The sequence below is a fragment of the Panthera pardus genome, unplaced genomic scaffold, assembly GCF_024362965.1.
Source record: "Panthera pardus isolate Hobbes unplaced genomic scaffold, ASM2436296v1 HiC_scaffold_6, whole genome shotgun sequence".
NCBI lineage: Eukaryota > Metazoa > Chordata > Mammalia > Carnivora > Felidae > Panthera > Panthera pardus.
The window spans coordinates 66,809,101-66,949,581 of NW_026526991.1; the positions used below are offsets into that span (position 1 = coordinate 66,809,101).

A 140,481-nucleotide genomic window follows, 5' to 3' on the forward strand; every position below is an offset into this window, starting at 1 on the left:
AGGTCATGATCTCACAGTTCATGGGTTTGAGCCCCACATCAGGCTGACAGCGTGGAGCCTACTTGGGATTCTCTCTCTCTGTCCCTCTCCTGTTCATGCTTGCTCTCTCTCTCTCTCTCTCTCTCAAATAAACTTTAAAAAAGATTAAGAGATTTGCTATTTAAAAACAAAAAGATTAGTCACAGCCTAGATCAGTCAGTGCATATACGTGTTGTCAAAATCTCAGAAATAGCAGAAGTAAAAACAATGAATCACCAAAGTAGTAATTAGTAGAAATTTACTGTGCACACCAAAAAGACAGTTTGAGAGCAAAGAATGATAGAATCAAACAGTGGAATGAGGCTCTGGGGTATATTGTTGTAAAGCAGCTTATATAGCAAGAAAGCAGGGACTGCTAATTCTTCACGGTGATTGGTTATAGTATTAGAATTTCTTCCTTTTCTTTTCTTTTCTTTTCTTTTCTTTTCTTTTCTTTTCTTTTCTTTTCTCTTTCTTCTTCTTCTTTCTTCTTCTTCTTCTTCTTCTTCTTCTTCTTCTTCTTCTTCTTACAATATTAGAATCTTCTTAACTGACAGGGAATTGGTCAATGGTTATCTCATATCAACCTTGGGAAACAGTTCTTTGCCTAGGATTTCCAGAGGCACAAGCAAGAAATAATCCAAGTCAGGTTAGTTCTGCAAAATAAGTTACATTCAACTTTGTTGGTACAAGTAAATTGGTTTTGTCTGCTCAGGGAATTTTCAAGATTGGTCTCTATTTTTTTATTTTAACAGTGTGCACTCAAACACTGCCTTATGACCTCTCTTATTTTATGTTTGCATGCAGATTATAAGCTCCCTGAGGGCAGAGACCACAGACTGGGAAAGTCCTTCTCCTTCCAAGATGGAGCTTAAGACAGGCAGGGCCGGCCGGCAGATGAGGGGGGCAGCGCTCAGGCTCCCTGCATGCCATGTCCACACCTTAACGCTCTGATCCAGCATCTGACAGCGTTGCTGGGCTCCTGGGCTTGGAGCACCATGTTTGTTTTACTTTAACACAAGAGAGAGAGAAGACAAAAAGATAGGCAGCTAGGGGATCTCAATAGCTGCCCAGCCCAAGCACCAGCCGCCATTGGATGGGGAAGACCGACCAGGAGTGAAGCCTGAGAGTGGGTCTGGTTGCTCCCCTCGCCTCAACTGGGAAGGTTGCTCAGAGGAGAGAAGTGCGGCCCTAGACTCTGAAGGGTGTCATCCTCACCGGAGGACAGAGGGCGCCTGTTCCAGCAGCCCCTTTGGGGCTGGCATTCCTCTTCAGGCCCCAGCACCTATGGTCATTTTTCTTCCTGATTTATGTTTCCTGTGGAAAGTCTGAAGAAAAACCGTGGAGCATCTTTTGAGTTTGCCTTTGGAAGGGAGAAAATATGCTCCTTCTCTGCTGGGCAAACATCACAAACATTGGTGCTTTCACAATTCAAACACAAGCTGGTTTTCAAAGCCTCCCCGCCTGGCGGCCCGTGGAGCTGTCGCTGTCAGAGGGAGGACGGGCTGCAGCCACCTGGGTTGGGGAGGTTTGCTTTGGGAGCGGAGCTTGGAATTTGTGAATTTTCTACTCCAAGCACATCCAAACGGTGCAGCCACAGTCCCCTTCTGCACAACCTCGTTCAGGCAACTGGGGCTCCATCTGCCTGGGCTGGGGTGGAGAGCCAAGGGCCTCGGATGACTCCCTGCCCCACCCCCACCCCCAAGCCTGTGGCGGGCAGGGGGAGGCTTAGCGGGAGGACAAAGATGAACAAAGATGCCCTCAGGGACTCTGGTCCTGCTCTCAGGGCGATGCTGAGCACAGAGGGTGGAGGTGAGAGTGAAGGGGACACGCTTCTGCATCCACACATTTTCCGGCCTCCCAAACACGAATCAGGGCAGAAGTTGTTCCTATAAAGCGGAATTGTGAGAGGCAGCTGCAGACTGTGGGCTGTCTGGCTCTTTCCATTAGTCTGTAACAAGGGTCTCCTTCCTTCCTCCAACCCTTCCTCCCTCTTTCCTCCCCCTCCTCCTTCCTTCTTTTCCTTCCTTCCTTCCTTCCTTCCTTCCTTCCTTCACAAGAGAATAATATAATAACTGCCAAGCACCCATCAATAGCTTTAACAATTATCAACTCATGGCTAATCTTATTTCATCTATAACTACACCTATCCCAGCCACTCCCTGAACTCCCACTGGAATGTTTTGAAGCAGATTCCAGGTATCATTTTATCCATAGATATCTGTACTTTTTTTTTTTTTTTTTAAGTATTGGACTCTTAGGAACACCAAGGACCCACCCTCCTCTCCCACCACTTAGAAAAATGCTCCCCCCAGGCTTACCTATAAATATTGCAAATCACTGCAGGGGTCCAGGGAACCTCTGAGGCACATCTGAAGACCTTAAATTGAAAACCTCAGGTATATAGGATAATTTCTACCTCCAAAGGAGAACCTTCCTTTTGATAGCTTGGAACTATTAGCTGGTCCATCAAAGGAGATTTGCTCTCTTATGTTATTTGCAATATTTACTGAGTGCATGGACCAGAGCCGGGTTAGAAAAGGGGCCCAAAGCAGGGCAGCTGCCAGTTGAGGCGTGTAGGGTCTGGTTGGGGAGGAGCTCTTGGGCTGAGAGAGCAGGAGCTGAGGGGGCACTCGGAGGGAGGGAGGGAGGGAGGGAGGGAGGGTGAGAGGGAGGAAGGTTCTGCATAATCTCTCCTGGGGATTTGTTTATTGGCCCGCATTAGTTTAGTCTTTTAGTGGCTGTTAATGTGTTTGTCTAGGGTCTGTTGTAATGTCTCTAAGATAAAGACCAGCTCAATTTACACTCCACCAGCAATTGCTGGGTTTGAGGCTTGAGGAGCCTGTGGGGGAAGTCACTCAGTGATCAAAGCCCTCCTTCAAGGTGTCCCCAAGCTCCTAAACTTGGAAGGGAAGCCCCGTTTCCCCGAGAACATCGGCAGAGTGCACAGAAAAACAGGGGGTTCCCTCCGGGCCAGACAAATAGATTTTTAAAATGAGGAATAGAACTTCTTTGTTCTTTTTGTTTTTCTTTAGAGAGGAAGTGTGGGAGCAAAACCATTTTAGATGTGGGGAGGCTGTGGAGAAAGCCTAGAAGTTTTCTGATGTTATCCAACACTTTTGCTATTCCTCCACCCCTACCCCATCCCAGTCCAGTGTCCACAAGCCCAGGGACCTATAGTCAAGTCCAAGTGGCACAGAAAGAAAAAGAGAGGGCCTGGTGCTGGCGCATGGGTACCTAGGCCAATGAGGCACCAGAGGAAGAGCTGGGACAGGCACAAACAAAACTTGGAATTTATTACATAGAGAGGTGGCATTTCACCCAGTGAGGAGAGAAAGACTTCTCAATAAATATCCTGGGGAGACATTGGGGGAAAAAATAGAGTCAGATTCATACTTCACACCTTTAAAGGAAATGAGTTGCCTGTAGATATAAAGCTTAAATGTAAAAATCAAGGGTACCTGGGTGGCTCAGTCAGTTGAATGACTGACTCTTGATTTCGATTCAGGTCATGAGATCAGGGTTATGAGATTGAGCCCCTCAAGCCCCGCACCAGGCTCCACGTGGAGCCCACTTAAGATTATCTCTCCTCCACTGCCCCTCCCCTGCTTGCGTGTGCGTGCTCTCTCTCCAAAAAAAAAAAAAAAAAAAAAAAAAATGGGTGCCTGGGTGGCTCAGTTGGATGTGTCTGATTTCGGTTCAGGTCATGATCTCACAGTTTGTGGGTTCAAGCCCCATGTCAGGCTCTGTGCTGACAGCTCAGAGCCTGGAACCTACTTCGGATTCTATGTCTCCCCCTCTCTCTGCCCCTCCCCTGCTCGCACTCTGTCTCTCTCTCAAAAATAGATAAACGTTAAAAAAGTAAAAATCAAACTCTAAAAGAGAATTTTGAAATCTATGAATGAAACCAGAAATCATAAAATAATGATAAACTTAATGATAAAAATAAAAAGGTTTGCCTGGCAAACAAAATCACCACAGGCAAAGTCAAAAGACAAAATGCCAAACCACAAAGAAGTACTTGCTATTCTTACCCTGGACAAGGTCTAATGATCTGTACAAAGAGTGTGCACAAATCAGATACTACACAAAATACAAAACACAATAGAAAAGTGGGCTAAGTATATGGAAAAAAAAGAGCTCCTAGAAAATAAAAACAAAATAAAGCCCAGTCTTAATAAGAGAAATACAAATCAAAACCACACTCAGACACCATTCTTCACTTTTCAGATAGGAAAAGGCCTGAAGGGTTAGTCACCATACAGGTGGCTGTTGTGAGATTTCTCCTTAGTAAACCATGGCAGGAGTGGCTGGAAAAGGTTTGGTCAAATGGGCACTCATACCCTGCTGAAGGGAATGGCATGTGCAATGTAGAAGGGAACTTAGTAATACCTGTCAGATCAGGTTCCATGTTCAGCGCAGAGCCCAACGCAGGGCTTGATCCCACAACCCTGGGATTATTACCTGAACCAAAATCAAGAGTTAGACGTTCAACTGACTGAGCCACCCAGGCGCCCCTACCTGTCAAACTTTTTAACGCACATCAATTTTGACCCAGCAATTCTGCTTCTAGGAAATTATCCTACAGATAAATGTGTGTATGTGCAAAGTGACATATATACTAATATTACTGCAGCATTTCTTCAGCAAAAGACTGGAAAGAGCTCAAATGTCCATCAAAAGGGGACTTGTTAAACAGATTGTAGTATGCCATACAATGGAATAGTAAAGCATCATTAAAACAATGAGAACATATTTAATGGGTTGGTATGGAATCATCTCCAAGATACAAAAAAACCGAAGTCCTGTGTGAAGACCAGTATATGGAGTACGTTCCCATTTGCGCTAAGAGAGGGGAGGAATGACTTTTTACCATTTGTAACAGGAGTGGGAGATTTTATGCACAGATGTTTGGGTATGCTTGGAATATCTCTGGACAGGTACCTGAGGACAGGTCAAGTTGGTCCCCTCTGGAAGGGGAAGTAAGTGGCTGGGAGGAGACTTTACCTCCTATACCTTTGATATTTTGAATCATGAGAATGAATTACCTATTAAAAATAATATTAAAATTATGATTTTTTTTCTTAAAAAAAAAAAAAGAATAATGATGCAAAAAAGGGAGAGAAGAAAGACCAAGTGTACTTTCCTTTCTTTGTAGCTGAAGCAAAGCTGACCCAACTTGGTTCCCAGCAAGGTGGCTTTCCTTTCTCCTTTTTGGGCTCTTCCAGCAGCCATGCTCACAGACACTTTAGGAAATGGGTTGTCTGTAACATCTCATCACCGAACCACACTTTCCATACTTTGGGGTTTTCAGGTCTTCCCGTCGAGTGGGGCACAGCTGACCCTATAGGTAGGGGACATGAATCCCAAGCAGCACTGATTCTGGGCAGGGAACATGTACTCTTTCTGAGAAAACTATGTGCATTACATACCTCTGCAATGCAGAACCCTGGAGGGAAAAAAAAGGCTTAACCCCAGCCAAAAAGGTGGAGAGAGAAAGAGAGATTGAGAGGGAAAGGGGAGAGCAAGAAAGGGAAGGAGAGAACAAAGAGAAGCAACTGGATGTCCATCAACATGGTGCCGCCATACCGAGCAATGCTCCACATCACGCAGCCATTACACAGAAAGAAGAGGTGATCCTTGGTGCTCAGTTGTTATTTATTGTTCATTCTCCATGTCCCACGGCTGTGCTCTATGCCAGGAGCATGGGGTGAGTAAAAGAACCACAGATGTGGTAAAGCTTGATCAAAGAAACAAAACCCTTGAAGAATGTCATCAGCCTGGGTTTGGAAAGAATGGAAGGGGCTTCCTCGCTTGGAAAGTAGTACAGGTGAGAGAGAGTTGGGCTGGGGAACTAGTCCACATCTTGGAATGTGTCCCCATATCTCTTATTATCTTACTGCAGTAACAATAGCTTGACACAGCCATCAACAGCAATCCTGTATTTAGAGAATGATTTTGCAGCTTCTTGAACTTGTAAATATTGTTTCTCTGGTTGGACAATAACATTATAAGGGTGCCATTATTCTACCAATTCAGCTCCCTGCCCACTAGAACTCTCCACTTATTTGGAGAGATAGGATTTGCACTTGAAGTGAACATAAAAGAAGGAAGTTCACAGATTTGGAAGACCCAAGTTCTCCTTTGGCCTTTGGTCAAAACTAGTGTCATCTTGAGCAACCCTTCCTGCCAGGGCCAGGCCTCAAGTCAGACACTCACCTCGGGTATAAACTTGAAGGGGCACCAAAAAACTCAGTAGTTAAGGTAGAGAGGATTTTAAGGCACTGTTTTCAAAAATTAATGCAAAAAAAATCCATAATGAACAAAATACCAAAGTTTTCAATAGATATGGAATCAGTATTACTGATTTCTCCTTTAGCCTCAGGCTCCAATATGCTCAGAGCACTGCTTCCTGGGCCCCATTTCCCCCATCTGTGAGTCAAGAGTGTTGGACTCTTTGGCCTCCAAGGAGCCTGCAGGGCCCTGATGCTTTATGGCATGGTGATGAAGTGCCATTGAAGAATTAGCGAGCACTTAGCCAAGTGCTAATTGTATAGCCCAGACATCATTGTAGGTGAGTGACACCAAGTCTTCAGAGAGACAACAGGACAGCAATAGAGTTAAGAAAGCTGGAAGAGATAACATTTGGCCAACTTTCTCTCTTTCCCCTGGGCACAACCTTGTCTAGGCAACCATGGAGGGGAGAAAAATCCTCTCCCTGCCTCCTTCCTAATCTTCCCCAGGAAATAGGCTCATATCCAGCCAGAGCACAGAGAGAGCCTCATTCATTCATATGTGGCTTGTGGTCTAGGGACCTGCTGGCTAACAAAGCTTTCTAAGGATATCTGGATATCTGGAAGATGCTTGGTAACCTACAGGTGAAGGTGGACTTGGAGGTGGAGAGAAAGCAGAGAGGCATTTGCTCTGGTTGTCCTTGGAAACTCTCAGTGCTGGCCTTGGTTCCTCCCTTGCTCCAAGATGGGTGAAAATCATGGCTGGCTCTCTCATTGTCTTCCTAAAGACACCCTTGTATTCACCGACTCTCCTAAGGTCAGCATGCAATGCATGAGAAGAACTATGGATTCAGAGCTTAAGAAATTCTATGGATATGTCAAGACAAATGAGCCAAAAGTCACATAGTTGGGGATCTCATTTACAAAGTGAATCATTTGCATCTCCATATCACCTGAGTCAAGGAAGATGTTCCTCAGTGAGACTCTGGAAATCAACACCCCACGCTGGGGCTGCAGCTCCATCCCTTGGGACAGTCTTGTTGCTGGTGGGACCCAATTTCTTCAGACCCCGATTTCAGACATGCTTTCCCTGAAACTTCACCCTCTGGGAGATGAAGACTCATCTCTGCAAATGTCATTCATCACTAGAAAGTGGCTGGGGCCTCTCAGGTCTTGTTCAGATCAATAGGATGAGAGTCTGGCTGTTCAGGAAAACCCACCTTTTCTCTTTTGGCCCCAGTGACCCTTGGGCACTTGCTGAGCAGCAGTAAGGGACAGCTGAAGACAAGTTGCATTGGAAAAACCAGCCGCCTCCACCCTGAGTGGGAATAATAGCTCCCTTCATGGGGCTGCTCTGGGATGCCAGGGTATCCAGGCCCCAGAGTGAGGAAGTGAATCAGCCCTTCCCAGCCTTCAGTGACCCGGCTGGCTCAATACCCTTTGGTACTGTGGCATTTGGACGTGTTTTGTCAAAAACTAATGAACATCTCACTTAGGCGCTGGAAACAAACATAAACCCCAGCCAGTTCTTACACTTGCTGAGAATGAATAACTCCCTTTGGCTTCCCAGGCAGCTGGGCCCAACAAGTGAATTTAGAGGCTAAGGCTGAGTCGCTGGCCCTCACATGGACTCATCCATCAGAGTGTGACCCAGGCTGGCTGCCTGGCCCCAGAGTAGCCGTTCTCAACTTCGTGTGCACGCTGGGATCACCTGGGGGCTTAAACAACACGGGTGCCTGGGTTTCACCCCCCACAAATACTGGTTTCATTTGTCTGGGGTGCAGTCACAACACGGGGAGTTTTAAAAGCTTCCTGATATGTAAGTGATTCTAATATGCAGTCAAGTTGGGAAGCAGTGCCCTAGCCCAGTGCTTCTCAAACTTGATGTACAAACAGATGACCTCAGGATCTTATTCAAAGGAAGGTTCTGATTCAGTAGGGCTGGGGCCCGAAATTCTGTATTTCTGACATGTTCCCAAGTGATGTGATGTTTCTGGTCTGCAGGACACATTTTGAATAGCAAGGACATGATGCATGGTCCAGTATGATAACTACTGGCCACATATGGCCATTTAATTAAAGTTTTAAAAATTAAAATTAAATAAACTTAAAAATTCAGTTCCTCAATTGCATTAGCCACACTTCAAGTGCTCAAGCACCACACGTGGCTAGTGGCTACCATACTGAACAGCACAGACACTGAATGTTACCATCATCACAGAAAGTTCTATCAGGTAGCTCTGTCTTGAAGGATCTCTGTGTCTCTGACACCCCATTCGAGGGGCCAACTCTTGAAATGTGATTGAAGCTCTCTTGAGGGCAAGGACTAGAACACATTTCTTTTGTTCTCCGTGCAGAGTGTGCATGCTCTGGACCTGTAGTAAGTGCTCAGTTAATGCTTGCTCGGGTTAGAGCACTAAAGCCTTTGTCCATGGACTACCACCATATAAACACTGGTTGATTAACTGATGTCTACTTGGGCACCAATTACATTCTTGTAGATTTGCAACCAGGACAACTCAGCATGGCAGAGATGAATCACCAGGTTGCACTGGAAATGCTCCCCTACCTCTGGCTGGCCCATGAATCAGGCAAGAAAACGCAGGGCCCCAGGTGATCCCTGTCAGAGCATCTGTCATCATTAGTCATTATAACCCAGAAGATGGGCTGAGATGCACCCACCTTCCACCCAATTCAGAGATGACAAATCTGGACATGCTCTCTCTCTCTCTCTCTCCCACACACACACTCTCTCTCTCTCTCTGCCTTTCCCCCTGGGTCTTGGGGAAATGGAAATGTCTGGAGACATCCTGCTTTCTATTTCTCTATTTCTGGGTAACCCCTCTCCCTCTTCTTGGGCAGCCAGCATGGACCCAGGAGACAAGTGGGGCTGGGAGAGAGGTGCTGAGTCCCAGGGGGAGAGGAGCTTCTGGGTGGGAAAACTTTCATCCAGTTGATCTCTTATTTTAGCTTATTTCAGATTCCATTGATAGGTCCTTGATAGTAAAAACTAAATTCTGCTAGGATTAGGGTCAAGGGGACAGGGAAACAGACTAGAGCTGGTGCCTCTCATCACAAAACCACATGCAGCTACCCTACTTTACAGATGAAGCCTCTGAGGCCCAGAGAATAAAGCAATTAGATCAAGATCACACAGCAAATTAAATGCACAGGCCAGTGCAAAATTTAGAGTTCCTAAGTCCAAGGCCAGTGTTCTTTTCACCGCTTCATGCCCAAGAGATTTGCAAGAATGTACATGCCGTTCAAGAGAAGAAATAGAATATTGCATAAATTTGTGTCTCTAAGACGATACATAACATAGGTGTTTTTGAAATGTTTGCTGGAAAAGATGGTAAATGAAATTGCTTTTTTCCTGCTTTCTCACTCCCACTCGTCACATCCTACTGCTGGATTCACCTTGCACACACTCCTTCTGGGATGACTAACCCCCTCCGCTGCCCCCACATATCTCAGCGTTAAAGCAACATCTTTAATGAGTAACTCATCATGCATAAAGAGGTTGTGATGAGCACTGCAACCACAGAGAATGTTTCCAAGCTGGTAGAGAAGGGCAGCTCCGTTTGTGAGCCTACGGATACACCCCCCTGCACATTCGCAAGCTGTGCAGCCCAAGGCACCAAAGTGGTAAAAAGTCAGCTCTTAATAAACATATCCTCCAGCGTTTCTCAAATCTCCTTTCTTTCTCCCTACCCTGGCACCGATCATGTTACTTACCAGTTCTCAGGCTAGACAACTATCCCAGGGTTATCACCATTCAGTGTTATCTCCACTGAGAATCTGTGCTAGACAAAAGGAATCCCTGCCCTTTAGTTTAATTCCAAGAACAAATACACCAGACTGGACAGACACTCACAGGCATTAATATTAGGGGACTCTAACATCTGCTAAGCGCTGTCATTTAAAAGACTTCTGGTAGGTGCTCGCCAAGAATAAACACAGTCACTGAATTCACAAGGAGAATGTTAAGTATTTACAACCCTTATAGAACAGTGATGTGACCTCCACTGACATTTGCTAAATCACACTCCTCAGCCCACGGGCTCCTGGGCACTTTGCCTGCAATTGTGACCCTCTGCCACCAGGTGGATATTCGGTTGTATCTGTGGACAGTTTGAATAACCTGGCGCATGCGGTTTTCTATTTAAATATACCTTCCCTGACCAAATAGAACCCTCTGTAAATGCAGTTAAGTATAAAGATTACAAAGAATCAGAATACATAATTTAAATTTTTTTTAATGTTTATTTTTGAGATGGGGAGACACACACACACACACAATGCAAGTGGGAGAAGGGCAGAGACAGAGGGAGACACAGAATCCCAAGCAGGCTCCAGGCTCTGAGCTGTCAGCACAGAGCCCGAGGCGGGGCTCGAACTCACAAACCGCAAGATCGTGACCTGAGCTGAAGTCAGACGCTTAACTGACTGAGCCACCCAGGTGCCCCAGGAAAATATAGAAACAAAGCTCCATAATTCTAAGCAAGATTTAAAGACATAGGAACACCGAGATAGGATGAGGCATCTTTTTCACTCATTTTGAATCGTTCTCCCTCCCTGGAAAATGTCACACTGTCCCTGTCCTGACCCGAGAAGAACTAACTTCTCCCTCTCTTTGAGTTAGGTCCTCTCAAGCTCCTCATCCAACCGGATCAAAAAGCCTTGCAGGTGGTTTCCCCCAAATCTTATCTTTCGACAGTCAAATCAAACTTGTCTTCTTGTTTAACCTGATAACGGTGGAGGTCAGCTGCTATTTTCGTCTTCCCAGCCTTCATGACAACGTGACAAGGTCCCGGTCTTCTTCTTAGGGAAAAGCTGCGCCCGAGTATCCAATCCACATATTCCTGGTGCCAAGGATGCTTTTCAGGTAATACTGAAAGTTTGTGCACCCAGAGCTTGTGTTACGGATTTTAAGATAATTACAACGTCTTCAGCTGAAAACCTCAAACTGCAGGATGTTCGTTGATCAGCCTCGACGCCGTTAGTTGTAATCCGAACTCGTGGAGACATAACCGGTAAGACAAAAAATGTTAATGCGACTTGATTAAACACAGAGAAGTGGTATTGTTTCTGTATGGGGTGACGAGACAGAGGGGATGAGGGTCAGTAACTAGGGCAGTGGCCAAGGAAAGCGGTGCTGAGGATGAGAAACACGACTCTGAGCCTCCTCTGTAAAGCACTCCACATCTGTTACTTGATTTGTCCTCACCATGAGCCCATGAGCACATTGCTGTTATCCTGGTTTTATAGATGAGATTCAGAGAAGCTGCATGATTCACCCAAGGGGGCAAAGCTAGGAAGTGCACTTGCCGTGTTGAACCTGAGCGGGTCGAAGGTCAGCCCTCGTTTCTTTTTATGTGACCCAAGAAAACAGTAAGGATAGATGTGTTTCTAGGTACTGCGAGGGTGACACTAGACTGATGTCCTGGCGGGATGGCACAGGTGACAACCGGATGCCCGCGGGATTCTTTACTCTCACTTGATTGCATGGGAAGGAAATGCTCGGACAACCAGCGGAGGACTCCAGGGCGGGGTCCCTATGTGACAAGGAGCAAACCCAGTTGTGGGGGCCTCGCTGGTCACATAGCTAAGCTGCCAGAGGAAGAGACTTATCATTGGGGGTGAAGGTGGGGGTGGAAGAAGGCAGATCTCTGGAGCTCGGAAGGAGATTAGTAACGCCGGTGTAGCACAGGTGTGACCAAGCTGTCCTCATTGCCCAAGGCTGTGTCAAGAGCGAGTCTCAGTTAAAGGCCAGGACAGAGTGCTTCCGTACAGGGCATGGCCATCACACCTCATCACAACATATTACCATGTATTTACCTCTTATTTTGGCTTTTTATGTGAGTATCTCCTGGGGGTGGGTAATCTCCTTGAGGATAGGATCCATATAAATAGATCTTTCTTTGTGTCCCCCACACCATTTAGCAAGTGCCTAGGGCATAGCTGGTGCTTAGCACAGTGGAGCTGAAGGCACAGGAAGGGGAGGGGACAGGAAGGAGGACAGAGTGGGGGGGGCAGTCAAGAAGGACTCCAAGGCTCTTAGGGAGGGGTTTCAAGGACAGCGGGTGGGTGTCAGCCGAGGAGCTGGCCTGCAGGCTAGAGCCGGTGCGGGCGTGTGGACAGAATGGTGCTCTGGCTGCCCCTGGACAGGTGCCTCAGGCAGGGCAGACAAGGCGCCCTCGTTGGGTTTGCGGTGTGGAGAAGGGCAGTACACACTGTCCTGCTCCCTCCAGAGGTTGTTTTTGGCAGGGGAACCCACTAGAAGCTTGCCACAAGTTCCCTTGAGCTTTTCAGGGACTTCCTGGAGGGCAGCACCCCCCCCCCCCCCACCGGGGCAGAATAAACGTGGCTTCCAGGCGCCTGGCTTTCTCTGAAGGGTGCGCGCCCCACTAGGCCCAGAGGCATCCCTGTCTAGCTCCTCGCTTTCCCTGCCGCTTCCCACCCAGGAAGAGTTCATGGGTGAGCGGCCCCGGAGAGGCAGGGCTGAGGCGCTTGTTGGGAAAGGGGTCTGACGTCAGCCTCCACTCGTCTCCTGCTCTGCCCTGACGCCGTCTCCACGGAGCTCAGGCTCTTCCTCGCGCTGACCCCATTTCCCCTCAGAAATAGAACACAGGGAAAGTGACCTCCCCCCTACCACAGAAGGAGCCGGCCTTTGAGAGTTAACACGCTCACACCCCCAGCAGCAGGCCTTTCAAAGTCGTGCCCCCTCTACAACCTTCTGTCCATCCCTCTCCCTCAGCTCCTGTCCCCCAGCCCTGGACTCGGGCCCCCACCCTGCCATGCCTGCAGATGCAGGGCACGTGGGATCCCCACCGTGCAGACCACACCACTCCATCAGCCCGGGGGGGCTGGGGGGGGGCACAACTCACTAGCCATCACCTCCAGTCCTTAGACGGGCACTTCTCCAGCTTTAATGGGCATCTGAGTAATCTGGCAATCTCGGGAAAATGCCAGTTCTGATTTAGTAGGTTCTGTTTTTCTAACAAGGCCCCAGGGTAGGTTGGGGATGCTTGTCCACGGACCACACTGCCAGTCGCAAAGATTTAGAACACTCAACTCTGTTTCGGCACCTATGGAGACCCGCTGTGTGTACGTTATGGCCCCTGGTCTCCAGGACGTATGAGAAGAGAGTCGCGTAGGCTTTCTCTACATGCGTGAAGAATAGACGAGGGAATGAACGAACGACTCAGGGCACAACCCCAAGGTACTGGTGATATGTAAGTGAGGAGTGCGAGGGAGGGAGAGAGATGGGAGACAGAAGCCACCCACTTTCACTTGTCTGGCAGGTTTGGGGCCCCTCCAGGGGTGCCCCTGGAGCCACAGAGCTGTGTCATTGCTGGACGAGTGCCCAGAGCAAAGGCTCTCTGGCTCTGGGAGACGGCGGTGGCTGGACGACCTTCCGATGCAGAACCGACTGCCTCACTCACAGCCTCTGCTGGGAGTGCTCGGACATCTCTGCATTGAGTCATTTGTGTTTTTCCCTGCACCCCAGCACCACCAAGGACTGATGAGAGAGACACACGTTCCTTAGAAGCCAGAACACCATGCACTTTAAGAAAACGCAAGACTTGGTATGAAAGGCTTATGTAAAGGAAGGAAAGAAGGAAGGAAGGAAGGAAGGAAGGAAGGAAGGAAGGAGGAAGGAAGGGAAATGGGAAGATCATCTCTGTATTTCTTCAAAAAGTAAACCTTAGGGGCGCCTGGGTGGCTCAGTCAGTTGAGCGGCTGACTTCGGCTCAGGTCATGATTTCGCGGTCCGTGGGTTCGAGCCCCGCGTTGGGCTCTGTGCTGACAGCTCAGAGCCTGGAGCCTGTTTCAGATTCTGTGTCTCCCTCTCTCTGACCCTCCCCTGTTCATGCTCTGTCTCTCTCTGCCTCAAAAATAAATAAACGTTAAAAAAAAAAGTAAAAAAAAAAGTAAACCTTAAAAAAAAAAAAACAACCCCAGACATCTTTCTCTCTTTTTCCGCAAAAGGCCTATCTCGTGGGAGACAAGTTGAAGTGGGAGAGCGAAGTAAGAGAGGCAGGTCTGAGGCAGACTCAGTGACAAATAGCGGCATTCATGGAGTCCTCTGTGTCTGGCCTTGATTTCATCCGGACGGCTATGTCTTATTCCTGGTGGCCCCCAAGGCTGACTCCACGCTGCTCTGGGAGCCTTGCCATGTCTTCTGCTTCATTGCCTGTTTGCCTTCTTATAGGAGCCAACCCGTGCCCTTCCTATGCCTCTGCATTTTCAAAACCCGACCTGTCCCAAAGGCCAACTTCTCCCAGGAAGCCTTCCCCAGCATTGCTCTCTGCTATTCTTTCTGTCCTTCCCTCTCTCTCTCTTTGTGTGGTTTCTTTTCTTTTCCTTTTTTTTTTTTTTAGGAGGGTACCTTCCTTCCAGCATTTCTCAAATTCCTTTTTTCTCTTGTTCCCTTTACGAGAATTCAAAGGCAGTCTCTTCACCCTCTCTATCTCCCCGTTTCGTACAGAAGCGCTAAGCTGGAGTCACACGGGGCTAAGACAGGACGGAGGACACTGAGTGGGATTCTTGATGTTGTTTGCATTTGAAGACACATAGTAACACATTTATGCTCCTATGCGATGGAATGTACACCATGAATCTGGAAACCCTATCCTGGATAGTCCTGATTCTGTTACTCTGCCCCCAAAATGCCAAAGGAAAACATAAACACATCTTGAAAGGACGTCTGAACTGAGCCCAACCGACAGAAGCTGAATGTCACTGAACGAGGCGGACCCGCCAGCCCTCCACCACGGCTGGCCGGCCGTCTGGGTGAAGTGCGGCTAGAGGCTGAGTGAAGTGTGCGCCTTCACCACCTGCCATATTTGGGGTGGGTTTACCTCTTTGGAATGCGAGTCCTTCCTCACTTTATCACTATTTTTAAATGGAATTTGTGCAGAGGGAGAGAAAGACCCTTTCTTTCCAGTCTACCTACAAATACCTTTCCCAGTGAGTCTGTGTCTACGGAAGTCTAAATTTAATATGCCCATAAAAAGGAAAAAATAGTTGAACAGTTAGTTTGTCTACACCATACAAAAATGACTGGCTTCATCCATCTGTCTCACCGCATCGATCTGAGCTGGGGCAGATGCACTGATCGTATCTGTTTGATCGCCAAATGTTCTACCTGCTATCAGGCGTGCTATTCTCAAAGGTGTAAGTGGATGACGAGGCCACGTGGGACCTTTGTCCTCAGCCATCCATGCTTTTCTTCCACCCAGTGGGGGAACCAGCAGCTCTTTGATACAATTCTGCAGTTCAAGGCACCGCGGCGCTTCCGCATCTATGTTGCACTGCTAGGACAGGAGATTTTTTTTACATTAAGTGAACAAACATTTATTTTCATTATGTTTCACGGAGACCTTTCTAAAATGTAATGCGTAGCTCCCTGCCTCCTCAAAGAGACCATATTAAACTCAAAGGAACATTTTCCTGGACATTGAAGTTCATCACTGTGAACCACAGCACTGCGGCAGATGCCATGAAGCTGGATACCCCCTGGTGCCATTGAGGACCATGGAGCATTTGACCCCAGCCCTCTTGGCCCCAGGCTACCATGTTCTTTATTCACTGGGTCAACTTCATATTGAGTTTTCTACCTTCTTTTCTTGTCCCTTCTTGCTGTTCTTATTGTGCTTTCGTCCCACAACTGTTTTGCTATTTTACCTCTATCTTTCTGCATCTAATTGGTGAGGTCAGATGACATTACCTGTGAATGCAATATCTAAACCATGATCAACACACCCAGGGCAAGAGGGGCTGTACTATGCATAAAATGCATATGCTTTCAGTCTGTGACGTGAATTATGGCTGCTCAGGTTTCCGAGTGGTGCTTCATCCCCTGCTCACCGGTTTATTTCCTCTTCTTTTTAGCTTCTTGGCTATGTTCTGGATAGTGAGATTGCTGGGTAAGTAATCTCCAAATCCATGATTTTTTTTTTTCTCTTTTTGCCACATACAGGTTCAGTCTTAGTCTGAGTCACAAATTAGAGGTTTTGAAATGGTAGTTGTTTGGATTCACGAATGGGTAAAATATTAATATTGGTGTTTAGTTGGCTTTAGAATTTAAATAATTTCCGTAATTTATTTTGGCTTTGTTGATTTAAATTTTAAATTTTATTTTGCTTTGCTCAATTCTCTTCTCTGATGAAAAAAAAAAAATCCGCCCCCCCCCCTCCACCACAGCAAGTGGAGAATGAAACTGTATTCACAGATGAACCATGATTACTGGGAAGAATCCAGAGTTCTTATATGTAGAAAGAGTTCACTAGCAAAGATGAATCACAGCGACAGAGGATGAAATCAAGAGCAACTTAGCTCAGAAGTATGCGGCACTTTGCCGCTGGTCAAACTAGATCACTTTGAAATAGGCTTTAATTTTTTCATATACTTTAGTGTTTTCCCCAAAACTTTGTTTTCGGTTGAACTTTTATGGCCATTTCTATTTGAGGTCAGTTGTATGTAGGTCTAGCTTGATAGCTGCCTATGTATTGCTTGCATCACAAAAGAAATCATATTTTGCAACTAAATGCACTAGTCCACAGGGGGTGCACCTAAGGCATCGCTCTTGTCCCAAGGGGCTCCCAGGCTTGTTGCTAAGATAAGACCAGTTAATACAAGGGTTAAAAAAAAAATGAGGGGCGCCTGGGTGGCTTGGTCGGTTAAGCGTCTGACTTCGGCTCAGGTCATGATCTCACAGTCTGTGAGTTCAAGCCCCGCGTCGGGCTCTGTGCTGACCGCTCAGAGCCTGGAGCCTGTTTCAGATTCTGTGTCTCCCTCTCTCTCTGCCCCTCCCCTGTTCATGCTCTGTCTCTCTCTGTCTCAAAAATAAATAAACGTTTAGAAAAAAAAAATGAAAACCACACAGAAAACATATGTATCTTACAGTGTAACTGTGGATACGGGCTACAAGTGCCAGAGGGATTCAGAAAGGCAGGGAGACATTGTGTTCTAGAGATATCCGAGAAGGCTTCTCAGAGGGGCTCTCACCCAGGGGGTCTTGGGATTTGGTCATCCTACCTTGCCCGTGGAAGATGGGACCCATGGCCCCAAGGAGGGCACTGGGACACTGTAGGCCTTAGAGCAGCTTTCTCTGGGCAGAGGCTGGGACCGAGGAAAGGCTCAGAGCTTAATGCAACCTCCTTGAACAGGAGGTGAGGAAGAGAGTGAAGGAAGGCCCCTGGCGGGTAGAGGAGTTGGAACCAGTGGTTCAGTCCCTCACCCACCTCCATCCGGACTGCACGAAAATGTGGAGCCATCTCTTTAAACAGTGACAGTTCTTTCTCTCTCTGGCCAGCACACATGCACACAAGTCCTGCACTCTTGGAATTCGGGGCTCTACTCGGGGAAGCTTCATAGCATGGGGGAGTGGAGAGAGGGAAGGGAAGCCCAGAACTCCCTGTGTAGCTTCTTCCAAGTGCCCTCAACCTCCAGAAGGAAAGCACAGCAAAAACCCCACCGCCGAGGAGGTGAGATCCGGGCAAGTCAGACCCCCAAGTCCAAGTTTCACGAAAGTTTGTATTTTTCCTAAAGTTGTTTGAGAGACCTGACAGTCCTCGGGGACAGAAAACCATCTCGTCAAGAGGAAGGTCTGTTTGGGGTCCTTGCCTCTCTAATATCAATGGAGTGAGTCACCAGGAGCCAAGAGAAGAGCATGGCTGAGCCCTGAGAAGGAGGCAGCATCCGGCCAAGATGCCCCAAGGGAGCTCACCGGGGAAGGTGAAGTGAGGTGGGAAGCAGCAAGAGGGCCAGGGGGCCAACTAGGAAATTCTGGCTTCTCCCCTGGCTCACAGAACTCGGTCCAGCTGGAGCAGCCGCCTCACTCCCTGGACCGGGCTGCAGCAGTGACCAATGTCCCTGGCCAGAACTGCTCAACCCCGGGCGGCAGTGCCCACTCCCCCCCGGGGCCCTCTCCAGGCCCCCGGCCAGGAAGAGCAGACACCACGTCTGAGCCTGGAACTAGACAGTCCCCCACCTCGGCAGCACGCACGGTTTAGTCTGGGCTCCCTCCGTCCTCTGTAGCTGCTCAAGCCCCCTTCCCAGGGCCTGCCCCCGCCCCCACACCTTCACACAGGTCTCCCTCTGTGCTGTAACACACCGGCCCCTTTCCTGGCGATTGGCTCCGGCCAACTTCTGCCAAGGCTCCAGAGGAGGCTCTTTCTTCGCAGAGCTGGGTGGGGGAGGGGCTGGGGCCTGTCGTTCCGAATCTCCAGGTGGGAGCCCCGGGGCCAGGTACTCCGGGAAGCGGCCAGAAGGCTAGAAGATAGGCCGGGGCACCTCCCCAAACTTGGCCTTGCTTGCCAGTTTCCAAGAGTTGGATTCCGGACACCATCGCGAGCTCCCCCTGCGCCCTCCTCCCCTCCCCCTGCCCTAGGTCCCAACGCGGAGCCCCGCTAACTCTCCCCCGCTGCTCCTTTCTACCGCTTTCCCTCCTCCCTCCCAAGTCTTTTCCGTCCACGGTCTAGGGCTCGCGGCCTGCGCCTCTGCAAACACCCCCCGCCCCTCCAATCTGGGCAGAACTCCGAGGGGAGGGGCCGGAGGCCCCCCTTCCCGCCTGTGGTCGGAGGGGGCAGCGCCGCAGCCCTGGGTTGGGGGGAGGACAGCAGCCGTCTCTGCGCCCCGCCCGATCAGGCCACTCGGCACACTAGGGGTGGGGGGCGGGAAGCAGGGCTAGCGGAGAGGGGGGTCCGGCCCAGGCAGGTGCGGGCTCTGGCTGGGCCCAGGCCGGCTCCGGGGGCGGGGTCTCAGGTTACAGCCCGGCGGGGGGCCGGGGGCGGCCCGCGGTTTGGGCGAGTTCGCCAGCCTCGAGAGGGGCCGGACGCATATAACGGGCTCCGCGGAGGCGAGAAGACGCAGAGCGCTGTTGGGCTGCCGGGTCTCCTGCCTCCTCCTCCTGCTCCGAGGGCCTCCTGCATGAGGGCGCGGTAGAGACCCGGACCCACGCCGTGCTCCTGCCGCCTCGCTGCGCTCCGCTCGGGCCGGCTCCGCCAGGCCCCGCGGTGAGCCATGATCCGCCTCGGGGCTCCCCAGACGCTGGTGCTGCTGACGCTGCTCGTCGCCGCTGTCCTTCGGTGTCACGGCCAGGATGTCCGTAAGTCTCCCGGTCCCTGCCTGCCACCCTTCTGTGCCGTCCCTTCGCACCCTCCCCCGGCCCTCTCCCTCTCTGGAGCCGGCGGGTCCAGGCTAGAGTGGCTCCAGGGGTCATAGCGCGCCGAGACTTGGGCGCATGATGCGCAGGGGCTCACCTAGCGGAGTTCTGCAAGTCAGGGGCTCTGTTGGAGCGTCGGCTGGTGCAGGTCGCAGTTGGAGGCATTTGCAGGTCTCTACGTTGCGCAGGAATTTGAAACGTGCGAAGTGTCGGGTCGAGATGTTTGCGCATAGATTTAAGCGCGCTCTTTTCCACCAGCTTTGATAATTAAGCAGGCGCACACCCACCCATCTCACCTCCCCGAAGCACTCGGAGTGCAGCAAAACAGGTCGTGGCCCATCGATCTTAGGAGAAGTTGGAAAGGGCTCTAACGAAGGGACGAGCAAGCGCCAAAGGGTTGACCTCGCAGCCGCGTCCAGGGGTTGGTGGCTGGAGGGTTCAAAGGGGAGTTAGACAAAGGAGATGCTCTGAATCTGGTGGGCTGAAATCGGAGGCCACAAAAGAGAGGCTTCCGAGAGGCGCTCTGAGATCTCAGCGCCTCTCGCAGTTTCCTCCCCCTCCCGGCTGGCGCAGGAGCAAGGTGCAGCCCTCGTTCTCATCTCGACTTTGGCCGTGCCTCTTACGGGTATAGAAACTCCCCGTAGGAGAGGCCATCTGAAAGGCGATAACATTCCAACCAGACCGTGCTTTTTTCAAACGCCCCAGAAAATAGCGCCCCCTCCCCGCCGTCTTCCCCTCCAAACCCCGGAGGTACTACAATGAGTTACTCTTCTAAATTTCTGGAACTCACCGGGCTAGGCTCTGTGTGTGTGTGTGTGTGTGTGTGTGTGTGTGTGTGTGTGTGTGTAGCAGAGGAAGGGGGCACAGTTGGTCAATTGCTATAACAATTTCAGCCGAATATAGTTAGAGATGGCAGTTTTACGGTCTAGTCCAAAGGCGGTTCGGATCTCACCTTTCCATCGTCTCCTTTGGTAAAGTCCCACTGTCTGGGATTATATTCAGGACAAACGAAGCCTGGAAAGTGTATTAGGTAGAGAGGATTTTTTTTTTTCCCCACGTGTTTGGGCACGTTTCCGATGGCTGGGATTCCAGCTCTTTGTACGTTACAGATTGTAAATCAATCGCAGAGGAAACTGTTTGGGGAGGCGGGATGGAGGTGGGGGGGGTATCAAAATCCCTCTGCCGACGAGGCTCTATTTGGTGTCTCCTGCCACCAGGCTGTCTCCAGAGACGGTTTGGAGGGCTCTGGGCACAGGAGGACTTTCCGTTCATTACAGTGGCTGACCCAGGCGGGGGCAGGACTGGAGCCCGCGGCGCAGTCGCAGCGAGCCCGGGGCAGGAGATTCTGGCCGGGTCGTCGCGTGCTGCGCTAACCTGGCGGCGCGCTCCCGGGCACTTGTTGGGATACGGTGTGTCCATCAGTGTTTCCGGCTCGGACTGGCTATCTTTTTGTCCTCAATTTCCCTGTACACCCACAAAGCTGTCTTCTTGACTGACCTCTGCTTAGTGCACAGTGAAATTAGCTAAGTGAGTTTAAAATAATTCCCAAATTCTCCGTCTGTTATTAGAGGCGCTCACTTAAATGGCAGAGCGCTCTCACCGCCGCAACTTTCCCGGGAGTGAGTGAATTCCACAGTTTCTTGGGCCCAAACCTTCCAGTCGCTCCTCCTCCTCCTCCTCCTCCTCCTCCTCCTCCTCCTCCTCCTCCTCCTCCTCCTCCTCCTCCTCCCCGGGGTGGGGGGGGGGGAGTGCATCGGGGCGGTTGACTTCGCTCCCAGGCGCATCCGAGCCTCGTAACCCCCTCCCCTGGGTCGGTGGACCCAAAGAAGTGACGTGGGGAAAGGCACAGTCTGCGTGGACGTCAGGAATGTCAGAAACCTAGAGCTCGGGCACGCCCCTCCTCCCCATCTGTCCACGACTTTGAGAAACTTATTGGAGGCGGCGTCTTTGACCCACATCTGCATTTCACAGCCCTCGCCTGCGAAAGTGCCCCTCGGCTGAGGGGAGAGACCTCAATCCTCCTTTGTGAGGCTTGTTTGCGTTGGGAGATTGGCAGCGATGGCTTCCAGATGGGGCTGAAATGCTGCCCGTATTTATTTAAACTGGTTCCTTGCGGAGACCTGTGAATCGGGCTCTGTGTGCGCTCGAGAAAAGCCCCATTCATGAGAGGCGAGGTCCGGTGGGTTCCCCCGGACTCCCTGACCCCCCTCTCCACAATGCCCCCCTGTGCCCGCCCGCCGCCACCTCCCGGGCTCCAGCCCTGCGCAAAGCGGCGGCGAAGCAAAAACAGTTCCCCGAAAGAGGTAACTTTTTAATTGGCCTGCCACAAAGGAGCACTTATACCGCGCTGCGGTAATGAGGGGAACCGGATCAGGCGCGCCGGGATGCTATCGGCAGCGGTTTCGAACAGCAATTATGGTGGTGCTGGGCTCCTCCGTCCACACCTAGGGGATCCGGTTACGGGGCTGGCTCCTTTCTGGGGCAGTCATTTAATCCCACTTTTCACCCTCCCAGTGTCTGTGGGCGAGCCGCGTCCAGAGCTGCTGCCAGAAGTCACCCAGCGGCTCTCACATCCCGCGCTGCCTGGCCCCGCCCCCGCGCATCCCCGGGCCGCCCTTCCTAGAGAAATCTGACCCGCATTCGGGTGCACCCCCTTCTCCCAGCGTTTTCTTTTTTCACCCTGGGCCCTCTTGGGTGAAGGTGGGCTTTTCCTCGGTCCAGACGGGAGACCATTAACCTCTGCTCCTTCTCCTTCCCCACCGCCTGATTTCTACCGTTCCAGCTATTTTAGCCGTGGGCGTGTCCCCGCAACTTCTGTGTTTACCCTGGGATCCCCCTACTCTGGCCGGGATTATCTTGCCTAAAGACTGAGCGGATTTCTTCTGGTGGCAAGAGAAAAAAAAAAAAGGAAGGTTTATCTTTAGGTTTTCAGAGTCTCCTTAAAGAGCAGGAGGCAGGCCCATTTCTTTCTCCGCCCACCTGGTTTGTGGCGCTTTCCTATTATTCATCCCCTGCAGCTGCCTTCGCTTTGGGGATTTTGATGAGAAAAACAGCGCTGGGCGCTCCCTAGCACGTGGTGCGGGCTCTTCAGCCCCTGGCGCTCTCGGGAGCGCTCTTGTCAGCACAGGTTTCGTTTGCAGGGTGAGTTCCAGACGGCAGGGCGCTGGTGGAGAGGGACTAGTCCGTGCCTTTCTCGGTCTTCATTCTTGGAGGAGGCCAGGCCGGGACTGGCTAATCTTAGCCCAGGCCAGGCATTCAAAGCCCCCAGCGCCCTCCCCGCCCCCCCCCCCACATTGAGGTTTGTCTTCAGATGAAGGTAGGCTCTCTCCAGGGAGGGCTCCAGCTGGAGGTCAGCAGAGGGGAGCCCCTACGCCCTTCTTGTCTCCCAAGGCATTTTGTTAGCCTGCTGGGGGTCCCAAGGGCATTTTTTGAATGGGCCCCTATCCTCCTCCCCAAATTGGCCCGAATTCTAATATGATTTAAGTCGTGGGACATGATCCTATTTCTCACCGCTCCTCCTTTAACCCCCACCCCGTATATCCGCTTTTGGAATCTGGTTGTTTATAGATTCTAATTCTTGTGGGTTGAATTTTCTACATGCCTCCTGCATTGTAGCTGTCAGTCCTTTTTAGCAAATCCCGTAGTTCCTAGAGGAAGGCAGAAAAAAGGCCTCTGTTCCTGTGCTGGGGGGGGGGTCTCTCCATTTTCCCCTCTCCTCTGGACAGTTCCTGAGTTCCCACTCGGAGTCCCCGCCCCCCCAACACCCTTGGGTCTGCCCCAGGCATTCGGAAGAGAATATGGTACAGTAGCACCCCTCGCCCACCTTCACTGCTGGGGCAGGGTTTTCACTGGTCAATGGATAGCACAGTGCAAGGTGCACAATAAACATATGTTGACTGCACAAAAGATTGAATGATGTCTTAGAAAAATGATTTCCAAGTTCTCTACTTTTGGATGGCCGGAGCCCATCATTCTTCGAATGATGTCAAGTTGACTGCAACCTCTTTCTCTTTTTCTCTTCTGGCTCCCCACCCCCTCCTTCCCTTCACTCTCTGCTTCCCCTGCCCCGCCCTTGGTGCAGAGAAGGCTGGCAGCTGTGTGCAGGACGGGCAGAGGTATAATGATAAGGATGTGTGGAAGCCCGAGCCCTGCCGGATCTGTGTCTGTGACACTGGGACTGTCCTCTGCGACGACATAATCTGTGAAGACATGAAAGACTGCCTCAGCCCTGAGACCCCCTTCGGAGAGTGCTGCCCCATCTGCTCAACTGACCTCGCCACTGCCAGTGGTCGTAATTTATTTATTTCCTCTTCCACATAAATAAATTACTTGCAGGTGCAGCAAACCTCCCATGGATGCTGGTCATCTCTGCGCGGCAGAGGGGCTGGTTATCCATGGGACCCCGGCAGCTGAAGCTGAAAGGAAAGGCCACTTCTTGCCTGCGGGTTGAAAGTGAATGAGCCTGGGACACTAGAGGGGTCCCTCCTCACCTAAAACCTCCAAAAAAGTACGCTTCCAAGATACGGAAGGACAGATGTGGTTCCACAAAAGGATCCTCTCTGGAATCCTCTCTGATCACTAGAGCTGCAATGGAGAGCCCATATCCTGTGGGCCAAACCCCAGATTAATTCCCCAGATTAATTAGTTACCCACACCTTGTCTTCTCTGTAGACGACCACTAATGGTCTTCAGTGGGGAGACAGGGCGGGCTCCCTCTTTGAAATCTGGAACGTTGGTGGCAGTTGCCTTTTGTTGTCTTTACCTCTCTTGGAGTTAACTGCCAATTACGAAGCGAGTTAATAGGAGAAGGAGGGGCTGGGCTCTGAGAGATGGCGCTGGGCTGGAGCCCTGCAGGCGTGTGCTCTGGTGGGTTTACTCACTCCCAGCCAGAACCAGTGCTGGTGGACCACATGTGTGCACGTGACCCCTCCCCAGCACTTGAACATACGCCCCATCTCCCTGCGGGGGAAAGGGGGTGGTGGGGACGGGTACATGCCTAGGTCTCTTGGGTGGCCCTCACTGTCCCCTTCCTACTCAAACAGAGAAGAAAGTTGAAAGGGAAGCAAGGAGTTGCCCTTCCTTAACACCTTCACCAACACTGGCAAGCTGCTTTTATGGTCTAGATTTCCCGATCATTTCTGAGGCCCCAGTGGGGGAAGTGGTGAGGGCCTCACTGCTTTGAAGGGGGAAGGGATCATTGATTTGTGGGGGTGGGGGGTGCTGGCTTCGATGCTGTCTATAACTCCTCTGCCCTGCTGTGTTTTTGTGCTCGCTTCAAGGAGACCCCGCTTGAACGTAAGACCCTTCTACCTCCCTAACCCTTCTTCCGGGAGGGCTTGGGCTGTGGGAAGGGCTTCCTGCCCTGTGAGGAGAGAAGAGACTGGACCTTCTGCCAGCTTCTGGTGTTTCCTTTCTTGGTGCTCATGAGATCTTGAGCTGCTCATTTTCTCTTCATACGCCCTGCTCCATTCTTTTGCATGCTGACTGCTTTCTTAATAACAAAGTCTGGGTCCTCTCCATTCCTCGTGGGACCTCCAGCAACCCCAGGACCCCAGTGACCCTAACATCCCAACAGAGGGACAGGAAGCTGCCTCCTTCCCGGGTTGCATCCTTGTCTTTGTTTAATCCATTAGAGAGTGTTTGAGCACAAGAACTTGTGCTAACCCATCTCACAAATCTTTCATTCTTCTCTATTCTTTCCCACTTGCAGGGCAACCAGGACCAAAGGTAAGGGTTTTTTTTTTTCCTTTTTTTTTTTTTTTAAAGTTTATTTGAGAGAGAGACAGAGAGACAGTGTGAGAGGGGGAGGGGCAGAGAGAGAGAGGGAGGCACAGAATCTGAAGCAGGCCCCAGGCTCAGAGCTGTTCGATGCAGGGCTCGAACTCACGAGCCTAGCGGGGAGATCGTGACCTAAGGTGAAGTCGGAGACTGAACCGACTGAGCTACCCAGGTGCCCCTCTTTTCCTTTTTTTGTCTCTGTTTTTGCTTTCTTCAGGAGCAATGTTGTGCTCACCCAGCCTGTGATTTTGTAGGCAGCAGGCAGAGCTCTGTGTTACGGGGCGGGGGGACCTCAATGCTCAGGCTGCAGGGCAGGGTTTCGTGCTGGGGGCTTTAGTGGGCTTGTGGGGCTCCGTCCTCACAATGTGTCATGTTTCAGGGACAGAAAGGAGAACCCGGAGACATTAAGGATGTAAGTACACATTGTCCTCACGTCGGTTGCCTCCACTGCTCCGAGGGGGTCGGCTCCTTGGGCTCCCTCTAACTTGCCATCCTCTGGGTCTCTGTCTCTCTCACAGATTGTAGGACCCAAAGGACCTCCTGGGCCTCAGGTAAGAAAGGGAGAAATCCCTTCTCCCACCTCTTCCTCAAGTCACTGTTCTGCAGGCCCCTGGCCATGCTGTCATCTCATCATTCCCTTCACCTTCAGGGACCTGCAGGTGAACAAGGACCCAGAGGGGATCGTGGCGACAAAGGTGAAAAAGTGAGTAGAGAAAAGCTGCCCGATTCCTGTGGAACCCCCAGATCCTCCGGGCATCCCCTCTGCCCCCTCCCATGTGCATGACCACCTCCTCGGGGGCAGCCGTGGCCAGGGCGGTTCTTGTGTAAATCCTGCTTCACACGGGTGCCCTTCTCTCTTTCTGCCAAGGGTGCCCCTGGACCGCGTGGCAGAGACGGAGAGCCTGGGACCCCTGGAAATCCCGGCCCCCCTGGTCCTCCTGGCCCCCCTGGCCCCCCTGGCCTCGGTGGAGTAAGTATCCTTATGTCCCCTTCCTTCAGCTGCCCCTCCAGAAAAATGTGGCTTCTAAATTGCTACTCCCGCTTACCTGGCTGGCTCCCAGGCCGGCCAGCAGTGTGTGCACAGCCTGCCCGTGGGCTTCTCCCCGGGCCTGTAATTTAGCGGAATCACATATTAGGCATCAGACTGTGGCGCTAAGGGATGACTTTTTTCACTCACTGGGTTTCTGCAAAGAAAGTCTTCAGTTACCTGGCTCCCAGGCGTCTGTACTGTGCAGTCGATTCTTGGGCATGGGTGTGGGGCCGGGGGAGAGGATGACTGGGCACTTGTAGTTCCCTGGAAGAAGAGAGACCACTGTCCTTGGAAGACATTTAATCGTGGCCCTTGCCAAGTACATTCCAAGGGACTATTCATTCTCATGAAAGAGCCCCACTGACTGAAGGTGTGTGGCTCCAGTCATTTTTGGAATGAAGCCAGTCAACGAACTGTGTTATTGTCCAGTTTTTGCAGGTTTGCCGTTTTGATGTTTGCTGCGTTTCAAATTCTTGAGTGGCTCGCAGATGCCTGCTACCTTCCTTGCTGAAAAATTTTAAGGTTGTGGGTTTTAGTCTTTGGCTGGACGATAAAGACCTGGAAATTTTTTTTTCTGAAACCCTGTGAAGCGATGTTTGAGTTACATTTCTCAACGTAGGTTAAACAGCCTATTTACCATTTTAGAATTTATTTTTTTTAACGTTTATTTATTTTTGAGACAGAGAGAGACAGAGCATGAATGGGGGAGGGTCAGAGAGAGAGGGAGACACAGAATCTGAAACAGGCTCCAGGCTCTGAGCTGTCAGCACAGAGCCCGACGCGGGGCTCGAACTCACAGACCGCGAGATCGTGACCTGAGCCGAAGTCGGCCGCTTAACCGACTGAGCCACCCAGGCGCCCCCCATTTTAGAATTTAAAGTGTAATCCTGTAAAATGAAATGCAAGTCACGGATGCTTCTCCAAATAGCACTGCATCTTCCAGGGAAATGAGTGTGCCGCTGTCATCTAATAACACATTTCCACACCGTTTTTTCAGGAATCGTTGGTAATTCTATCCGATGCTAGGTTAGTTTCCAACAATTAGAGTTTATCTGAAGTTAAGGTTTGGTTTTTTTTTTTTCGATACCGATTTACAGCGGAACTACATGGAGCCTGTCGGGCTCCTAATGTGGTTGGGTTTATTTGCAGAACTTTGCTGCCCAGATGGCCGGAGGATTTGATGAGAAGGCTGGTGGTGCCCAGATGGGAGTGATGCAAGGGCCAATGGTAAGACAAGACGTCAGTTTTTTGGGTTTGGTTTTTTTGGCAGCCAAAATGGCAGGCGGTGGCCCTTAGCAGAGTCAGAGAAGCTGACAACCTCACTTTACAGATAATTGCGTAGAGCAGCTCTTCTCCACCGGTTATGTAACCTCCCATGCGGTTAGCGCAACGCATTTGGTTTTTAATGGTGACGGATGCCGGTTTCAATGATGCGCTGGAGTGACCAAGAAGAATGAGGATGGAGAGACACATATAGGCTGGTCTGTTGCAAGGCTGGTTGCTACTGCTCTTGGACTGAGAACTGAAGAACGCAGACAGCAGCCACTGTTCTCCAGCATCCACAAGGCTTCCAGCAGGAAATCTCGGCCCTGCGGCTTGGACTTGGCACATGCTAAATGAAACTCAGACTTTAGTAAACATGGCTGCGGGCCAGGAGAGAGCAAGGCCAGCTTCTCTATCCAAATGGTGCCTATAAATAAATAGATTGTTGTGCGGGGAGCGGGAAATGAGAGGGAGCAGCCACTGGATGCCCCCTCCCCACGGGGTAAATTGTGTCCTTTGTCTGGGCCCTCGGCTGGCAGGAGGTGGCCCGCGGGAGGCCGCTGGCGAGGCAATTCCGCTGAGCTTCCTCCTTTTCTGTTCCGATGCAGGGCCCCATGGGACCTCGAGGGCCTCCAGGCCCTGCTGGTGCTCCTGTAAGTACTGGGTCTTTCCTGGTGGTGGTGGCGGCGCGGATGCTTTCAAGCTCTCAGGTGGCAGTTTGTAGGGCTAACCTGGTGTCCTCCTGTTACTTTTTAGGGACCTCAAGGATTTCAAGGCAACCCTGGAGAACCTGGGGAACCCGGTGTCTCTGTGAGTGCCAGCGCCGGGCCCTGTACTCCCCCTGGGGAGCCTCCAGTGATGGACCACCCAGCTCCCGGCACTGTCACCTCCCTGGCTCTGCCCAGAGCTTTCCCAGGGGAGGGCCCCGAGGAAATCTAGATGCCACTTCTTAGCTCTGTGGGATCTCTGACAGAGAGCCACGGCGGGCGAGGACCACCAGGAGCTCTGTCACAACAGTCCCCTTTCTGGGCCGCCCCTGGCCTGTGCCTCCTGCTGTCTTCCAGTACAGTCGGCCCTGCACGCTCACTCTCTCTCAGCACAGATTGGGAAGACCCCTGCACCCCATCTTTCTTCCTTATGGGGGGAACTAGATTCCAGAGGCTATAGTCCCGAAGTTTTGTCTACCGATCAGGTATCGTCCCACTCCGGCCATCTCTTAGACTCCCTCACTTTGTTTGTAGGGTCCCATGGGTCCCCGCGGTCCTCCTGGCCCCCCTGGAAAGCCTGGCGATGATGTGAGTACACCTGACCAGTCAAACGAGTGGATGCCTCCTTTGGGAGGGTCTGGAGGGGGTGTATGTGCTGGGGCAGAAGCGCCCTTGGCTTGGTCCGGGGGAAAGTGTCCTTAGGGGCAGAACTGGTCAGTGGGAGTCTCAGACCCTGTCTACTGTCTACATTCCCACTTGCGAGTGCCCGGGGACTGCTTGGGACCCACTGGGGAGGGAAATAATTAAAACATCATTAGCTCCACGAAGGGAAATTGAGAAACAAGAGAAGGGAAAGGGAAAACACAGAGGGACAGATGTAGAGAAGGAAAAACAAAGGAAGACACTCAACAGCCCAGCATTATCTTACTTGTAAATGAGTTAGGAAAAGCGCAGCCTGAGTCAGGATGTCTGCAAAGGATGCAAACGAAGTGAAGGGAGTTGGCTCTCGAACTATTCTTATGAATCGCATTAGACAGCAAAAAGTCTCTCAGGGTAAGGCAGTGCTGGCCCTATGGGCAGAGCCTAGGAGGGGAGAGAGAAAAGCCCCCCGGGGCAGCTGGGGGCTGGGGGGGACGGAGAAGCTTGCCCAGCTGTCTGAAAGAATGCATGGTGACCCAGGAGGGGCATTCAAAGTGTGGAATCTGAAGGAGGTGGTGGGGGCGGGGCGGGGCGGGCAGGGAGTAAGCAGGTGGGCAAAGGCATAGAAAACTAAGAGGAGAGAGGTGATCTGGATCGTGCCAACTGTGCTACCTTGTCTTCTGGAGAAGCTGAAATACATCTCTCTCCCTTCAGGGTGAAGCCGGAAAGCCTGGAAAATCTGGTGAAAGAGGCCCTCCTGGCCCTCAGGTAAAGCCCTCCCCGCCTTTCCCAGCCCCGAACCTCGTTGTGAGTCTCCCTCCTTTGCAGCCAAGGCAGTGGCCTCGCACCCAGCTCATCCAGTTGGGTTAGCTCACTTCTAAAGCAGAATTCCAGCAGCCCCTACGTACATCAGACCTTCGTGCTGATGTTTAGGATCCTGACACAGGCCCACGGGGTGGGGATGGCTAGGCAGCTGTTGTATACACCCGTTTTCCCATAAGATGGGGGAAGCACGGCGAGGGGGGCTCTGGGATCTACTGAAAGAACTGTCCAAGTGCTGGGCTTCTGACCGCCCCCCCTCCCGCCCCGGCCTGAGGGAGCTGGCTTTGGAGACTCTCTGTAGTGCGGGTCTGCCTCTCCTGGGCCCTTCCGCACTGTGCCTTCAACGTCTCTTTGGACTGCAGGGTGCTCGTGGCTTCCCAGGAACCCCAGGCCTTCCTGGCGTCAAGGGTCACAGAGTAAGTATCACGGATGCGGGGGTTGGGAGGAAGGAATTGCCCTGGGGAGAGAAAAATCATTTGGGGGGCACGAATCTTCTTCCAGAAGTGTGATCGAACGTTTTCTCCTGTCCCCTAGGGCTACCCAGGTCTAGATGGTGCTAAGGGAGAAGCTGGTGCTCCAGGTGTGAAGGTAAGGACCAAGAAGCACGTGGGGACAATGGAGGAGCCTTTCTTTCCGGTCAAGGAGATGCTATTGAGTCTGTGGAGTTAGGATGTCAGAACGGCTTTGGTTGGGAACACCCAGTCCTACATCCTGATGGAGGAGCAGGAGGCCTGGAGAGCTCGGGGAATTGTCCCTCGCAGAACTGAACTTTGGGGGGGGGGGTGGTCTCGGTGGTAGCTGAGTTGACCAGAGATTTCAGCTTCCTCCTTGGGAGTTTTCTGGGGGCAGTGGGGTCCCGCTCACTGACACTGTGCATCTTTTTTCCAGGGTGAGAGTGGTTCACCGGGTGAGAATGGTTCCCCGGGCCCAATGGTGAGTGTGACTATCACCCCCTGGGGAGGCCCTCAGGACACTCTTCAGACGTCTCCTAAAGCCTAGTAGATGACTCTGCTATGGACACCACTGCTCCCTGTGTGCAGAGGAGATACTCGGTTTTGTAGATTTGATCTGGTTACGATCAGATCCAAAAGCTAAATTTATCAGCTAGATGATTTGTTCAAGGTGTCACCAGTGTTTCCTTGAAATAGCCCGTGAACACACTTAGGATGTACTTCAGTTTTTTAAAATTCTGTTTATTCTCCACGTTTTGAGGGGGGTGTTCGTCTATTGCACAAAGCAAGGCACGCCTGTGACCAGACTCCTGACAGTAACGACAGGAGCGTGTGTGTGGTCTGCTGGGCAAAAGAACTTTGATGTGATATGAGAAGTTCTAGATGGGTCGGGAAGGCAGGATCAGGGGCATCCACACCTTTGCCTCCTGGGCACATGCACGCTCCCCACTCCGGTGTCTGGGAAGGACTTGTGGAGCGTCGTTAAGCCGACTCATGCGTGTGTTGGCCTGGTGTGTGTGTTCCAGGGTCCCCGCGGCCTGCCTGGTGAGAGAGGACGGACTGGCCCCGCTGGGGCTGCGGTGAGTAATGACAAGGCCAAAGGCCACCTTTTGGCCGGCCCTTTAGAGATTACAAGGCACTTTCGTGGGTGGCTGTTTTGCTTGACCCTCAAAATGACCCCGTGAGGCACAGAGAGCATTGTCACCCCGTGAGGATTATCTCTGAGTAACCCTGCTGCAAATCCCCAGGCCGAGTCTGCACCGTTGAAGGACAGCGATGGGAGGGTTGGTTGGTGAGGGCAGGATTCTCTCTTAACCAGGCTGGATGGTGCAGGTAATCCCTTTCGCAGGGCCCCCCCACCCCCCATGCCCCCGGTCAATCCAGTTTGAACTTATGGACAGACTTACGATGCTGTGCTACTCTCTGTTCTTTCTGGCTTTTGAGATGATGCCCTATTAAAGCATAACAGTCTAGCATCAACTAGGCACATGGGGTCTTTATACTTGACATTGCTGCTGCCGCTGGTGATACTGTGATAGATAATCCCAGTGGCCACCCTGCCACAGGCACTTCCTTGGGTTAATACCTTACATGCTTTGTCTCACCGAATCTCTCCTCATATCCTGTGAAGTAGATTCCGTTCTTCTCCCCATTTTAGGGAAGGAGAAACCGAGGCACAGAAAGGTTGCATAGCTTAAGACCCTGCTCGGCAGCCTCTGCCTCTGGTGGCCTCTTGTTGACGTGGGAAGTGAAGGGCACAGGGATTTGCAGGGGATTTGCGGCGGGCGGCGGAGGGCGCAGGTGTTTATTTCTGATCCCTCAGCAATGGAGAGCCCTTGTAGGCGCTTGGTCAGGCGAGTGATGTGATGAAAGCTGTGTTTAAGAAAGATTATGCTTTCGGTTGAGCTCATACCCCAGCCACCCAGGCTCCGAGGCCCCTCCTCGCAGGCCGTTGCAGGGCTGGCCAAAGTAAATCAGCTTCACTCACTCTGCTGCCTCCTGCATAATGTATCAGTTTGGCAGAAATTTCCCTCCAGAGCAGATATAGGCAGCCCCGACCCCCCGTTTGTCCCCCGGAGCTGCTGAGGTGCCTTGTCCCAGGGTCACTTTGTGTGAGGGGATTAGAGAGTGCTGGGGCTGCCAAGAAACACTGCTATTTTTGCAGATTATTAGGACCTGGCCTGTGGCTCTTTGGCCGGGCCCGGAGCTGTGGTGGCCGCACCCTGTCAGGGGCAGAGATGAGCCGCATCCCTGTTCTTCCTCCTTCCCGAGCACAGCAGGCCTTGCTCCTTGCTCCTCCCCGCTGGTTCCTGTGCCCGCAGTAGTCAGGCTGGCAGGCTGCGTATAGGCTTTGGCATAGAAAGTTGACAACGTCACGCAGTTCCAAGTGCAGTCCTGGTGTCAAGGCTGGGCCCGGGACGGGGCTGGGCTGGCCTCTGCCTGCTGTGGTCACGTGCCCCCTTGGGCCAGACTGTGCCCTCTCCCAGCTCTGCTGCAGGGAGAGCCACCGACGCCAGCACAGGCCTCGCGGGTCATGCTGGGCCCCAGGCCTCTCCTCTGGCCAACCCCCGGAGGGAAGGTGCTCCATAGCTTCCCGAAGCAGCCGGCCTGGCCCAGAATGGGCCGTGGCCAACGCTGAGGCTTTATGTTCCCTCTGACATTTTTTTTCTGTCAAGTCTCCTCTTGCGTTCTTGTTTAATGCCAGTCTGGAGCATCTCAGTCAGGAGAAATGGATCATAGCCAGGAAGAAGATTTGAGTCTTATTTAAAATATGAGCTCCCCGCCAAAGCATCCTTCTTCAGCACCCTAGAAGAGGCAGAGGCAGGCAGGCGGGGCCCAGCTTGGGAAAGGTCGCCTTCTGGCCTGCTCCAGTCCCCTGCCAAGGACCAGGTGCCGGGCCTAGCCTAATGGTTCCTAGAGTTTGGGTAAAAGTTCCCTGGGCCCTGAGGGGCCTTGAGAGAGAAAGGCGGGGTGGGGGGGGGGGGGGATGGGGGGGGGTGGAGAATGTGCTCACCACAAACCTGGGGGGAAAACCCTCAAAATTAGTCCTAGAGAGCGACCTGGAGGCCCTGTCTTTCTGTGTAAAGGACTCTCAGGGGCAAGAGCTCAGACGTGGTCCTCAGGCTGTGCCCAGGGCTCTGTCCCTATCGCAGAACACGGCTTCTTCCTGGGCCAGCGGCAGCATCTGTGTTTCCTTAGAAATAGGTTGTCTAGAGTGGGTGGGGAGAGGGCGGAGCCCAGAGGCATCCCGGACCTAACCAAGGGGAGGCCTTAACCAAGCCTCAACCAAGGAGGATAACCAAGCTCCTGGAAGTGTTTCCCCCTGGGAGCAGGTGGGAGGAATTGTGTGAGGTTTGCTGCTTGGCTGTTTCATTGTCCTTTGGCCTGATTCACTGAGTCTTTAAATGATAACTTGGCCTTGATGTTGGGGATATTTGGGGTCTAAATGGAAGTATAAGAAATGATGGAATAGCTAGGAGAGCACCCAAGCTGTGTTTAAGCTCAGAATTTGCCCACTGCTGCCCCCAACACGGAGGGGTTCTGGGGCTGCTCCTCCCTCAGGGGCTGCCCTGCACCCATCCCTGGCCAGCCCCCCACTCAGCCCTGAGGCCCCTGGGGCCCAGCGCCGCCCACATTTTCTGTGGGGGGGCGGGCACTGTGGGCGGGGAGGGCCTGGTCTGTTGGTCAGGCACCTCTCACCACGGCCGCTTCTTCCCCCCCTGCTTATAGGGTGCCCGGGGCAACGACGGTCAACCAGGCCCTGCTGGGCCTCCGGTAAGTGCCTGTCATCTGTGGTAGGTTTAGCCGAGTCCCTTTCAGCAGCCCAGTGGGGTTGGCAGTGCTGGCGCTTCTTGGGCAAAGGGAGAGGAATCCGTATCACCCTAGCCTGTCGATAACAAGCTTTGAAGCAACGGTTCATTTTTCTCAGCCATCCTCTTGGCATTTTTTTGAGGAGGGATAGATAGGGAGGTAAAAGAATCATCTGCTTCTCACCATGTCTGTAGTTAGAAACCGGCTTTGCCTCGTGAAGCCAGGCTCAGGCAGAGGGGGCGGTTTTCGCCCAGGGACTTTGGGCCACGATGGATGTAGTGCAAAATCAGTACAAAGGTGGGAAGGAGTGTGAGGTGTGGGGGTGGCTCGCAACCCCTTTGGGGGTTGCAGCAACACTGCCCGGAAACAGCATTCCCCTCTCCCCCTCCTTCCTTCCTCCAGGGTCCCGTGGGTCCTGCTGGCGGTCCTGGCTTCCCTGGTGCTCCCGGTGCCAAGGTACGTGCCCTGCGGGTGGAGTCGGGAGCCGCCCCCTCCCCACCCCATCACCCTCACCGACTGCCCCCTGGACCGTCCCCACTTCCCTTCTGAGGAGTGTGTCCCACCCCCACCCACTGCTGCTCTCCGCGGAGGCAAGGACGAGCCAGGCGGTTCAGTCACCAGATGGAAGGGAAAGTAAGATATAAGGATAAGAAGCTGGAGGTGCGGTTACAGCGTCAGACCGGGGAAGGGAGGAAAAGATGGGGAGACACCGGAGATCTGGGAGGGAGCAGAAGACCAGGAACTGGAGGACGGCAAACTCTAGACCCGGAAGACAGCTGGAGGAAGTGGGCAAGGAGATAGCTCCGAGCTTCCCTCTCGCCCCTACCCCACCGGGGGCCTGGCTCTTCCAGGCAGTGTGAACAGAGTTCTTCCAAGGATTAATAGGGGCCAGTGGGAGGCCAGCCAGTTCAGGGAAAGGCCCCTGTGGCCCAAGAAGGATTCCAGTGCGCACGTTCCCTGGGAATTCTCTCCCGGGGCAGCCGGGAGATGAATAAGGAGCCTCCATGTGGTCACTGGCATCAGGTTGCCTTTCCCCTCCTGGGGGTTTCCATGGCAACCAGACAGTGTCTGAGGCCCTGGGAGCTGGGTGAAGGAGACCCATTGTGAAGAGGGACAGCGGAAGGTGAGGGGGCCTGACCTTTAGAAAATAATAATTACAAGAGTGGAGCAAGAATGTTCTGAGAAGAAACCTGAGGAGGCTCTGCCCCGCCTCCAGGTCAGCAGTCCTCCCCAGAGGACTCGGCCGGCCAGAGAGCCCGGATCGCAGCCAGTTGTAACTTTCAGGAAAAAAATGAAAGTAAAAGCAGAGGCCATTTTGGGGGGTTGCGGGACCTGCCAGATGCCGAGGAGGACTGGACCGTGGTCAGAGCAGGGGCAAGTGGAGTGGGGCGCTCGTCCCGGCTTGCTTGCGTCCTGGCTTCCTGGCTGGCTTCAGACAGGCCTGGGCCGGAGCCTGGGGGTGGCGGTGTTCGCACATTGGCCAGACGCAAGTGGAGTGGTGCCCTGAGTCCAGATGTCCAAGGGCCTCCCTTTCCCCGGTGAAGGAATAGGTGGAGAGTGGGGGAGGTAAAGGCTGCCCGCCTCAGTGGCCCGTCTACCAGCTTACGCCCCTCAGCGTGGGCAGGACCCCCCAGCACTGGCCTTCCTGAGGCCCGATGCCATAGCACGGAGGTGTGCATTTGCTGTGGGGGGTTAAAGTGTGGAGGGGAGACGGAGAGCGGAGGAGGTGTGGGGGGAAGGCATCAGGTTGGCGAGCTCACTCCGGGGGGGGGGGGGCGTGTGGGACCACGTGGGGAACACGCTCATGCACGCACACAGTGGGTGCGGTGTGTGCAACTCCGCTTTCTGTCCCTGAGCTGTTGCTGGCCGAGGAGAGGTCTTTGCCCCCCACCCGCCCCGTGGCGTCTCCTCACTCCACCCCTCTCTGTCTCTATCCAGGGTGAAGCTGGCCCCACTGGTGCTCGAGGCCCCGAAGGCGCTCAAGGTCCTCGCGGTGAACCTGGTACTCCTGGGTCCCCTGGACCGGCCGGTGCCTCTGTAAGTACAGCTTCCCTTTGGCCTGAAGTCCGTGGCCTGGGTGCTCTTGACTCTGTTTACCTCTGAGAGACGTGGAGCCCATTTGGAGCCCCACCAATCAAACCTTCATCTAGGCCCAGCACCTGCTCCCTGATCTCTAGGGGCAGGTCTCCTTCCAACCCCATCCTGTCCCAGAAACCCCCAGCAGGACCATGTCTGGGACGGCCAGCTGCTGGCCCAGCCCCTGGGCCTGTGGTCTGGGAGGGCAGGGAGGTAGCTGGGGTTTATTCTTTGCTACTTATTTCATAATGACCCCATCTCTTTCCTCAGGGTAACCCTGGAACTGATGGAATTCCTGGAGCCAAAGGATCTGCTGTGAGTGTTGCCCTTGGATTTGGCTCCTCCAGGTGGGGTCAGTCCCTCCTTGCCCCCTCTCCTGATGCCCCTCTTTTCTACTCATGCTGACAGGGTGCTCCGGGCATCGCTGGTGCTCCCGGCTTCCCTGGGCCCCGTGGTCCACCTGGCCCTCAAGGTGCAACTGGTCCGCTGGGCCCGAAAGGTCAGACGGTAAGACCCAGAGTGAACCCCAAGTCCCATCGATACCATCGGGGTCAAACCCCGCCATCCCTCCCTCCTGCACTCACACCAGTGTCCTTTGTTGGGGGCTGGGGGGGGCATGCCTTTAAGGGTTTCTGGAGATGGGGGCAGGGTCCATGGAGAGAACCCAGCGTGACAACCTGCCTCTGTCTTTTCTCAAGGGTGAGCCTGGTATTGCTGGCTTCAAAGGCGAACAAGGCCCCAAGGGAGAGCCTGTGAGTATCTGCCCACCAGCTCTTGGGCCCAAGGCCATCCCCCCGCCCACTGCCCTACTCCTCCATAGCCCTGTCCCCTAATCTGGGACCCCTCAGGCTGTGTCTGGGGAGGGGGACATATCGGGGTTGAGAAGCTGATGCAGCTTCAGCTCCCATCTTTGACCCTTACACCCTCTCTCTTCCCACTGGGCCACTTCTGCTCTTCCTGGGCTGACCCTCTACGGCCCCTCTTCCCCAAATCCCCTAGCCCTGAAATAATGGCCAAGGTCACTTCCACCACATGCCACGTCAGTGATTGACCCGGGGTCAGGTGAAGACTCACCCTGTTTCTCTTTTGTGCTGCTTCTCAGGGCCCTGCTGGCCCCCAAGGAGCCCCTGGTCCTGCTGGTGAGGAAGGCAAGAGAGGTGCCCGTGGAGAGCCTGGTGGTGCTGGGCCCGTTGGTCCCCCTGGAGAAAGAGTAAGTAGGCTCTTACTCTAGAGGTAAGGGGACTCCTAGTCCCCACTTTCTGTGGGTGTGACCTGAACGTGGAAGTGGAGTCTTGGTGGTTCTGTGTTCTTGTCCAGTCCTGTGGCCTGAGTATCAGATTCCTCTCTTCTCCACTCAATGCCACGGGGACAGGGAGCCCTTCTTATTTGTACCCCATGCCCCCAGGAGGGCATGAAATGGTTTGAGCTACTCCCCAGATCAGGCCCAAGAAGTTACTCTCTCGGAATCTTGCCGGCCATAGCTACAGCCCCAAAGAAACTGTGGGTTGGTGGGACTGATCCCCCGAAGCCTGGCTGGGCTCCCTGGAGTCACCGTTGGGTCAGGGGCCATTGTCACTCACCACCTGCCCTCCCACTTCTTCCTAGGGTGCTCCTGGCAACCGTGGCTTCCCAGGTCAAGATGGTCTGGCAGGTCCAAAGGTGAGTGGGGGAAGAAGGGCTTGGGGTCCCTGCATGGCTGGTCAAATGGCCTGCTGATGACTGCTGCCTCCCCTTGTGTAGGGAGCCCCTGGAGAGCGAGGGCCCAGCGGCCTTGCTGGCCCCAAGGGTGCCAATGGCGATCCTGGCCGTCCCGGAGAGCCTGGCCTTCCTGGAGCCCGGGTAAGTAGCCCAGCCGCCTTTGTCCTTGACTTCCGACTGTGATCGGGAGTCCTCGTGCCCTTCCCCACCTGCTCCCTCCAGCCCTGTGCTGAGGATCGGGAGGACCTGGGGCCTGCCCCGACGCCCGCCCACCCTCTGTCTCTCTCCTCACCAAAGGGTCTCACTGGACGCCCCGGTGATGCCGGTCCTCAAGGCAAAGTTGGTCCTTCTGTAAGTCTACCATTTGGAGTTGTTGGGAGAGGTTGAGGGGATATCCTTGAGGAGGCAGGTAGGAAGACAGACAGGAGTCTGGGTGGGGGGCAGCCCGTGAATTTTGAGAACAGGGGAGGGGTGCAGATGGTAGGTACCAGGGCCGGGTGTGGAGCTCTGGAAGTGCCACCCCGTTGTGCATTCGGGCCTTTCCTCGGGGGAAGACGAAGCCTGGTGCGCACCGTGAGAGGCAAAACTTCTAATTTAAGCAGCACCTTGTTGCTGACGGGGGTCCACATGTGCGGTGAGGGCTGCTGGTCGAAACGTTGCTCAATCCCTGTGCCGTGCGTCTGGTCGTTGCCTTGCCCTGTGCCTGCCACACAGTAGGCACTTAGTAGGTGGATGGACGGATGTGGGAAGAGCGTCTACATTCTGAGAACGGTGTCCTCTCTTTCAGGGAGCCCCTGGTGAAGATGGTCGTCCTGGACCTCCAGGTCCTCAGGGTGCTCGTGGGCAGCCTGGTGTCATGGGTTTCCCCGGCCCCAAAGGTGCCAATGTAAGTAATAACCCGCCCTTCCATTTCCTTCCACATGGTGCCACCTACCTCCTTGCCCCCTGTGGAAAGGACTGTCTCCTAAAGAGAGTTAACCAAGGGCAGGTCTGAGTGGGATCCTGGGTGCCATGGGCAGCTGGGGCCTCCATGTCCCACAGGAGTACATGTGATCTGGGGAAACCCGGGGCTCCTTAGAGCTTCGGGACATCTCAGCCGTGACATTCTTCCATGGGCAGTGCTGCCACACCCTCTGAACGTAAGAGAAGGTGCTGATTCTCAGCTTGAGCTTTTCCTGTCCATCAGGCTGTGGCCCCAAGTCCCAGGCTCCCCCACCTGCTCTACCCCCCGCCCCCCCAAAACCCTCCCTTCATGGTCCTGCACTCTTTCCTCCAGGGCGAACCTGGCAAGGCTGGTGAGAAGGGACTTCCTGGTGCCCCTGGACTGAGAGTAAGTACCCCGTCTCACTACCCACGCATTGGTGCTGGCTGGACACCCTCAAGGGGAGAGGAATCCCGTGGCATGCTCCTGGGGTCCCTAGTTAGCAGCGTGGAGTCCTGTGGCTGAGAAGTCCATGCTTCTCTAGGGCCTTTGGGAGTCCACACAGGATGACTTCTAGTTGCTATTGGTCAGTAGCCGGGAGATGGGGAAGGCTCCCATGCTGAGCAAGACTGGGAAAAGGAGGGGCTCAGGAAAGGAAGCGGGGAGAAATGGAGTTCAGGTTGGGGGATCATGGAAACTCAGGGCCACCGACTGTGCCTGCCCAGTACTGGGGCCCACAGAACTGAAGAGCGTGTGTCAGGACCTCACCCTTTTCCCTTCCCTCTAGGGTCTTCCCGGCAAAGATGGTGAGACCGGTGCTGCGGGGCCCCCCGGACCCGCTGTAAGTACCTGCCTGGCCTCTCTAGGTGGCCCTGTGGGCATGGGGGCGGTGGCGTGGAGGCCGAGGCACCTCAGGCCCGCTCGGCATTGAAACTAACAGTTTGGGTGTGGGCTCATGCGGGACACCAGACCCACTCAGCCAAGGCAGTGTGGACCCCACCCCTGTTTCAGGAGTGCAGGTCATTGGTGGGAGAATAGCGAGGCACACACTCCTGCAACCTTGTTGGGCGGTGCAGGGGGTGTCTGGCCTGTCCTCCTGCTGGCCACCCCGGTGTCCTGTGTCCGAGGCTCTTAGATTCTCCGGAGCGCTCGGGTCACGTTTGTTTCCTTCTGCAGGGACCTGCCGGTGAACGAGGCGAGCAGGGTGCCCCTGGGCCATCTGGGTTCCAGGTAGGTGGCCGGACTGGGCCCCCTCTTCAGTCCTTTCCAAGCCCGGGGTTCTGCGGGCGGTAGTAGGCACTGCGGGTGGAGGGCCCGCCCCTCTCATGGGGGCCAGGGGGGTGAGGCTTCCCTACAGTCCTGGCTCTTGCCTTGTGCTGGGCCTCCCTGGAGGGCGGGAGGAGTAAACTTACTCTCTTGCTAACGCATGTCACTGCCTTCTAGGGACTTCCTGGCCCTCCCGGTCCCCCAGGTGAAGGTGGAAAGCCAGGTGACCAGGTGAGTGTGGGGCTCTTTGAACCTGCAAACTATTTAGATGGGAAGGTCTCTTCTGCTCTGCAGGAGGGCACAAGGAGCCCCACGAGGCCGGGAGTGTCCGGGCCACATCCCAGCTCAGCGTCCAGAGGGAGGGATGCTCCTCCCTGGCTGCAGGACATCAAATCTCCCCCTCTTTCACATGTCTTTGTTTGTTCTCCAGGGTGTTCCTGGTGAAGCTGGAGCCCCCGGCCTCGTGGGTCCCAGGGTAAGCATTGGCCGTTTCCGGTGGTCCCCTCAGACCTGCTCTTTCCCTGTGCATTTCTGCCAGCCTGGCCCTGCAGAGCCGCGCCCGGGTCCCGGGGCCCCACTCTGCTTGCTGCCCCCCTGCCTTTCCCTGGGCCTCTGCCCCATCACTCTCACTTGACTGCCCCATGGTGTCTCTGCCACAGGGTGAACGAGGTTTCCCAGGTGAACGTGGCTCTCCCGGTGCCCAGGGCCTCCAGGGTCCCCGCGGCCTCCCTGGCACTCCTGGCACGGACGGCCCCAAAGTAAGTGAGGCTGTTGGGGTTGTCTGGGTCAGCCTAGGAGGCCCTGCTGGGGGAGGGGAGGGGGGATGGGGACAGGAGAAGGGAAGATGGAAGACAAGACAGAAAGGAGGCCTGGCAGGGGAGGAAGGGGGGCTTGGGCGCTGGGGTCCTGGGCAGGTGCTGCCCACCACAGACGCCTCTACCCCCACCCCACAGGGCGCATCTGGCCCAGCCGGCCCCCCTGGGGCTCAGGGCCCTCCAGGTCTGCAGGGGATGCCCGGTGAGAGGGGAGCAGCTGGCATTGCTGGGCCCAAGGGAGACAGGGTGAGTACCAGGCCGACTGTGCCTCCCCCAAAGCCGTGCTTCCCTGTGCCATACTCACCCCCTCCCCACAGCACCTGGGCGGGGGGTCCCTAGTTAATCCTCTTGAGGAACTTGGAGACCTCCCCCCACCCACCCACCCCAGGCACTATTTGTCTTTTAGTGACCCCCTCTCCCAACCCTTCCCTCTATCCCACGCCTCTCACCCTGAACCCATAGCCAATCCTGCTGGGCCAGGAGCTGAGCTGTACCTGCAGCCTCAGCCAGGGTGACACGGAGCCGGAGCCCCCTCCTGAGGTGGCCAATCTTCTCTATCCCACAGGGTGACGTTGGTGAGAAAGGCCCCGAGGGAGCCCCTGGGAAGGACGGTGGACGAGTAAGTGAATGCTGGCTGCAGGCACCCTGGGGACCCCGTGGGTCTCCAGCCCTGCGCTCTGGGCACAGAAGCGCAGTGTGTGAGCACAGCCCCTGTCCTATCTCAGTTGTGCAGGCTGGGCAGCTTTGGGACTCTCCTGACAAGGCTGGGGCCACGGGTGTGAGGTCCCCAGACTCCCTACTGGGCTCCAAGTCCCTGGTCAACTCTTCCTCCCTCACCTTTGTCTCCTTTCTCCCTAGGGCCTGACTGGTCCCATTGGCCCCCCTGGCCCTGCCGGTGCCAATGGTGAGAAGGTAAGTCACAGCTCCCTTCGCTCATGGCTCCCCTCCCCTATCACACCTGCGCATCTCCTGCCAAAGACTGCCGTCTCTTCTCCTCACTCAACAGCTAGCACCCTCCTGCCCACTAGTAGCTGCAAGGAGTGAGGGGTGGGAGTCTTCTTAAAAGCAGAGTCAGAGGCTGTGCACCCCGTCCAGCGGAGCTGTTGCAGGGAGGGAGGGGGCCGGTAAACCAGCATTCAGCAGAGGCCCCAGGAAGTACCTCTCGGACCGAAGCTACAAGGAGAAAACAGGCCATCTGCTGCAGGGCTCCCTGGATGCACTTTGCTCTTTAAGGTCCCCACTCTGACCCCCACCCCTTACCTGTGGCTCTCGTCTCTCCTCCCCACCCTAGGGAGAAGTTGGACCTCCTGGTCCTGCAGGAACTGCTGGTGCTCGTGGCGCCCCGGTGAGTATCTGCCCCTGTGCCCAGGCCCCTGGGAGCAAGAGAAGCCGCCCTGCCTCTCAGCCTGGCCCTTTGGGTCTGGGGGAGGAAGCAGAGATGAGAATGGAGAGAGAAGGCCTCATCTCCATGATGCGGTCGAGGTGGAGGGCCTTCAGGTCGCCAGATCCTCTGACCAAGAGAGGTCTTCTGAAGTGGGTCCCTTGTATTTAGGACAGAGCTTCCTGGAGGCTGTCTGCGTGTCCTGTCTCTGGGCTTTCTATGCAAGGGCTGGGCCACAAGGGCCTGGGTTATAGGAGAGGACAGAAGCAGGTAGGCGTAGGGCCTTACCTCTCCTGGGCCCTCTCTCCCACAGGGTGAACGTGGAGAGACCGGCCCCCCCGGGCCTGCTGGATTCGCAGGACCTCCCGTGAGTGTCCCTGTCCACCCTCCTGCCCACCCCTCTGCTCAGGCCAGCTCTACACCTGAGGGCACCTTCTAGCCTGTGGGGGAGGGAGGGAGGGACAGAATGTAAAGAAGAGGGAAATGGCCTCTTCCGTCTTTCCTTGAACCTCCACGCTGATCTCACAGTCCCATCTTAGAGCAGCTCGCTCACTCGCTCATTTACTGACCCACCCACTCACCCAGAGCTCTGGCCCTTTTGGAAGAACGTGGAGTAAGTATCTGGCTTGCCTTTAACTCATCTGCTTCCTCCTCCTCGGGACAGGGTGCTGATGGCCAGCCAGGTGCCAAGGGCGAGCAAGGAGAGGCTGGCCAGAAAGGTGATGCTGGTGCCCCGGGTCCTCAGGGCCCCTCTGGAGCTCCTGGACCTCAGGTGGGTAGCAGTGAGCTCCCCCAGGAGCTGTTCCCATGGGATAGGGATGTTGGGGTGCAGGATGAGGGGCCTGGACAGGAGGCCTGGGTGTCACCCCAAGCTGAAGCCCCTCTACCTGGCAGATGTTAGAGCCTGCTGCTGCTGCTGCTGCCCCAGCCCCAGAAGGGAGCAGCTGTGGGGAGGAATCTGTACTTGGGGATAGAGGTTCAAAAGGAGTTAACTGGCTTATGTCGTCTAGGGTGTGGGGGCCAGGAGATGACACAGAGTGCAGGCTAAGGATAGATGACCAGGGACGATGCAGCCAGGCTCCTGGGGAGGGAAGGGGGAGACCTCCAACCAGCTCTGCAGATGCCTGCCAGGCCTCCCCCCCCCCCCCCGCCACCCCCGAGGTCTCCTAGAGCACGAGTCTCTCTTGGAGGGGGTGGCAGGCCCACCTGTGATGCCTTCTCCAGGCTGGCATTTTAGTGACAAGAAAGCTACATCTTGGAAAACTAACCCCTTGGGAGTCGGCTCTTGGGGGTCAGACAGGCCCTATACCCAGAAGCCCACAGCTCTCCTCCGGGTGACCGGGCCTCACTGTCTCTCTCCTTCCTTCCCAGGGTCCTACTGGTGTGACTGGTCCTAAAGGAGCCCGAGGTGCTCAAGGTCCCCCGGTGAGTGAGGTCCCCGTTCCCACCAGGTGGGGTGGAGGGCGCCTTGGGGGCGGCAGCTGCTGTCACGAAGAAGGCCTGGCCAGATGCTCCCACGGTGGTGCTCTGGGATTTACTCACCCGCTTCTTTCTTAGCCTTGCTTCTGCCCCCAGCCTGAGCCCATCCCACAGCCATGTGGGAGAACGGGCGCCCCTCTCTGCCGGTGTGCGGTGATCTGGGGAGGTCTGTGGTCCTGGGCAGGCCCCCTACTCAGCTTCCAAAGCACTGGCTGTCCCAGCTGAATGCACCTCCTCACCCCACCCCCTACAGGAGCTGGAGGCAGAGAAGCTGCAGCTTCCTGATCCAATAGCCAGACCCCATGGGGCCCTTTCTCCTTCTCTAGCTCTCCTTGTCCTTTTCCACACCAGCCTCTGAGACACCCCTGTCCGTCCCCCAATATGATTCCTGACGCTTCTGAGGGCCTGAGGGATTCAGAGTCTTTCTTCTCATCCCATAGGGAGCCACCGGATTCCCTGGAGCTGCTGGCCGTGTCGGACCCCCAGGCTCCAATGTAAGTGATGCTCCTGGATGGTTCTTACCTTACTCTTGGCATGGGGGGCACAGCAGGGGTTGAAGAGCCTGGCACAGTTCCAGCAGGGCTCCAAAGAGTGCAAGCTGGCCTCCATCCCTTTGTGCCTTTTCCCACTCCTGGGAGTAATTGATCATGGGGACCTGTTCTCGTAAACAGCTGCGAGCAAGGGCTGTGGCCATGGGCAACCTTCCCTGCTGGCTTGGGCTTGGACCCTCAGATTCCTGGCTCAGTGGGCAGGACAGGCTGGCACGATTGCCTCAACACATTTCTTGAGCGCATTCTGTGTTCCCGGCCTGTACAAGTTCTACATTTTGCCCACAGGGAATCTGCCATGGAGGGACGAGAGATGGTGAAAAGTCACCAGTTTACCACCAATCAAGTGCAGGGGGAGTGGGTGCAGAGGTTTAGGGGTCCGAGGAGCCACGTTTGAACTGTTCCTTGAGGGATGGTGGGATTGAGATTTCTAAAAGAAAGGAGGCAGGAAGAAGTCCAAGTAGATCAGAAAAAGCAAATGTGGGGCTGGACAAGCCAGGGCTGGCTGCTCAGAGCTCCCGCTTGGGAAGGAAGGTGGAAGAAGCAGACAGGGGTGGGGGTCAAGCTTCCTTTCTGTGGAGGGAGCCACAGAGGGGAACTGCTATCCCTGGGGCCACAGTGGCTTTGGCAGTCTGGATGGGGCAGGGTGAGATGAGTTCTCATTTCTTGCATTTGCTTTTCTAGGGCAACCCTGGACCCCCTGGTCCCCCTGGTCCTTCTGGAAAAGATGGTCCTAAAGGTGCTCGAGGAGACAGCGGCCCCCCTGGCCGTGCTGGCGACCCTGGCCTCCAAGGTCCTGCCGGGCCCCCTGGCGAGAAGGGAGAGCCTGGAGATGATGGTCCCTCTGTAAGTCCTTCCCAGGCCTGGGCCAGGAAGTCTTCTGAGCTCACAGGGCATGGAGGAGGAGGGGACACCATGGAGGGGCCACTGCCAGGGAAGAGTGCTGGGACCTGTGAATGGCGGCCAGGCTGGGTGTGGATGGCTGGGCCACTCCCTGTCAGAGCTCAAATTCTCACTCTCGCCTTCCCTCTCTAGGGTCCCGATGGTCCTCCAGGTCCCCAAGGTCTGGCTGGTCAAAGGGGCATTGTTGGTCTTCCTGGGCAACGTGGTGAGAGAGGATTCCCCGGCCTGCCTGGCCCATCGGTGAGTGAAGGATGCCCCTTCCTCTGGTGAACTGGGCCCAGCCTGGCTCCGGCTGGTGTTCTTCACTCAGTGCTCTTGGTGGCCTGGTCTCTGCAGAAGCAATACCACCCCCTGAGATTTCCCCCTACTCTGCACCCTCAGCACCGTCTCTCTGTCAGCCCTTTCTTTGGAAGGGCTCAGTATGTCTCAGGACGGGATTCTTAGAGTGCACACTCATCCTCTTTGTCGCTGTCCCTCCAGGGTGAGCCTGGCAAGCAGGGAGCTCCCGGAGCATCTGGCGACCGAGGTCCCCCCGGCCCCGTGGGTCCTCCTGGCCTGACTGGTCCTTCTGGCGAACCTGGACGAGAGGTGAGCAATGGGACACACTGTGTGTGTGGCCCTTCCCAGGGAGAGGCGTGCCGGGCCAGCTAGGCCCAGTCCTGGTGCCCTGGAGGAGGGGATGATGGGATGGGCCCAAGTGCCCAGCTGCGATGGAAGGTCGTGATGAGAGAGAGAGAGGGACACAGAGACTAAGAACTGGTACGTGGGCAGAAGGAAGCTTGTTGAGCTTCCAAAGCTTTAGCAGGATGGAAGGGAACAAGCCTGGGGCTCCCGACGGGAGAAGGGAGGAACAGAACGGGAGTCTGGCAGGGGCAGCTCTAATGGCATCTTGTTTCCTCTTGTCCAGGGAAGCCCTGGTGCTGATGGCCCCCCTGGCAGAGATGGTGCGGCTGGAGTCAAGGTGAATATCTCGGTGTCTCTATGAGCAGTGGGACAGGAGAATATTCTGTTGGGCCTACCAGGTCAGCCCCAGGTGGTAGGCTGGAGTCAGAGTCTTGTCTCAGTTTGCAAGGGCCTTTTCTCCATGGATTTTCTGGAACATTCTTCTCTAAGCCTGAGACCTCTCTCCTGACAGGGTGATCGTGGTGAGACTGGTCCCGTGGGTGCTCCTGGAGCCCCTGGGCCCCCTGGCTCTCCTGGCCCCGCTGGCCCAACTGGAAAGCAGGGAGACCGAGGAGAAGCTGTGAGTATCCTTAATTCAGTAAAAGCTGGAAGCGGAGAAGGGTGGCCAAGTGAGCTGGGAGCTCGTCCACTACGTGCCTGACTCCCAGGCCCTGGATGCATCCCTGGGTCCAAGGAGTCTTGGGGCCCAGTCCGGGCCATAGGCAGAGGAGGGTTTTGCTGACAGAGTTCCCACTCTCTCCCTCACAGGGCGCACAAGGCCCCATGGGCCCTGCAGGACCAGCAGGAGCCCGGGGAATCCCAGTGAGTATCTGAGTGCCCTCTGTTGGGTTCCTAACTGGGGTAGGCTTGGAGGTCAGTGGGGACTGTGTGGATCCTGGGACTCCTTGGCTCAGGTGAGGCCAGCAAGAGGCCTCTACCCCGGTCAACCTGACCCAACCTGTGTCTGTCTCATTCCCAGGGTCCTCAAGGTCCCCGAGGTGACAAAGGAGAAGCTGGAGAGGCTGGCGAGAGGGGACTGAAGGGACACCGTGGCTTCACTGGTCTGCAGGGTCTGCCCGGCCCTCCTGTGAGTATTGCTGTCTGTGCACGTCTCCCAGGTGCCTCCCACTGCTCAGAGCTCACCTGAGTGTCCCATGCAGCTAACCCAGCTTGGGATCATCCTAAGAAATATCCAGGACCAAAAGAAAAATTTCCAAGACTTCCTTGGGGTTGGAGGGAGGAGCAAATGGAAAGGACGGGGGAGGGGGGACATGTATCGTATGCATATTTAAGAAGGCTTCCCATCCTGGAAGATGGGGCCCTGTCTGTGCTGACCTCTGACTTTTGCTTCTTCCTTCTGCACAGGGTCCTTCTGGAGACCAAGGTGCTTCTGGTCCTGCTGGTCCTTCTGGCCCTAGAGTAAGTGAGATGCAGTGAGTCCTTCCTCGGGGGTGGGGCCAGGTGTGGGTGCTCTGATGGGGAGGGAAGCCTGGGGCTCAGGGGGCCTCGCTCGGAGGTGGAAGGACGACGGGCTCAGGGTGACTGTGGCCAGAAACCCCCTGAGATCACAGGCTGGATGAACATGAGAACAGCTCTTGGCTGTCAGCTGGGCCCACTGGGAATAGGATTCGACAAAGAGGAGCTCAGGATGGCAGAAGAGCCGTGAAGCCATCCTGCTGGTCCCTGGCCCAGTGGAGACAAGTCTGGGCCCTCCGAGAAATGTGAAGCTGCAGGGCTTCCCATCAGGACAGCCACCCGACCAGCCCCCCTTTCCCCCCCTGCCACACCCCTGCCTTTGCTGACGGCTCCTCTCTCCTGGCCTGCAGGGTCCTCCTGGTCCCGTCGGTCCCTCTGGCAAAGATGGTGCTAATGGAATCCCTGGCCCCATTGGACCTCCTGGTCCCCGCGGACGTTCGGGCGAAACTGGCCCGGCTGTAAGTGTCCTGACTCCTTCCCCGCTGTCTGGCCTGTCCCCAGCATCTGGGCGGCTTGGGCTCTCTGGTGCCAAGGGCCTCTTTCAGGGCATCCGCCTGCAGCTAGTGAAGATGGCATCCTGTGTCTTCCCTGGAGGTTCAGAGGGTCCTGCTTGGTGCTGGGAAACAGGAGAGAGGGGCTGATGAAGAAGTAGGGAAATGCTGTGATTTTTCTTGGTCCTGGGCTGCTGCACCCCTCCCCCACCCAGTGTCTGGAAGAAGACACTAGTATATTCTAGCAAGTGGGGATGTATGCAGGAGGGGCACATCCCCACAATTCCTGGCTGATTTCCGTTTCCTGCTACAGGGTCCTCCTGGAAACCCCGGACCCCCTGGCCCTCCAGGTCCCCCTGGCCCTGGCATCGACATGTCTGCCTTTGCTGGCCTAGGCCAGAGAGAGAAGGGCCCCGACCCCCTGCAGTACATGCGGGCTGACCAGGCAGCTGGCAACCTGAGACAGCACGACGCCGAGGTGGATGCCACGCTCAAGTCCCTCAACAACCAGATTGAGAGCATCCGCAGCCCCGAGGGCTCCCGCAAGAACCCCGCTCGCACCTGCCGGGACCTGAAACTCTGCCACCCTGAATGGAAGAGCGGTGAGGGTGCAGGGCATGGCCCCCATCAGAATGAGGGAGGAGACCGCTCGTAGCACAGGCCAGGCCTGGAAGGTTCTGGTGGATGGTTGCTCCTCCATTTCACAGCAGAGATACCTCAGCCCTGGCTCCCGTCCTGCCATGGCTACTTGGCAGACGTGACTTGAGGGTAGAGTTCCATCCACCAGGCAGGCGCTGCTCCTGCCCTGTTGCTTGCGCCCCTGTTTAGCATCAGACTTTCCCGTCCAGGTCTCCTTGCTCCCAGATCCCTGCACCTCCCCTCCCTTTGGCCACACGTGGCCCTCACAGCCTGTGCCTCTCCCCCTTGTGTCCTGGGAAGCCTTTCCGTCTCTCCCAGGCAGGCCTGGCCCTCTCGGGAGTATGTGTGTGCCTGTCTGAGCCCCAATGGGGTACTGCCTCCTCCCCCTGCAGGAGACTACTGGATTGACCCCAACCAGGGCTGCACCTTGGACGCCATGAAGGTTTTCTGCAACATGGAGACTGGCGAGACCTGCGTCTACCCCAACCCGGCGAGTGTTCCCAAGAAGAACTGGTGGAGCAGCAAGAGCAAGGACAAGAAGCACATCTGGTTCGGAGAAACCATCAACGGTGGCTTCCACGTGAGTAGCTGGCTGCTCTGGGCCCCAGACGGCTCCTCAGAACCCTTCTCTTCTTTCTCCCTTGAAGTTGGTGGCACCTCGCCCACCACTTTTCTTGGAGGCTTCGGAAGAGGGAAAGAGGAGGAAGAGTATTCTTAACCACGATCCCACTGGACACTGCCTCTGGGCCTCACGCCATCGCTCTCTGCCCTGACAGTTCAGCTATGGAGATGACAACCTGGCTCCCAACACTGCCAACGTCCAGATGACCTTCCTACGCCTGCTGTCCACCGAGGGCTCCCAGAATATCACCTACCACTGCAAGAACAGCATTGCCTACCTGGATGAAGCGGCTGGCAACCTCAAGAAGGCCCTGCTCATCCAGGGCTCCAATGATGTGGAGATCCGGGCTGAGGGCAACAGCAGGTTCACATATACTGTCCTGAAGGATGGCTGCACGGTGAGTTGGGCTGGCTGGAGCAGGCAGAGGGTTGGTCCACAGCAGGTGTCATAGGCCTAAGGTGATAGGATCCTCAAGAGGTGAGCGTGAGGGGTTATGTAGAGAAGGCGTGCAGAGTGCCAGGGGAGGGAAAGGTGCCATTGTTGTATCTTCTTCACTCCCTGGGCTCAGGGGAAAGAAGTCCTACCTGGCACGTCCAGTTACTCTCGTAGGAGTATTCACATGGCGTGTGTGTGAGTCTGCCTTGGGGATGGAGTGAAGAGACGCTCACTGTGGGGGAGGGAGCGGGTGGAGGGGGACTTGCTGGTAAGGACAGAAGCTGGGGTGGAGAGGGCTTCAGCAAGCCAAGGAGAGGTCGGGGGAGCCCTGAGCGTGTTTTACACTTTGTGTTCTGTGATGCTCCTTTTTGGGGTCCTGGGCAGCTGGCATTGGACAGTGTCTCCTCTCTTTCTCCCCTAGAAACACACCGGTAAGTGGGGCAAGACTATGATCGAGTACCGGTCACAGAAGACCTCGCGTCTCCCCATCATTGACATTGCACCCATGGACATAGGAGGGCCTGAGCAGGAATTTGGTGTGGACATAGGGCCTGTCTGCTTCTTGTAAAAACCCGAACCCACAAACAACACAATCCATTGCCAACCCAGAGGACCCAAGTATTTTCCAGTCCCAGTCACTCTAGGGCTCTGCACTGAATGGCTGACCTGACCTGATGTCCATTCATCCCACCCGCTCAACAGTGTGGACTTTTCTCCTCTCTCTTTCTGAGAGACCTGAACTGGGCAGACTGCAAAATAAAATCTCGGTGTTCTATTTATTTATTGTCTTCCTGTAAGACCTTTGGGTCGAGGCAGAGGCAGGAAACTAACTGGTGTGAGTCAAACGCCCCCTGAGTGACTGTCCCCAGCCCAGGCAAGAAGAGCCCCCTTCAGGTGCCGGGCGCAGGAACTGTGTGTGTCCTACACAATGGTGCTATTCTGTGTCAAACACCTCTGTATTTTTTAAAACATCAATTGATATTAAAAACAAAAAAATTATTGGAAAGTACATACCGACTTGTGCTTTGTTCATTTTTCCTTTAGTCTTTGATACTGTAGGCATGACCAAATGGCAGTCCTGAAGGCCTTCTTCTATTGACTTTTCAACCAGGAGGGAAGACTCTAGAGTCACACTGCCTGGTTTAGTGACCTCACACAAACACGCATTTGCCTCTTTTTGTAACCTCTGCACTGCGTGGAATCCAAGAGTAAACTGGGACCGGAGGGCAAGACTTGAGAAGGGAGGCAGAAAACAGGAACGGCCTTGTTCTTGAGTAAACACAAAACACAACTCTAGGGCGTGGGGATGGACAGAGGGGATGGGACAGTGTGTGGGCCACACCTTGCTGGATGAGGGAGATCAGAGATGCTCCCAAGGGAGGGTGGGGAAGAGGCACGGGAGCAAGTCCACAGAGGCCCGTGACGAGTACACACCATCAGCCAACCCTGGCGATCTATTTATCTGCATCTTTCTTTAAGACTTTTAGGTCAAGGAGAGGTGGGAGTGTTACACACTCACCCCTACCCCTTATTCTGTTTTCCTGCGCCCTCCTCTGGCCCCTCCTCTCTGCTTGCCAGGCCTACACTTAGAGCTTCCATGGACTTCCTCCCAACACCAGGCTTCTGAATGGATGGCCTCCCATTTCTCCCTGCCATCAGGGGTCCCTTGCTTTCCAGTGACTCAGGGTGGCACAGTGAGGAAACTGTCACCTTCTCTACTAGAGGGGGGCACAGTGGCGGTGATGTGTGAGGTGGACAGGAGACACGAAACCAATCAAAATCAATGACAATAGTATCTGGCAACATAAATTTCAAAAGCTACCCACCACTACTGATAAACCAGAGGAACTGTCCCTCTCTCGGTCCCATTCTCCCATCCCTGCCTGTCCCTTCCTCCAGAGGAAGGTAGACAGCTTTTCTATTAAAGAAACAGAAAAAAAAAAAAAAAAGATACATAGGGCATTTCTGTTGGACTACCTGTTTGTATTACTAATATCCAACTTACAGTGTAAACTTTGTTGAATAAAGGGTATCTTATCAGGGCTAGTTCATGACAAACTAAAGGAGTAAAATGAAAACATACTTAAAAATACCTAATTAGAATAGCTATCTCATAATTTAAAACAGCCCTTCCATCTACTAAGAGAGCTAAGGTGGGCAAGGGGAGAGCAGTGGGGTATATGGATGCTTTTGAAGGTGGACAAAGGTGGAATGGAGTCGCAGAGTGTGGCTCTACCCCACAGCCACACTCACCAAGCTCACACTGCTTCCTATCCCACCTCACGTCCCACAGTGGTGTCACAGCTCCTAGTTCTTACTGAAGCAGCTCAGTAGATTGTGACCATCAGCTTGGACCTTTGTAAGAGAAGTCCCATTTGCACCAGGGTATCAAGGTGATCCCTCAAAGCCCATCCACTTCCTGGGTACCTAGTAAAACCTAGAAATAAGAGCTCAGACTTCCTCAAGTCACCTGGATCCTAGGTAAATCACAACAATTTCTGAAATTGGTTCCCCTTCCAGCCAAGTGAAGGAACACAGAGAGAATCTTAAGACTGCTATCGAGGTGATGAAGAATCTTATTTATAATTACTTCTGGGGAAGACTGCAGAGTAGGAGGACCCTAAGCTCACCCCATCCCACAGATACATCTAGAAACCCACATCACTGTAAATAACCCAGAAAATGACCCGAATGCTAGCAGAACAGACTCTCCACAACTAAATGTAGAGAAGAGGCCGCATCAGAGAGGGTAGGAAGGGCCAAGATGTGGTCTAGAGCTAAAGGACCTACAGGACTGTCCAAGGGAGGAAGGGACACCAGAGGCATGAAGAGGGGAGAGGGAAACAGACCCTCACACCAGAAATCCCAGGCATAATATTTGGCTTTGAAAACTGCAGGGACATAACATTGTAGTTCTTACAATCAGCAGGGGCTTATATGTGGAATTTAAAAAATCATCAGGCTCAGCTCTGGGAGAACTGGCATGGCAAGAGGGGAAAAAGTCCCCACCAGTAAAGAGATGGCACAACCAACAGTCCTACAGAGATACAGCACAGAAGCAGTAGTTTGAAAGCGCCTGGGGTATATGGACAGAGATTTGTTTGCTAATCTCAGAGCTGTGCTGGAGGAACAGGAATCTTTGGGAGACTTTTCCAGGAACAAAGGAGCTGGCAGGCAGCATTTCTGCCCCCTGCATCCCAGCCCAGAAACAAGGACACCTGCGTCGGGAACCAGTATGACATCAACGCTCTCCACCTAGCTTGCTTACAAAGTGCCCACCCTGGCGTTCTCCTGTGGCTAGCCTTGGCCAGAGTTTTGGGCAGGTACTTCCCTTCCCATAGTGGATGGGTGCAAAACTCACTGGCCATGAGCCCTGCCCCCATGCTCTCCTGTGGACCTGTCCCCTCCAATATGCCCTTGGCTGAAGCCTATCCAAAGTGGTGCCACAAGCCTGGCAGTATGCAAATAGCCCCAAAAGGGGCAAGTGCCACTCCAAAGTGACTCTCACCCTAGGGAGAGGGGAAGAAAACTATGCACACCAGTCCTACTGCAGCCCCAACAGTGCGCTGGAGGCAGACAGCTGATGTGATTGCAGACCCCACCCACCAACAAAAGCTCCTCAGGAGACAACACAAGGAAAGCACCCTGCCTTTTGGTGCTATTGCATCTCTGGCAAATGTCTGGTCTGACTCAACTCAGGCCCAAGGTGACCCCGGACTGGCCCACTAACAACACAGGGACCAAACCCTGCCCATAGCAGGCAAAGAAAGCCATTGCAGATGACTGGACTGAAGGCAAAAGTGGCTCAGCCACCATAGTAGGGCTCATGCAAGACACACAGGGGACACCCTGCAGCCCCAGGTTCTGGTGGACAGAGGACATTATGCTGCAGGGCACTACAGGATCTCTTCTTCATACGGCCACTATTTTCAAGAGCAGGAGGCATAGCTGACTTTCCTAACACATGGAAACAGAAAGGCAGACAAAATGAGGGGACAGAGGAATATGTCCCAAATGAAAGAACAGGACAGAATCACAGCAAGACAGCTAAACTAAATGGAGGTAACTAATAGATAATTTAAAGCAATTTAATTTAAATACATGGAGACAATCAAAACACAATGGTCCAAAATCGTTGGAATGTAGCAAAAGCTACTCCAGAGGGAAGTTTATAGCAATACAGAGCTACCTCAAGAAGAAAAATCTCAAATAAACAACCTAGCTTTGCATCTTAAAGGAGCTAGAGGCGTACCTGGGTGGCTTAGCCAGTTAAGTGTCCAATTCTTGATTTCAGCTCAGGTCATGATCTCGCAGTTTGTAGGATCGAGACCTGTGTCAGGCCCTGTGCTGACCAGACAGAGCCTGCTTGGGATTCCCTCTCTCCCTCTCAGACCCTCCCCCATGCATGTGCATTCTTTCTCTCTCAAAATAAATAAACAAACTTAAAAAAAATAAAGGACCTGGAAAAAGAACAACAAAACCCAAAACAGCAAAAGGAAGGAAATAATAAATATTAGAACAGAAATAAATGATATCAAAACTAAAAAAAAAGGAACAGATCAATAAATCCAGGAACTCATTCTTTGAAAAGATCAAAACAACTGATAAACCTCCAGCTAGACTCATCAAAAAGAGAGGGAGGGGAACACTTAATTAAACAAAATCACTAATGAAAGGGGAGAAATAATGATCAACACCACAGAAATACAAACAATTGTAACAGAATATTATGAAAACCTATATGCCAAAAAATTGGACAATGTAGAAGAAATGGATAAATTCCTAGATACATATAACCTACCAAAACTGAAGCAGAAAGAAATAAAAAAACTTGAATACGCTAATTACCAGCAATGAACTGAATCAGTAATCAAAAAATACTCCTAACAAACAAAAGTCCAGGATCAGATGACTTCACAGGTGAATTCTACAAAAACAAACAAACAAACAAAAACAAAACAAAAAAAAACAAGAAACAAAAAAAACTTAAAAAATATTTAATATTCTTCTCAAACTATTCTAGAAACTAGAATAGGAAGGAAATATTCCAAATTCATTCTATAAGGCTACCATGATACCAAAACCAGCTAAAGACACTGCAAAAAGAGAGAGAGAGAGAGAGAGAGAGAGAGAGTTAGTTAGTTAGTTATAGGCCAAGATCTCTCATGAATATAAATGCAAAAATCCTTGACAAAATATTAGCAAACTAAATCCAACAATACATTAAAAAAATCATATGCCACTATCAAGTGGGATTTATTCTCAGGATGCAAGGATGCAAGGGTGGTTCAATATTCACAAATCAATCAATGTGATACAACAATAAGAGAAAGGATAAACCCATATAATCTTTTAAGCTGACGCAGAAAAAGCATTTGAAAGTACAACATCCGTCATGAAAAAAATCCTCTACGGGGAGGAGAGGCCCACATGGTGAAGTAGGGGGATCCTAAGTTCCCTCATCTCTCAAACACAGCAGTGTTGAAACGGCCAAGGGACCTTGAACTCCAAAAGTCCAGGTGGCAAAGTGACAGAGACGCCTCCAGGGACCCACCGGGACAACCTGAAGGGCCATAGTTGTGTGATTGCGAACTGGGAGAGAGAAAACAGGCGGCAGAGGAATGGAGGGGGGGACCCCCTTCTGCGGAGGGACAAAGGGAAGAGAAAGAGAGGCTGGGGAACCGCAGGACTGTATCTGGACAAAAGAAAAAACACGGACGAGGATGGAGCAAGATCCAATCTCTAACTGTGGGGCTTTCTCCGGACTGAGGCCAGCTGCCCGGATCGAGCACCTGGGGAGGAAGGGAGCCAGCCCCAGCACGGTTACTAGTTCAGAGGCACAGTCTGAAGTGGGAGAAAGCAACCCCCTCATTGGAGTGCTGTGGGAAGAAGGTATATGACCGTTGAAAGGACAAGACTGCTTGCGCCTGTCAGCCAGAGCGGCACTTCCCTGAAACCAGGGTGTATGGAGTGGGAACCTTAAAGACATCGGGGTTTAAGTCCCAGCTGAGCGCCAGGGAGGCAAGGGAGTTGTCGGAGCAGGACAAACCGCCTCATTCGTGCCCACGGCACAGTGAGGATGGCTCGAACAGAGTGGTTTGGGACACCTGGTCCATGGAGGAGAGACTGGCATGTTGCCATTTTTCTCCCCATCACCAACAAGGTGGGGTTTCAGGAAAGGACAGCAGGGCTCACAGTGGAGGTGGGAGCCGCCTACACCAAACCACACCCCTCCGTGCCTGGTAACTGCACATCTACATGAGTGGGATTGATGCTGACGAACCAGACAGGCCTCCTCCAGACCAGCGCTGCTGCGTTGCCTGATTTAATTCTTGGACAATTCTTTGTGTGTGTGTGTGTGTGTATACATATACATATATATATACACACATACATACACATACACACACATATGTATATGTGTGTATACATATACACACATATGTATATATGTATACATATATATACACACACACATATATATACATATACATGCATACATACACACACATATATATTCATTCTTCCTTTTCTCATCTCATGCCTCTAGTCTGGATACTCTGGTTGTTGGTTTGTTTAAACAGACATATTTATTCTCTTTATATATGTTCTATACCTCCTTATTTTCCTTTCTCTCTCTCTCTCTGGATTAAGCCATTTAATTTCTCTGGTCAATTTTCTTTTCTTCAACCCCCCCCCCCCCCGCCCCACCCCTGTCATTTCTCTCCTAGTATGGGATAAGGTCTCTTCCATCAGCACCACCTCCACCCTGTTGTTTACTTGTAGCTGGTATTTTTTGTTTTTTGTTTGTTTTCCTTTCGAGGGCTACTTCAAGGAACAAATCAAAGCACACTTGGTGGAGGGTCCAAAATATCACTATGAGTAGGGAGATAAAGTAACCAAACTCACAACAAGAGAGAGCAAGTAATACTCTCCAAAAAACACCTCCCTCCTGAAGGGCCAGGCCCTGGACAGTGTATGACCCTCTTTAACATAGTAGTGCTCGCAGGTACAGGACATATAACAAGCTTTTAAAACACATAAGGGACAGAAAATGAGCCAAAATTATGAAATGGAAGAATTCTCCTCAAAAGAAACTCCAGGAAGACATGACAGCTAAAGAACTGATCAAAACAGATATAAACAATGTAACTGAACAAGAATTTAGAGTAATAGTCATAAGATTAATCGCTGGGCTTCAATAAAAGCAGAGAATCTATTGCTGCAGAGATCAAGGAACTAAAAAATAATCACGATGAATTAAAAAATGCTGTAAATGAGGTGCAAAATAAACTAGAGGTGGTAACAGTGAGGACTGAAGAGGCATAGAGGAGATTAAATGAAATAGAAGATAATTATGGAAAAAGATGAAGCTGAGAAAAAGAGAAAAATATTTTGGACCATGATGGGAGAATTAGATAACTAAGTGATTCAATGAAACGGAATAATATCTATATCATAGGAGTTCCAGAGGGAGGAGGGAGGAGGGAGGAGGGAGGAGGGAGGAGGGAGGAGGGAGGAGGGAGGAAGAAGAAGAGGAAGAGGAGGAGGAGGAGGAGGAGGAGGAGGAGAGACAGGGGTGAAGGTGTACTTGAACAAATCATAGCTGAGAACTTCCCCGATTTGGGGAAGTACACAGACACTGAAATCCAGGAGGCACAGAGAACTCCCTTCAGACATAACTTGAATCAATCTTCTGATGTCGTATCATAGTGAAACTGGCAAAATACAAAGATAAAGAGAGAATTCTGAAAGCAGCTAGGGATAAATGGGCCTTAACCTACAAGGGTAGACACATAAGGGTAGTAGCAGACCTATCTACTGAAACGTGGCAGGCCAGAAAGGAGTCGCAGGAAATTTTCAATGTTCTGAATAGGAAAAATATGCAGCCAAGAATCCTTTATCCAGCAAGCCTGTCATTCAGAATAGAAGGAGAGATAAAGGTTTTCTCAGACAAACAAAAACTGAAGGAATTCATCACCACTAAACCAGCCCTACAAGAGATCCTAAGGGGGACTCTGTGAGTGGAATGCTACAAAGATCACAAAGGACCAGAGACATGACTACAAGCGTGAAACCTACAGATAACACAATGACTCTAAATCTACATCTTTCAATAACAACACTGAATGTAAATGGACTAAATGCTCCAATCAAAAGACACAGGGTATCAGAATGGATAAAAACACAATACCCATCTATTTGCTGTCTACAAGAGACCCATTTTAGACCTGAGGACACCTTCAGATTGAAAGTGAGGGGATGGAGAACCATCTATCATGCTACTGGAACTCAAAAGAAAACTGGAGTAGCCATATTTATATCAGACAAACTAGATTTTAAACTAAAAGCTGTAACAAGAGACGAAGAAGGACATTATATCATAATTATGAGGTCTATCCATCAAGAAGAGCTAATTATAAATGTTTATGCACCAAATTCAGAGGCCCCCAAATATATAAACCAATTAATCACAAATATAAGCAATCTTATTGGAAAGAATGTGGTAATTGCAGGGGACTTTAATACTCCACTTACAACAATGGACAGATCATCCAGAAAGAAATTCAATAAAGAAACAATGGCCCTGAATGATACACTGGGCCAGATGGACCTGACAGATATATTCAGAACTTCTCACCCTAAAGCAGAAAACACATTCTTCTCAAGTGCACACGGAACATTCTCCAAGACAGATCACATACTGGGTCACAAAACAACCCTCCATAAATATAAAAGAATTGAGATTATACCATACACACTTTCAGATCACAATGCTATGAAACTTGAAATCAACCACAGGAAAAAGTTTGGAAAACCTCCAAATGCATGGAAGTTAAAAAACATCCTACTGAAGAATGAATGGGTCAACCAGGCAATTAAAGAAGAAATTTAAAAATATATGGAAACAAATGAAAATGAAAACACAACAGTCCAAACCCTTTGGGATGCAGCAACGGTAGTCCTGAGAGGAAAATACATTGCAGTCCAGGCCTATCTCAAGAAACAAGAAAAATCCCAAATACAAAATCTGACAGCACACCTAAAGGAACTAGAAACAGAACAACAAAGAAACCCCAAATCCAGCAGAAGAAGAGAAATAATAAAGATCAGAGCAGAAATAAGCAATACAGAATCCAAAAAAAAAAAAACAGTACAGCAGATCAAAGAAACTAAGAGTTGGTTTTTTGAAGAAATAAACAAAATCGATAACCCCAGCCAGACTTCTCAAAAAGAGAGAGGACCCAAATAGATAAAATCACAAATGAAAATGGATTTATCACAACCAATCCCTCAGAAATACAAGCAGTTATCAGAGAATACTATGAAAAATTATATGCCAACAAACTAGACAACCTGGAAGAAATGGACAAATTCCTAGACACCCATACATTACCAAAACTCAAATGGGAAGAAATAGAAAATTTGAACAGACCCATGAAGAAATTGAATCAGTTATTAAAAATCTCCCAACAAATAAGAGTCCTGGGCCAGATGGCTTCCCAGGGGAATTCTACCAGACATTTAAAGCAGAGTTAAACCTATCCTCAAGCTGTTCCAAAAAACAGAAACAGAAGGAAAACTTCCAGACTCATTCTATGAAGCCAGCATTACCTTGATTCCCAAACCAGACAGACACCCTGCAAAAAAGGAGGCACTAGAGGCCAATATCCCTGATGAACATGGATGCAAAAATTCTCAACAAGATACTAGCAAATTGAATTCAACAGCATATAAAAAGAAGTATTCACCATGTTCAAGTGGGATTCATGCCTGGGCTGCAGGGCTGGTTCAGTACCCACAAATCAATCAATGTGATACATTACATTAACAAAAGAAAGGATAAGAACCATATGACCCTGTCAATAGATGCAAAAAAAGCATTTGACAAAATACAGCATTCTTTCTTAATAAAAACCCTCAAGAAAGTCGGGATAGAAGGAACATATTTAAACATCATAAAAGCCATATATGAAAAGTCCACAGCTAATATTATCCTCAATGGGGAAAAACTGAGAGCTTCCCCGAGATTGAGAACACACAGAGATGTCCACTCTCACCACTGTTAACACAGTGTTGGAAGTCCTAGCATCAGCCATCAGACAACAAAATGAAATAAAAGGCATCAAAACTGGCAATGAAGAAGTCAAACTTTCACTTTTTGCAGATGACATGATACTCTACATGGAAAACCTGAAAAGACTCCACCAAAAGACTCCTAGAACTGATACATGAATTCCTCAAAGTTGCAGGGTACAAAATCAATGTATAGAAATCGGTTGTATTTCTATACACCAATAATGAAGCAACAGAAAGAGAAATAAAGAAACTGATCCCATTTACAACTGCACCAAGAACCATAAAATACTTAGGAATAAACCAAACCAAAGATGTAAAAGATCTGTAAGCTGAAAACTATAGAAAACTTATGAAGTAAATTGAAGAAGACACAAAAAAATGGAAAAACATTCCATGCTCGTGGATTGGAAGAATATTGTTAAAATGTCAATACTACCCAAATCAATCTACACATTCAATGCAATTTCAATCAAAATTGCACTGACATTCTTCCCAAAGCTAAAACAAACAATCCTAAAATTTGCATGGAACCACAGAAGACCCTGAATAGACAAAGTAATATTGAAGAAGAAAACCAAAGCAGAGGCATCACAATCCCAGACTTTGGCCTCTAGTACAAAGCTGTAATCATCAAGACCATATGGTATTGGCACAAAAACAGACACAAAGACCAATGGAATAGAGAACCCCGAATTGGGCCCACAAATGTATGGCCAACTAATCTTTGACAAAGAGTATCCACTGGAAAAAAGACAGTCTCTAGCATATGGTGCTGGGAGAACTAGACAACATGCTAATGAATGAAACTAGACCACTTTCTTACACCATACACAAAAATAAACTCAAAATGGATGAAAAACCTAAATATGAGACAGGAAACCATCAAAACCCTAGAGGAGAAAGCAGGCAACAACCTCTTTGACCTCAGCCGCAGTAATTTCTTGCTAGACACATCTCCAAAGGCAAGGGAATTAAAAGCAAAAATGAACTATTGGGACCTAATCGAGATAAAAAGCTTCTGCACTGTAAAGGAAACAATCAATAAAACTAAAAGGCAACCGACAGAACGAGAAAAGATATTTGCAAATGACATATCAGATAAGGGTTAGTATCCAAAATCTATAAAGAACTTACCAAACTCAACACCAGAAAAACCAGTAATCCAGTAAAGAAATGGGCAGAAGACATGAATAGACACTTCTCCAAAGAAGGCATCCAGATGGCCACCAGACACATGAAAAGATGCTCAACGTCACTCATTATCAAGGAAATACAAATCAAAACCACACTGCGATATCACCTCACACTGTCAGAGTGGCTAAAATGAACAACTCAGGCAACAACAGCTGCTGGCAAAGATGTGGAGAAACGGGAACCCTCTCACACTGTTGGTGGGAATGCAAACTGGTGCAGCTGCTCTGGAAAAAAGCGTGGAGGTTCCTTAAAAAATTAAAAATAGAACTACCTTATGACCCAGCAATAGCGCTACTAGGAATTTATCCAAAGGATACAAGAGGACTGATTCATAGGGGCACATGTACCCCAATGTTTATAGCAGTGCTTTCAACAATAGCCAAATTATGGAAAGAGACTAAATGTCTATCAACTGATAAAGAAGATGTGGTTTATATATACCATGAAATACTACTTGGCAATGAGAAAGAATGAAATCATGGCATTTGCAGCAACGTGGATGGAACGGGAAGGTATAATGCTGAGTGAAATAAGTCAGAGAAAGACAGCTATCGTATGTTTTCACTCATATTTGGCTCTTGAGAAACTTAACAGAAGACCAAGGGGGAAGGGAAAGGGGGAAAAATAGTTACAAACAGAGAGGGATGGAGGCAAACCATAAGAGACTCTTAAATACAGAGAACAAATTGAGAGTTGATGGGGGGTGGAGGAGAGGGGAAAGTGAGTGATGTGCATTGAGGAAGGCACTTGTTGGGATAAGCACTGGGTGTTGTATGTAAAAGCGATGAACCACGGGGATCTACTCCAAAAACCAAGAGCACACTTTACACACTGTATGTTAGCCAATTTGACAATAAACTAAAAAAAAGTTTTATAAAGAAAAAATCCTCTGCAAAATAGGGCTAGAGGGAACATACCTCAGCATAATAAAGGGCTTATATGCAAATCCCACAGCCAACATCATACTCAATGGTGAAAAACTGAGAGCTCTTCCCCTAACATCATAAATAAGAGAAGGATGTCCACTCTTGTCACTTTCATTCGACAGTAGTAGTGGAAGTCCTGGCCATAGCAATTAGACAACATAAAGAAATAAGAGGCATCCAAATTGGCAAGGAAGAAGTAAAATTCTCACTATTTGCAGATGACATGATGCTATATGTAGAAAACCTTAAAGATTCCACTGAAAAACTACAAGAACTGGTAAATGAATTCAGGGAAATCACAGGACACAAAATCAATGTGCAGAAATCTGTTGCAGTTCCATACACTAATAATGAAGTAGCAAAAAGTGAAATTAAGAAAACAATCCCATTTACAATTGCACCGAAAAAAATAAATATCTAGCAATAAACTTAACCAAAGACGTGAAATACCTGTATTCTGAAAAGTATAAAACACTGATGAAAGAAATTGAAGATGATACAAAAATAGAGAAAGATATTCCATGCTCACGGAAAGGAAGCACAAATATCGTTAAAATGTCTGTACTACCCATGAAATCACTACTGCGCTATATGCTAACATGGATGTAAATTAAAAATACACATATACCTATACATATATTTTAAAAACCTCTGTACTACCCAAAGCGATTTATAGATTTAATGCAATCTCCATTAAAATACCAACACCATCTTTCACAGAGATAGAACAAATAATCTTAAAATTTGTACGGAACCAACAAAGACCCTGAATAGCCAAAGTAATCCTGAAAAAGAAAAACAAAACTCGAGGCATCACAATTTCAGATTTCAACTTATATGATAAAGCTTGTAATCATCGAACCAGTATGGTACTAGCCCAAAAACAGACACAAAGATCAATGGAAGAGAATAGAAAACCCAGAAATAAACTCACAATTATATGGCAAATTAATCTTTGACAAACGGGGAAGGAACATACAATGGGGAAAAGACAGTCTCTTCAACAAATGGTTTTGGGAAAACTGCAAAGCCACATGCAAAAGAATGAAAACTGGACCACTTTCTTATACCATACACAAAAATAAACTCAAAATGGATTAAAGACCTAAATGTGAGACCTGAAACCATAATAATCCTTGAAGAGGGCACAGGCAGTAATTTCTCTGACATTGGTCATAACAACATTTTTCTAGAGAGGTCTCCTGAGGCAAGACAAACAAAAGCAAAAATAAACTATTGGGACTAAACAAAAATAAAAAGCTTCTACACAGTGAAGGAAACAATCAACAAAACTAAAATACAACTTACTGAATGGAAGAAGATATTTGCAAATGACATATCCAATAAAGGGTTAGTGTCCAAAATAAAGAGCAGATACAACTCAACACCCAAAAAACAAATAATCCAATTAAAAAATGGGCAGAAGACATGAACAGACATTTCCCCCAAGACGACATACAGAGAGCGAACAGACATATGAAAAGATGCTCAACATCACTCATCATCATAGAAATGCAAATCAAAACTACAATGAGACATCACCTCACACCTGTGAGAATGGCTAAAATCAAAGAGAAAAAACAAGTGTCGGCGAGAATATAGAGAAAAAGGAACCCTCTTGCACTACTGGTGGGAACATAAACCGTGGCAGCCACAGTGGAAGACAACATGAATGTTCCTCAAAAATTAAAAATGGAATTATCATATGATCCAGTAAACTCATGAGTGAATACTTATCGCCAAAATACAAAAACACTAATTCAAAGGGAAACATGCACCCCTAGGTTTACTGCAGCATTATTTATAAAAGCCAAATTATGGAAGCAGCCCAAGTGTCCATCAACTCATCAACAGATAAAGAAGTGGTGTGTGGGTGTGTGTGTGTACACACACACACACACACACACACACACACACACACACACACAAAACAGGAGTATTAGCCGTGAAAAAAATGAAATCTTGCCATTTGCACCGACGTGTCTAGAGCTAGAGTGTATTAGGTTAAGCAAAATAAGTCAGAGAAAGACAAATACCATATGACTTCACTCATATGTGGAGCTGAAGAAAAATAAACAAAGGAAAAGAGACAAACCAAAAAGTGACTCGGCAAATTGTGGCCTATATGGGGTGTGGCAAATATCAAAAGCTTGTGGTAGACAAACTTCTGCTATGGTTCTGAACAAAATGCATCAGAAAATGCAATCCTTTGCATACAGCAGGTGCTCAATAAACATTTTCCTGGCATGAGTAAATGAACAAATGGAGATTTCAACCAGGTGACACGGTGAAAGTAGTGTGAGAGCAAGAAAGGTCCCAACATAGGCCACACCAGAACCTGCAGAGAAATGATCTCTAGTGAAGCCCCATGTCCAAGAAACATACTCTCCAAATCTCAACGCACTAGGAAAACCACAGTGATAGCGAGGACACCCAAGCCAACCACTTGCCCTTTCTATTCTGGTGTTGCTGACAGCAAATTGTATGCATTGAATCAGTAATTGACGGAGAGCATGATTAAACCACGCAGAACACCCCACAGTGTAGCTTGGGATGCTAGGATATAAATAGGTATGAGAATTCATAGCATTATGCAGTCAGACCTGTTTAAAAATTTTAAGTACTCTCACTTGAAGATCATAGCTGAGTTCTAAGGTAATATGTATAAGAAATGCTGTGGAGGTACACGGCCACAAAAAGGGATTCCAAACTGAAGTACTAATGAGTAACATGAAAAGAGGTGCTAGAGACTAGTTGGAACATGGTAAAACTAAAGAGAAAATGTGTAATTGTGAACATCTTCATTTGTTCAGGGCACGTTCTGTTTAGGATAGTGTTCTCAGAAAAGGGGATTTGCTCCTGCACAAGTGGTGGTGCTCCCTCACCGACACACAGTACAGACCATTAAAGGATCCAGTAGAACACTGTAACTCGGCTTTCAACCCTGAGCTTTGGGTTACTCCATCATGGTCAACAGCAGCCAAAGAATCATAAAATTTAACCTTAGTTTGAAGACTTTGAGTGCAAAAATCATTAAACAAATATAATTAACCTATAGGAGTGGGGACAAAAGCTAATACTGACTCCCTGCCACCACCTGTTGCTCTGTTAGGGTTTCCCGAGGCCACCAGTGAGGGAGCTGGAGTCCACCTCAGCCGAATCCTGAAACCTAACTACTCAAGTTACCCAACCAGATTCCCTGCCATCGTGGGGCTGTTATGTAGCCCATTCTTTGGACGCCAAGAGGGTGGACAAAACTTTCAGCTTCAAACCAGGTCCTCTTAATCAGTACTACAGTCAACTGGTGGGGGACGTTATTCCTCCTTAGGAAAGCAGCTGCTCACTCCTCAGGCATCTGCCCTACCTCTAGCAACCTCCAGGGGGCACTAAGTGGTCTGTTCTCCAAGAGCAGTAGGGCAGCCTGTCACCACAGGGGGGCGCCAGATGGGGAGGAGCCAGGCTGCTGTGGCAGGAGGCTGCTTTCAGTGATGGGAGCTCACGGGGACAGTACAGTGGGGACTCCTTTTCCTCCCCCCTCCCCCATCCTGTGCTGACCCACTTAGCAGGCAACTATTCTACGGTCCCCCAGAGGTGGCTCCTAAGACATCCAGGCAATCAGAGGAAACGTAGGTGAATCAAAAAAGCAGGGTTTATTTTTCTACCAAATCCCCAATCCATGTTCCAGCCAATGGATGAAGGGTAAAGCAAGCCTCACATAGACTCTTGCTAAAAACAATTGAGCTTTCTACAGGAAAAAAAGGTTTTTTGTTTTTAAGTTCCTAGGCATTTGTGAACAGATGAAAAAATTTCCCATATTAAAGGGTCTGTGCTTCCTTATGTATTCAAATGTTCCCACCCTCTGCCTCTTCTGTGCAGACGAGTAGGACAGTCCTGCAGCTGCACTAACAGTCCAATCTCCACGTCACTCTGTGCATTGATAACCTAGAACCACGGTATGATTTCTATTTGTAATGCCCCAAGAACAGCCGAAAAGATCAGGATTCAATTCTCCAAACTTTCCGAGTGCCTACTATTTGCTGGGCACAGGGTAGGCACCGGGCAGTGAGTCTGCTGGTTCTGAGAAACACAGATGGCGCTACCAAGAGGAGCTCTCCCCACCAAGCGGCAGGAGGGTGTTTGCTGGCGATCAAGAGAACCAATTTCTCCTCTCTTTCTACCACCTGCGACATGGTATGAAACTCAGGCCCTGGGAACAGGTGCTGTGTCTCTTCTGGCAGGTGCTGCCATGGAAGAACCAAGAGCAGTTTCTAAACAGCTGTGGAATTTACTCCACAGTCCACATAGTGATGTGTCTCCAAGGAGCTCTGTGTCATGTGGCCAATGTATGAAATCTTCACTGAAGTTCTAGGGGGAGGAAAAAAAAAAAAAAGAAGAGTAAGTTCTGTTTTTGAGATGAAGAAAAGTTGCCTAAATAATTTCTAGCAAGCTCAAGCAACAACATCCATGGGTCCCAGATGCCTATCTTCACGATTACATAACCAGGAGGCCAGAGGATCTTTCTACATTCACAGAAAGGCTATGGCATGAAGAAGTGGTTCTAAATAAGTGGTTCTCAACCCAGGACAATTTTACCCTATAGGAAACTTTCCGCCATGTCTGAAGACCTTCCGGGGCATTACAACTGAGGGGCGGGGAGGTGGTGACTTAACTAGCGTTTAGCGGGTAGAGGCTAGGGATGCTGTTAAACAACTTGCAGTGCACCAGACAGCCCCCCACAACAAAGAACTGTTAACGGTGTCCAAAATGTCCCAATGTCCAAAATGTCAACGGTGCCAAGGCTGAGAAGCTCTGCTCTAGACCCTCCTATTTCAAATGTCTAGAAGATGCTTGTCATCCGCAAATTGAACAGTCAGGGTTCTAGGACCAACTCTATAAAGACCCATGACATATGGTAATTTGTGTGGACAGAAAGTAAGTCTGGTCAAATGCCCAGTACTTACTACGCCTTGAGAAGTTCTTCTGTTCTTTACTAGTCTCACTCGGATTCTAAAGGGATCACAGAACCAGACCCTACTTCATGGAGAAAACTTTATGTCTACCTGATCACTGTGAATCTGGTGATTTGTGAAGGGAATTGGACACTGCATCTAGAGAACACCCAAGGGTCCACTGTATTTGTGCCTGTAAGACATCATGTGTCCCCTCTTTGGTTAGGTGCCTTTGCTTTGTGGGTCACACAGCATCTCCTGAGCAAAGGTGGTGAGGTCACACAGCTTGATGGTCCAGGTGCAGACGCAAAGGCCACGGGGACAGGGAGAAGAGCAACGTACCGCATGAAGATCACTATGTTGTGCACCACGATATCGGGTAATGTGCAGAAGAAGCTACCAAACAGCAAATACGAAAATAGTTAGATTGGTTTGAAGGAAAAAAAAAAAAAAAAAAAAAAAAAAAAAAAGAATGAACAGAAGAGCGCTGAGTGACACAGTCAGCCCTGCTTGGGGCTCCTCTGCTCCCCCACCCTTCTGACCTAAGTGCTTCCAGGGCTCACTAGCTCTGAGTCCCCACAGAGTCCACACATCCTCCCACGTCATGATACTTGTTTTTTCAAACCCACCATATAAATGCCGGAGCCTGTAAATGTTTCTAGTGGCTAAATGATCTCTTAGAAATCCCAGCACTTAGGTCGAAGGCCAACACACATCCTCCAAACAAACCCCAAGATGGCCAAAGCTTAGGGAACCTACAGGCCAAAGGCTGGGACTTAAGGTAGGACCAGCCCCAATCAACTGAGTACATTCTGAACCCCTTCCATCCAGCAGAGAGCACACATATAGACAACGCTGTCCTTACTACACATAGGAAAACGGTCCTCCCATCTCAGCTTTCGCAGTAAAATTCACCTGAAAATAAGACACCAGAGTCAGTCTGTGGCCCAGGCAGGCTCAACACAGAACAGCACTGTTACCAGCAATCCACAGACTTGAGAGCATTCATCTGTCACATACAAAATACTTCCCCGAGATTGTCCCTGACATAGACCATGACCCTCTAACAACACCTGCAACCTCTTCCCTTGCGAGAGGCCAACAGACTTCAGACTATAAGACTGCCTCTTCTCGATTTGTAGCGAACTGCTTGCTCTTAGAAATTCTTTTGTTCTCCTAACACTCAAATGCCAGCTGATTTTTTTTTCCTATTTCTCATAATTACAGAGCACATCAAATTTTCCTCATCAACCAGTCGCTGCCAGTGGAAATGAGAAGACGGAAAGCAAAGTCCTGAGGCTACAGCACCCCACGGCCCCTACTCTTTCCTGAAGCCTGTGAAGCAAGGGTCCTAAAAGAACAGCATACCAGTTGCTCGCTCCGAGGTGGAATGAGGGAGACGTTAGTGGTCACGTATGTGCCAACCACTGTGTTCATGTACTGAACCTGGCTGGACAGGCTGGTCACTGCCACAGAGTAGAAATTGGAATTCCTGATTTTCAGGGTGGCCTGCATCAGGGTGAGGGAGGAAACAAGTATGAGTGTCTTGGGTCCAAGACTTGTAGGTGCACAATCTGGGAAGCAAGGCCCTAAGTCTTACCGTGATGGCGAGGATTACAAGGGAGTCCTGCTTATTAAAGGTGACTTTCACCACTTTGATGCCATCATCATCGACAAGGACTGAATGTGGAAACAGGAAGAAAACCACCAAACCAGATGCCAGGAGACAGAGCAGGACAGACAGGAGGACGTACTGCTTACTGCAAATGACACAGCACATGATCGGCCCGGGCAGTCAGATATCAAGGTCCAATTAGTCAAGATTAAATGCAAAACCAGGGATGAGGGGAAAAGGAAAGTACAAAGAGCCAGGAACAACAAACCAGGCAAGAATGAGTGCAGTGGGAGAAGCCTTTAAAAACTCATTTGAATGCCATCCGTCATCTGGAAACAGAAGCTGAAGGGAGGAGCTCGGAGGACAGAAACAGTTCCTCACCTCCCAGGATACCCCTGTTCTCCAATGCCTTCCAGGTCAACTCTTTCACTTGGCCCTCAGAATGTTTCTAGCAGTGGTCCTTCCCCAGATTGTGACGGGGCAGAGATATCTTGCTTGAGAAGACAGTATTAAAGGAAATGGGGAATTTACAAGAACAGATAAAATTTTTCAAAAAGTAGCTGGCACTCATACATATATGGGACTAGGGACAGAAGGACAGAAGTAGGTAGTAATAGGAGAGACACGTGACTCACGTTCTCTGAGGGCGCAATCTCTGATCACTGTGTGGGATCAAAGCCACCAACTCGTTTACTTGTTCTAGGAAAGAACCAAACAATTATTTTGGTAAAATAAATCCCATGTGCTCGTGATACTCTCCTTTACGTCACAAACGAACCTGTCACAACAGAGGTTTGCCTGGAATTAGACATTTCTACACTAGTTCCACATTTTGGGTCTAAGGAACAAGAAACCAGTAAATCCATAGACTGTGCCACAAATTACAACACATCTATCGATCCTACCAGGGCAGTGACATGGAGGTTGAGACATCTAGATCTTGTTCTAGTTTTACCGCATGGCCTTGAGCTGCCGAATGGCCCTGGGGAAGTCATTTCCTCTCTAGGCTGCTGTCTCCTCATGTGTCACATGAAGGCTTTGGAGTAGATGGTTTCTAAGGTTCTTAGCAGCTGTAAACATCCGTGACTCTCCATCTAAATTGCGAAGACCTCCTGAGGACCAATTTACTGACAGATGATCCTGCACTTAATCAAGGCTCCACTCCTGAGCATGTGTTTTTCTCTCCCCACTTGAAATACTTTCCAGACCTTAGGCCGTTAATGATTTACTATCTACTTCCTTGAAAAGACGCTTCCAAGATGGCTCCCCTGAAAAAGCTGTGCCAGGCCTCACAAGTGAGAGCAATAAAGAAACGTGCCTGTCAACAAATCCCACAACGTAGAGCCAACTGCATGCTCCAAACCAAGGACACAAAGAACAAAAGAGTGGAAGTCAAGAGAGGCTTTCAGATATCAGGAGACCAACAGAAGTTGTGCAACCTACCCAAATTTATCAAATTGGCTTCTGTTCAGGGCACTATGACTATGGCATTACTGCCCAGAAGAGAAGCTCTGTCTGGGCGGCAGAAGCAGCCCTGTGGGTACCTTGGGAATCCTTCCCCTGACTGCCAAAGATGCTCACCTGTTGGAATGTAGCCTGTCCCCTGGCACGTGAGACAGGTGATGCTATCTCGACCTGTGAACTCCACATATGGGAACTGAGCAATGGCTTCTTCCTGCTCCCTTTCGGCCAGCAAATCCGCCCTGTCATCTTTCTTTCGCTTGCAGTAAGAGGGGCGAGCAGAGGTGGAATGCTGGGACCCCATGGCCCGGATGTGCCACTTGTATCATGTCCTGAGACCTAAAGAGGCAAGTGAGCGCATGTTAGTGGCCACGCTGAGCCCGGAGAGAAGGAATTGCCTCTTTCTGTCAGAAAAGTGAAAACACACAAAAAAAGACCAAATTGCCGTCCTGGGATTTCAAACACCTGCACGATTTCTACCAGGATCGTCATTTTGTAGCAATGTTCCTCAACCGCTGCCACCCGCCCCATAAAGCCAGAGAAACAAGAGCTCCCTCCACCAACCTGCCCAGCTCCTCACTGCCTGTGGACTCGGGGCACCCCAGCTCCCACCTGGTCCCAGCCTCGCCCCTTCCTGCCCGCTATTCGCAAACTCTGCGCTCTCCTCGAGAAAACCTTCCCGGACAAACAACAGGCACCAAATCAGTAACAGGCCTTAGAGATCCCCATCCCCCTCCACTCCCAGCCCCGGGAGGCGGGCTCAGGTCACGCCCCCCGGCTGACTGACGCTGCGAGCCCACCGGGGTCGCCGAGACGGGAGCGAACGCCGGCGTCCCCGGACCTGCAGCGCTCCGACTCCCGGCAGCTCCTCTCTGGGCCGCACCCACCGCCACCTGCCCGCTCCAGCAGGTTTACCTGCCTCTTCGGTCCTCCGTACCGCCAGCACTCGCCGCGCACGCGCCGAAGGGCAAGCCGCGGGGGGAGAGGGACGCTGGCGTGCGCTCGCGCGTGCGCTCTTCCCAACCCAACTGTGGCACCGGCAGAGGGCGCCAGAGAGCGGTGCCCCGCTCTGCCGACGCGAGGTGGCCCGGGAGAACAGGCGATACTCCAGAGTTTCCCAGAAACGCCAGGAAGGGCCTGAGTCAAGTTTCCGGAGCCGCGTGTCTCTGCCGAGGGACGAGGAAGGAGCCGGCGGCGGCCAAAGCCATTCTCAACTATCGTTTGGGTACGAGGGCTGTGTGGACGCAGAGGGTGCAGAGATGCAGAAGACACGGAACTTGCCCCCATTCCGGCTTAGTCCTCCCCTTACCTAGTCATCAGTACGCAAAAAGGCATGCGCAGAAGGGGTTAGAGAACGCTTTTTAACGAGTGGGTTTCTTTGCACATACTCTTAGCCTGCAGCAGAAGAAAGTGAGGACAGACATTAAGTGACTTTGCTTACGACGCTGCTGGGGGAGAGGAGAGATTGTGAACCCGACAGATGAAGGGCCTGCTTGGCAATGGAGAGTGAAGCTGGCGACCTCCAAAGTCTCTGCCACCTCCGTAACTCTTCCTTTATGCTCTAGGGAACGCTGGTGCCCCTTCTGCTGTCCAGCTACCTGCTCAACTGCTGGTCACAGCCGATCCACTGAGCCTTTAGAGTAAGAAGTGCTAAAGAAGGAAATAGTAAATGACACTTGTTAAAGACAGTGAGGCAGACTTTACTAAAAGGGGGCCATGGCTATGGGTGTAGGGACGGCTGCAATGGGGACTTGCATTGAGGGGGTGGGGAAGAGATTGGGTGCAGCTCTGAATACAACATGGGCAAGTAGGAATTCATAGGCAAGGAGCAGGGTGGGTGGTCAGCAGATGGAAAATTACTAAGAGGAAACATCAGGGGTAGGGAGAATTCTGGCTAAACCGACCTAACAGGATTCTTGCTGAAGACAGGCCAGGATGATCAGCTGTCACCCGGGGGATGGTGGAGAATGCTCAGGTGTCCAGGGTCCAGAGTTCTTGCTCATACTGGATTCTATGATAAGCACACAGAAGGGCCTAGGAGAAGTTTTAGGAGCCTGACTAAAGTTTGGTCAAGCAAAGAATCTTAATCAGAACCTTAATCTCAGCAAGGAGGCATTGTTACTCTTTTCTACCTCTAGCCCATACCTTCTCCTTCCTGAAATCTGGTCATCATCTCTCTCGTTGCAATCTCTATACCAATTTATATTCTTTATACAAATCTGATTTTGTTTGGGGCAACAATATGCTCAATTAAAAAATACGTCTCCCCACCTGTCTTGCCACATGACACAGCTTGAGCCAATGAGATATAGGCAAGAGTTGTGTGGCACTTGCTAGAAAGCTCCTGATAAGGGATAGAGACTTAACTGGTCCTTTGACCTTCTTCTTCCAGTTTGCAATTTGGATTTGATGTTGGAGATGGGGCAGCCATCTTGTGACCATGAGGCAAGAAATGCATGCTACGGAAGGCTGGGTAGAAGCATAAAAGGAACCTGGGTTCCTATGGCATTTGGAGCCAGATTCAGGCCCTGGACTACCTATCTTCTGACTTCTTGTTACATGAGAAAAATAACCACTCCCCACCAAAATTGTGTTTTTTGGGGGTGCCTCTCACAGTGGGATACAATCCTAAAAAATAAAGATACAGATAGACAAAGCCTGGATTTTAACACAAGCAGTCTGACTGCTTTAATCACACATTATGTAGGCCACACTTAGGTTTCTAGCCTCTAGTTCTAAAGTCTGCTCTTAGAGGGAGACCTCTTTCCTGTCTGAGGCCTCTTTTCCAAGTTCAGCTTTCTTGTCTGAGGACCCACTTCTGACAGAGAATTCACCTGGGGAATCTAGGGAATGAGCCCATCCTTTAGTCACATGGGTGTTGCCTTACCTTGAGGCCTCTGTTGGATCCCTGCCAAGGACTAATGTCCACACTACAGATGGATGTTTCAGAGGGTCCAGGCTTGTCTGGGCGCCAGGAAGGTGAAGAGGCAGCGGCCTGGTTCATACCAGCTTAAGAAGAAGTGGAGGCCAGAGGATGGTGGAGGGCTGTGGATGCTCTGAAAAGGAAAGGGAACAGGCTAAGCGCTTGGGCCTGTAGTGAGGAAAAAAAGGGCTTTGGATGGGTGGGGACTGTGAAGGGGGCCTGGGAACTTAACCAGCAGAACCCCTGAGGCTTTCTGGCAGTCTGCTTCCGAAAGTGTGTTTGGGATGGATAGCCTACACTCTCCAGTATGGCTGTTCCATCTCCTTGTCTCCCCAGCACCCAGCTCGACACCTGGTGCATAGTAGGCTCTCAACAAATGCTTGCAGAATGGCTCAGCCTGAAGGCTGGCCAGCACTGCCTGGGGGAGTAGTCCCAGCATCCGCCTGCACCATCCGGGAGGCAGGTTTAATTGGGCAGCACATTCCTGAGGAGACACCTATCACTTCTCACCTTTGCCTGGATTCCAGGTTTGTCTCACCATCCCGGTTATGAGCAGTGAGGTTACTGCAGACATGAGCTCACTGGGGCTCTCCGGGTGGGCCGGGGCAGAGTGGGGCCGTCCGGGGATCCCTGCGCTCCCAGGCTCCTCAATTTCTCCATGTGCACTAGGTACCCCTGGCCTCACAGGCCGAGGGCAGTAGAGACCTGAGCCGGCTCTGCTAGGGTGCACACCTTCCCCCTCACACGCGGGGACAGGACTGTGCAGGGCAGTGTTTTAAGACTATGTTAACCTCCCTCTGCGCTGACGTGGAGGCCGAGGGTTTAGAGCTGGAAGTGCTCTGCAAGGTCTTGATTCTGTTCCCTTTATCTATTCCACGCTTGGGAGAACTTGCTTGAGGTTAAGTGACACCCAGTAAGTGAAAGAATCGGCCCTTGTTTCTTAGAGCCCCAGAAGCAGGCCACCGTGTCACGTTCTCTCTTCCTTGTGCAGAGAGCCACAGGCCCCCGGTTTGGGTGATGTGACAGCTTTCCTGGGGCCTGGGAATCGTTGCCTGGGCTGGCAGAGCTGGGTCCCAGGGGCGGGCATGCCCAGTACACAACGCAGCCATTCCCCACAGCGATGCCAGGGCAGAGGTCTCAAATCCTCTTGTACCTGCCAGCAGGCTGGCCCGTCGGAGGCCCCTTCCCTGCCTGCTGTGGGCTGCATCTCTCCCTGCTGTCCCCGTGTTTTCCCCTCTCTCCTCAATGGCACTTCAGGAATACCTGGGATCATCTCTCTGAGGAGCTGAGCCATTGAATGAAGACAGTTCAGGGAGTTTCCTTAAAACAATCTTTGAAGAATATTTCTACCCCACAGAAATCAAAGAAACCCAAAGGACTGTTATCTCCTTGGAATGCGGGATAGAAATACAAGGCAAACCAAAACACCAACTAACATCTTAAACACAAGAACCAGACTCTCTCGTAGCGGGACTTACAGATTGGGGAGATGAGTACCTGGCCCCTGAACACTGTTAGCCACTGTCCCCAAGGTCCATGTGATGGCTGTGAGGGCCTTGGTCCTTAGTAGATGCCAAAAGTCCCCCTCTACTGCTGGCAACCTCAGAGGAACACACACTCTGGGTCATGTCAGTGTGCGTGCAATGCACATGTAATGTAAACCACATGGCCTCCACCCCATCCAGGAATTGCCACCCCTAGGTACTCTTGCCTAGAAGTTCTGGGCCCCTGAATGGGGACTGTGTCGGGAGCTGGCACCCTCAGGCCATGGGAGAAGTTGCCTAGGCCGGGAAGTCTGCCTAAGGGGTAGGCCAAGGGTGGGCTTGCTGCATTTTAACTCCTCAATGAGTGTTCAATGAAACCTGGCAGCAGTCAGCCAGTCTTCCTGGTCGACCTCCCCTAGCACTGCCACCTCCTGTGCCAGCCGCAGGGACAAACCTGGCGGCCAAACAGATTCACACCTGACTGTTGTCAGAAACTGCCATTAAACTCTTGTCTGCGTGTGCTGCTGTGCTGGGCACCGTGCCTGGGGCCTCAGCCAGCAGAGCCTCTGGCCTCAGCAGCCTCTGTCTGAGACCCAGCCAGACGAATGGAAGAAGGACAGGCAGTGAATGAACCGACACCCTTTATAAAGCAGGCAGCGAAAACCACGGGCAGGGGATGATAGGAATGGGGGAGCCACGGGGCCGAGCCCGGGGACAGATGGCAGAGGTAAACTCCAAGAGAATGTTAGAAAAGCCGAATCCATTCTCAATCCCATCCCAGAAGTCAACTGTCTGAAATAGGTGTCTTCTCTCCATCGATAGTCAGTGGTTGAATTCAGGTCCTCTGCACCCTTTGCCTAGGCAATGCGATGGCCTTCTTAGGAGGTTTCCTGGCTTAAAAAAAGTAACTTATTGAGTATCTGCTATGTGTCAGGCTGGGTTTCAACATCATCATTTGATGGATGGGGCATCTGTGGCTCAGAGAAGTGAAGTGATTTGCCTCATGTCACACAGCTGGCATATGAACACCACACCATCTCTGGCCGCTTGACCTTCCAGCTCTTCGTCCGCACTCTGTTGGGGCAGCGGTCTAGCCTCGCGGTCCTTTAATCAAATGCAAATGGAGTCATATCCTCCTGTTTCTTAAAAGCTTCAGAGGCTCCTCCCAGGCTGCAGGAAAAGACCCAAACCCTTCCACATCTCACAAGGCCCTTTCTCCTGTCCTGCTGCTCTCTTGCCACTAACCACACACTCTGACCGCAGAAGACTATTTGCAGCTTCCTAAACATGCTGGTGCTTTACGTGCTTGCTCGTTCTGCCCTCTCTGTATAGGATATTCCTTTCTCCCTGCCCCACCCCACTCCACACCCCATTTCCTGCAGCCAGAGAGATCGTATGCAACCCTCCAAGCCCAGCCCAGATGTCACTCTGAGATCTTCCCTGAAAACCTATCTCCTGCCATTCCCATACACACACTGCCCGGTGTCAGGACAGCTGTCGCCACATCTGTCTGGTGGACTCTTCTCTAGCACCTGTGCTTTCCCTGAGGGCAGGGTTGGTGTCCCTGGAGCCTAGAAGAAAGCCTGGCAGGGAGTAGGAGCTCCATAAATATTTTGTCGAGTGAGTTGACTGAATGAATGGGGGGGGGGGGGGTGGGCACCTCAGGGCAGGGATAGTGTCACAGCCACAGGATACATTCTGTGCCCCCATCTCATGTCATGTGCGTGGTGCCCACTAGACATGCAGTCAGGATGAATGACTAGAGGCAAGAGGAGAGAGGACAGAAGGGGAGTAGAGAGGAGGGAAGGCTGGACTTAGGTGGCAGCCCAGGCCTGTGCCCAGCTCTGTTCCTTCCGCCAGGGGGCGTGGGAGGCCCAGGACGCGGGGCTTCCACACTGGAAGTTCTCTTCTCCCTGAAGCTCAGCCTTAAAGGCCCACTTTGGTGCTTGCAGCAGGCAGCTATGGATGGGATCCAATTGGTTCAGAGCTGGGAATGGGCTCAGAGCCCTTCATACCACAGGCGTGGGGCGAGATAGTTGGCACAAACTCCTGGACATCAGCAACTCGTTAGAACTCACACCTTTGCCTTCCTGCTCTACCCCAGGCCAGCCAAATCCAACCCAATCTTTCAGGGAGTCAGGGCCCTGGGAGACAGTGACGAACAGGACATAGTCCCTGCCCTCCAGGTGCTCCCCTCTCCTCCACAGAAGCCCTGCACCGGCATCCTTCCCGTGGCTTCTGGAGCCAGACCGTCTGCATGGGAATCCTGGCTCAGGCCCTCATTAGCTGTGTGACCTTGGGCACTGACCTCAACCACTTCTGTCCCTCAGTTTCCTCACACGTAATGCTGTTAAAATAATAGAATAAGTTATTCCACGAAAGCCTTTTGGAAGAGTGCCTGTCAGGTAGTAAGCATTCGACAAATCACAGCTATCACCGTGATGATGATTCTCTATCAACTGGTCCTTAGAAGCTTGTGGTTGAAGGCATATAGGAGAATAGCCGGACCTGTGTCCTGGCAGCACTGTCGCCATCTCTGGGTTGGCTTTGAGCCTCCACCCAGCTGGTCATTCCATGGAGATTCCTTAGGCGTAGAGGAGAGTACCCAGTACTCTGAGCTCATGGGGCTTTCGGATCTGAAAGGCAGCACACCAGACGGATCCAGAGAGAGAACTGAGGCCCGGAGATGCCAAGTGACCTGGTAAAGGTCACAGTGACAAATAGAGGCGGGGCATGGAGCAGGGGCCAGTCCAGTGACCTGCCACCCTGTCTCTTGGGGTCTTTGGGCCACATGGCTGTGTGGCCACTCTAGTGGGCCGTCCATCCCAACCAAGACAGCTTTGTGATTTTTATCCAAATTAAACGGCACCAAAGGTTTATATTATAAAGGGTTTTTAGAGTGTTGTTGTTTGGTCTTTCACTCCTCCTTATGGGCAGGTTTGTAGGGGGCAGTACAAACAGTAGGAGTGAGAGAACTGGGAAGGCAAGGGAGGTGTCAGAGGAGGTGAGAAGCAGCAAAAGGTGCTGGAGAAATGGAGCATGGATCTGAGTCACCGTCCACAATGGCTGCCTGGCCTGCCTGTGCATCCCTCCCTCTGAGCACTGGGCGGCTGTGAAGACAGTCTCTCAAGTGGTGGGGGCCAGACGTTGGGAGCGGGGCCTCTTGGGTCCTATTTCCGCCTCTGCTCGTGCCTCAGTTTTCTCTATTACGGTTCTGTCCCGGCCACAGAGCACAGGCCCTCAATTCCCGCTCTCCTTCCAGAAGCAGCGTTAATTTTACTTCCTCCACGGAGCACTTCTCTCCTGACCCTCTGCCAGGGACCCTCTCTTCTGTGAATTCTCATGTTAATTTGTTTATACTTCTCTCCGGGTTTGGTGGGGTGGGGGGGGGGGTTGCCTCACCCCTTGCGTGATCCTATGGAGGCAGCCTAGCGCGGTGGCTGAGAGCTTGGATTCTGGACTGCCTGGGCACAGAGCCCAACTCCACCGTTTACCAGTCGTATGGCGGTATGCAAGTTTCTTAACTTCTGTGTGCCTCAGTTTCCTCCTCTGCAAGCTGGAGGCCACAGTAATACCTTCCCTGCGGGGCTGATAGGGCTTTGAACGAGGTGATGCACGTGAAGTGCTTAGGCTGGGACCTTGTGTAGGAAACACTCAGCGGATGCTGTTGTCGTCACTGACAGGTTTGTGTCTGGGCGAACCTCCTCCCACAACTCCTTGAGGGGAGGGTCCCCCCCACAGCGGGTCCTCGCAGGCTGTGGAACGATGATGGGACCCGAGTGCCCTCTCCCCTCGTCCGCAGCCCCACCGCTGGGGCCCCGGCAGAGCTGGCCGTCTCCGTGGCTGGGGCCCTTCCTCTCACAGCCCCGCCTGAACTCCGGCAATTTTCCCTGGCAGCTCCCACGTTCTCCACTAACTTTAGGGTTGGTTTCCAGCTGTGGTTGCATTTTTCTGTTTGAAAAAATATTTTAAGCAGCTGGTGGGGAAGGGGTGGAGAGGTGGGAAAAGAATAATAAATAAACCTGTGAAAGGAAGATTGTCTAAATGGCCTGAAGCTGCCACTGCCGGCAGCTTGGTCTCTGGGACTTGCCAAGGACTGGGGAGCTATCAGGTGATTGGGGTGGCGGGGGGACACCCTGGTGGCCTCACCGGCTGAGGAGAGAGCCTCTCTGCCCCTCACAAGCACCTCTTGCACTCGCTTTCGCTTTAGGCCTCGCATGAATTCTGAAGAGGCAAGAAATAAACAGATGGAAAGAGTTGGGTCTGCAGCAGGTGGGATTGAGGTTAGACACTGAAAAGAACTTTCTATCACAACCTATCCCTGAAACCCACCTTTATTTCACCCAAGACCTGTTTTCCTCCAGAACTGGACTTCCTTCTCAGCCTTTATTATATAATAGCTCAGAGAGCCCCCCCCTCCATGCACCCCAGTCGCTCTTCATGTCCCCCAACAGCACCCCCTGCTCCTGAACTTGAAAGAGCAGTGTGCCATCCTCCCGCAACCCTGGCTTCATCAGCGCCCTCTTCTCTCTCAGCTCTGCTCTGCCTTTGAGGCCTGTAGGCTCTTTTCCAAAACTGTCACCTTAGTCACCTCCCCACTGGGGTGGGGCCTCAGCCAGGGAGACCACCCAAGCTGGCAGAGGCCCAGGCCAAGGGCCAGGAGCAGGGCCACCGGCCGGCCGGCCCACACGCAGATGGAAGGTTCACACTGCCCCTGTGCCGGCCCCAGAGGAAGGCTGAGACAGAGACCCACAGAAATTCAGGGATGGGAGAGAAAGTAAATCATAGAGTTGAACAGAAGCCGAGTCAGAAAACAGGGAGCAAGTCAGATGTGGGGGTAGGGACAGTCACTAGGCAGTGCCCCTGGGCAGGCCCACATGGAAATTCCTGTGGCCTCTGATGGCAGGGTGGGCTCAGCCCTGAGGGCTGCCTGGTGCCATCGGGTGAGCGGTGGGGGGGGGGGGGGGGCAGGGGGGGACGGCATGGGGTCTCAGGCCTGGGTGGAGAGGGAACTCCTGCCCTCCATGCCAGGCTCTCCTGAGGCCTCCCTCCGCTGGAGTCAGAGCCAGTAAGAGGGGGTGATGCCCCCGCGCAGACTGAGCTCTGGGGCCTTGAGGACCTGTGGGGGTCAGAGTGCCTGGCAGTCTCGGAGGGCCGGTAGCAGGGGTAGGAAAGTCTGGGAATTGAGAGGTTGACCTTTGGGGCACGAGATGGGGTGCCAGCCAAGCAGGAAATCACTGGGCCAGAGGACCAAGGAAGTGCTATTAAAGAATCAGGAGTGGTGGGTGCGGGTGGAAAGGAGGCGATTGGAGTTTCAGAGTGCTTTGCTCTTTGCTGGGTGAAGATTACTCCGGCCGGGAAGTCTGGGTGGGAGGGTCCGTCTGCGAAGCTCAGCAGTCTGCAGTGGGGAGGGGCCACAGGGGAAGGGGATAGAGCAGACTCAGGATGGTGAGTGGACTGACAGCGGTCTTCAAGGCCTCCCTCGTAAGGTCGCACACCCCCCTAGGCACACCTGCCCTCCTAGGTCTCCCCCGGCAAGGCAGACAGTGCGAGTCTAATTTTATAACTGAAATCGCTCCTTATTAATAGCGGTGGTCCTTTTGCCACTGGCTAACTCGGACCCCAGCAACAGTTAGAGTCCGGGAGGATTTCAGGGGGTATGAGAATGGGAATTTGTACTTCCTAATACATGTATGCTGAACCTAAAGCTTTTTTTTTTTTTTTAATTTTTTTTTTAACATTTATTTATTTTTGAGACAGAGAGAGAGCATGAACGGGGGAGGGTCAGAGAGAGGGAGACACAGAATCTGAAACAGGCTCCAGGCTCTGAGCGGTCAGCACAGAGCCTGACGCGGGGCTCAAACTCACGGACCACGAGATCGTGACCTGAGGTGAAGTCAGCCGCTTAACCGACTGAGCCACCCCGGCGCCCCGAACCTAAAGCTTTGCAAAGCATTTTTTATCTTATTATGAAACATAATATAGTTATGTTAAATATCTACGTACAGTTTAATAAATAATTCAGATCATTCACCCATGTTTCCACAGCCCAGGTCAAGAAACAGAATACTGTCAGCACCCCAGAAGTCCTGCTTCGGGGCTCCCTAGTCAGCCCCACCCCTCTGCCCTGGAGGGAACTGCATCCTGCGTTTTGTGATCATCATTTCCTTGTTTATATTCCAAAGCATTTAGTCTCTTAGATATTATCATCTTTGAGTTTCACAGCAACCTCATTATTCCCACTTTACAGATGAGGATACTGAGGTTCAGAAAGGTTAGATAACAAGGCCAAGGCCACCTAACAAGTAAGCAGAGAACCAAGAGCATCTTTGGACCAGCTGACGCCCCCGGGGGGTTTCTTAGTCAAATCAGAATCCCCAGGAAAGCCTGGGGCTTTCCCGGAGTTGGAGAATGGCTGGGTCTCAGTGCTCCCAGTGCTCGGAGAAGGGGGAGGCCATTTTCGAAGCCAGCCAGGTGCTCCCCTCCCGGATGTGCTGACTCTCCGGACTCCCCAGGCTCCTGCTGTATGAGTACCTGGTAAGAAGGGATAGAGGCCCAGGGGAGAGCAGCTGGAGGTTAAGGAAGCTAGAAGGAGCTACAAGCCGATCTGGGAGGGGTGGACACCTAGAAAGGGCTCTGCCTGACCCATGCCAGGGGACCCCGTGACCGTGAGGATATGCCTGAGCTGGGTATATACCCAAGTTTTTGCCAGACTTTCCAGGTGTGCCCTCCTTGGTGGGCCAGGTGTGGTCGGTGTGAGCATGCGTGTGTGAGTGTGCATGCAGCTGGCATGTCCGTTGGCCCAGCTCTATCTACACACTTGGACTGCTTGGAACCATTCCCCCCACCCTCATCTTCTTGGTTTTCGTTATAAAATTATACATGCTTCTCAAAATTTCAAGTACAAAGTCTCCTTTTCTCTAATTCTAATCCGACTGATCCCAGACATAATTTCTTTGAACAATTTGGCATGTATCCTTCTGTACTTCTTTCCAAGCACATTCAAGTAGTTTAGATATACATATCTAAAGGCAATAGTTGTAAGTTCCATTACAAGATAGTTTCCAAATCTACATACTGTTTGTCAACTTTTTTTCACTTACTGTATACCTTGGTCATCTTCCCTGTCAGTATGTATGGATTTATTTCACTTCTTCATAAGAGCTGAAGAGAACTCCATTAAACAGACGTACCATCATGTGTCTGGCGGGGTGGGTCCCTCTGTGTCCCAGCTCCCCCAGTCTTCCTGAAGTGGAGAGAGTACGTTGCGAGGGGAGGGTTAGGACAAGGGGACTGTCCTTACCCTGGGAGGCAGCCCAGGCCCGGCTGCCTTCTGACCTCCTAAGCAACTGACAACCCCACCCACCCCAATGTCCACACTTCCTTCTCCTGTCCTCTGTCTTTGTCCCCCTTCCCCTTCTCCCTTCTGACCCTAGACCTCTGCCTAGTGCTGCAGGTTTGGGGGCTGCTGGGTGAGCTCCTGGCCTCTGAGGATGTCTGATCTCAGAGAGCTGGGAGGAATTGGGGCCAGGGGAACCCAGAGTTCAGAAGACTCTGTGTAGACAACGTGCAAGGTAGTAAGCTCACCTCCTGCCAAGGCCGCCCCAGGAGAGGGTGCCATGCAGATGGTGAGGCACTGCCCCGTGCCCACATGGCAGCTTCCTGCTTCCCAGAGGGCATGGGCGATGGGAACTGTGCCCAAGTGTCATGGAAAATCCAAAGCCTTGATCTTTGTTCTTGATTGCTCCTCCCCGATTTTTACAACTGGAAAGTTGCAGCCACTTTGTTCCCATCCGCTTGGGAGAGAGGTGGGGGGAGGTGGGGGGAAGTGGCTGAGTCAGCGGCTGGGGGTATAGAACTCGGTGCTTGCAGGGACCAGCCACAAGCCCTTCTCTCTCACTCACGCCCGTAGTTCACTGATAAACAGACCACACTTCCCAGCTGGGAGGCAGAGGGTGCAGGGATGGTGGGCACGGCCTTCGTGCCTGTCCTGGGCCAGCTGTTCCCCCTCCCCCAGGATGGACCCCCCCAGCCCCAGTTGTCCAGGTCCATGATTCCCCCTGCTCCAAACACCTCTAACTCTTCCTGTGGCTCAGTGACAAGCCGTGCCCAGCCCTTATTCCTCAGGGCAGGTACAGCGTGTCTGTTTACCACGGGATCCAATTAGAAGTTTATGGTAAGGAAACCACTTTGCGAGGTTGCCTCCCTCCCCCAGCGCCTGGCCGGGCTCCTGCTGCCCTCTCCCTTCCCTTCTCCCCCTTAGCCAAGGTTCGTGGAAAACTTCTCAGGTCAGTGATTCTCACCTTCCTTTCCTCCTCAGCAGAGAGGGGCCCCACCCCCTTCTCTGGAACCTGGCACCTTCTTTCCCTCAAAGCCCTGCTCTCCTTGGACAAGGCAGACGAGATGCGCTGTGGAGGAGGAGGGGCAGGCCTGAGAGCTGAACCCAGGGCAGAAGTTCCGCCTCGGCCTCGCTCATCTCCCGGCGCTGTCGGCCCAGGAGATGCGCTCTGGCTTCCTGTGACCTTAGAGGTGAGCCTGGGCAGCCTTTGCCTCAAGGTGAGGACAGAGGTGCCGAAACAAACAGGGAGAAGGCCCAGATCCCGTCAGTAGCTTCTGCATCCCAAACCAGCCCATCACTCAGTCCACTCACAGATGCTGTGAGACGATCAGCAGCGCCCCCCCCGCCCCCAGGACCCTGCAATCTAGCTGTGGGGGGAGGTGTGTGGCACAAGCTTTGGGGCTTCAGAAGGGGAAGGGGGGCGGTGGATGGCAAATTAAGACTTGACCAGCTCGGGTTGGAGAGGGAGTGCCCGGTGGGGTTGAGGATGTGGGCAGCCTCTCTGGAACCCTGTGCTCAGGCTCTTCTGCCTGGCTGGGGCTCGGTGGCGCTCTGCCCCATCTGTCTGTCTGTCTGTCTGTCTGGGTGGTGTACTTGCCTGAAGTGCGGAGTAGGCGGTGGCTGTGGGGCAGAGGGAACCGAGCTGGCTGCCTGGTCGCTGAGTGCATAACCTTTACTTGATGCTCTGCCTCCTGGGCACCATAGCTCCCTGGAAGCCAGAGCAAGACTGAGAACAGTACTTGCCCCGGTGGGCCAAGGAGGGATGCTGGGGGCCAGGCCTCTCCACCCCACATTGGATCCGCCTCACTGCCCAAGCGGGACAGATTATTTTTGCTCCTTCAGAGTCGGCCAGTGCCTTTGCCCCCTCTCCAGGAGTTACTCAGTTACCGGTGTCGGTTTTCCATTTCCAGGGCAAGGCGGGCCCTCTCCTCCTGGCCGCCTGTACCCCAGGCTGTGGGCATTTCCCCTCCATCCAGCCCAGGGAGGGGCCAGGTGCCTGGGGCAAGGTCACCCTCATCTCTGTTGGGGAAGCCAGGGCCATCTGAGCGTGGGTTAACCCCTCTCTACTTCACGTCTTTACTCTCCCATTTCCCGCCAGAATGTTCCATCAGCCTGTGAACATGCTGTATCCCTCATCCAAGACCCATTGCCCTGCTGCTTTCACGGCCCCACTCCTTACGGGAATGGGTGCCACTGGCTGCTTCTATCTCCCCCGCTGCCATTCCCTTTTCACCCCCACCCCGACCTCTGGCTTCTGTCCCACCACCCACCCCACCACAACCACTCATATGAAGCTCATCAAACCCAGTGCCCACTTGTTGGCCTCACTCACCCCCTCTCTCTGCAGCCTGAACTCAGCTGGCCCCTGCCCTGATGTGCTCCGCTCTCTGGGTTTCCCTGCACAGTGGTCTCCTGGGGTTCTTCCTGCAGGTTCCTCTCAAAAGTGGCTCTAACACCAGTGCCCTTGGACTTTGTCCTGAGCTCCTCTCTCCATGTGTCCGTTGCTGCAGGCACCACCATGTGGTGGCAAGTCCACACTTCTGACCAGCCCATGCCTCCTCTTTGAGCTCTGACTCCTACAAGCAGACTTGACATTTCCACTTGAAGTCTCCCAGATGTTTCAATGTGACCTGTCCCAGCGAGAATGCTTGATTCTCACCCTGGTCTTGCCTGTATCACCTCTGCCTTCCTAGTCACTAACGACTGTGGTCCTCGATTCCTCCTCACCTTTTACATCCAATTTACCATCAGGTCCAGGAAACCCTACCTCCAAAGTAGATTCCACCACGTCTAGTCCCAACATTTCTCTCGATTGCCACCACCACCCTGTTTTCTTTTAAACCACCTTCCTCTCTTACCTGGACTCTTACCTGCTTCCAACTGAGCCTCCTCCATTTCAGTTTCAATGAAGCATTAAGAATCATCATTCAGGTGGCTCAGTCAGCTAAGCAGACAACTTTGGCTCAGGTCACGATCTCCAGCTCATGGGTTTGAGCCCTGCATCTCCTCTCTCTCTGTCCCTGCCCCACTCATTCTATCTCTCAGAATAAATAAACTTTTGTTAAAAAAAGAATGATCGTTCTGGCCATAAACCCTTTCCCCACGAGGCTTTCAATACTCGTGTGTGTGTGTGTGTGTGTGTGTGTGTGTGTGTGTGTTCAGAACATGACCATAGCCTTAAGTGTTTTGTTTTGTTTTGTTTTGTTCTCATTTCCTGCTTCGCTTTGTCTTATGCCCTCCCCTCTTGCTGGCATCTGGGTCTTCTTTTAGTCCCTGATGGTCAAGTTCTTTTCCTGCCTCGGGCCCTAGAATCCCTCCCCACCCCCACACCCCCACACAGCCAACCCGATTCTCATCCTTCAGGTTAGCTGGAGTGTCTCCCGAGAGAGATTTTCCTGTCATCCTGTCCAAACCAGCCCTCCTCCTTTCATTTCAACTTCAGCCCTCTATTCAGTTTATTTTCATAATCCTTGCCTTACTACACTCGTCATCATGTTATTTCTTTGTTTAATCTAGAATATAAGCTCCATGAAGGCAGGAGCTATGACGTTGTCACCGCTGTACCTCCAGCACTTGGCAGAGGGCTTGGGGCTTGGTAGACAGACAGTAAGGTGTGTTGAATGAGTGAATGAATAAATGAATGAGTGGTCTCGGCAGCTACGGTCAGTTAGGTTCTGGTGGGGCTGGAAGGAAGGTATGGAGGAAAGGAAGCCTATTGTTGGTAGAATGATACTTCCTGTGCAGGGTTGCCAGATTTAGCAAATAAAAATACGAGACACCCAGTTAGATTTGCATTTCAGATATACACCAAATCATTTTTCAGTATAAGTATGTCTGAAGTTAAAATTTAATTGGCCATTCTGCATTTTACCTCGCAGCCCAGTGAGGGAGGAGGGCGGGATGGGAGAAGGTTTGGAGCCTGATCATATCATGGGGCTGAGGGACGGTATGCAGAGCCTCTGGTCAGCTGAAGCTGGGTGTGCAGCACCCTGCGGGGGGTGGGGGATTGGTAAAGAGGAAGATCTGGAGACATTGGCTGAGACCTGGGGGAGCTCGGCCCTGGGGTGGCCATGGGGATTCAGGTCCTCGCCTTTCTAAAGTCACAGGCAGAACCTTCCTTTTCCATGACCTTCTGACTTGTCCTCAAATTTTGTTAATTTCAACACATGCTTACTGGATACCCTAGGGATTGCTGGGCATGGCGCCAGGTATTGAGGGCATAAAAGATGAGTAAGACTTGTCCCTGAGCACCGGACAACATGATCCGGCCCTGGGAGGAAAGCCATCACCAGAATCCACTGTTCCCAGAAACAGGGCTGGAAGCCTTCCTTGCTTTATCCCATTTAATCCTCCAGACACCCACACAAAGTAAAGCATTCTTGCTGCCGTTTCATAAAGAAGGAAGTACATGTTCAAGCAATTCTGTAACGTAGCAAAGGTCACAGAGGAAGTAAGTGATGGGGCTGGATGCAAACTTGGTTTTTTTAATCCCTTGGAGAAGAACTCATTCCTCTTGGAGGATCTCAGCTGTCAGGACCAGGTCAAAGGCTTGTGGGGAAGGAGGAAGCAATCGAGAAAGAGGACTCCCCCAGAAAATGCTGCCCTGCAGCAGGGGTTAGGGCACAGACTTCCTAACAGCTTCTTTACAGCCAGGCCCAATAGAGCTGCCTGGACACATGATGGGGCAGGCCATCCACACACGGCCACTGGCATCCTGGTCTCACAGCCTCTCCCAGTGACATTAAACATACCGTCTCGTGACCTCAGCCCTTGGGAGGTAACTAAGCCCTGAGGAGTAGAAGCAGTGTGGGAGAAGGGGCTGGTGAAACGCTAACCCCACTCTGCCCCCCCTCCCACTCCAAGGGCACTTGTCCCTTCTAACTTGGGCCATAGCTGGGCTCACATTCCTTTCCTTGAAACCCATGTGTCATAGACTCTTGGGTCAGGTTGGGTTCCCCCAGGGCGTTCTTGCCTTCCTCCCTCTGGGGAGGCCGGGCCCTTCCCCTGCTTTGACAAGTGGGCTCCTGGGGCATCAGAGGTTCCTGGGAAGGAGAGGCTTCACAGCCTATCTTGCTCACCCTCCCCAGGGCCTTCTATGCCTAAGGAGTAGAAACTTCTACCCAGCTTTTTCCTTCCCACTGGTGCTTGTGGCAGGTTGCCATGGTACATGGTCGGTGCGTGGTACATAGTAGGAGGCTTGAGCTCAGGTCTCTGAGAACCAATATGACCTTGGAACTTGCTGTTCACCTAATTCTTTTTGTCTTTCCAGTTCCCCATGGCTCTACCTCTTTATTTTCCTTCGTGTCTATGTTGTTCCAAGGAAATGTAGCTTGGGAGTGGGGGATCCCATCCTTGAGTCCTTTATGGGACTGACACGTGGGATTCCCCAGAACTGGATCCAACACCTCATGAATGGACCTAGACATACACTTTACACATTTTTCTAACCACATGTGGTCTAATTCCCAGGGCTGCTTCTTATGTGTGCGTGCACACACAATCACACATATGCACACATGCACGTAAACCTTCTCTCACCCACGTTTGCACATACATTCACACACACATCAGCACCTGGACGCCATCCATCTATCTGTCCTGTAACAGAAGGGCATTGGTGTGTCAGGAAGGGGCCCACTGTCACTGACCATCTGCGGGAGAATTCATCCTTGGGCCATTTGCTGAACAAACGTCATGACAGGCCACTTGGGTTGTGGAGGCAGTCGCTGAATGGGGTGGCTTGGACTGAGACAAAGAGATGCCCAAATAGGGATGTGTGGGAGGGAGCTGTTTAGCTTAGAGGGAACTTGGATGAAGAATGAAGCACAACATGGAAGGAGGCTTGAGCCCGAGAAGACAATTCCCCACTGTGGCAATGTGGAGAAAGGGAATAGCTGAAAGACTTTTAAGGACAAAGATTCTAGTAATCAACATTACGCTCCATTCTATTGTGCAGCAAAGAACAGCCCCTCAATTGCTTCCAGGTCTACAGGGAAAGTCTCCTGTATCCACTGGTCTCGATGAGTGATGTTTTGGAGAAATCATGGTAAATGGATTGAATTAGATGTTTGGTTCAATGCAAGTGGGGCATGAAAATGTGCGTAGGAGACAAGACACAAGAAGGAGAGAAACTTATGGAAGCAGGTACCAGGACCCAGAAGTGACTGGGTGGGGAGGGGGAGAATACAGCCACCCTAATCCCACCCCAAACATTCCTGGCAATACTGAGAGGGACTCTGGATTTCCCACCACCTGTGGGATGACTTTTGAAGTCAACATTATATCCTCTCAAAGAGCAAAATGGCCCAAGTGGAATTACATGTAAATGTACACGTGAAAACCCAATGTGCGTCCACACTCACATGAGCATTTCTTTCCCCCGATAGAGCTCACACTCAGTGATTTGGCAAGTATCAGGTTAACTTTATAAATGAAGACAGCCAAACCAGAATATTTAGGTTCAAAAATCTACCACTGGCCTGAATTATCTGGTTTGGCCATCTAGACTTAGCAAATTAACCAGAAAATTGCCGAAGTCCTGTACTTGTGCTGGACAGACACGAGTTTTAGGGTGGCCTGCATCCTTGCAGATCCATAGATATCTCTTCACACATTATTATTAAGTATCTCTCTCGGCATGTTATTACATCTAATGTTTGTTTGCAACCAACCCAGTGATTGTCCCAGATTACCCAGGATCAATCTTTCATACCAGGCTGGTTTTCTACGGCTGCCTATCATGTGATGGAACCATAGGTATAAAAACTGATAAAAGTAGCACATACTAAACAAAAACAATGCCACCATTGCTTCTCTTCTTGTTCTTGTTTTTATTCTCTAAGAATGTGTGCTCAGAAAAAGCAATGGTGGGGTGCCTGAGTGGCTCAGTCAGTTAAGCGTCTGACTCTTGGTTTCGGCTCAGGTCATGATCTCCCTGTTCTTGAGTTCGAGCCCCACATTGGGCTCTGTGCTGACAGATTCTCTTGGGGTTCTCTCTCTCTCTTTCTGCCTCTCCCCCACTCGTGCTGTCTCTCTTAAAAGTAAATGGATAAACTTTAAGAAAAGGAAAAAGAAAGAAAATGCAATGAAGTTTACTATTAGCCTAAATTGCATGTAATTGGCAAAGAAAGCCTGCCTTTAAAACAGACCCCCAGGGGTATCTGGTTTGCTCAGTTGGTTAAGCATCTGACTCTTGATCTCAGCCCAGGTCTTGGTCCTAGGGTCTTGATCTCACAGTCATGATTTCAAGCTCTGCACTGGGTGTGGACCCCACTTATAAATGAGTGAATGAATGAATAAAACAGAACCCCAAATGGAAACTACCAAATATGAAAATTTAAAAGATAAATAAATAGGAAAGGGTAGCAGGTGTAATGGAAGCCTTTTGAGCCAAAAGAGAGGAGGTTTGGGTTTTCACCTCAGTTTCGCTAGAAACTGGTTTTTGAAAATTTGTCAGTGTCATCAGATTTACCATGACGGAGTAGGTGCAAGTGCTTTTGAGAAGCTCCTTCCAAAATAATTTAAAAAATTAAAAGAGAAGCTCCTTCCAGTTCAAACCTACTGAGACTTCCCAAGAGTGTATAACTCGAGCAGATCATCGGGTGTTGATGAGGAATGGTCTGATGTGGTGGAAATGCTATTGTTCACATTTTCATGTGCATATTAAATGTGACTATCCGGGAATCTTGTTAAAATACAGATTCCAATTCACTAAGGTCTGGGTTTGAGTTTCCTTAGTTCTAGCAAGCTCCCAGGGTAGGCTGATCCTGCTGGTCTGTGGACCACACTTTGAGAAGCAAAGGCATAAACTATATGGGGCTGAGCGAGAAGTCCCGGCTCTGTCGTAGTTTCTTATCTTTGCTGAGCCTCAGTTTCCTCTTTTGCAAAATAAAAACAGTCTTAAATACATACTCCCAGAGGATGTTGTGAAGCTATAGAAGATAACACATCTGAAAGCCCTGTCCGTGTTGTAAAGTGCCTTACAAACGTGTGTTATTACTGTTTTGGGGTTGCCGGGTTTTGCCTTCAAAGACTCCCCGCTGCTGCTGACCTGGCAGGTAGATGATGGAGTGATAGCTGTGCGCATCCTCACCCCGGGTCCACTGAGCACTCACGTGAAGCCGCTTCCCGGGAAGCTGTTATTTGCAGAGCCAGATGTTCTGTGTGTGTCTCCCTCCGCCCTTTGATTGCTGTTTTGCTTGCGCTCCTGGCCCTTGACCCACAGAGGCCACATGGCTTCCAGCTGCGCTGGGGCATCCGGAAGGCATCTGGCTCCCAGCCTGTGGGCTCTCCCTTTAGTTCACCACAAACTCAGGGCTGGCCCTGGGCAGAACTCTGCACTAGGCAGTTTTGACTCCCTGTTTTTCCCTCAGGCAGCCAGTGTCCTCACGCCCTGCTGCCCTCAACTCACTCCACCCAACCCACCCCCGTCAAACCTCAAGTGGGGAAAGCATCTGACCCTCGAATTCACAGAGTTAGCAATGGCTGATAAGGCTTAGGGGTGACCTCTCTTCAGGGGACAAAGCCAAGGTGGGGGGGTAGAACCACAGAGGAGTGGTTTAAGCCTCAGGGCCTGGAGAGGGTGGTGTTTTTGGAAGGGGTCAGGAGGCCTCTCTACTACCTCTGAAGTCCTAGACATCAGTGTCCTGCCTCTGTATGCCTTGCCATTTTCCATTTCCAGCCAGAAATATTCCTTCCTTGCCGTGGGCCTTCTGGCTCTTGCTCCTGACCCATGCTGGATGTTTGTGAAGTCTGAGACCAACCCTCTGATTTCAAAGACTGATGTGAAAATCTGGCACATCCGGGTTGCCTGGCCATATAGAGCTTGGGCACAGCCGTCATTATCATCCAGGGGTTCTCGACCTCCTTGACCCCTCAACAGCTTGGCAGTTGGGGCTCACATGTAGAACACAGTCTCTGAGCATCCTGGGCAACGAAGATCATTCTCTCCCCTGCCTCTGCCCCAGCTAGACTCTATACTTCTCTCCCTTATTCAGGCCAGGCTCATCCAAGTAAGGGAGAAGAATATTACTATAATGATAACCTTGATTTGTTTATATATATATATTTTAATTTTTAGTTTTAAAGTATGGTGTTCCAAAACTTAGGTGCTTTATTTAACGTGACGAACAACCAGTGACGTGTGATCTCTTGACGGCTCTGTCCACGGACTGTTTGGTCCAACACTGGGGCCAGGCACTGTCTGCTCAAGAAGGGGATTTGATTTCAGACAACAGACCCACTGAATATCTATCATGTATGAGACAGCTAGCCAACGAAGATACAAAGATAAATAAAAACATGGGCAACACGTGGCCAGATGGGAGGGGAGCGGGAGATGTGTTTCTTCCAAGGCCATCAGAGTCCCTCAGCTTATATCTATCTGCACCATCTCTAGGTGACCTGAAGTCTGTTTCCGCCACCTCTTTCTTTTTTCTGTCCTGATGAATCTTGCCATTTTATTTTTCATATTAAGTTTGTCAGTTTCAGTAATCTCAGACACCAGCTTTTGAGTTTGTCTCCTGGTTCATTTATCTTTGCTTTTGTTTCTGTTTCTGCTTTCTCTGAATGTCCTCTTGAGGCTTTAATTGAATATGTAGTTCATTAACATTCAATCTTATGCTATTATCAATGTATCTTAAACTGTATGTTTTCCAGTAAAGACTATTTTCGCTGCATCCACAAAGTTTGATGTGTATTGTTTTTGTTATTATTTGGTTATAACTTTCATAACTATAATTATTTTTCTTTGACCTATAAATTATTTAGGAGAGTACTTAAAGTTCGCCAAATAAGATTTTATTTATCCTTTTGAGATTGAGTTTGTATTTTACATCATTGTAGTCACAGAATATAGAAAAAAAATTGGGGGTCTTTTTTTTGAGAGTTGCTTTATGGTCCATTTTTGTAAATATTTTGTCATATGTTCTTGAAAAGAACATGTATTCTCCAGTTTGGGGATGCAAGGCTTTAAATATGTCCTTCAGATCAAGATTTAAATTTCTATTTTTATGATTTCTGATCTATGTTGTTATTCAAGTTTTGACTTTTTGAGCTTTGAGTTTCTGGAAAAGATAAATGGAAATCTCCCATTCTCATTTTGGATGTTTTAAGGTGGTTTTTTTTTTTTTTTAAGATTTTATTTTTGGAGTGCCTGGGTGGCTCAGTCAGTTAAGCATCTGACTCTTGATTTCACCTCAGGTCATGATCTCACAGTCGTGAGATCAAGCCCTGCATCAGGCTCTGTGTTGACAGTGTGGGGCCTGCTTGAGATTCTCTCTCCCCCTCTCTCTCTCTGCCCGTCTACCCCCCACTCCCCACCATGCCCTCTCTCAAAATAAATACACTTAAAAATTTAAAAAAATTTTTTTTAATGTTTATTCATTTTTGAGACAGAGACAGAGTGCGAGCAGAGGAGGGGCAGAGAGAGAGGGAGATACAGAATCTGAAGGCAGCTCCAGGCTCTGAACCATCAGCCCAGAGCCCAACACATGGCTCAAACCCATGAGCTGTGAGATCATGACCTGAGCCGAAGTCAGGTGTTCAACCGACTGAGCCACCCAGGTGTCCCCAAAATATTTTTTGATAAAAAAAATTTATCTTTAAGCAGTCTCTATACCCAACGTGGGGCTTGAACTCACAACCCTGAGATCAAGAGTTGCATGCTCTACCGACTGAGCCAGCCAGGTGCTCCTCATTTTGGATATTTTAACTTCTCCTTATAATTCTGTCAATTTTTGCTTCATGTATGTCAAGACCATCTTGCTCAATGCATGAAGATTTAGTTCCTAGTGTATCTTCCCAGGTATAGCTTCTTTAAGTAATGATCCCCTTGATCCCTGTAGTGCTTGTATTTTTTCTTGCTTTAAAATCCATTTGATATTAATTATTAATTACTATTATTATCGCTGACATTAATATTGCTATCCCAACTTTCTTTTTATATCACTTCACTTACAACATGTTTGTGTTACTGTGAATTATGAACAAACTATACATTGACTTTTGAAACTCTGACAGTCTCCGTCCTTTAGCAGATACGATGTGTCTGTCAGCATTGTCCACATTCACTTTTCTAGCGTGCCTGGCAGAGGTGCCCAGAGGAACTGGGAATGACATTGCCAGTCCCAGGAAAGCCAACACGAATTACTCTCTCACAATTTTCCCGAGTCCTGGCCCCGGAAGTTACTTTACCTGCACTTGTGTTCTCTTTATCTGCTGTGTAAGATGCAGTCATCCTCACTGCCACCTGCATCTGTTGACCCTGGATCTGTCCTGTGTGGCTCCATCCCCCACTGCTTGGCTCCCACAATCCACAGAAGGGCACTGTACTCGTGCATCCATTTCCTTCAGCACATAGGAGGGACCCACAAGTGTGTGGACCTGTTTCAGCACTGACACCTTCAAGTCTGAACCAAACCCTCTGTTCTCCCAGGCTTTGTCCACCTGGACTTTCCTCTGTCCTCCTGTCCTGTGTCACTGTGGCTTTTCCTATATGATATTTGCCTCCACAACCCCCCTTCTTGCACGCACAGATGCTCACATACACACACACACACACACACACACGCCCACAAGTTTCTATGCTGGCTCCAGCATAAACTGATGGCAGAGAATTTTGCTCTGATGTTTGGGGTGAGGGTGAGGAGAGGCGAAGGGCAGGTAGCAATACTGATCCAGTGTCCAAATGGTGTCCGTGTGGGAGATTCATGAAGCCACATTTGCTTCTTTGTGAGTCCTATATTTCCCACCCGCCAGGGGTTGGGCTTGAGGTGTCCAGGCTCTCTCCCCATCCAACCTGAGGTTCGACCTCATAAGACTGAGCTGAGCTTGAGTCGGGAGGTGGTATCATTTCTGAAAGTCCCACCCTAGTGGCTTAGGGGTTGGAAACTGGAGGCCATGTCCGTGGTCTGGGAAAAGCCCAGGCAGGGGCCCTGGTGTGCATGCAGCAGGTCAGGAGCCTGCAGGTGGTGGTGGTGCAGTGTGGGCAAGTCAAAGGGGGCCCAGGAGACCTGGTGAGCAAAAGAGCACCTAACCTTTCCACCGTGGCACACTACCCCCTGGCTAGGCAAAAGGGGCCTCTCTTAGAGCCTGATCAGGTGCCAGGTGAAGTACAGGGACAACAGAGTGACAGACTCTGGGGTAGGAGTCATAAAGGGGACTTTACATATGAGTATCATCAGGGCCATGGCCACTATCCAATCGGTATTGAACTTGCAGGATCTGAAGACCAGCTCGGCAGAGACCCTGCTTGGGGGGTGGGGCAGGGGATGGTCGTCATTGCTTGAAAGCCTTCCTGCTGGGTGTGGGAGGAAACAAAGGGGCCAGGTTTTCTTGGTAACAAGAGGGTTCTCAGAAACTATAATCTATGCTTAGGAACCAAACAACCCCATTAAAAATATACGTGCACATAAATCAGTGACCTTTGGGTACACCGAAACAATTTCTAAACAATGACTTATGGCCAATAAACCAATTTTTCAGTACTCCAGGATGCCATAAAAGGCAGTAACTATGTGGGCGGACCCATCCATACAACACCTTCCACTAATTGAGCTAAGAGATCAAAGCTTCCACATGTGCTAATCCTAAGTGAGCTTTTTGGCTCTTATCTACAACAGGAGGGGGGGCATATACTCACTTGGTAACTTCCTCCTCTACTTCTGTTCATCCCCAGGCACGTGCAGATATAATCAAGCTACTGAGCATCAGTTGGTCCAGACTGACCTGGATGGACACAGCTAGATACGGATAGCATTCTTGGCCCTGGGAACAGGGCAGCAAGAACCCCGGGCTGGGGGCAGCAGACCACAGCATACAGTGATATGTGTCTCGGGCAGCTCTGCACAAACCCAGATCTTTGGGTGGACTCTGTGAAGACATCACCCCTGTGCTGCCCACTTGCTGGCTGAGACAGACTCAAAGTTTGTCTATAGCATCTTGGACACAGGGAAGTGCCCTCTGCTTCCCTTGACTTGCCTTGAGCCCTATCTTCTCCCGTGGGGTGGGGAGGGAAGTCACTGGGGGCAGAGGGCACACCAAGTTCCCCCAAAGCACCCAGGCATCAGCCCCGCTCAGAGCTCTGGAAGAAAGTATCTCAGCAGCGGGTGTGTGGGTGGGTCCCTTCAAACCGGCACCCGGCAGTTAGAGTAATTGCCCGATTACTGATTCCCGCCACGGCAGGTGACGTGTGTAATCGGGCGGAGGTGTGCGTGGTGGGGGGGCCTGAACTTAACAAAGTGAGGTTAGGAAATTGAAAGCTGGCTTGTTGGCAACGAGAGCACCCCAGCACCTGGTGCCTCCAGGAGAAAGCATCTGTTCTTCGGGAAACTTAGGAGCTGGAGTTGGGGGTTAGGGCAAGTATGGAGGCACTGATGGTACCCAGAGATCTCCAACTTTGTTCACGGGGTGGGAGGGGTTTCTCTCACTTAGAGTGAAGCTATTAAACTCTAAGCCGCGTCTGGCCCTTGGTTTATCTTTCAGCATCAAAGCAGCGAAGGTCTGATGATGGCTGTCATCCCTGCCCAGCCTCTGTCCCCCCACCCATCTTCCCAGCCTGCATTTAATGAATACAGAGTCTGGCTGAAGGCTTCACGCCAAGTCCATTGGCTCCAGGAGTCCCTGGGGAGCCATGGAGGGCCGGATGGCAGGGGCCGTGACGCCTCTGTGTGTGTCTCGCCTGCAGTCTCAGGCAGGCTGCAGATACCACAGGGCAGCGTGGTCTGGGGGGTCATCTTTCACCCTCCCCACTGGCCACGCTGACCCGGGCCTCCCACGCCTGTCTTGGCCTGGTCTCCCCTGTGTCTGGGGACCCAGAGAAGAGGGCCTGATTGTGTAAGTTTGGGGCCAGACCTTGCTGTCGGGGCTTTCTTTGGGCTCAAGAGGGAATTTGGGCCATGGGGGTAGAGTAAACAGTCTGCGTTCCTGGGAAGGACAGCCCTGGCCAGTTGCTTGAGGTTGAGGGAGAGAGCCCAGTGTCCAGACCCAGGGCCGGTGGGCCAGGCCACTCAGCATCATCTGGAGGGAGGGAAGACTGCACTCAGCTAGAGGGTGAGTCCTCTCTCGTGCCTGACACCTTCCCTGGCCCTTCATCTGGGCTTGTCTTTGCTCACGGTCGCTAACCTGGTCCTTAACATCCCCACTGGGCCAGAGAAGCTTGCCTCAGTGAGCCCAGGGCACTGGGCCAGCTGTAAGGTTAGGCCAGACGGGAGACAGAATACTTAACCTTCCTGAGCCCAATGTTGCGAGGGAGCAGGGGGTTGCCTAAACTGGGCAAGGAAGCCTGGTGGTATGTGTAGTGGGATTTGGGTTGCCCAAAGACTCCGTCCTAATAGTAGTGACCATGGCTCTTCATCAGAATTAAGTTTTAAGTCTCTAATTGGTTAGAAACTTTCCTAGGCTCATTCTAAGCCCAACGAGAATATTTTGGGAAAAGAATGTCCTTATGTAAAGCTGGAAAAAAAAAATAGTGTGATTCTTGCTGTCCTAGTAAATTTATCAATGCCCTGTAATTTTCTCGACCCAAAAGATAATAAGCCGTGCCCCGAAAGAAGGACTTAACCACATCCTTCCCCTATGTGATCTCTTTGCTGCCCCTCTCCTTCCAAAACGCAGCCTTACAGCCCCGACAGAAACTGTCAGTACAGTCCACAGCTCTACACATGGTTTCCCACCACTCTGAGTATGTAAACCCTAAATAGTTCAGGCTGCCATCTCTGGGAAGCCCCTAATGTCCTTGGGTTAGAAGCTTCCACAATGACATATGATACCCCTGTGTTTGTTCTCCCAAACCCTCTCCTATTATGGGAGGTGATTGTACTCACAGAGGGTCTCTGGACTGGAGGGCCAAGATGTGAGGTTTGTTGTCATGGGATCTTTCCCCCTTTCATATTGTCTCTCCTCTGGGCCCCACCAGCAACAGGGTAGCCATAGAAAGGATTCAAGGGTTCAAAGTGGTCATGATTGAGCCCATACATGGCCCAGGTCATGGCAAAGTCAATGTTGTGGCAAGGCCAATGAGCTTCTTGGTCCCCCTATACGCTGATCATTCTCTGTTCCTCACTCTTACTGTCCCTCAGATCCATTATCCATCTTTCTTTGCTATCTTATATGCCCCAGGAGGCTGACCCCTCTGGACCACATCTCCCTGGGCCCCCTCGCCTACTGGCTTCTGATTGGGTCCAGCCAGGAGAGGCACTTTCAAAGGATCAGGGGGAGGAGAAAGAGGCTGGGTATTTCCCCCTACTTCTTCCTACTTCAAAGTAATTCTCTGGCAATAGTTCCATGCCTTTGTGGTTTTCAGTTCCCACCAGGTAGCCCACTCTTTGAGATTCCAGCTCTCGTTGGGCTCTGATTACTATTTCTTCCCTTATCCCTTGGGCCCCAGAAGTCGAGGTGGTAATGATTTCCTGCCATTTCCACATGCCATTTTTGTTCCCTTAACCTTGCCCACACATCTGTTAACTGACCTTTCTTCAAAGTCTCTTCATTTGACCCTGTGGGGGTGAATTACTTTCCTGTTAGGGCCCTGGCTAATGCATCTCACCTCCCCCATTTTCTGAACAGATAGCACTTCTCTAATAGGACCCTTGAGTCACTGGTCAGAGCCTTGCAGCCTGTACGTTTTCTGATACTGCCCAAATGAGGCTCCAGGTTCTGGTCCACGCTGTTCCTTCTATTTAGGTAAGCTGATTTCACTCCCTCTCACCATCAACCAGTCCCCTTCAAAAGGACCTGGTGGTGGACATTAATGGAGTTGGGCAGAAGGAAATCGCCAAGGCTCTGGCCACATAGTTATATCTTTTTTCCCATCACATCATCAGGCAGGACTGGGCATCACCCACCTGAAAAGGAATAACACCAGAAATGATGAGCAGGTGGGTATTAAGCAGAAAAGAAAGAGAGAAGCATAAAAAAACTGTATGGACATCCCAGACATTAGTCAAATAAGAGGAGTATTTCCATGCTGGGCAGGAGATGAAGTAGCTGGGGTGGAAAGGGGAGGAAGAAGCAGTGCTCAAGAATAAAGTCCAGGGGCGCCTGGGTGGCTCAGGCGGTTAAGCGTCTGACTCTTGATTTCGGCTCAGGTCATGATCTCACCATTGTGAGATTGAGCCCCTGCGTCAGGCTCCATGCTGAGTGTGGAGCCTGCTTGTGATTCTCTTTCTTTGTCTGCCCCTCCTCCATGCTCTCTCTTTCTCTCTCAAAATAAATAAATAAACTAAAAAAAAAATAATAAAGCCCACACTCCTTGACATGCATGAAATTCAATGACTTTGCCAATCTGGCTCAAACTCAACTTGGTAGACCTCCCATGCCCCTCTCTGTGCATCCTTCCACCCTGAGTTTCAGAGCTACTTGCTCTCCCCCAAAGGCTCAGAGCACTCACATATCATCCTGCTCCTGCTGTTCCCTCTGAATAGAGACTCTTTTTGCTGTGTAGTAAGTATCATGTATGTTACGGCTTAAAACAACACCCACTTGTGATCTCCCTGTTCTTTAGGTCTGAAGTCCAGGTGGGCTTCATTGGATTCTCTAGTTAGAGCCTCACAAGGCCAAAATCAAGGCTTTGGCCACAGTGGGCTCTTATCTGGATGTTCTAGGCGAAAATCTGTTTCCAGGCTCCTTCAGGCTTTTGGAATTCATATCCTTGTGGCTGCAGGACTGAGGTTCCCGTTTCCTTGCTGGCTGTCAGCGGGGTGTCTCACAGCTCCTTAAATCTACCCGCATTCCTTCTCAGGGGGGGTCCCTCCATATTCCAGACGGCGGTGGCATGTCAAGTCTTGCTCGTGCTTCAGATCTCTCTGGTTTATTCTTCTGCCAGCTGGACAAAAGCCTCGGCTCTCCAAGGGCCCCTGTGATTAGATTAGGCACACATGGATAATTTCCCTTTTGCCACATATCATCTTGGGAGTAACACCAGGGGTTAAAGGTCGTGGGGACCATCTTAAAATTCTGCTCACCATACCTTCTTTCCTGAGTTCAAATGTTATCACAGCTGTAAAGCCTTCCTCAGACCTAACTGCTCTCCTAGCACTGTACTGGCACTCCAGACTTATCACATCGTCTTAACGAGCAGTTTGACAATGGGAACCTGTCTTATTCATCTTTGTACCTTCTGTTACACCAATGCGTATCACTTAGTAGGTGCTCAATAAACATTTGTAGAAAGAAAGGAAGGAAGGGAGAGAGGGAGGTTGGACTAGGTAGACGCTATAAAGACATAGTGACAAGTATGTGAAAGGTCACCTGGTTTAAAGGCTACACTCCTCTAAAGATATCAAGGATACTAGGACTGCTTCATTTTTTTTTAAGTTTTTTTTTTTTTTCTTCTTAAACCCCTTCTCCTCCTCCTTCTCCTTCTTCCTTTTCAAACTTGATTTGGAAAAGTTTTAGATTCCACACCTCTTAACTACCCCAGGAGGCAAGGACTAATGTTTTTATACCTTTGTTTCCTAGCAAAGTGCACAGTCTATTCATCAAAAGAACCAATTCAAGAAGTTGATCCCAAATTGTGTAAGCCCAGTGGTCATTCCCACCCTTACAGGACAGGGACCAGGAGGACAGGCCACAAAGGACACAGTCTGGGAGGTGTGGGCATTTTTCCCGTTCAGATAGATGTAAACCAGGCAAGGTCTCTGAGTTTAGCATCAGGGTTCTGAGGGAAATGAGAAAAATCCAATCCTTTTCTATCTGGAGAATCATCCTTTTCAACAATAGGGTATATGAGTTCTTGCTTGTATTCTACCAGGCGAGGAGGGGGGAGGGGGCTAGCAATGATCCCATTAACACAGTCCTTCTCTTTTTCAGTAATAAAGTATGGATTGCCACACACTTCAGATAAGGCAAGTGACACCAAACCCAGGGCTTAGCTAGGTCCCAACTCCCGCAGGAGTTCCTGCGGGAAAGATGGTCCTTTCTGGTTCTTCCTACGAGTTCCCATTTCTTCCTTCTTCTTACCCCAGATCTAAGTACCAAAATGGAGAGAGGCCACCCAGGTAAGAGAAGTCATCCTTTTTATGCATCGACATTAAAAAAAATAATAGGGGCACCTGGGTGGCTCAGTCGGTTGAGCGTCCGACTTCAGGTCATGATCTCACGGCTCGTGAGCTTGAGCCCCACGTTGGGTTCTCTGCTCTCGGCATGGAGCCCACTTCAGATCCTCTGTACCCCTCTCTCTCTGCCCCTCCACCACTCTCTCTTTCTCAAAATAAATAAATATTAAAATAAATAAATAAAAATAAAAAATAAGAGAATAATAAATGTAATATGTGTATATGGTAAAACTCAGGTGGAACAGAAAGCCAGAAAGTAAAAAGTTCCCTTCATACATCCCTCACCCACTGTTGACAGTTTTTGATAGCTTCTTCCAGAAAAAAATCATAATACCTGCATTTTAAGTTCAATTATAGTACTTCTGCAGCTAGTACATGGTTTAATTGGGGCTTGATTTCTGTAACAATCACTTTCTCTCCTCTGAGCTGTTAAGCCAATTTAGAAGTGTTTCGCAAAAGCATTTTTCAAGCAAATTAAAATATCGAACCTGTTTACAGTTCATCCAAGATGGAGAATGAGGTGTTATTTTAACCCCCCCCCAGCAAGCAGCGTCCTCTCTTCAGCTACCCCCATGCCCTTCTCCTTCCCCAGTTCCTCTGGCAGCAGTCAAGAAGTTCGGGAAGACCTTTTCGAGAACATTTCAGTATTCTCTCTCCAGCAGATAGAAAGTGGAGAAAACTATCTCCCTGGCATTATCCCAGTCTGCCCTGATCTCAGTCCTTGGTGGATGCAGCAAGAAGGAAATTGCTGAGACATTCAGATAAGGAAGAGCCATAATGTCAGTGAGGCAGGAATCCTCGTTAGTTACAAAATAACATCCTTGCTAGTTATATTCTAATTCACCGGCAGGAGGTAATTTGGAGCATTTATTAAAGTTGTGTATGTTAGGTGTGTGTGACTCTGTTTTTATTGAGGGTGGCAACCTTCCTGTTTATAAATAAAGCTTCAGCAGAAGCAAGTGCGTCCAACACTAGATAGGGTTGGGCTGAGCAAGACCTCAGTTCAAAGATACATCTTAAGAGAGATCTAATGATCTAGATGTTGGGGTCCACGTGGGGCAAAGGTCTCTACCTGCTACTTCTGGGATCTCTTCCACCCCCGCTGCCATTGTCCATACAGCTTCCCTCTGTTTACAGCCTCATGGATTGTCTGGATTCTCTAATCCTCTAAATTAGAAAGAGACAGAAATTAAAATCCATCTGGGTATATAGTCGTTTACAAACGAGGCAGTGTCTCCAAATCACAAACAATGAAAAAGTTTTCCATTAGATGCTCTGGGGAGCACTCAGGTTTGGAAAACTCTGCATACTACATCTTCTGCGTGAAGAGTTCTAACGTGGATTCACATATGAAAGCCCCTGAGAAGTCCTGTATTGAAGAAATCTATGTAATCCTGATTGATTGACTGATTCATTCATTCATTCATTCATTCATTCAAATATTTGTTGAGTGTCTACAGTGTACTAGATGTTATTCTAGTCACCAGAGCTCTGGCAATAAATAGAACACGTATGGTTTTCTGTTTTAATTGGGGGAGCAGATAACACACAAGTAAAACAGTTAAAGACTGCTGTGAAGAGTGATGTGGTGGTGGTGGGGTATCTACTTTAAATGGTATGGTCAGGAAAGACCCCCTCTGCGGACGCAACATTTGAACTGAGACCCGAATTGACCAGAAGAAAGCAGCTCTGCGAAGATCTGGGGAGAGTGTCCCTGGCAGGGGGGTTAGCAAATGCAACAATTCTCAGGTTGGAGTGAGCCTTTCCGTGTTGGGGGTCTGAAAGATGAGGGGCAGTTGCACCTGGAATAGAGAGATCCAGGACCAGTACAAGGTGAGATCTGAGGTAGGGAGGGGCCACATCATTCAGGACCTTGTCGTCTACAGCTAGGTATTTGCGCAGCGTTTCCCACCTTATTTGACCGTAGAAGACTTTTCCAGTCTAAAAACATGTATTAACTTCCCATGGAACTAGAAAGCTGGGGATCATAGTCTGAAAACCCAGCCTGAAGCATGATCTCTCTCAGGATATTTGCATCCTCTTGGAGGAATTTGCATTCGAACAGGGATTTATTCCAACAGAATAAAGCTCAAAAGTGAAACCGCAGACTTCCTCTAGCACACAGGAGAGTACGTTCTTTTCTTTCCTCTTTTGATGTTTATTTTAATGATAAAACAAGTCCTGGTTGTCAGAGGTTATTTTAAGTTTATGAAAGGTTATTTATGTAATGTATTAATGCGTGTGATTCTTATTTTTGTAAGTTTTAAATATGTTAGTGCCAAAGCTTCTTGAATGTTGGCTCTTTTTTATTACATCCTAAAAAGGTTTTGAAATCCATGTCGATGGATGACAGAAAAAGGGAAGGGAGAGACAAGCCAATTATGATTCGTCTGTATGGATGAGAGAAGAGCAAGGCGGATGGAGAATTTTCAGCTAGTCCCAGAGAGGTAAAGATTAAGGCCACTGAGGAAAGAATAAGCGAATGGCCATGACCCCAGTAAAAGGGATTGAAGTCAGAGATCAGAAAGGAGCTCAAGACTAGCAGAAGGGGGACACCTGGGGGGACTCAGTCGGTTAAGCCTCAGACTTCGGCTCAGGTCATGATCTCACAGTAGGTGAGTTCGAGCCCCCTGTCTGGCTCTGTGCTGACAGCTCGGAGCCTGGAGCCTGCTTTGGATTCTGTGTCTCCCTCTGTCTCTCTGCCCTCCCCCTCTGCCCCCCCCCCCCCCCCCACCGCTGGTCATGCTCTATCCCTCTCTGTCTCTCAAAAAAAAAATAAACGTTAAAAAAAAAAAGAAAGAAAAAAAACTAGCACAAGGATGTGGCACTGCAGGGAATTATTGAAAAGTAGTATAGAATGTTCTGGGCACTCAAGGGCCTGTTAGGACCTGGGCAGGCTCCCCATCTATCTGGGTAGATTTCAGTTTAACTTCCTGGAATCTCATTGTGATGCCAAGGTAGTGGAAGTGACTGCAGGAAGGTAAGAAATTTAGGGGAAAAGACTGTTTCAGAGTCCAGAAAGGCAAACAAAAAATAATTTTACCATGAAGAAGACAGCTTTCAAAACAGATCAGTGATATTAAGATAAAAACAAAGGGATAATATCTGACACTTATTGAGTGCTTGCTACATTTCAGACAACCTGCTAAGTGCTTTGTGTGCATTTTTAAAAGTTTATTTATTTTGAGAGAGACAGAGACAGTGTGAGTGGGGGAGGGGCAGAGAGAGAGAGAGAGGGAGAGAGAGAATGCCAAGCAGGGATTCCAACGCAGGGCTTGAACCCACGAATTGTGAGATCGTGGCCTGAGCTGAAACCAAGAGTCGGATGCTTAACTGACTGAGCCAGCAGGGCACCCCAGTGTGCATTTTTAATTTAATGTTCATGGCACAGTTTGAAGTGGGAAAAACCCATTATCCCTATTATATAAATGAAGAAGCTGGGCAAGCAGGTGGTCAAATTAACAGCTCAAGGTGGCAATTGTTAAATGACAGGTCTAAGATTCAAACTTAGATCACTTTGAGTCCAGAATCATAACACTTAATCACGATGCTATACCTGCAAAACAGGGAGGCAAAACATTGATCATTAACTTTTGAATTTGAAGTTAAGGTGGGGAAAAGGAATCTCAGGTTAGGATACACTAAACTAAACTTAACTAAACTAAACTTAACTAAACTAAACTTAACTAAACTAAACCAAACTTTTTTCTTGTCTTGAGAGGGAAAGAATACAAACAGCAGAACAAAAAGAAGGCTGGGATGTCGTGAGCGGGCAAGATTCCTACAGAAGAAGGCGACTAGGAGTTCAAGTGAAACAAGGAGGCCTTCAGCCTTGGGTAACAGGACAGATCTGGAAAGCAGAGCCTGCAGCCTGGGAATGCGGAGACAGGTCCAGGCATCAACAAGCCCAGTCCTGATGGGAATGGTGTAGAGCAGATCTGATCGTGCAGCCTCAGGAGGAAGCATGTGCCCAGAAACATTGGGGAAGGTGACACTGACACTCACCTGGAATGACCAGATGGAAAATGAAGACTTTTAAACACACATGTAAAATGAGAAATTGAGGGGGCGCCTGAGTGGCTCAGTCGGTTAAGCGTCCGACTTTGGCTCAGGTCATGATCTCGCTGTTCCTGAGTTCAAGTCCCTCGTTGGGCTCTGTGCTGACAGCTCAGAGCCTGGAGCCTGTTTCAGATTCTGTGTCTCTCTCTCTCTCTGCCCCTCTCGCGCTCTGTCTCTCTCTCTCAAAAATAAATAAACGTTAAAAACAGTTTTTTAAATGAGAAATTGGGTATATTGGATAATGGAGTCAGTCCGAGTGAGAGAATGCAGAGATTCTACCGACTAAATGCTCCCAGCTCATTCCCACCGCCAGCAATGCGTCTACGTAGCTTGCTCATCAGCACGTCTTTCATGAAGCTAGTTCGTTGTTATTGACTAATGGTTACATGTATAATGGGTGCAAGAATGTATTATTGTATGCACAGTTAAACACCAGTACTGTCATTACAATGAGTACCCTATTCCGAGATTAAGAAGGAGGACAGGGGACGCCTGGGGGGCTCAGTCAGTTAAGCGTCCAACTCTTGGTTTCCGCTCAGGTCACGATCTCACGGTTCCAGGGTTCGAGCCCCACATCAGGCTCTGTGCTGACAGTGAGGAGCCTGCTTGGGATTCTCTCTCTTCTTGTCTCTCTGCCCCTCCCCTGCTTGCTCTCCCTCAAAAATAAACAAACTAAAAGTTTAAAAAAAATAAAAAAAAACAAAGAAGGAAGAGGATAGTATAAGCACATCAAAAGCCCCCTGAATACTCCTCCCCTGACAGGTCACCATCATTCTAAACTTTGTTTTAATAATTTCTTTGTCTTTATAGTTTTGCCATCTGTGTGTTTTTTTAAATTTTTTTAACGTTTATTCATTTTTGAGAGACAGAGAGAGATGGAGCATGAGTGGGGAAGGGGCAGAGAGAGGGAGACACAGAATCCGAAGCAGGCTCCAGGCTCTGAGCTGTCACAGAGCTGTCACAGAGCCCGACGCTGGGCTCTGAGCTGTCACAGAGCTGTCACAGAGCCCGACACAGGGCTTGAACTCACGAACTGCGAGCTTGTGACCTGAGCCAAAGTCGGACGCTCAACCGACTGAGCCACCCAGGCGCCCCTTGCCACCTGTGTTTTTAACTCTGACTATTAGATGATATAATTTTGCATGTTGGGGGACATTAAATAAATGAAACCGTTCTGTACATATTCTTCTGTCACTTGCCTCTTTTGCTCAATATCCTATTTTTGAAATTCACCCATGTGTATATGTGCTGTTGGGGTGTCTTCATTTTTTACTGCCGTATGGTGTTCCATTTTTTTGGACATACCACAATTTACCTATTCACTATGCCATTGATGGAGATCTGTTTTCCTCCAGTGATTTTTTGTTTGTTTGCTTTTTGCTATTGTAAATAATTTTTTTAAGTGAACGTTTTTGTACCTTTATCCTGGTGCACACGAACAAGAGTTTCTCTGGAAACTACCTAGCTAGGGGTGCCTTTGCTGCCTTATAAAGCTTGAGCATGTTAAGCCTCGCTAAGTAGAAGTAAACTCTTCTTTATGGTAGTTCCAATTGACCCTGCCTTCAGCAGTGAATAAGAGTTCTGATTGCCCCACAGTTATACTCAAACTTGAATTGACAGACTTTTTAATTTGGGAGATACGAAGTGGTGTTCTATTCCGGTTTTAATTTGCATTTCCCTGATTACAGAGGAAGTTGGACTTTTTCTCCCCATATGTTTATGGACCATTTGTGTTTACTGTGAAATGCCTATTCAAGTCTTCTGATCGTCTTTGTATGCTGCTGTTTGTATTTTTCTCGTTGACTCGTGGTTGTTCTTTATATATCCTTGATAATGATCCTTTTTTGGTTGTCTGTGTGGCAAATATCTTGTTCCGCTCTTTGGCCTGTCTTTTTACTCTTCTGATGGTGTCTTTTTATAAAAAGAAGTTCTCTGTTCTAATACAGTCAAAATTAGTAGTTTTTTCTTTTTTAGTTTTTTCTTTTACTCTTTTTTAAAGAAATACCCCGTTTTAAACATTCAATGAACTTAACATTTTTTTAAAGTTTATTTATTTATTTATTTATTTATTTATTTTTAACGTTTTATTTATTTTTGAGACAGAGAGAGACAGAGCATGAACGGGGGAGGGGCAGAGAGAGAGGGAGACACAGAATCGGAAGCAGGCTCCAGGCTCTGAGCCATCAGCCCAGAGCCCGACGCGGGGCTCGAACTCACGGACCACAAGATCGTGACCTGAGCCGAAGTCGGACGTTTAACCGACTGAGCCACCCAGGCGCCCCAATTAAGTTTATTTATTTTTAGAGAGAGAGACACAGAGTGTGAGCAGGGGAGGGGCAGAGAGAGAGGGAGACACAGAATCCAAAGCAGGCTCCAGGCTCTGAGCTGTCAGCACAGAGCCCAATGCAGGGCTTGAACCCACGAACCACGAGATCATGACCTGAGTCAAAGTCGGACACTTAACTGACTGAGCTATCCCGGCACCCCAATGAAGCTTTTATTTTTGAGCAGTTTTAGATTCATAGAAACGTTGTAAGAGTATCAGAAACAGTTCTTATATATCCCATGCCCAGTTTCTCCTAGAAACATTTTACATTACTACAGGACATTTGTCACAACTGATAAACTAATATCAGTACATTGTTACTATCTAAAGTCCGTATTTTATTCAGTTTGCCTTAGTTTTTATGTTTTGAGATCCCATCCAGGATACAACATTATGCTTCGCCATCAAATCTCCTTGGGCTCCTCTAGACCATAACAGTTCCTCAGACGTTCCTTGTGTTTGATGACATTGACAGTTTTAAGGAGTACTGGTCAAGTATTTTGTAATATGTCCTTCGACTGCGTTTGTCTAATGTTTGTTTGTTTGTTTGTCTCATGTTAGACAGGAGTTATGGGTTTTCAGGAAGAGGACCACAGAGGTAAAATGCCATTTTCATCACATGACGTTAAAAGTGTATGCTATGGGTGATGGGTATTGAGGAGGGCACCTTTTGGGATGAGCGCTGGGTGTTGTATGGAAACCAATTTGACAATAAATTTCATATATTGAAAAAAAATGTATGCTATTAGCGTTACTTATCACTGATAATGGCAACCTTGATCACCTAGCTGAGGTAGTGTTCGTCAGGTTTCTCCACTGCAAAGTTACATTTCTCACCCCTTCCCATCCTGTACTCTAAAAAGAAGGCATAGTGTGTGTACCATACTTAGTGAGTAGGGAGTTATGCTCTACCTCCTTGAGGAAGGAGTATCTATAAGGTATTTGGAATTTTTCTGTAGAGGATAGTTGTCTATTCTCCCTCAGTTATTTACTTATTCAAGCACTAATTAATATTTATTATAGATATTTGCTTAGAGAACATGGATTGTGGGAGACAAATTTCTCACTATTGGAGAGGGAGGTTAAGGACAAGCAAGGGAATGTGGCTCTGGATGAGAGCTGGAGAGGTTAACATGAACTCATGTCTCGCTTAGCATAAATACTGGTGGATAGAAATAGAAATACTTATAGATGACTGTATATACATATATAGCATACATATATGTCTTTCCTAACTCTGTCTGTTGAGAGGCTCTACATTACCCCAATAGCAATGGGCACATCCAGTGCTCAGATCCAAGAATCTTTGGAGAAATGACTGATTCTAGGACTGGACAGGAAATATGCAAGATGAGCCTGGAGTGTCTTACAATGCAAAAAACGTAAGGATGTGCTCAAACGCTGCCCCGCCCCCCCCCCCCCCCCATCATTGGGGGGTATGTCAAAGGGACACAGAAACCTTCAGAGCTCTCCATGGCCAAAGCTAGAACAATTGGAGCAACAAAATAAACGATGCAGTATTGGATTATAACCAATACTTATATAGCTATCCAGGTTTCTATGTCTTCTGAAGTCAGTTTTTGCAAACTGTATTTTTCTAGGCTTTATTCACTTCCACAACTTCAAATTTATTGGCATAAAACTATTTATAGTATTTTCTGAACTGTTTCATTTCCACAGCATCTCTAGTTGCCCCTTTAGTCCCTCATATTTTTCTCTTGCATCTTATCTATATTATTTGTCTATATTTTTAGTTGTTTTTAAGACCCAGTTTATGATTTGATTGATTTTTCTCTTTTATATCTTTTTCAACTTAGTTTTTACTCTTTTTATTTTTTCTTTTCTTATATACTGCTTTTTGGGTTGTTTTGCTTTTTCCCTCTGAACTTTTTTTTTTTAATGTTTATTTATTTTTGAGAGAGGAGACAGAGCATGAGTGGGGGAGGGGCAGAGAGAGAGGGAGACACAGAATCCAAAGGAGACTCCAGGCTCTGAGCCGTCAGCACAGAGCCCGATGCGGGGCTCGAACTCATGAACTACAAGATCGTGACTTGAGCCGAAGTCAGAGGCTCAACCTACTGAGTCAACCCGGGTGCTCCAAGAAGACTCATTCCTAAGTGTTGTTGAAGATCTAGAGCAACTGGAACCCTTTTATGTTTCTTTCTTTTTTTTTTTTTAATGTTTTTTAATTTATTTTTGAGAGAGAGACAGAGACAGAGCATGAGCCAGGAGGGGCAGAGAGAGGAAGACACAGAATCCGAAGCAGGTTCCAGGCCCCGAGCTGTCAGCACAGAGCCCAACGTGGGTCTCGAACCCACAAACCACGAGATCCTGACCTGAGCCAAAGTCGAACGCTTAACTGACTGAGCCACCCAGGTGCCCATTCCCTCCTAACTTCTTAAATAAGATTCTTAATGCATTAATTCTGAGCCTTCAAATTTTTTCTAATGTAAGCATTTGCAGTCATAACACATGGACCCTGCAGCCTGACTGTCTGAGTCCAATTCCTGGCTCTTGCTGCTTGCTTGCTGTGTGGCTTCAGGTTGCTCCTCTGTGCCTCAGTTCCTCACTGACACCTGCCTCAAGTGTTGTTATGAGAATTGAATGAGTAAAATATGTCGAGCACATAAAACAATGCCTGTCATAGTAAATGCTAAGAAAATGCTAGTATGGTATATTGCTTCTAAGTACTATTTTACCTGCTTCTGTAATTTTGGATACAGTGTTGTTAATAATTATTAAGTTCTATGTGTTTTCTCCTTTATGTTAGAATTTACTCTTAAAAAGTATGTTTCAAAATTTCCAGTTGTAAAAGGTTTTTTCCCCTGAACGTTTTGGTATTAACTACCATATTCATCATTATTTCCAGTGTGCCTGTCTTCATGGACCTTTGGGAGGATTACACTTCACTGACCCCTGACGTCCTGACGTTAGGCACAGCCAAGTGACTTACTTTGGTCAATGAAATGTGAGTAGAAGCATTTAAGAAAGCAGCTTGCAATTCTCTGTGTTCTCTCCCTTTCTCTGAGCTCAGTTCCCCAGGGATTGGGGAAACATATGAGATGTTGTTAGTACATTGATGCTGTTTCTATAGCATGATCTATACTATTCTACCTGATTTTATTTTATTTTTATTTTATTTTATTCTTTTCTTTTCTTCTAATTTCATTTCTTTTCTTTTATGTTATTTTATATAGTGAGAGCATAAGTATGGAAAAGCGGCAGTAGGAGAGAGAGAATCTTAGTGTAGAGCCCAGTGGGGGGCTCCGGCATGACCCTGGGATCATGACCTGCGCCAAAATCAAGAACTAGATGCTTAACAGACTGAGCCACCCAGGTGTCCCAGATATTTCTATTTTAATTGAATTATGGTCAAAGAATACAAATCTGTCTGAAAGAGATCCTTTAAAGTTGTTGAGACTAGCCTTACGACCTAACGTGTGGCAGATTTCCATAAACATTCCATGTAGGCTTGAAGAAAGTATTTGTTCTCTGATTGTTGTGTTGTGTGCAGTATTCCTTTAATGAACATTAGATCAAGTTTGTTAACTGTCTCCTCTATCCTCACCGATTTTTTATGTCTTTAATCTATCCCTTCCTGAGAGATATATGTTAAGATCTCCCATTATGGTAGTTGATTTATCATTTACTTTTCATCCTGTTATTTTCTTCCATATTTTTGAGGCTACGTTATTAATGCATTTGCATTTGGAATTATTTTAGCCTCCTAATTATTGTCCATGTCTTTGTCTTACTGGGCTACATTCTAGATAATTTTTCAGTCCTAGTTTCCAGCTTACTAAGTTTTCCTTCAGCCATGTCTCATCTGCTATTCAATCTACTCACTGAGTTTTAAGATTCAATGCTTTTTATTTCTAGAAATTATTATTATTTTTTTCCAAGTCTGATTAGTTATTTATAGTCTCTTGTTCCCTGGTAATGTTTTTGAGCTTCTTTTTCATTTTTTTAAATCTATTAGACTTAGCTATCTTATGCCTTGTTATTAAAAATTTAAACATCTGAGGACTTTGTGGGTTAGTTCTGCTGATTCCCACTCAGTGTGCTTTGTTTCCATTTTGTGACTTTGACCACGGACTGTAGTTTTCCTTGAAATTTCACCTGTCGCAAATCCTTGAGTACTGGGATGAGGACAAGTTTACATGGAGAGGATTAAATTTGATTCAGCCAGTTACCTGAGTTATTACCACCAACCTAGAATCAGTTTAAAATTTCTCCTTGAGGGTTGTTTTTGTTTTTGTTTTGGATCACCCAGGATATGAATTTGGACTACAAGCCTGGGTTTGTGGTTGTGAATTCTAAGGAAATATTTATGATTTTTCCTGTCATCTGGAGTAACTTAGGCCAATTTCCTTACTATCTCTTTCTATGTGAAGGTTTATTTCTCATTCTCCCTACATAAAGAGTTTTGGAGTGTACCTTCTGAGAGCCCAAGTTTATGCAAGATAATCCCTTGACTGTATCTCTTGTCTCCACACGCTGTGAAGCCACCATCAAAACTCAAGGTTTCCAAGATTCAAAGACACTTTCAGGTTGAAGACCAGTTTTGGTCCTTGTTTACCAATCTCTGCTCCTACTTTCACTTCATTTTGAGTTCTTTGGATTTCTTTCTTTTTTTGTCAGTGTGGTGATACATTTAAGATTTAATCTTAATTAATTAAGATTATTTAACGTTATTTAATTAAGGTTATTTAATTAACGTTAAAATTGTTATTTCAACTGAGAGGGTCATTGAGGGTATCTGATTCATTGCACTGGTAGAAATGAAACCTCTTTGGGGCACCTGAGTGGCTCAGTCGGTTAAGCGTCCGACTTTCGATTTCGGCTCAGGTCATGATCTCACCATTCATGAGATGGAGCCCTGAGTCAGGCTCTGTGCTGACGGTGTGTAGCCTACTCATGCAGAGCCTGTTTGGGATTCTCTCTCTCCCTCTCTGCCCCTCCCCTGTGTGCACGCGTTCTCTTTCTTTCAAAATAAATAAATAAACACTTTTTTTTAAATACTTAAAAAAGAAAACGAAATGAAACATCTTTTTCAAGGCTGGGGTTGAGATGAAGGTAACACAACCTTGACACATACAATTCTTTGTCGATTGTTCTGGTTCCAACACCACTTGTCCTCAAATGCCCTCTATTTGAAGGGTGTGCGTTGTTTGGGAGAAAGAAACATGGCAATAAATCTTTAATGACTGCAGATCAAATGTCAACGGATAGTCTAATGCAGTAAGATAACAAGAGGAGAAACTATTATTAATCACAAAGCAGGGATTGTGTCTACTCACATTCAGGGCTTTGAAAAGGAAGTAAACCAGCTGCAGGCACCAAATCAGCCTCTCTATCAGGCAGATTGCGTTGTCACAACTGACAGGGTATACCATATCAGTCCAAAGTTTAAGTCTTATGGAATGGGGGAAGAGTTGGGGGAGGGGAAGGTGATGTAGCGGCATGTGTTTCTCTAGAGTTCCAGCTCCCAATATGGCGGAAGGGGTTGAATTACTTTAATGATATCTAGGAACCAACAGTGGAGATTTTGACATTTGCCTTTGAGATTCACTTCTAATTCCTGTCAAGACCAAGCATTAGGTTCTTGGGAGGAGGAAAAGAGGACAGGAAACTGAGATACTGAGATTACTTTGAGGACATAGAACACAAACTCAGTTGTAGTAATTCATTGTTCTGGGTCCAGCATCCTGTTCAGAACCTCTATTCCAACCCAGTGAGGAGCCAATAGCAGGCATTTTCATGACTGAGCCCTGAACTACTTGCTTAAATGTTTTCTTTTGACCCAATCCTCCCCCATGTTTTGGGCTTCACTAGAGGGAAAGGCACAGAGAATGTGGGGAAGTGTTGGCAACTGGAATATTATTCTATTTCAACAGGTCCTTGTCATAGACTCACTGACCATCAGCTTTTAAACTCCTCACCAGTTGACAGATGAGAAGCCTGGTGATGAATAAGGCACAAAGATACATGAGGTAAGCTGGGAGCAGAGGGAGGTCAGGAATGAAAGTTCTAAGAAGGCATACTTGGCCTGTCTGGACAGAGAAGGGTGGGGAGGAGAAGGTTTGGGGTAAAAAGTCCACCGAGGTGAGGCTTGCGTGTGAAGAAAAGATTGAACCCCTTGGTGGTTCAGGCCTCTTCACCATGTTCTTTCTGGGCTTGGCAACTACCACTCAGAGGTTAGTCAAGCTGGAAAGCCAGATTCTATGAAACCTAACTGAGCGACAACTCTCCTTGAGAATGTGGGTTGAAGTCAGGTCTTTGGTGGTGGCCAAGCTAAGAACGTAAGGGCTACTCTTGTGCTACTAAATACACACAAGAGGCCACCACAGCCTTCCCTGCTAGTAGCCAGTTTCGGAAGAACTTGTCCTGTTTGCCTCTCTGGTTTAATCTCTTGGGGGCCTGTGGCATCTGACTTTTGGAAGCTGTGGTCCCAGACACAGTCCACAGTGGATCCTACATGGATCTTGCCTCAGGCTTTGCTTCAATAAGCCAAGCGGATCAAAGAATTCAGCTTCTTAGCCTTCAAGAGCTTCTCTCTCTCATACTCAGTGTGCCTCCATTTCTTCACAAAGCAGAGAAGAAAGGAGGCACAGGGTGATACAGAGAGCAAGACCTGGATTTCAAGGCAGTAGATTTGGCCTCTAGTTCTGCTTTGCGACTCACCAGTTGTCAACTTGGATGGGTCACCTAAACTTGCTGAACCCTCATGGTCTATATCCTACCTGTTATCTAGTGCAGAAGTCTCCAGGGGAGGATGTGCTACATCATCTACTGGATACAGGGGGACAGTGTTAGAGGCTTTCTTTTTTGTTTTTTATCTTTTAAAAATTAAGCTTTAATCATTTAATATACAGATTGACACCAGCACCCTCACTTGGTCCTTCTTTCATTTGGCCACATGTCAGGTATATTGGATGAGGTATATGAATGCAAAGAAGGAGTGTCAGGGAAGTGAGAAAAAGTTTCAAAAGTATCAAGAACATCAACTGAAATATGAAATTATGATTTGAAATACTTACATTTGTTAATGTTGATAAAGAATCTCCCCCTGTGTAGTGTGGCTTGAGATATGAGGTAATGATAGAACTCTAAAAACCATATTCATGTATGGGGATGGCAACATTTTTTGCCAATAGGTTTTTATAATAAAAATGTTTAGAGGCCACTTTTTGGTTGTAGGACATGTGGATGATACAAACCAACATGAGCCCACTATCAAAAGTCTATTGGAAGTGGAGGTGGACACCAGAAACAAGTTTCAACAATGGTGGCATTTTTAATGACAAAGGACAATGAGGCACATACAACAAAGGGGCATCCATGCTATGCAGTGTTTGTCCTAGGCCAGAGGCCAAAGGCAAAGGAGAGGAGCTGTCAACAGCCACATCTATCTGGAGTTGGGGCCCCAGGGGAGAGTTGTTTAATGCATTCCTGGACTGCTTATGGAATGTCCTTCCTGTTCTGGAGAAAGAAGCAGGCTTGCCCAGGATGAGGCTTGTGGGGCTTCTGCTCATTGGTATGAAGGAAAGGAGCTCATTGTCTAATTGCCTTCGGACACTCCCCTCTGCGGAAGGGGGCTTCTTTTGAGAACAGTCAGCTTTCCCCTGTGGACCTTTGCAGCAGTGATAGGACAGTGCCCATGCTTTCACCTGCTCCCAAGACACCTTCTCTATGCCATTGGGCCCTCCATTTACATCCCCTACTAGGTTTTCCCCTAAGACACTCTTCCGTAGAAGAGCAAAATAAGAGTTGTCCAAAGACTAGGGGCTAGGGGTCTCTTCATCTCCTACTAGAGTGATTGTAGTTGTTGCAAAACTTACAGCCACGAGCAGTTGTAGAGGGGAAAGGATCCCGAGCTTCTAGTTTATTCTGCTGGTCTCTATGGTTGGAGTCGGGGCTCGAAGAGTCATCACTGTCTGCTGGGGTTTGGATGGGAGCCCAGCAAATACCTGGGAGCTTGGGAGAGCTCTGGAGCTGCCTCTATTTGGAGGTGCAGGTGGGAGTCTATACCTTCATTCATCCGGCCCCTAGGCTCTGCTTTACCATGCCAGCAGACGCTGTGTGTGGGCCAGCAGGCTGGCAGCCTAGGGCTCAAGGATGTGGGAGCAGGTGAGAAAAACAAGTGCCAAAAGCCCCAGGGATGGAGACATGAGCTGGGCTACTGGGAATGGAGCCCTGGAGCCAGATGGATTTGGACTGAATAATGATCAGTGCCCTACTCTTTCTGAGCAGACTCTCCACGGACACTCACTATGCCAGGGTACACAACTCCTCCAGAGCTGTCCTGTTTGGGAGAAATCAGGATTTCTGAGATGTCATGAAACTTCCTAAGCCTAAAAGAACCCCCTCAAAGCTGGGAAAGATGGTAAGCATGGTAAAATAGCTGAGTTAAGGCCACAAAAATTGAGGGGATACATACTGTCTCAGTGACCTAACCTTGACCATGTGGCCTTGGAGAAGGAATCCTCCAAAGCCTTGGAGCCACCATGGATTCTGAGGGTGCGGTGTATAAGCCAACCTGGTTTCTCAAAGGCCTTTCTGGGAATCTCATGATGCAGGTTCTAAATGAGGGGATCCCATGGCGAGAGGGACTTTTTAAACTTCAGGTTAACTGATTGTCAGTCATAAGATCAATTTGATGGGTCTCCTTCCCAGAAGTAAGGCAGGCAGGCAGGAAGGGAGGGAGGATAGGAAGGAAGGGTGGAAAAAAGAATAGAAAATACTGCAGGGCATCTCTTGTTTCATAAAACTTATATGTATGCATGGGGACACTAGGTCATAATTAATACCTATTTCTTATTATGGGTTGCAGTTAAAAATATGAAAAACACTGTCCTGGGGAGACTCTTTTGTTTGGGTTGCTTTCACTGCTTACAGCTTCTTGCATTTATTCATTCCATTTTTACCATCTGGAACATAAACAGAGTGAACACTCCTATCATGGGTTAGAAGACAAATGAGTTACCCTTTCTGGACCTAATGTTTTTTAATCTCTAAAACAAGGAAACTGCAAGGAAGCCTGGTGGCTTCTGTCTTTGGAACCCATGACTTTGTGTCTCTCTGAATGTTCTTTGGGAGTTTGCTGAGAGTCTTCCCTTCATTCCCACTAGGCTCATAACTATAAAATATTTGAGGGAAAGAGCCCTAAAAAAAAAGTGGAAAAGCAAACAGATGGGAATGCTCCAGAGAGCTCAAAGGGCACATTTTTACCTGGACTGCTGCCTCTGGACAGCTTATAAACTGTCTATAGGGACAGGGTCTGCAGAAACTTGTGGGGACTGCATGATCCACTCCAGCTCTGGTACCATGACGAGAGGTTCAGAGAGGGCCAGGCAGCCTCAAGGACAGTGAACAGGGGAGCCCAACAGAAAAGGGGAGCCCATCAGCTGAGGATTGGCTACAGGCCTGCCTAGACCACCACAGACACCGGAAGCCTGGTAGAGAGGTTGAGAAGCCAGGCTGTGCCTTTCCCCAGATTTTGTAAAATGAAGTACACAGGGGTGGCCTCAGCCTGGCACCTCTGGAATCTTTCCTCCGAGGCAAATCACACCTGGAAGGGCTCTTTTGTTTCTCTACAGCCCCTTGGGTCTACAGCACTATAGCATGGCAAGGTGCACACAGCAAGTGCCTACTAGATATTCCCTGATGTAACTTTTCAGAGATGAATACTGACAAAAACACAATATGAGCATCCTGTAAGGACCACCACCCCTCCCAGGCACCATGAGAACACAAGAAATGTTAACGTCACGGAAAAGAAAGAGAAAATTCGTGTTTTCTGCAGAGGTTCTAGCACGTGTCAAATAGCAGTCAAGCTAGAAGAGTTCAAAGCTATTCTGTAGCACAGGAATGCTGACTGTCACCTCTTCACGAGAACAGGGTCTGGAGTATTTTCTACTCTGCCTGACTCAAAAGGTGGCGATGAATGTCAGACAGAGAGCTGTGAAGAGACTAACGGTCAATGGCTAAGGAATACTCAGCAGTCATCTTTTATCCCTTTGCGATAAGGTTTATTTTCAAGATGTTAGGTTCACTCATCTGGCCAAGTAAGCACCACGAAAGTGACTTCTTCCAGAGGCTCATGGAACTCCCTGAGAATGTCCCAAGGTGTTGGTTATTTGAGATTTCCTGTTCTATTTTTCTTCCCATGAGAATCACTGCTGGCTTTCCCATGATGCTTTGGGCAAGGGGCTTCTTTCTTTTATTTTCATTACAAGCGGGGAATCTATCCATCAGACTGGCAGGGCCCCCAAAGGGGCACTTCCTTTCATCTGTTTCTCAGGGTAGATGGGCCATTTCTCAATTCACCAGTCTGTGTCTCTTCTATTTTTTTTTAAACCTTTCCAGAGAGAAAGTTTCCATGATATTCTCTTAATCAACTGTTTGAGTGCCTAACAAATTTTGCTGTTTGAAGATTCTTCTTTCTGTTTAGCCTCAGTTCATTTCTCCTGATCCCCTTATTGAGAGTTTGAGAGGGGCTGGTTATCCTACAGTCTAGCAAAACTGTCTCATAAATGGTTCAGAGGCTCTTGTACCAGCAGATTTGCTGGGCTGTACTACTGTCCCTCACTGAACAGCTGTGTAATGTTGGGCAAGTCACTTAACCTCTCTGTGCCTCGACTTTCCACCTGTTCAGCTTGTCCCTCTGAGCCACGGTTTCCTCCCCTGCCTAAAGGAGCTCACCAACTGCTGGATGGCTTCGTGGGCATCTCTATTATAGAATATTATATTGTAATTACTATTTACTTATACATTCTCCCACCGGACAGTGAACTCGAAGGAGGGAACCCCATCTTTTTTTTATCTCTCCTCCAGATGCGGTGCCTAGCACATAGCCAAGGAGGCGGAATAATTTCTAGCCAAAATTTTCTATGGCGTATTTCCCCCCATCTACTACAATTCCAGGTCTCATGATAGACTTTTTTTCACTCCTCTCTTCTCTTCACACCAGTGTCGTATAGAACGGGTGGCGGGAGACTGGGGATTAGTCCCGGGAAGCTGACACTAAGCTCGCTCGCTCGGATGAGGTTCGCGACAGGCCGAGAACGTGATCTGCCGCGGGCGAGGGGGGACGATGACGCAGCTCCAGCCACTTTGGCCGCGTTTTCCGTTTGCGCTTTTATCCTATCAAGTGGAGTCGGGCTGAGCTCCCAGGCGCTCTGCAGAAGCAACGCGACGGCGAGCGGCGCCCGGGATTTCCCACGAGCGCAGACGCCCCCAGAGCCCGGCAGACCGTGAAGTCCGGGTCGGGTCAACCCAGGTGGGGGTGACGCACCTGGAAGAGGCGTGCGCAGCAGTTAGGTGGAACCCCGGCGGCGGGAGGTGGGCGAACGCATCACAGATTAACGCGGGCAGAGCGTGGATCTGCACACACATCACCCTCGAAAACTCTCAGGCACAGAGAAGCAGCATGCCTTCCTCTGTGGACCGCAGCCGTGGAGGACTACCCCGGGCAGAGTCTCCCAGTGGTTGATTCCAAGTCAAGATGGTTGCGAAGCCGCCAGCCTTCTCGGGGAGCGAGGCAGGTCCGCTGGGCGGGGCCAAGGGGGAGGGGCGGGCCCGGGGCGGGGCCTCGAGAGGGGCGGGGCCAGGTGCTGGGTTGTCTCTGCTTGTCAAAAGGCAGCAGCAGAGCGGGAGGCGCCGGGAGCGCGGAGCTGCGTGCCCAGCCGCCTGACCAGGTGCGGAACCGGTAGGAGCGGGGAAGGGGGGTCCCAGAATCGGGATTGGGCCCAGGGTAGGGCTCCGGGGGGGTACCGGGCCTGAGTGCCCGGGTGCAAACACTAGAGGGTAAATCGCAGGGGCAAACTTGGCTGCTGAGATCCGGGCTGTCGTGCCATGAGGCTGAGGCACTGACGGTACACTGAGGTCTGAGAAAGCTAAAGTTCGTGCCAGGTTGGCAAGAGGGACAACGACCTCGGTGCTCAGGCGGTTTATCACACAAATGCTCTGCTACACAGTGCTCAGCACTTGGGCAACGAGAAGCATTTGTTTCCTTCCTCTGTTGGGGAGCCTTGGCACTGAGTGAAGGAATAAGAAAGGGAGATCGACTGTCGATGGTACTAAGGTCCGCTGGAGGCGGAGTGTGTGAAGCTTTATCATCTTCTAGTACCTGTGTACGGTCACCTGCCATGGTGGAGTTGGATCTTTTAAGTAGAGTTTTTTCTTTTCTTTTTAAACCATCAATGATTTTAGACCTAGTTGGCCCTAATGCACTGTATTTATTTTTTCAGGAAAGCCTGTCCATAGATGTTCAGAGGAACTCAGGGGCAAGCATCTAATCCGGGAGGGAGCTCAGGAAGTAGTTTCTGTTTGGGGAGTGAAGGGTCCCTCGTCTGTGGGTGGTGGGGGAGAGTTTAGGGGAAGTATCTAGGAGGGAACAGCATGTGGTCTGCAGGGAGCAGTGGATCCTGACCCCCTCTCCCCCCACACACCCCCAGACCACTGAAGCTGAGACCCAGGCTACCCGGTCTGGGAGGGCACTAGGTCTCCCAGCCCAGGCCCTTCCCGCATCTCCTCCTCCTCCTTCTCCTCCTCCTCTTCCTCCTCCTCCCTGCGGTGAGTGAGTCAGCCTCCTGTCTGGGCTCAGTTGCAGCCAGAGGGGCCAGAGCCCAGGCAAGCAATTGGGCAGGCATTTTCTGAGCATTGCAGAAGCTCTCCTAGGCAGAGTCAGCTCCACTCTAGCTCCCTGCTGGAAGGCTCTCTTCCTCGTGGCCAGTGGTGGCCACTCCTCTGAAGGGAACACCCAACACAGGGATGATTATGGGATCGTTGTGGTATGATTCCAGAAGGGTTGACGGTGAAGAGCTTGTGGATTTGCGGTAAATCCGCATCTCTTATCCTTCTCCTAGGATCAGGAGGTACATCCAGCACGGTACACTTCCAGCCTCCCATTCCATTTCTGCCTAGTGATCTTGTTAGCAGCCCGGCTCTGTTAGCCAGGTGGGTGTGCACAAGAAGTCAGGAAGGTTCTGGGACTAGGGAAGGCATGGTGTTGTCAAAGAAAGTTTTAAGCCAGGGTAAGAAGTGGGGTTTGTTGAGGTGGAAATGGATTGTCTGGACACTGGAACCTCGACTCAGTGAACTGTGGGCATTGTGTATTGGGGGGGAGGAGGGCTTCCCCATCCCGTCCTTGTCGAAGTGCTGGAGAGGACTGAGGGTCCTTCTGGAACGGTATACAGACAGACCCGGAGGTAGTGAGACTGTACATTCCTCTCTGGCTTTTCTTTTGGGTGCTTCAGACCCTTGAGCAGAAACGGGAGCCCCAGAGTCCATTGCCCCCCACTCAGTGGCCTCTCTGGAGCCATATGAGACAAGCCCACAACCAGGCTGTGGTGCGGGGCTGACTCAAACTGCAAAATGCTGGGGATTCACAGACTGTACTCCGGCTGGGCCCCATGGCTTCAGTTTGGCTGGTCCCTCATTAGCCACGACTTGGACCCTTTCCAGGGTAAAGAATAAGAAAGGAGGGAAGAGAGAAAGGGTAAGAAAAGAGGAGAGTGAGATAAGGAAGGAGGGAAAGAGAGTTAGGAAGCTTTCCTGACCCCTCACAGCTCCTCAGTCAAGGCCATCACACTTCATTTGTATAAACATCGTGGAAGGCCTGGTATAGTTTGGGGTGCCCTGGTTATTTGTATTTATGGTTTCTCCGTCTTCTCTCCCATCCCCCCTCAGAACTGATCTTTTTTGGGACTAAGTCCCAGAGGAAGTACCAAGAGGCCCTCCCGGACCCTCACCCTCCACTCTCAGACCAAATAGCCAGTGTCTAAAGCCAGTGTCTTCCATGCTTGACTTGGGGCTTGGGGGCCAGATCAGGCGGTCATCCGAGCAGGAGAGGGAGCGCCACTGTTCAGTTCTTCACCCTGCATCCCCAGGAGGCGACAGCCATCCCGGCTGAGATCTGCTTCTGGAACCCCTGCTAGAAACCCCCTGTTGTCTTTGTCTAGCAGTTGGGTGCTGGTGGCTGGAGGGCCAGAGTCAGGAGCACCTGGAAGTCTGAGCCAGGATGATGTTCCAGTCCGTTGCCGGACAGGAGGAGTTGTAGTGGTCCAGCTTTCCGTTTGGCCACGGCTGCAGGTCTGCTTTGGATGCAGGTAGAGGGAAGTAAGGAAATGACAAGTTTTGATTAAATGCCTTTTGTGCACCCAGCTTGGTGCTAGACCCTCTGAGGGATGACAGGAACAGAACCCACCAAATCAGCCCTCTTCCTTGAGACGGTCTGAGCCCCAGGATGGGCAGCTGCTGTCGGTCCAGTTCTGAAAGGATCCAGGTGGGCAGAAGCTAGCCTGGCTATTGCTCTGGACCTCAGGGCCTCGCTTCCAGTCATGCTTTTCTCTAATTCCCTCTTCACCCTCTCCTGTGTCAGTGCCCTCTTGGTGGGCCAGAGAGGGGGAGCGTATAATTCCCCGTCGAAACTGGGAAGCTTTGAGAGTGCAAAGGGGTGCTGTTAGTAGGTTCTGTCAGGACAATTGACATAAACCACAACTGTCTCGGGCCAACTGAAACATTTAGTCATTATGGTGAACAGCACTCTGAACCCATCTGAGGTTACACTGACGAGGGGAAGATGGGTGGGAGTGGGTTTAATGAGGAAGACAAGGTGGGGAAGGTGCCTAATGACGAGGGGAGGATGGAAGTAGCTTAATTCTCAGGGCAGCCCCAACACCCCAGCTTGCTCCCTGATATTATCACCCAATTCCAGTGTTTTCCCTGAGGGCAGCTCCGCTCCCAGCCACCTTCTCCTAGAACCCAACCTACCACACTCGCTCACTCATGTGACTTCCCTTCACCCTTGACTTATGACTGGCCTCACCTTCGGCTTTCCTGCCCCACCCCTACCTCCGATGGGGACAGGAAGGCCTGCCAACTCCCCTTCCGCTGCCCCTGGGGGAATTGGGATTTATAATGGAGCCAAGACTTAGCCTCATGCTTCCTCTTCCCTCTTCCCCCGTATCTGCAGCCTCTTCATTTTGTCTCTCCAGCTTCCCAGATCTCTGGGGGACACACCATACCACAGGGAAGTCCAGCTCTCCAGTGGGTAAACAATAAGAAGGGAAGGGTAGTCAAACCTTGCTCATGTGGATAAAGGGCACAGGTCACTTGCAGTCAGGTTCCGGGGAAATGGTGAGCAGGGTGGAGGGCAGAGCCAGAGAAAAACTGCTTAGCAGGAGAGGGAGTCGGTTCCCCCGGACACTGGAGTTTGACTGTCTCATCAGGTCTGAATATTGGGGAAATGGTCCAGGGCGGGGACAGGCTGTTCTTGCTCAACCCAAGCTATAGGCGTTGGTGGCAGCGACTGCATCGTGACGCTGTAACACGTAGAAAAGAAACTGCCCTCCCTTCTGCATCCGCGGTCCTCCTGGTCCAGATGCTCAGGGCGGGCTCCCTGGAGAGTCCGCAGAGGTCCAGCATGAGAGTGATCGGGGCGCCTGGTGTGGGGGTGGAGCCTCCTTAATGATGGTGTAGTGACTGTCTTACTCTGGCAGGAAGGAAGCTGTTCTCATCGCCAACAAATGAAAAGGGCAGGTGAAGACCTCTTGGGAAGTCCCACCCTTTGAAGTGACTTGTGGGGAGAGGGAAGGGGAGAGACTCCTTGGGCTGGCAGGGGGAGGAGCGGGGGTGGCCTGTCAGTAGATGGCAAAAGTGAGAGGCAGAAGCAGCAGGCACTAGGGGAGTCTGAGTGTGTGTCATACGTTTGCAAACCTGCCCTGCAAGTCCTGTGCCAAGGAATAGACCAAGCAGTGTTTCCAGAACCAGGTGCCACACAAAGTCCCCATTCTGCACAGGGGAGAGTCCTGGTCCTGAGCAGGGTGTGGGCAGCTACACCAGTGGGCAAGTGGAGTTTGGGAAGGACCCAGAAGCCGGTTCCTGGGAAGCTGCTGCCTCTCACTGGCCTTCTGACCACAGGTTGAAGCTTTGAGGTGTTACGCAAGGTGTGACATTCCAGGCACTGTGGGGCGCAAGGTGTGACATTCCAGGCACTATGAGGCACCCGTGAGCCCCTAGGCTTTGCTGGCGACACATCCAGTGTGTGCCACCTGCTGGCACTGGAGTTGCAGCTCCAGGAACAGCTATTCACTGAGTGCTCAGCTCAGTTGCACCAGGTGCTGTGCTAGGTACGTTGCATGCAGGGCCTCCCAGATCTGCCACAACCTTGTGGGATAGGAACCACTGTTATGCTCCTTTCACAAATGGGAAACTGAGGCTTGGTGAGGTTGAGCCATGTGCCAAGGTGCCACAGCTGATGAATGGGACAGTCAGGACTCACACTTGGGTCTGTCTTAACTTCCATAGAACCCTACCACTTCTGCATTCATGGGAGCCCACAGGGCATTTAGCACCATGCCTTGGACATAATAGGCCTGCAGTAAATGTTTGTGAGTGGCAGGGTTAGATTTACTAACTGGTTTGAACAAGTTGACCTGGAAGCAAGCTTGGTTTGCCCAGAGGTTACTGTGGGGACAGTGGCCTCTCAGAAGGAGGCTCCCTCTGCCAGTACCCTCAGGCCTCAGTGCCTCTCCAGCACTACTGGGTACCTAACTTGGGTAAAAACAGCAGACAAGAACCTGAGAGAGAGAGAGAGAGAGAGAGAGAGAGAGAGAGAGAGTTCTGTGCCGAGAGAATGCATGGGATCAGATAAGATTTGAATGGTCTAGAAGGCAAATGACAAATACTCTTTCAATGTCAAACAAGCCACTTCATTGATAACCTACTTTGGACTAAGGGCACCAAGGAAAGACCATTGTCCCTTTGGCCAACTGGAGCTAATCTCATCCTGTTTGCCCTTTCCCCTCCTAGCTACCCCTTAAGGAGCACTCGTGAGCCTAGCCTGCCTGGAAGGGGAGATGGACTCTGGCCACATCTGCCAGCCTCTGCCAGCCAGTGTGATTCCCTTCTCTCCTTTCATCTTGACAGCTTCTCCTTGGAGGAAGCTACTATTACTCTCCCCAGCATGGATATGGGAAACCAAGGTTTAAAGAGATGTCGTAACCTGCCATGCTGTAGAATTAACCCATGACCACTGAGCTACACTGCTGTTAGTGCTGGGCTTGGCCACGCGAACCACTCTCTGTGCCAGAGCCTGGAGACGGGGTTAGAAGGAAGAGAAAGTGCTCAGCCTACCCCTCAGCTGTGCCCCCCCCCCAGGTTCCTTGGCATATCTCTGAAATGTTAGGTAGTGCTGTTGGAAGCTTTGCCAACAGCCTCGAAGAACAGGAAGAACGCGGGGTTGGAGTTAGACACCCCTGGGTTCAAATCCCAGCTTTGTCACTTTCTAGCTTGTGACCTTGGGCAGGTTTCTTAATCTCTCTGAATCTCAGTGTCCTTATCTGTTACGTGGGATAAGAATAACTCCCTTGTAGAGCCGTGTGAGGATTCCAGATGACCCAAGTCAAGTGTCTGGCGGGCAGTAAGCCTTCGAAAAGCGTGGGTCGTTCAGTAGATATGCATTGAGGACCTACGGTGTGACAGGCATTATTCAAGACGCTGGCAGCTTCACAGTGAAAAGTAAAGACTCTTGCAATTGTTCCCAAATTTGCTAGACCAGAAACTTCATCGTTGTGAGAGATCCCTTTAGAATCCAAGAATGGCTGTCTTCGCACCTGGCTGAACTCGGATTTGGTACATTTCTCTTCCAGCCATTTGTTAGCTGATGAGCTTGGAAAAGTTGGTTAGCTTCTCTGAGACTCAGGTTCTTCAATTTTTTTAATTTATTTACTTATTTTTTTGACTGTGAAATATATCATACGCACACGGGTATACCATATGCTTATGTATAGATTAAAGAATAATATAGTATATTCTGTACACATCACCCAAGTGCAGAATGGAACGTCTGCAGCGCCTTCAAAGCTCCCGTTCCTCTTCCCATTTGCATCTCCTTCCTTGTTCTCCACCCCACCCATATTTTGAATGTTAGTTAGTTATTTCCTTCCTTTTCGTCGTAAGTTATCATCTACGTGCGTTTTACAAAACAATATATTGTTTACCTTCACGTGTCCATGGAGCTTACCTATATGCATGTTCCCTGTGATGTGCGTCCTCCACCTTGTGTCGTGCCTGTGAGACTCCCCCCCCCTGTGTTGACACACCCAGAGGTAGTTCATTAGTTTTCACTCAGGGTGACGTCCACTGTAAGGATGTGCCACAATTTGTATGTCCTCCCTCTTGGTGATGGACGTTTGGGTGGTTTCCAGTTTGGAGTTATCACGGTCATACTGCTGGCAGTAACTGTGCTGGTCTCCTGATGTGCGCGTAAGCGGTTCTCCAGGGCACATACCTGGGGCCAGGGCACCTGGGATTCTGTGTTTGGCATTGCTCCACAGCGCCCAACTCTTTTCCACAGTGGTTGTACTGAAAAGCATTCCTTTCGGCAGTGGCTAAAAGTTCCCATTGGTCCCCATCCTTTTCAATACCTGACATAGCCTTGATTTCTAAAATGAAATGGTTGTCCGACTAGACGAGTTTCTAAAGTCCCTTTCAGCTCTCATAATTGAATCATTCTCGGCCGGTTATATGTGTACCCCTGTCTGACGTGTGGTACACGCACAGGTGGTCCTGTACAGGTGTCAGCCTGACTCTGTGAGCTCTGCCCAGGGTCTCCGGGTGCGGCTGAAGCCCTTCCTTGTAACCTTCCAGCAACAGTGAGGGAGGGATCCCGTGGCTCCAAGCCCATCCCGGTACTTAGTGTCCTGTTCAGTTCAACCAAGAGCCTAGTGTCAGTGCTGAGCACATACTAGGTGACCAGTTAGTATCCCCTGGATTGCATTTTTGCTAAGGGTATTGAGACGGTATCTTTTCCTTGGGTATCGATTTTGAGAACAGGACGTGGAAGTATCAGAACTTTGTGTTTGTTAGCTAATCAGAATTCAGGGTGCTGGGGGCAGTGATGGGATTTACATCTGTCCAGGGCTTTTTGGTCATCTGAAAGCTCCAGGTGAAGTAAACTGAAGACTAATTGTTCAGAGTCTGGCCTTGATCTCTGACCCACTGACTTGTCCAATCTGAGAAGCAGAGGGTGCTAGAGGGTCGTGGTGGAGAGAACAGAGGAGGCACCTTGGGGAAAGGAGCAGAATGCCCACAGAGAATCCCTTCCTCTTCCAAGGTTGAACACTCTGCCTGGGGGTGCTGGGTTGAGTAGGTGTTCGGTAGACCCAGTGTCCTGGCGGCCACATAAACAGCCAGCTGCCCACTCACCCAGCCGCCCACAAAAGAATGTGGCTTGCTGGGCAGTTGCATAGGACACCCGAGGCCGCAATCCTGCAATTACCCAGCCAGTCTGTGCGTGTCAGCTCCAGGGGCAGGTGAGTGCCTCTGCCCTGGGCCTCATCTTGGTCACTAGACCCATGCTGGGCTCGGTGGTAGGGCCCCACCCATTCTTCAATCACCTCCCACCCCAACTCTGCCCCAGTGTCTCTCTGTACACCAACCTTTGACCTTTGTGAGGCTGACATAATCATATATCATATAAAAGCTGACAATCGTAATAAACCAATGGCTATTCTAACTTATACGTTCCAGGCACCGTGTTAATTTTTTTCATGCGTTTTCTCACCCAGGCCCCTCAATAATGCTATGAGGTAGGCAATACTGTTATCCCCGTTTCACAGAAGAGGAAATTGATGTTGAAAGAAGTTAAGAGGTTCAACTTCTTGCCCAAAGTCATTGAGCTCCTAAGTCACAACCAGAACTTAAATTCGGATCTGTTGTAGCCTGGGCCGTCTGCCCCTGCCTCACCTGCCCACGACCTGTCCTGCACAGTTGTTCGGCTCTGTTCTCTGCCCTCCTCTTCCTGTCTGAGGAGGGCTGGAAAAGAGGCAGTAGGTGGTGCCAGCCGAGGGTGAATGGGACAGTTCCAGGCTGGCCAGGATGATGCTGGAAAACACCTTCGGGGCAGAGTTCTTTGTTCCAAACAGCTCTCAATTTCCGGCCTTCTGCCAGGGGTGGGAAGGTACTTCTGCCCAGCCTATTTGGCAAGCACACCGACATCTTGGGTGCCATGATGTGAAGAAGTGGGGGGTGGCAGCCTCAGGTAAAATTCCACTGTAATGAACTCCATCTGAGATCCGAATGGCTTTGTTGAGATGAAATTATGTTAACCAGTGTGCAGTGGAGGAACTCAGGTGTGGAACCTGAGAAACTAGAGGGGGAAGTGGGGCTAATTTACCAGTAAGTGTCTTTTAGTAAAGCTCTGGAACGTTTTGGAACCTAGGAGGAGAAGGAGAGTCAGAATCACCCCTGGTTCCTCCTTCAGTGCCAAGCTCCCGGGTGGTTGGGGCAGGGCCCGGAGGGGAGAGCTTTGTGTTTGACTCTAACTGACAGGGCTGTGCCTGTCTGTTCGATTGTCCATGTACCCGCTGGGTTGAGAGGCCCTGAGAACAGGGCTGGGTCCTATACCTGAAGTGTCCTTACTCCACGCAATACTTAACTCATCACAGATATGCTCAATGGCTGTTGATTGAATGGAAATGTGTTTGTAGGTAGACCGGGACCCCTGAGCTATGTAAAGAGAGTTGAGGTGCCTGGGTGGCTCAGTCGGTTAAGCATCTGACTTCGGCTCAGGTCGTGATCTCACGGTTCGTGAGTTCGAGCCCCGCGTCGGGCTCTGTGCTGACTGCTCAGAGCCTGGAGCCTGCTTGGGATTCTTGTATTTCCCTCTCTCTCTGCCCCTCCCCCACTCGCACTGTCTCTCTCTGTCTCTGTCTCTCTCTCCTCAAAAATAAACAAATGCTAAAAAAAATTCTCTTTTGAAGAGAGTTGAAGGGCAGGAGCTTTGTGTGACTAAAACGTTATAAAAAACTGGGCTGCAACTCAGAGGACTTCTCTCCCATTACTGAAGCCAATCCTGCAGAATAACAAGCACTAACATTGCCTGAGCAGGTACCCTGTGCCGGGCGCGGTGCTGAGCCCTTGACCTGCATTATCTCATTTGACCCTCACAGACAAATGAGGTAGGTTTTGCCGCTTTTTTCTCATTTTGCAGGCAAGGGAACGGAAGCTTAGAGAGCTGTGGACACAGCGGGCAGGAGATGTGTGGGGAGGCAGGGTTTGCTGTTGCTCAGGCTGCCTCCAGACCCTCTTCTCTTACCTGTGTCTCCCTGCACACAGAGCTCGGCTGTCGCTGAGGGCTGGTTGCCGGGTGGGGGGTAGGGCCAGGTGATGAGTGAGGCTGGAGGGCTGCAGACCCTGGTGGGGTGCAAGGGCGGGGGGAGGGGGGAGTGGCACAGCCTGGTCTGGAGGGTTAGCTCCACCTGAGGCCCGCAGGGTTCCCCCGGGAACTGCAGCCCGGTGTGGCCACGTTAGCCCTTTTTTTTTTTTTTTTTTTTTTTTTTAGGAGGAAGCTGGATATCCAGAGTTTTTCCAAAAGTGAAATCTCTCCAGTTTTCAAAAACACTGACCACTAACTAAAAAATTTACGACGACCCGGTGGCGATGGTGGGTGGTGGCAGAATGAACACAGTCATGGCTAGGTTTAGCCTGCAGCCCTGCCCCCCGCCCCCCACCGGCCCCGGATGTCTTCGGGTAGTTTCTTTCTTTGAACACGGGACCGTTAGACAGAGTGGGACCGGTAAGGCCCTTGCTGATGTAGAATTTCTCACGAAAGGCATGATCACCCACCCTCCATGGGTCCCCTTCCTAGCACGTGATAATACTGTATCATGCAGACCGTCTCTTTCTGGAGACTTATAATGAAATCAGCCTAAAGATATTCCATGAGTGAATCCCCTCCTTCCCCACTCCCCTGCCCGCCCCCCCCCCCCAACTCTATATTCCCAGTTAGGTGTTTTTCCAGAGGTGTTAGCAGGCAAGTTCTGTGTAGAGAAATAAAAAAGAAACTAACGGTTAAGCAAAGGGTCTCTAGGGAAACAAAAAATAGAAAGAATAGTGGATGGGGAGCCTGGGTGGCTCAGGTCATGATCTCACGGCTTGTGAGTTCGAGCCCTGTGTCAGAGCCTGGAGGCTGCTTCGGATTCTGTGTCTCCCTCTTTCTCTCTGCCCTCCCCCGCTTGTGCTCTATCTCTCTCTCAAAAATAAACATTAAAAAATTTTTTTTAAAAAAGAAAGAATAGTGAAATGTGGGGATTGGGGTTGGTAGGCAATGAATGACGAGCCCACCTATGCTGCACTTCGGGGTCTCCCAGACTGTGAGGACCTCATGGTGCCATGAGGGTCGTGCTCCCTGTACTATTGCAAAGTGTGTGTTCACCGCCTTCTCCTTTCCTGCCTGAATTTCCTCCTCCTCTTAAAACCTGGGGCAATAATGGTCAACCCAGTAACAGCTTTATGGAGTATCACGATTTTATAAAACACTTTAAATATTTTGTCTCAGATAAATATTATGAGGTGTTTATGCTGTGAGATAGACAAATGGGTGTAGAATCCCCCTTCTGAGGTTTGGTAAAGTGGCGCTGTTTTCTCTCCCTTCTTCCTTCCGTTCCACAAGAGAGGAGTAGTCATGGAGCACTGCGGCCCAGGGTGCAGGCAGCACAAGGTCCCCACAGGCCTCCTCATCCCCGCTGTCCTCACTCCTCACCTGGGGTTGACAGGTGGGGGAAGGTGCCTCAGCCCCTGATGAAGGTCCCCCTTCCCTGAAAACCCCACACCAGGGGGAGTATGGAGCGGGCATGGGGATGACCCCAAACCCGTGGATGACCCGTGGCCAGCTTCCTCCCCACGCCTGCCTCCCCTGCCTGCCACCTCAAGCCATTGTTCCCAAAGCTGGGCAGAAAATAGCTCACTCCAGGGAATTATTTTTGTCTCTGTTAAACTTCAATCCTGAGCTCCTGCAGAGCCTGGCTGCAGAGTTGTTTTTGAGGTCAGGGGGAGCTCTGGCAAAAGTAAGGTGTAGGGGGTGGGTAAAGGGAGGCGGTGGGAGGAGGGGGCCATGATGGGCCACAGGCCCCTGGACTCTTGCCCTTCCGTGCTGCCCACGGGCTGCCTGACAGAGTGGAGCCTGCCCAGCCAGCTGGAGTGAGGTCTCCTTCCCACCTCCTTTGAGCTGGTCCCTCAAGTGCCTTCTCCAGGGATGTTTGCTGCCGAGGGAAAGAGCGCTGAGTGAAGGAGCTGTGACTCTGTTACCCCGAGCAGAGGCCCAGGTGGGCAGCAGGCCCTGCCCCAGGGCAGCGGGGAGGGCCGCACACGGCTGACTGTTGAGGAGGGAAAGAGGTGGTTCCTCTTGAGACCCCGGGGTAGCCCCTGCGTGCCCTGCGAAAGGGGCTCTGTGTGGCAAATCTGCTCCATCTTTGCCCCTGGGTATCAGAGGAAAACAAGGAAGAGGAAGATGGCCAGTGGATAGGGCTGGGGGAGGGGACTATAGTTTGGAGAGGGTTCACAGGTTAGGACAAAGGCAGCTATTTCCTACCACTTGGTGGCTCTGGGGAAGAAGCCTCCTGACAGATTCGGACGTTTGGGCCTGAAACCTCGAAACAAGGTCATCTTCAGTTATAGCTCTGAGGGGAAGGCCCGGCATGTGTTGTTGCCAGCAGTGAGCATGGACATTCCGACTCAGGGTACGGGCTGGTGTGTGCCCACACAGGTCGGGACTTTCCACAGGTGTCCGTGGTGCAAGCTGTTTGTGAACATTGTGTGTCTGTGGCTGATGCCCTTCCTTACAGCGATTCCTGGCAACAAGGAAGTGACCTCGTTGACCGGGAGAGAGCAGTGAGCCACGTGGAACAGTGGAGGCACGTTCGGGGATTGGGCGGCTGTGTGTAACTCAGCAGTCCCCTTGCCGAGCAACCGTATCCAGCCACCCTGGACAGACTGATGCGTTAAAGAAGGATTGAGCTGGTGACATGCAGCTGAGTGGGTCACCAACTTCCGTCTGCCCTTGTTGAGCCTTTTGTTCTCTCTTTGGTTTTCTCTCAGAACACTTATTTTCCCGTCCGGCCGGGTTGAGTTTTCCAGAACTGTCTCCTTTGTCTCTGCCTTTCAGCTCAGTTATGCTGGTCCTACTTGCCCCCCGCCCCCCGGGGTAAAGGAGCTCCCCTGCAGGGTGGTGGCCCTGGGTGCGCACCAGCTGGGACCTCGACTGTCTAAAGAAGAAGCCCACTGCTTTGCTGACCTTGGGGCACTTTCTCAATAAATCAAGGGGAGAGAGCCCTACTTTTACTTTCCGTATAAGGCTGGAGCTCAGTTCAGGTCAGAATGGGAATCCGATTGGACTCTGAAAGTCTTCAGTTCAAATATCATTACAATAATTAAAAATTCCTGGTATTCAAGTCTCAACGGGTAGAAGGACTCAGTGGAGGAAAGAATGGAATCCACTTTCTATTACAATGAGTGTGGTCAGTTGGTTCATCTCTTCCTGGTGCTCTCTCTCTTTCCAACCATGCAGAACCAGTTTTCCTGCCTCCAGCCCTCTCTTTCCCTTTTGTCTCTTGGCCTTTGCACACTCGCTGTCTGCCCGAAACCCTCATTACCCTTCTTACCACTGCCGTGTTGAACTGTGATCCTCTCTGTCTCTGTTAGCGGGCTAAGAAGTGACCTCCTCTGAAGAGCCTTCTTTACCCTATGGGCACAAAGCCAGGAGCTCTCCTGCACACTCTGGTCACGTGTGCTTACCTATATCGTAGGATGGATCCTACCTGTCTGTCCCCCTCAGTGGACTGGGAGTTTCAAGAGGGCAGGGTCTGTGTGTGGCTCTCCATTGTGTCTCTGACTTCCAGGACAGGGCTTGCCATGGTCTCAGTGCTTAAAACCAACCAGGGGTCACCATCAAAAGTAAGGCATCGAAGGCCAGAACCAATGCCCACCACGGTGTGAGGCCAAGAAAGAATGTTACAGCTCCCTGGCCATCCGATGGGGTCCCCAGGAAGAAATCTACACAGCAGGATAGCTGGAACTCTGACGAAACAGAAGCTCTGGAAAAGACCGTTAGGGGGAAACCATTCTAATCAGAAACTGAGGAGCAGCTGGTGTCCCCTTGGGGTGACTGCACTGCCCCTCTAAAGTGAATGGGAACCTATTTGGTCTAGGCCCGGAAAAGCTTCATGAATACATGAGGAGTGTCCACCCCCTTGCTAGTAATCTAGAAGATAGAGAGGATGCCTTTGGGTAGATCAGTACCTTTGGAACTGGAGCCGTCCTATGTATCTCAGAAGACCCAGGATCCTTCACTGGTTCTGACACAGGCCTAATAGTGTAAGTGAAAGGTGTTCCAGGGCCCCCCGAGGGCCAGAGGCAAATAAGAGTCCAGGCCCCCTGAGCCAGAGCCAGCTCAGTGTCTGGGTTAGGGGCCACAGTGGGCCTCCCTATTGCCAGGGAGGCTGCAGCCCTCACTGCTGCCTCTGGGCTCCAGCCTTTGGCTCTCCATCTCAGTCTCCCCTGCCTTCTGCACTTTCGGTGGTAGGCAAGAGCAGCTGAGGAAGTACCACTGCCCTGATGACACACAGGCAGCCTCATGGGGCCGCTGAGCCTCAGGTCCCACTAGGGGAGAACAGATATGTGACGGATGCATGACAAGCCCCGGGTGACAGAAGAAGTAGGAGAGAGATGGCATTGGGGGACAGAGGGAAAGGAAGGGAAAGGCAATGGGCCCAAGGGCTTGGTACTCAGTGGCACCTCGGGAGCCACGGGTCTTATCCTTCTTGCAGAGGAAAAGTCCAGATGTGTAGCTCAGCTTCTCTGCATATAGGGGAGAGATTAGCCATTGGCTGTGGCTTCCAAAAATCTGGCTGGGGAAAATTTCCCCACCCTGAGAAGCCAGATTTTTGGAAGCCACAGCCAATGGGTGGGGTGGTCAGTTTTTTCCCAGTTCAGTGGAAATGTGGCTTTCTGGGCAACGTTTGTTTGGAGTAGCATGTTTGGGGCTGAGAGCAGGCCTGCTGCCCTCCATGGCACCTCTATGGGCCCTGAAAGTTTCCTGATTTTCCAGGCTCTGGTCTTGTACTGACAGCAGTTACAGCTTTAGTAGTGAGCTCCAGCTGACATCCAGCCACACTGTGCCAGAGACTGTGGTGAGCGCTAGACAGAGATGTTGGTCCTGTAACAGCCCTGTGACCCAGGCGCTCTCTCATGTCCGCATTGGCAGAGGAGGATGCAGGAATGGGCTTTGGGGGACGCTGGACGGTAGTCACATTGCCAAGCGCATCAGGCTGGCCAGGGCAGTTGTGGAGGTAAGCGAGGGATCTGACGCCCAGGATTCTGAGTATTTCAGTGCCGGCAGGACCTGGCCCTTTGGGTACTGACACAGTGCAGAAAGAGTGTGAGTGACACAAAGACTGCATTGGTCCCAGAGGAAAATGAAGAGAAGAAGGCTGGCCGGGATGGACGGGTTTGGGGGCAGGCGGTGGGCTTAAAGCTATCTGTCTGGGCAGGGGCAGACTCAGGTCTATGTGGACCTGGGCCGGGGACCCAGCAGTAAGAAAGATGCTTAGTCTGGGTAGAGGGCCACAGAGACGCTAGAACTGGGCTTGGGAATCTCTTGGGAGAATGAAGCAGCTTTCTTCTGATGTCCTGAGGCCATTGTTGTTGTTTTAAATCCCATTTAGCCATCGCCTACATTAGCAATAGTAGGAGTTGAAGTCTCCCCAGAGGAGGGCTAGAACCACTTCCCCTGTATTCTTGGTGTTCTCCATTTGGGCTGCTCCAATTTCTATTCTTTGGTCTCCAAGTAACTGGACCAAAAGCCTCCTTGTCCCATCAACCTTGATCTGGAACACATATCCCAGGGAAGAACCCCCATCCTAGTGTCCAGGAGAGGCTCCCAGAATAGTGAGAGAGCACACCAGGCACATCCCACTTCCGTCTAAGATCTCCCCTTACCTCTCTGGGTCTGGGTCCATTTCTTCAGGCCATGGAGGCCAGAGCCAGGAGCTAGAGCTGGTTGGGCAAGAGCAAGCGGGTTACCCTCACTCTGTTCCTCTGTGTTGCTTGTCTGGGATGGCATCGGTGCTGGGTGGTCCCACTGCAGTGTGCTTCAGGGCCTCCCCCATGGCTTCCCACAACTCCCCTCCTCCAAAGATGACATTCATGCCTCCTCCCATGGCCCATTTCTCTCCCACACCACTCTGACCCCTGGAAGCTGCTCGGGCTGGTGATGAGAGGTCTTGGGACTTGCCCAGGGTGGAGGTGGAAAAACACTCTCTTTCCTTTGTACTCTTGGGACAAGCCGCTCCCCCTCTGATGGCCCCAGTTTCTTTGCTCTAAAACCAGAGAGATTGGACTGCAGATTATGAATGGGCAGCTCCCTACGCTTCAGCAGACACTGTCACTGCCCACACTTTCCAGCAGTGACAGGGCCTGGCCTGCTTGTTACCTGGAGAACCGTAATCAACCCAGAAATCTTGTTGACAAAGCTAAGGGCAGAGTTTCCATTGGAAAAAAAGCAGCTTGCAGGAATAATTGTTGTCGATAAGAAGTGGAACTATATCTCAGCAAGCTATGTATCTCTAGCCCCACTGTCTGGGGCTGGGGCCCTGTGTGTTCCTGCCTCTGGGTTCTGCTCAGCTCCTAGAAGCTGCCAGCACTCCCAAGAATAACAGGACAGTCAGCCAAGAAAGAGTCTCAGTGGATGGCTGATAGAATGGGAGCTGATAGCATGGTTTCTAAGGAGTGACCCACTAACCCTTGGCATTGCGTGGGATGTCTGTCCATGACCTTTATCAGGTTCTCAAAGGTGATATATATATTCCCCAAAGGTTTGATTTAGAAGCACTTTCAGGATAAACTCCTTCCTGCGACTGTTGAGTCATCAGTCACTTAGATAGTTAGATAGTTAGGGACACATTGCCTGTGTTCTTAGTGCTGTAGTGCTGGGGGCCAGCCTCCCCTGGAGATGGCTGAGCCAAAGACAGAAGAGGGCAGGCAGGCTTGGGGGAGTGTATTCAGCTACTCACACTCTCCCACAGAGCCCTTTTCTTGGACTGGAAACTCTTCTCTCCAGGTGAAGGCCATGGAGGCAGACGCTGCACTCATCCCCTTATTTACTGCCCTTGTGGGAATCACGATCATACCCGGGAAGTTTATGAGGTCTGAGCCAAAATTAAATGCAGCCCCCGTTATCTTTTCTGCTTTTCCCTTGCAGTCTCACTCACATCATAAACATCATAGATTTTTCTACTTTCTACAACAGTTTTCTAGCAGATGAGGAATGGGCCCTTTTCTAATTTGCACGATGGCGCCATGTGGTGGTCTGGCCAAGCCTTCCTCCAGAGACGCTGTGGGAATCGCTTAGTAGCTTCATTCTATGTCCATCTTAGATGTCCAGCCATCTTAGATGGCTGTAAAGAGTTTGTCTAGGACCTGTGATTGAAAGCTACAGGGGCTCTTTCATCTTGCATAGTGAAGAACTTTCTAAGCATAGAGTCATCCAAGGAAAGTAGATTGCCATGGGAGATAGTGTTCTGTTAGGAAAAATATTCACGTACAGGTTAGAATATTATAGAGGGAATTTAAGATGGTTGGACTAGGTAGAGTTTCCTTCCAATCCTGAGATGTCTGAGACGACTGACTAGCCAGTGGGTTTTACTTTGGACATTACGGTCTGCAGAAAATAATCCAACCATTCTCATCCATATTTAAAATATGTGTGTGTGTGGAGGGGCTGGGGAGACAATGAGGCAAGGAATATTTAGACAAGTTCTATTTATATAATATGCTTTCCTCTCCCCCTTCCCTCTTTTTCACTCTGTTCCTCCTCAGCTGCTTCTGGGAGGCAATGCTGAGACTGTTCTGGAAAAAGAATGTGTATATATGTTGGGGATGGTGGGAAGGAAGAAAAGACATCACCTTAGCTGGCTGTGACATTGCTGTGCCTGAGTTACACTTGAATAAAGAGATGACCAACACTAAGTTAGATCCTACAGTGCTCAGCACTCTGTGGACAGAGTTGAAAGGATGATGAAGTGAAAATCAACGAGAAATGGCTGTGCGCACATAAGCTCACGTGCAGCATGGCTGGCCTACACACTCCAGAGAGAGCCCCCCACGTGGTTCATTCTGTGTGTGCCAATTTCAGGCAGAAGAATTTTTCTCTCCCTTTTCTGGGAAATCACTTAGCTTTCCGCTTCTTTCTAGAAGGAGGGGGAACTCTGAGCCAATGTCAACAATTAGAAAGCTCAGTTTCGGTCATTCCAATTGCAGCCCAGCTGAGCATGGCCCCTTGTCCTGGGCTCCCGTTCTCCATGGGGCCCATTAGGGGCCACACTGCTCATGTCCTTCCTGGTCCTTGGCATATGAGGATGAGTGAACCCCCCTTGCACTAGCATGGTGTCCGGGCTCAACTGAGGGGGTCCAAGAGAAAGCTCAGTGAGGGAATCTCACTTTCTGAGTGGTCTTAAGGCCTCATCATGATGGGAAATCTGGCCTTGGAGTTGCACACTTTCAGAGGTGGAAAAGACCTTAGCAGTCAGATCTCTTGTCTACCACTTATCCTCCAGGCCATTGCTTTACGGCCCTCAGGACTCCGAGGAGGGTTCAGTGAGTGTGGTGGGGTTAAAGTGAGTCTAGCAGCACTTTGATCTTTGTCTTCCCAGGCTCTTCCCAGGACACCCTGTAGCCACCATATCACGAGACTGTTCTAGGCCAGCCTGCCCCGGTGATGCCCATTTAGCAGAAGCCCCGGAAGACGGGGCGTGTGTTGTGTGCGCCGACAGGCAGACATATAGGAGAGGCAGTGGTTATGGCTTCGATGACTGGAACGAAACATGTTATCTCTTCACTTCTTGCTAAGGCAAGGTCAGGACTGGGTCAGGCTCAGGCAGGGGTTTTGATGTGGGATGCAGTCCCTGGAGGAATGGAAGCCAGGGGCTTTCTGCAGACTTGAGCTCCCACCCTGTTTCTCTGAGGCTCAGTGTCAGGGACGTGGGTATTTCTAATACCAAGAGCAGGAGGGGGTTGCTCTGGGGACAGCCCCAGTAGAAGCAATGGGATGTCCTGTGTACTCAGAACATGAATTGCGGGCAGGGGTGGGGAGCTGTATGATGTGGCAAAGGAGCGTGGTATTAAGCGCTTATTTTTCCACTTCTCCTTTGCTACCCTGTATCCTTGACCCACTTTCCTCGCACTTGGAACTTTAGGCTAAATCTAGGTTAACCTCTCCTAAAAGGACCATCCAGTAGTGCGCAGTTGCATGGGGAGGAGCGGCCAGCGTGTTGAACGAGGTTTTCCCGGTAAGAGGGGATGGCTGGCAGAAAGGGGATCCCGGCTAATGCCTGCCACCCTGAGACTTTGGGAGCTTTGGAAGGAAAAGCGCCATGGCATTCTTCCATCATGACCTGTGGGGATTGTTCTCTTCTTTGCCCCCGGACTTGGTGGAAGCGAAGGGCCTCCAGGACTTAGGGCTGATGAGATGACTGAGATATCTCCCTTAGGAAAGGCAAGCAGAGGGGGGACTCGAGGCAAAAGGGTCTAAGTTCAAATCTGGACTCCAAAGACAAACAACTTCCCTGAGCCTTAGTTTTCCCATGGCCAGAAGAGGGATGATAACGGGACCCGCCTGATGAGGGTGTTGTGAGGACTGAATGAGAGAGCATACTGGAGAACCCGGAGCGGGGCTCAGAGCGGACCGCCGTGTCCCCGCTGATGATTATCACTGGGATATGGGAGGGGTCAGCAGGAGACAGCAGAAGCACGTGGGCATGGCACTAAGTTTGCCTTGTGTGGCCCCTGGCCCCCCACTTGCCTGGCCATGGCGCCCTGGGCAAGTCGTCCTGGACTTTGGTTTTGCCATCTGTAAAATGGGACTGCTCCTCACCTTACGGGACTGTTATGAGGCTTATGTAGGTCATGCGGCTAGAGCCTGGCAGGTTGGCACATAGTAGATACTCCATACACTCTTTTTTCTTTTTTCTTTTTTCTTTTTTCTTTTTTTTTTTTTTTTAAGCTCAAGGGTGGTAGTCTACCTGGGTCTCAAGTCTGGCTTTTGAAAACCTTAGGGGTTGAGGACAGGAGCGGTGGTCCTTTCTGTGCCGACTTGGCTCTCACCTCAGCCTCTGAGGAGCAAGCGGGGATTCTGGGAAATCGATAAGGCCATGGGGTAGAATCCAGAAGAGGGTGGTCAGCCGGAGGCGATGGACGGCACAAGTACGGGGAGCAAAGGAGAGCCTGGCTTGGGGGGTAAGTGACAGCATGTCTGTCCCCAGCAGCGGTGCCTCGTCCCACCCACGGCCCTTGGGAGCCGGCCGACCTGGCTCAGGTTATTTTAGCGCATCACCCACCGACATTTTCTTTTCTTTCTTTTCTCTTTTTAATGTTTATTTATTTTTGAGAGAGAGAGAGAGAGAGACAGAGCGTGAGCGGGGGAGGGACAGAGGGAGAGGGAGACACAGAATCCGAAGCAGGCTCCAGGCTCCGAACTGTCAGCACAGAGCCTGACACGGGGCTCGAACCCACGAACCGTGAGATCATGACCTGAGCCGAAGTCACGCACTTAACCGACTGAGTCACCCAGGCTCCCCCATCCACCGGCATTTTCCTTGGGTGTTTGCTGGGGGCTGGCAGTGCCCAAGGGGATGGTCAATAGGCTCGGGGAGCTGACAGCCCCAGGGCCCACAGTTTGTAATTCCCATGGGCTCTTCCCTTCCCTGCCTAGTTGGGCCTCTAGGAGGCAGAGGAACAAAAGCTAGGGGTCTGGACCTTCCCCATCTGTGGATTAGCTTGAAGGCTTTTGCCAGGTTTCAGGGTCAGGCACCTTCTGTTGGCATCAGGGAAGGGAGGAAGTGTGTGTGTGTGTGTGTGTGTGTGTGTGTGTGTGTGTGTGTGGTCTGTCTGTCTGTCTGTCTCTATGGGTAGACAAGCAGGGCTGGATGTGGGTAGAAGTGGGACGGGTGAAATTCTGCCAGCCCCACCTTGGTGACCCAGCATATGCCAGTAGCACACAGACTCTGGGCACCAGAGTCAGCCCGCCTTCAGCCCTTACTGAGGTCGGGGGTGTGGAGCATGTCTCAGGAAGAGCTAAAAGTGGCAGAAAACATCCTGTTTGAAAGCAGCGAGTTGCTGTATTTAACCCCTGCAGCGCTCGCTCCGCCTACACCGTCTGCACAGACGAGGATCTCGAACACCTGTCTGTGAAGCCATCCCAAGAGGCCAGGCCCTGTGCCGCAATCCCAGCCTGCACCCTTCCCAGCGCGCCTGAGGGTTCTCGGCAGTCCTAGCTGGGGTGGGATCTCTTTCCTGCCATCAGCAGTATGCTAGGCCATCCTCTGGCTCTGCTCCCCCCTCCCCGAGGATCCTTCAAATCTGGGGCGGGTGGGGGGTCTGTGGGAGCAGCAGGAGCAGCAGAGCTCCCCTAGATAAAAGCCCTCCCTCCCTCTCAACACCCTCTGCAGTGGAAGAAATAGGGAGGCTCTTTCCATCTGCCTACATGCTGGTCGCTGCCCCCCCCCCCCATCCCTCCCCACTGCTTCTTGCTGCTCCCGGCCTCAAGGGAGGGCTGGTCCTGGCTGCTGCCAGGCTCCACCCCCTCACCCCTGCCAGCGATGACATGGCACGCCTGTGCCCAACAAATCACTCTGTCAAGTTTTCAATCCCTAATCTCGGGACTAAAGTCTCTTGAGAGAACCTCCTGTACCATTTATTGGACTCGCCAGAGGACTGGCTATGAGGTCAGTGCCAAGCTGTAGACGAAGTGTTTCCCCTTTTTCGTTTCAGAGTCCTTTTGGTTGGACGTGTCTGTGAGGTCACAGACGGGCATCCCCTCCCCCTTGCCCCTTCAGGTGGGTGTTTCCTCATTAGCCACAACCTCTGTGGCTGGCTGTTTTCCAGGAGCAGGTGCGGGCCATGGGAAGGAGGGGGGACAAGGGAAGGAAGAGGATACTACCCCGGGCTTCACAAATGCGGGTCGGATCTTGTGTCAGCAGAACCGGCAGCAGCCCGCAGCCCAGACCCAGAGCCAGCCGGAGGCAGGGGAGGGGCTCAGAGAGGGGCTCAGAAGGGAGAGGCCTGCTGCCTCTCAGGCCAGGACACCAGGCAGCTGTCCAGCATAGTGACATTTCCTACTCAGCTCCAGTCTGCTCTTTGCCTCTCCTGCCTCCACAGTCTCTTCCTGCCAGCTCTCTGGCCATGTATGCCTGGGTTCTCTTTTGCACCTCTGGACTCCGGTCCCGGGCCCTGCCTCCTCGGTAGCAGCAAATAACCCCAAGCCGGCTGAGTTTTCTCTCAGCTCACCTGAAATGGTCCCGTTTTCTGTGGGCCTCCAGCTGATGGGTCCAGCCTTCTGTCCGGCTGGACTGGGGCCCCAGGCCCCCCAACCCCTGGCCAGGAGCCTTCCTGATGTCAAGGTAGTAGCTCAGCCCATTTCAGGAAAGCACAGTTGCCATGCCGGGGTAGACTGTTGTCCTGATGCCCTTGCATCATGACGTCACCAGCGAGCCCGGGTGATGATGAGCCCTTGTTGGGCTGATTCGTCTGGCATTCCCCCCACGCCCACATTTGATTTCTCCTTTTTCCACCAAAGCCACCAGATGTTTAGTCGCCTGGGTGACACAGACCCTGTAGCAACATCATGATGACTGAGAGTTGCACCATCTCAGCTGACCTGGGGTTAAGCCACAAGCATCCTAAACAGTTTCTCCTATTGCCCCACAATGGTATTGGGCCTCTGGGATCCCTGCCCACAGCTTGGATGTGTGCGGCACTCTAGAAGCCCTGGGGAGTTGGCTTGGCCTTGGGATGGGCTACAGGGACGATGTTGACAAACCCACGGGTGCTTTATCCTCGCTTTTTAATTCTTTGAAAATTGCGAAATGTTTTACATACGCAGACGGGCATATTAAACGTAAAATCCTATTTTAATAATTTTTGTAGTTTATTTTTTTTGAGAGTGACAGAGAGAGCAAGCAAGGGAGGGGCAGAGAGAGAGAGGGAGAGAATCCCAAGCTGGCTCTGCACTGTCAGCACGGAGCCCGAATGAGGGCTTGAACTCACGAACCGTGAGATCATGACCTGAGCTGAAATCAAGAGTCGGACACTCAACCAAATGAACCACCCAGGAACCCCATTCATAACAATAAAAATATAAGACGCCTATACCTACCACTCAAAGAAATAGGATATAGTGCCTATATAAGGCCTCTGCATGCCTGTCCCCGATCTCAGTCCCTCAAAGGTTTCTATTAATCATTCCTTTGTTCTTTTTTTTTTAGAGTCTTTATTTCTGTGCATGTGCGTATATGTGTGTGTGTGTGTGTGTGTGTGTGTGTGTGTGTGTCTAAACATTTCAGTTTAACAAGTGTCAATCTAGCTGTGATGGGGACAGGCAATAGTGTCACTATAAGTACATCAAAGTTCCCAGGAAAAGAAAAGCTAAGAGAGACGGGATCTACATCCATCTGTGATCAGGGTCCCCTCCACCCTGATCCTTATCCATCCTACTTCCTTCCTTCGTTTTTAGAAAATTAAAAAAAAAAAAAACCTTAAGTATTAAAAAAAAAAAAAAACTTAAGTAAGATTTGGGCTTCTCTGGGCCTCATTTGTAAAGAGTGACATTAAAGCACTTACCTCCCATTGGGTGATTTGAAGAGCAAATGGGGTAAGACTCAAACGGGCTTTGAAATGCCAAGTCGTAGCCCCGGGATTCCATTGGAAAGAAGCTCAGAAACTCCCAAGGGTCCTCCGGAAGCTACCTCTCTCACTTCAGGGTGGGAGAACATGGTTCATAACTGGCTTTCTCTCTTCTATTTCTTCTGCCCCGAGGGACCCTCCTGCCCTGGGGCCAAGCGGCCATGCGATGGCCCTTGTGACGACTCAGATAGTCTCAGACTCAGATAGACTCAGATAG

The 140,481-nt window shown here is 50.4% G+C and overlaps 3 protein-coding genes and 1 long non-coding RNA gene across 11 annotated transcripts in view; 2 read left to right on the plus strand and 2 right to left on the minus strand.

Annotated features, from left to right (window-relative positions):
• Positions 1 to 19,108: 19,108 nt before the first annotated feature.
• Positions 19,109 to 50,346, plus strand: COL2A1 (collagen type II alpha 1 chain). Its single transcript, XM_019419167.2, has 54 exons — positions 19,109 to 19,365; positions 23,504 to 23,710; positions 25,133 to 25,149; positions 25,580 to 25,612; positions 25,719 to 25,751; positions 25,850 to 25,903; positions 26,069 to 26,170; positions 27,380 to 27,457; positions 28,102 to 28,146; positions 28,250 to 28,303; positions 28,735 to 28,788; positions 29,554 to 29,607; positions 30,024 to 30,077; positions 30,196 to 30,249; positions 30,550 to 30,594; positions 31,139 to 31,192; positions 33,843 to 33,887; positions 34,326 to 34,379; positions 35,862 to 35,960; positions 36,270 to 36,314; positions 36,408 to 36,506; positions 36,698 to 36,751; positions 37,102 to 37,209; positions 37,605 to 37,658; positions 37,740 to 37,838; positions 37,995 to 38,048; positions 38,485 to 38,583; positions 38,974 to 39,027; positions 39,407 to 39,460; positions 39,796 to 39,849; positions 40,063 to 40,116; positions 40,316 to 40,360; positions 40,545 to 40,643; positions 40,839 to 40,946; positions 41,266 to 41,319; positions 41,559 to 41,612; positions 41,992 to 42,045; positions 42,395 to 42,448; positions 42,746 to 42,853; positions 43,453 to 43,506; positions 44,001 to 44,054; positions 44,793 to 44,954; positions 45,144 to 45,251; positions 45,492 to 45,599; positions 45,919 to 45,972; positions 46,147 to 46,254; positions 46,443 to 46,496; positions 46,654 to 46,761; positions 47,040 to 47,093; positions 47,501 to 47,608; positions 47,955 to 48,243; positions 48,673 to 48,860; positions 49,057 to 49,299; positions 49,759 to 50,346. The coding sequence occupies exons 1-54, from the start codon at positions 19,281 to 19,283 to the stop codon at positions 49,903 to 49,905; spliced, it is 4,464 nt and encodes a 1,487-aa protein (XP_019274712.1). The 5' UTR covers positions 19,109 to 19,280; the 3' UTR covers positions 49,906 to 50,346.
• LOC128774933 (uncharacterized) lies at positions 45,778 to 47,447 on the minus strand. The gene is made up of 2 exons (XR_008419469.1): positions 47,010 to 47,447; positions 45,778 to 46,279 (listed from the first exon to the last, which is right to left on the minus strand). It is a non-coding gene; the product is annotated as an uncharacterized LOC128774933 (long non-coding RNA).
• A 14,822-nt stretch (positions 50,347 to 65,168) lies between the features above and the next one.
• Positions 65,169 to 70,608, minus strand: TMEM106C (transmembrane protein 106C). Of its 5 annotated transcripts, none has more exons than XM_019419157.2 (8): positions 70,478 to 70,608; positions 69,683 to 69,894; positions 68,737 to 68,800; positions 68,087 to 68,246; positions 67,855 to 67,995; positions 67,352 to 67,401; positions 66,829 to 66,882; positions 65,169 to 65,902 (listed from the first exon to the last, which is right to left on the minus strand). In XM_019419157.2, the coding sequence occupies exons 2-8, from the start codon at positions 69,864 to 69,866 to the stop codon at positions 65,806 to 65,808; spliced, it is 750 nt and encodes a 249-aa protein (XP_019274702.1). In that variant the 5' UTR covers positions 69,867 to 69,894; positions 70,478 to 70,608; the 3' UTR covers positions 65,169 to 65,805. The 5 variants fall into 5 exon arrangements, with proteins under 5 accessions (XP_019274702.1, XP_019274704.1, XP_019274703.1 ...); XM_019419159.2 differs by having other exon boundaries at positions 69,683 to 69,966; positions 70,478 to 70,550; XM_019419158.2 differs by having other exon boundaries at positions 70,404 to 70,527.
• Positions 70,609 to 116,984: 46,376 nt separating this feature from the next.
• VDR (vitamin D receptor) overlaps positions 116,985 to 140,481 on the plus strand; it is a 57,887-nt gene continuing 34,390 nt past the window's right edge. The window contains exon 1 of one of the 4 annotated variants that reach the window (XM_019419153.2): positions 116,985 to 117,292. In XM_019419153.2, coding sequence (XP_019274698.1) covers positions 117,253 to 117,292 — 40 coding nt within the window. In that variant the 5' untranslated portion in view covers positions 116,985 to 117,252. Of the gene's footprint in view, positions 117,293 to 117,333; positions 117,457 to 128,836; positions 128,858 to 140,481 lie in introns of those variants that run through there. The other 3 variants (XM_019419155.2, XM_019419154.2, XM_019419156.2) reach the window with 3 other exon arrangements.

Bases quoted from the DNA above. Each gene is read 5' to 3' on its own strand.
- COL2A1 (XM_019419167.2), top strand. From the start codon at position 19,281: ATGATCCGCCTCGGGGCTCCCCAGACGCTGGTGCTGCTGACGCTGCTC. The intron at 26,171-27,379 runs GTAAGTATCCTT...GTTTATTTGCAG, and splicing joins GCCCCCCTGGCCTCGGTGGA to AACTTTGCTGCCCAGATGGC. The intron at 44,955-45,143 runs GTAAGTCCTTCC...TTCCCTCTCTAG, and splicing joins CTGGAGATGATGGTCCCTCT to GGTCCCGATGGTCCTCCAGG.
- TMEM106C (XM_019419157.2), bottom strand. From the start codon at position 69,866: ATGGGGTCCCAGCATTCCACCTCTGCTCGCCCCTCTTACTGCAAGCGA. The intron at 67,996-68,086 runs GTAAGACTTAGG...ACCCTGATGCAG, and splicing joins TTGTAATCCTCGCCATCACG to GCCACCCTGAAAATCAGGAA. The intron at 65,903-66,828 runs GTACGTTGCTCT...TCCTCCCCCTAG, and splicing joins AACATAGTGATCTTCATGCG to AACTTCAGTGAAGATTTCAT.